Source organism: Euprymna scolopes, chromosome 3, assembly GCF_053919585.1.
Source record: "Euprymna scolopes isolate OS-2025 chromosome 3, ASM5391958v1, whole genome shotgun sequence".
In the NCBI taxonomy this organism is placed as follows: domain Eukaryota; kingdom Metazoa; phylum Mollusca; class Cephalopoda; order Sepiida; family Sepiolidae; genus Euprymna; species Euprymna scolopes.
This window is the reverse complement of record NC_136484.1, coordinates 83,638,594-83,782,772: the sequence shown is the minus strand read 5'-3', so window position 1 is coordinate 83,782,772 and position 144,179 is coordinate 83,638,594. Positions and strand designations below refer to the sequence as shown.

The window sequence follows — 144,179 nt, the reverse complement described above, 5'->3', positions numbered from 1 at the left end:
TCTGGGGCTTTTTCTTGGCTGTTTATTTCATTATAAACACACAAATAAAATAACTTACATTTCATAACTTTTCATAATTCTTGGATATGTTACTTATTTCGACAATCATGTTTCATGAGTTACCCAACATTATCGCCCACCTCTTACTAAAATAATACATTTGAGAAATTGTCTGGGCTGTCTATTTAATTACAAACATACTAATAAAATTACTCACATCTCATCATTTTTCATAATTCTTGGATATTTTACTAATTTCGATAATCATTTTTCTTGATTTAACACTAATTATAGCCCCGTTCTTACTAAAATTATAACTTTAATACATCATCTTGGCTTTCTATCTTATTAAGAACACACCAAACAAATAACTCAAATTTACTCATTTTTCATAATTCTTGGATATGTTACTAATTTTTACGATCATTTTTTATCATGTAACCCACATAATTAACCCCCTCTTACTAAAATAATAACTTCCAGACTATATATGGGCTGTTTATTTCATTATAAACATATATAGCTTACATTTAATCACTTTTCATATTTCTTGGATATGTTGCTAATTTCGACAATCATTTTTTCATGATTTAACCCACATAATCCCCTTCCTCTTACTAAAATAATAACTTTGAGATATTGTCTGGCTGTTTTTTTTTTTTTTTTTCATGACTAAAATACTAACTTTCAGACAATATCTGGGCTGTTTATTTCATTACAAACACACCAATCAAATAACTCACATTTCATCATTTTTCATAATTCTTGGATATGTTACTTATTTGGACAATAATTTTTCATGATTTTACGACATAATCGCCCCATCTTTCTATATAGGGTATTCTGTTATCACAAATATCCACCTATCTTATCCGATCCCAGGTATTCTCCTAGGAAACAAACCACCTATCTCATCCAATCCCAGACAATGTCGGGTATTTTGCTAGTACATATATCCACCTGTCTTATCCAATCAGCAGCAATGCTTGGTATTCAGCTATGAAGTCACATAAAAGAGAGTTCACTGGCATAATATTACAATGATTGCATATTAATCTAATGGTATTTGACAATAAAGCTACATCCAAGGGAGGTCACTTGCATATCATAACAATGATAGCATATTAATCTAATGGTATTTGACAATAAAGCTACATCCAAGGGAGGTAACTTGAATACTATAACAATGATTGTATATCATTCTAATGGTATTCAACAATGAAACCACACCCAAAAGAGGTCACTTGCATATTATATTATAATGATTGTATATTAATCCAATTGAATTCGACAATGAAGCTACACTCAAGGGAGGTCACTTGCATATTATAACAATGATTGTATATTAATATAATGGAATTCAACAATGAAGCTACATCTAAGGGAGGTCACTTGCATATTGTAACATATATATTGCGCAAGCACCTGCTAAATATTTCAAATCGGACCTATAATGAACAAGCACCTTAAAAATTTTCACATTGGGCATATACTGCACAAGCACCTTCTAAATTTTTCAAATTGAACCTATACTGCACAAGCAACTTATATTTTTTTCAAATTGGACCTATACTGCACAAGCACTGTCTAAATTTTTCAAATCGGACCTATACTGCACAAGCACCTTCCAAATTGTCAAATGGGACCTATACTGCACAAGCACCTTACAAAATTGTCAAATCGGCCTATAATCCACAAGCACCTTCAAAATTGTCAAATCGGACCTATAATGCACAAGCACCATCAAAATTTTTCAAATCGGACCTATACTGCACAAGCACTTTCAAAATTGTCGAATCGGACCTATACTTCACCTATATCATACAATCCCAGGCGACACTTGGTATTCTGCTAGTACACATCCACCTATGTCAATACAATCCCGGGCAACACCGGTTGTTCTGCTAGTGCATATACACCTACTTTATCCAATCCTGGGTGATGCCGGGTATTTTGCTAGTACAGATACCCACCTATGTAATCCATCCCGGGCGACGCTGGGCATTTGGATTGTACATATATCAACCAATTTTTTCCAATCCCAGGCGTCGCCGAGTGTTCTTCCAATCCCAGGCCATGCCGGGTAATCAGCTAGTATATATGTCGTGCTAGTGCTATGTCATACTATTATGGGCGACGCTGGGTATTTTGCTTCTACATATGCACCAATTCTGTCCAATACACATCTTTTTTTTTACTTGATCTTTTGGCTAAGATCAAAGTGTAGTATCTCTTCTTAGAAATAAAGCGGTTTCATCTTTCGCCCCCTCCTCCCACTAACTCATAATATGCTTTTCACCTTCCTCAAAAATATATAATACGAATTTTTTTTTTACTTGGCTAAGATCAAAGTGTAGTATCTGCAGCCAATTCCACAACCAATGCCACGAAAACAGCGGCAACAACAAAAACAGCAGCAGCAGCAACAGCCAGAACAGCAGCAGCAGCAACAAAAACAGCTGCAGCAACCAGAACAGCAACAGCATCAACCGGAGAAACAGCAATTAGAGGAGCAGCAACAACCAACGGTCCCCACACCAATTGAGACGGGGATCAAGCGAAGAAAACACTGCTCCTCTGAGGATGAATCTGCTAGTGAGAGGGAGAGGAACTCAACCTCACCACTCCCCGGTTCATTCAAAAGAATAAAAAAGAAAAGGAAAGGGGAAGAAAAGGCAGCCCCCACTCCCTGTGAGCATACACCACCTCTAACAACAACACAACCCACTTCCACCCCCATACCACATACTGCACCAACACTAGACACCGCACCAACACCAACACCAACATCAGACACCGCACCAACACCAGACACTGCACCAACACCAACACCAGACACCGCACCAACACCAGACACCGCACCAACACCAACACTAGACACCACACAGACACTCGTCCCCACACCAATGCAAATTGAGCCGCCATCCCAGAAAGAAAAGAATGAACCCGGGAGGGGGAGAGACCCTTCAGATTCTCCCACTTACGGACTCACTCCAACAGGGACTCTCGCCCTCGAAACGAGAGAGGAACTTTGTTTTGTAGACCCTCTGTTGGTGGCAATGGGCTTACCACACCGGCAGAGAAAAAATTTTAAACCTCTGCTGGACTGCCAACAGATAGGGGGAAAAGACGTTAATGTCCCCTCTAATTTCCCGGACGCCCCACGGCTAACAACTTTCGTCAGGCTTCCTGAGGCCTGCAAAACCAACGTGTGGACAATGCTGGAGGCCGCTGAAGGGGCTGGTCCGGGAATTGAACTGATTAGGAAAAATGACCCTTCCCTTGAGGAACTCGCAAAACAATGCAAGGGAAGGGTCCCAGTGTTGGTCCATCCGTCACTCTATAGGGCCCTTAAATTGACTTACCCTTTGGATGTCGGCGGCATTGTGAGAGAAGGTCAGGACATGAAAAACCTGACCACCTTGAGCATTGCACACAACGTCGGTGTCCTTTCCCCGGCTGACTTCGGAGCTGAGTGTAACACACCTTAAGGTAGGTACCATGGCTTTGAATTTGGCTAGTCTGAATGCGAGGGGCTTGAGATCATCGGGCCGGGCGGCTCGCCTCCGGCACGACCTCTTGTCCCTGGGAGTGGATGTTGCTGCGATTCAGGAGACGCATTTCGTTTCCTCTGTGGACTGTCAGGTGCTGGCCCGAGACTTTGAGGTTTTCTCAGCATATGGCAGCCCGCGGGGGAAGGGAGTATCCTTCCTAGTTAAACGTACTGTTTCCGCGACGGTCGACGTTGTCCATAGGGATGCGGAGGGCAGGCTGGTCGTGGCAGAGGTTGCCGTAAAAGATTCTGTGTTTCGGGTGATTGCGGTTCATGCGCCCAGCACCGCTCGTAAGAGGGTCTTCAGTCAGCTTGACGCGTTTGTAGATTGTCGGAAGCGGGTAGTGCTAATGGGGGATTGGAATGCCATCTTAGACCCCGACATAGATAAGGTAGGAGGCGGAGCTAAAGGGTCGGAGAGGTGCGAGTCCAGCCTGGCTGATCTGATGGCTAGATGCGGACTGGTCGACAGGTTTCGGGTCGAGCATCCAGGGCGGAAAATGTGGACGTGGACCAATAACGTTTCCTCCTATCCAAATACCTATTTGGACAGGATGTTAGTTAGGAGAGGCGAAGTAGACTTCCTATCCTGTCCCACGTTCACTTGGCTAGGCCAGACGGACCATAAATTAGTTATGGCCCGGCTGAAGCTAGGAAATAGGCCTAAGTTAGCGGGGTACTGGAAGTTAAACACCTCCCTTCTGGAGATACAAGACTTCAAAGATCAGTTAAGAGAATTGATTAAAAAGGCACTAGTGGGGGCGGTTACCGGGAGTAAGTGGTGGTTAGGTCTCAAAGCCAAGATCAGAAGCTTCTCCGTCAAGTATGCCCAGCGCCTCGCACTAGATAAGGCCAAGACGAAGAAGCAGCTAGAGCAGAAACTAGCCCAGGCTACGGGGGAGGGTGATAGGGTTAGTCAGGAACTAGCTAAGCAGGACCTTCTACGCGAGACTAGCGAGCATTACGAAGGCCAAGTAGTTAGAGCTAGGCTTAGAAAGATAGGCAACGAAGCAGTCAATTCTGATGCAGACGTGCGCCGTGAGGTTTCTAGGCGTGGCTCAGACAAATACATTGGGAAAATCAAACATCCGAATGGACGCACCCTGGAATCGACTCGGGAGATCTGCGAGGGATTTCGAGAACATTTTGAGGAGCATTTTACGCAGCAGCCCGATCTTCCGGTCCTTGAGTTTGGCGACTATTTGGCCGACTCTCCCCGCCTCGAGGCGGCTAGTTGCGAGGGCCGGGTGACGGAGCGGGAGGTCTTTACTGCGCTGAAGCAGGTCAGCTGTGACAAATCGCAAGGACTTGATGGTCTGCCATACGAACTGTACTTGAGGCTGTCGCCCATGTTTCTGCCTCTTCTGACGGATATGTTCAACCATTGGTTTGCTCAGGGATCCATCCCAGGGCAGGTGACCAAGGGAGTGATCACATTGCTGAAGAAAGGTGACGGGCATGGAGGGGAAGAATTAGACGACTATAGGCCCATAACTCTGCTAAACACAGAGTTGAAGATTTTGGCCAAGGTCCTGTCGAATCGGCTGCAGGTTGTTATCGACGAGTTGGTTGAACCGGAACAGAACTACGCTGTGAAGGGGAGATCGATTCAGAACAACTTGCAGCTGATCCGCACGATCCTAGAGGGGGGAATAGATGACGACATGGAAGCCGCGCTGATCAACTTAGATCAGTCCAAAGCTTTCGATAGGGTCGACCATCGTTTCCTGGCATCTGTCTTAGAGGCCGCCGGTTTTAAACCGGACTTTTGCAAGTGGATCTCCATAATGTATCGACAGCCCATGGCTGTCGTGCAAGTGAACGGAAAGCGCTCGAAACCCTTTGTTATCTCTCAGTCGGTTTGTCAGGGTTGTCCGCTGTCGCCCCTGCTTTATGTCCTGGCTTTGGAGCCTCTTCTCCGCAAGCTGAGACATGGGGAGGCAAATTCGGCCCTGCGCGGAATGGCTCTGCCTGGCGGCTCAGCTGCCAAGGTATCCGCGTTTGCCGATGATGTCACGGTTTTCGTGTTGGGCTTCAGAGACATTGAGGTCGTGTCGGAGGCACTCACACAGTATGAAAGAATCACGGGGGCCAAGATAAACCGCAACAAGTTGGTAGGACTGCGGTTGGGCGCATGGAGTGGCAACACAAACCTCCCGGTGCCCTTCAGCTGGACAGATGGCCCGGTCCGGACCGGGTCTCCAGCTTGACAAGAATTGGTTGGAGGTACGGTCAAAGGTGGAGGCTGCAGTCAATTCGTGGCTTCCTAGGAAACTTTCCTTAAAGGGTAGAGCTGAGGCGTGCGCCACTTACGTCTTTCCTCTCATCCTTTACCGACTGGCCGTACTTCCCCTGCCTGCACAACACCTAAAAGCTCTTGTCGAACTCTTGTCCTCGCTCCTTTGGGACAGAGGAAGACACTGGGTGAGCAGACAGGTCTGTATTCAACGTCCGTGTGAGGGAGGCTTGGGAATGCCGGACTTGAAGTGTCATCGAGATGCTGAGAGGCTGGCCTTCCTGAGCCACTATATGCAGGATGACCAACCGTGGCACCCCGTGGTTACTGCCGCCTTCCCCGACCTCGTTCTCGACCCTTCCATCCAGAGCCGTCGCAGGCCGCGGGGAGAATCTGCCTACATGAAAGAGTGCCGAGCCGCGCTAAAACGACTACCAAGGTCCAGTGACCTTGTGACTGCTACCCGTAGGGAACTCCACAGGGATCTAGTGAAGGGGGCCGCCGACGACCCGCTATGCGCGCGTTTGGGGTGGCAGCAGAGTGAGATCCGCTCCGCGTGGAGCTGGGCGCCAGGTTCGAGTCATCTGAACAATTCGGAGTTCTCTCTGACCTGGCGATTGGCCCGAAATGCACTTCCACTCAACAACATACAATGCAGTTTTGGGTTTTTGGAGTCGCCTGATTGTCCCCGTTGTGGGACAACGGCCGTAGAAACTATGGATCACGCTTTCTTCGATTGCCGCGAACTCCGCCAGTACTGGTCGTATGTCAGCGAAGTGACGACTTGCATCGATCCTGAGCATCCTCGCCCAATTACTGTATCCAATGTTGTGGACAACGTGAGGCCGCCGTGGGACCGGGAAAGACAAATGGTCTATGTTACGATCCTGGCCGTGGCGAGAATGGTGATTTGGACGTCGCGTCTGCAAGGTTGCCGGGAGGGTGTTGTCTTTTTCTGATCAAGATCTGATTGCTTTCTTTAAACACCAACTACGGGTGAAGATCAGATGTGATAGAAGAAGGCTGCATCGCGTGGCATTTGACAGAAGATGGATATATGTGGCAAGTCTGTGTGTACGAAGAGGAGCCAAATTTGAATACGTGTTCCCCGCCTAGGTGTGGAACGCGCAGTTCTGTAAAGTAAAATTAAACAAGTAGCCTCTCAGCTAGCTGTGTGTTCCATCCCTCCCCGATTAGGAAGCCTCCAAGATCCCCATCCCCTCTTACCTGCAATTTTTGTTTTCACCCCTTCCTCTAAATTTTACCCATCTTGGAGAAAAAGAAATACAAACTAACCTCCATCCCTTACCCACAAAAATTTCTTTTCTCCATTCACCCCCATCTAGAGGGCATCCCCACCTAGAGACTGACCCGCAGAAGCGAGGTTCCTTTTACAAACCTAGTGGAACGGGCAGTCTATCAACTAGACGGGGTTGGGAGGGTCCTACTAATCACCTTTTGTTTTTTCTTCCCCCGCCCTCGACACAAATGAATTATTGTACCATTTTATTGTTATCTTTTTTGTTTTTACACGTCAATAAAAAATGTTTTAAAAATTAGGAGTTAAGTAGGACGTCCCCAAATATGAAAGAGTGAATGCGGTATTATGGTGAAAGAAGATACTAGCTGGGAGAAACTTCTGACTTTGTTTAGTTCTGGAGTGACAAGGATGACCAACGACCCCCAAAATCCCCCCTTTTGAGTTGGCCATGTGCCTAAGTTTTTTGTTCATCGTTGATTTTGACTGTATTTTTTTAACATGAATAAAAGATTTAATATCTCAAAGTGTAGTATCTGTTCTTAGAATTAAAGCGGTTTCATCCTTCTCCCCCACCCCCACTAAGAAAATAAGGAGAGAAACAAACGTCAATCGAAAATAAGGGTGGCCTTCTAAATAATAATGTTTTTAGTTCAGCTGTGATTTTTGGAATATGACATCTAAATATAAATTATGCATCTTTTTTTAATAGGAGATAATGCTCGGGAGAAAATTAAGCTGTATAAGGCGGTTACTTGGTGCTTTGGCTAAGATCAAAGTGTAGTATCTTTTCTTTGAATTCAAGTGGTTTCATCTTTCGCCCCAACCCCCACTAAGAAAACTCGAAAATAAGGAGGATTTATATCACCAAATCAATTAACTCTCACTTCGTATTATATTAAAATAGGTTGTAGTGACACACAAACGCTGATTAACTCATGCCTCCCCTTCCTCCCTCTCAACAGAATTAGGTCGTAGTGTTACTAATATAAAAAAGAAAATGGCCGTTTGTTTTTTTTGTTTTTCAAGTGCCCCCCCCCCTCCAGTGTAACAGAGGTTGGAGGTCACGTGGTAATAATACAAAAAAGAAAATGGCTGTTTATTTTTTAGCTTAAATATAACGATCGGTTTTTTATCGGTGAATATTTTTAAGCTGAATTTTTTCCCCCCTTTCTTTTTTTCTTGACATTTTTCGTTATACTCTTGCATAATTACTATTTTTAACCCGTTAATCACGGTGGAAACATTTTCATAACGTGTAAGATTAGATATACTTACATTGTATGATTCTCGCAAATTTACCAATAAGAATTGTTTATTTACAGACATCGCCATTACTGAATGGTGACGTCACGTCACGTGACATGACTAAGCGCTTTTTTAAATACGTATAAATATCATTAGATCATCACATTATTACTACTTAAATACATAGGAAAAACGAAAAAAAGTGTCACTGTTTTTGGGGGCCCCCTGCAGAAAAACACCCAGCTAACACCCTTAGACTGGTCCTAATGGACCAAAAATTCGATATTTGTCGTCCGGAGGGTGGGGCTTTAATATGATACCAAGTTTGTTAATTTTTGTTCTGTCTGTCAAAAGTTTTTAGCAGACATACAAACAAACACACACACTCACACACATTTTGCCTTTTATATATTAGGATAGCGGGGCTACCCGGTGTTACACGGGTGTTTGGAGGTGTGTGTGCTGTTAAATAAAAAAGAAACCAGGGAGAGGGGGAGGGGGGTAGGATCGAACCCGAAGCCCTGAGGCGAAGTTTGAAAATAAAATCGGCCAGCCAGAATGAGTTACTGAAAGAGGTTTGAATTTATTTAAGTAAGAACCAAATTGACAGGTGCGCGCACGGAATTCGTCGAGCGTTACGACGACGATGACGACGGAAGCTATTCAGCAAATGAGGTCAATGACCAGGTTTGTTTGTTATAAGCGAAGTAAAAAAAGAAAACATAAAAACGAACGTTAAAACTTAAGCGGAGGGAGGGGGGTAATCAAAACATTGAAAAAAAATACAAAAGAAAACAGAAAAACGAACACGTGAAAAATGGCTTAAATAAGCCTGTTTCGATATTAAAATTTAAAATATCGGTGGGTACCCGGGTGTTTTTGGGTGTGTGGTCGAGGGTGGATAAGCGAAGTAAAAAAAAACAGAAAAACGAACATTACGTGAAAAATGGCTTAAATAACCCTGCTTCAATATTTAAATTTAAAAAATCGGAAAAAAAAAATCTCACACCACGATTCGAACCCAAAACGTTTAGATAATGACCCAACGCGCTAACCAACTGAGCTAACACAACGTACATGAAATTGTGTCAGTTCTTCAACTATTTAAACTAAATCAGGTCATGACGTCATCTGACGCATGCGTAGAACCGATCTCGTCATGAGAGGACGGTTTTTGTTGACCCCCTCATAGAAAATTGTTGATTTCAGGGTGAAAAAATTAACGTTTTTGGCCAATTTTTCGATATTTTTCGGACAAAGGATGGAGCTTCAATACGATATCCAGTTTGTTAATTTTTGTTCTGTCTGTCGAAAGTTTGTAGCGGACACACAAACACACATACATACACACATTTTCGCTTTTATATATATATAGACTAGCGGGGCTACCCGGCGTTGCTCGGGACTGTATAAACAATGAGAAAATTGAAGTTGATTTTGAACATATTTGTTATTCTTCGGATAGAGGAATTTTTAATACCTATGTATCATTAGCTTTTTCGAGCAAATGAATATTTTACCTACCCTAGGACGGGTATTACACGTATCAAATAATTTTACCTTATCTAGGATAAGTAATTTATACCATATATATGAAATAATTTTTCCTTTGCGGGGATGGGTAATACACAACACATATTTAAAATAATGTTACCTACCCTCGGACGGATAATCAAAATACATACATGAAACAATTTCACATACTATCGACAGGTATTGTACAACATGTTAAATAATTTCTCTTACCACCAAGGCTACCATAATTTTAAGAAAACTGAAATAATTTTTAGAAAGTAGCTCAGGGCCGTATAAACAATGAGAAAATTGAATTTGATTTTGAATATATTTGTAATTCTTAGAAGTGAGGAATTTTTAATGTCTATGTATCATTTGCTATTTCGAGCAAAAGAATATTTTACCTAGCTAGGACGGGTATTAGATGTATGAAATAATTGTATCTTACCTAGAGTAGGTAATTTACAGCATGTATATGAAATAATTTTACCTCTGCAAGGACGGGTAATATACAACACATATTTAAAATAATTTTACCTACACTAAGACGGGTCATTTAAATAGATATATTAAACAATTTCACAAACTTTTTTTTACCCCAAAACGGACATTACTTTCTCCAATTTAACCCCCAAAAGAAAACTCAAGAGCACGTTTAAAATTAACATAATTATGCTTCTTTCTACCCACTACTACAACCATCACATCATTCCCGGATGAGTACATAAAACATTTTAACAAATATAGATCACCCCCTATAGAAACTGGCCTAGGAACTTTCATAGAAAACCAACAGTATTAATCTAATTGTGAGATCATTAACTGTTTAAGCCATATCTGGAATCGACAAATGAAGTAATTTTGAGATAGAAAATTGTTTAAGCCATTTCCGGTACAAACTTTATATTTCCCCAACCTCATTTAATCCAGGGCGACGCTGATTATTCTGCTAATATATATTTGCCCCTATCTCATTCAATCCCGGGCAATGCCAGGAATTTTGCTTATATATATTATTTCCATCAATCTCCTTCAATCCCGGGCGACGCCGGGGATATTGCAAATAAATTATCTCACGTATCTCATGCAAGCTTGAGTAATGCCGGATATTCTGCTTTTGTATAAGTGCAGCTATCTAATACAAACCCGGGCGACGCCAAGTATTCGTCTATTCTGTATTTGTACCTATATCATTTAATCCCAGGCGATGCCAGGTTATCTGTTAGTATTTATCTGCACCTGCATTATTAAATCCTATATATTTCCACCTATCTCATTCAATACGGGGTGATGCAGGGTATTCTGCTAATATATATTTCCACCTATCTCATCCAATCCCAAGCAACGCCAGGTATTTTGCTAATATATATTCTAACCTATTTCATTTGATCCCGGGCAATGCCAGATGTTCTGCTAGTATATATCTCAATCAATCCAATGAAATCTTGGGCACCGCAAGGTATTCTGTTAGTATATATTTCAATCAATCTAATTCAATCCAAGGCAACGCCAGGTATTCTGCTAATATATATTTGCATCTATCTCATTAGATTCCAGGCGCCCGTGTATTCTGCTTGCATACATTTGCATGTATCTTATTCAATTCCGGAGGATTCCGGGTAATCTGTAAGTATATATGTGGACGTATGTCGTTGAATCCAATAATTCTTGGATATGTTACAAATTTCCACAATCATTTTTCATAATTAAACCCATATATCTTCCCACTCTTACTGAAATAATAACTTTGATACATTTCACATGTAATCATTTTTCATAATTCTTGGATATGTTACTGGTTTTGACAATTATTTTCACGATTGAATTCACATTATCCCCCCTCGTACTAAAGTAATAACTTTGATACGTTGTCTGGGCTGTTTATTTTATCACAAACACACCAATAAAATAAATCACATTTCATCATTTTTCATAATTCTTGGATATGTTACTAATTTCGACATTTTTAATGATTTAACCAACATAATAGCGCCTCTCTTACTAAAATATCAACCTTGAGACATTGTCTGGCTGGTTATTTCATTACAAATACACCAATCAAATAACTCACATTTCAACACTTTTCATAATTCTTGGATATGTTACTAATTTCGACAATCATGTTTTATGAGTTAACCCACATTATCGCACATCTCTTACTAAAATAATAACTTTGAGACATTGTCTGGCTGGTTCACACCAATCAAATAACTCACATTTCATCATTTTTCATAATTCTTGGATATGTTACTAATGCCGACAGTAATTTTTCATAAAATAACCCACATAATCCCCCTCCTCTTACTAAAGTAATAACTTTGAGACATTGTCTGGCTGGTTATTTCATTACACACACACCAATCAAATAACTCATATTACATCATTTTCATAATTCTTGGATATGTTACTAATTTCAACAATAATTTTTCTTGATTTAACCCAAAGTATAGCCCCGTTTTTACTAAAATAATAACTTTGATACATAATCTGGACTGTCTATTTTATTACAAACACACCAATCAAATAACACAAATTCCATAATTTTTCGTAATTCTTGGATATGCTACTAATTTCGACAATCATTTTTTATGATTTAACTCACATAATACACCCCCTCTTTCTAAAATAATAAATTTGAGACTTTATCTGAGCTGTTTGTTTCATTATAACACACAAATCAAAAAACTTTTATTTCATCACTTTTCATAATTCTTGGATATGTTAATAATGTCGACCATCATTTTTCATGATTAAACCCACGTAATCCCCTTTCTCTTACTAAATAACTTTGCTACATCGATCTACATAAAGCATTTTGTATTCCCAAGTAGTCACCCATCTGATAATGACCAGACTCCATGTTGTTTAACTTTAGTGAGCTGTATAAATCATTTGGTAATCCCAAGTAGTAACCCATCTTAGAATGACCAACCTCATTGTTACTTAACTTTAGTGAGCTACATAAAGCATTTTGTATTCCAAAGTAGTCACCTTTCTTAGAATGACCAACCTCATTGTTACTTAACTTTGGTGAGCTACATAAAGCATTTTGTATTCCCAAGTAGTCACCTTTCTTAGAATGACCAACCTCATTGTTGCTTAACTTTGGTGAGCTACATAAAGCATTTTGTATTCCCAAGTAGTAACCCATCTTAGAATGACCAACCTCATTGTTGCTTAACTTTGGTGAGCTACATAAAGCATTTTGTATTCCCAAGTAGTCACCCGTCTGATAATAGCCAGCCTCCATGTTGCTTAACTTTAGTGATCTGCATAAATCATTTGGTAATCCCAAGTAGTCACCCATCTTAGAAGACCAACCTCATTGTTGCTTAACTTTGGTTATCTACATAAAGCATTTTGTATTCGTCACCCATTTGTTAATGACAAAGGCAATGTTGCTTAACTTTGGTGATCTACATAAAGCATTTTGTATTACCCAGAAATCACACATCCGATAATGACCAAGACAATGTTGCTTAACTTTGTTGATCGACAGAAAGCATTTTGCATTCCCAAGTAGTTACCCATCTGATTATGGCCAGACTCCATATTGCTTAACTTTGTAGTCACCTATCTTAAATGACCAAGACAATGTTGCTTAACTTTGGTGATCTACATAAAGCATTTGGAATTCCCACGTAGGCCCACATTTGATAATAACCAAGAAAATGTTGCTTTACTTTGGTTATCTACATAAAGCATTTTGTATTTCCAAGTAGTCATCCATTTGTTAATGACCAAGACAATGTTGCTTAACTTTGGTGATCTACATTTGGTATTCCTAAGAAGTCACCCATTTGATAATAACCAAGACAATGTTTCTTAACTTTAGTGAGCTACATAAAGCATTTTGTATTCCCAAGCAGCTACTCATCTGATAATGACCTAGACAATGTTGCTGAACTTTGGTGATCTACATTAAGCATTTGGAATTCCCAAATAGTCACCCATCTTCAAAATTGTCAAATTGGACCTGTAGTACAGAAGCACCTTCAAAATTTTCAAGTCCGACCCATACTGCACAAGACCTTCAAAATTGTCAAATCGGACCTATACTGCACAATCACTTTACAAATTGTCGAAACGGACCTACCCAACAGAAGCACCTTCGAAATTTTTCAAATCGGACCTATACTGCACAAGCACCTTCCAAATTTTTCAAATTCGAGATATACTGCACAAGCACCTACAAAAATGCTCAAATCGGACCTATACTGCACAAGCACCTCCAAAATTGTCGAATAGGACCTATACAACAGAAGCACCTTCAAAATTTTTCAAATCGGACCTATACTGCACAAGCTCCGGTGTCCCTCAGGGGTCCATCGTGGGCCCAACTCTTTTCCTGATCTACATTAATGATCTTCCACATCACATCCTTACATCATTCGTAGACATTTATGCTGACGACACTACCATTTATGGTAGCACATCTAAGACAGTAAACGACCAAGTTCTCTCCAATTCTCTCTCCTCTGATCTTGAGCACGTAGTACAATGGGGAAAGGAGTGGCTGGTTACTTTTAATGCATCTAAAACCAAGCTTCTCTCTTTACATCATCAACATTCTGATCCACATTTGGCATCAATTGAAATGAATGGCTCTCGTCTTCAGGAGGCCTCAAGTTTTGACAAGCTTCTGGGCTTGACCATTACTCCTGATCTTAAATGGAACACGTACATCAAATCTGTTGCCAAGGCCGCTGGAAAAATGGTGGGATCTTTCTATCGATCCGGTAAATATCTCACTGCTGATGCTATTCTCTATCTATATAAGAGCCAGGTACGTCCAAGGATGGAATACTGTTGCCACATCTGGGCAGGAGCTGCTAGAAAGGACTTGTCCTGCCTTGATAGAGTTCAAAATAGACTTTGTAGCCTCGTAGGAGATGTCCTTTTCTCCTCCTTGCAACCTCTATCTCACAGAAGAGATGTTGCGAGTTTGTCCCTGATGTATCGTTATTTTCATGGAAAGTGTTCGACTGCAAACTTTCACAAGAAACACTCGTCTAGCTGTAAACACTATCAATAATTCCCCCCACTCTTTATCTGTGCCTAAACCTAAACGTAGATTCCATGAACAAAGCTTCTTTCTTAGAACTGCACGCCTGTGGAATTGTCTTCTGTTTTCCTGCTTTCCGGCTGACTACAATATGGTTGTGTTCAAGTCTAAAGTAAATAAGTTCTTGATGAGCCGTTCCATATAAGTTATCAAATTTACCAAATTTTCATTACTAATGATTACTATATTGTCCAATTTCTACTGTACACTCTTTAACCTTTATCCTTGAGTGGCCTCTGGGCCTTGATAATGTGGTGATGCCTATGTAAAAAAAAAAAAAGCTCCTTCAAAATTATCAAATTGGACCTATACTGCACAATGACCTTCAAAATTATCAAATAGGACCTATACAGCACAAGAACCTTCCAAATTGTCAAATCGGACCTATACTGCACAAGCACCTACAAAACTTTGCAAATCCGACCTATACTTCAAACTTTTGCAAATCCGACCTATATTGCATAAGCACCTTCAAAATTGTCGAATAGGACCTATACAACAGAAGCACCTTCAAAAGTTTTCAAATCTGACCTACACTGCACAAGCTCCTATAAAAATTATCAAATCGGACCTATAATGCACAAGCACCTTCAAAAATTTTCAAATCAGACCTATATTGCACAAGCACCTTCAAAATTGGTAAATCGGACCTATACTGCACAACCACTTACAAAACTTTGCAAATCCGACCTATACTGTACTAGCACCTTTAAAATTTTTCAAATCAGACCTATATTGCACAAGCACTTTAAAATTTTTCCAATTGGAGATATACTGCACAAGCACCTCCTAAATTTTTAAAATTCGAGATATACTGCACAAGCACCTTCAAAATTTTCCAATAGGATCTATATATGCACAAGCAACTTTTGCCCCCCCATCCCCACTAAGGAAATAAGGAGGTCATACCTGGGATGTCACCAAATCCATTAACTCTCATTTCGTATTATATTAAAATGTGTAAGTAAACAAACGCTGATTAACTCATATTATGCCTCCCACCTGCCTCCCTCTAAACAGAATTAGGTCATAGTGTAGCTAATATAAAAAAGAAAATGGCCGTTTTTTTTTTTTTGTTTTGTTGTGCAAACAGACATCGGTCGTCTCATGCTAAATATTTTTAAGCGTAATTTTTTTTATTTACTTATCATTTTTGCTTATTATTTGTCATTTAAGTCTCGGATTTTACTATTTTTAACCTGCTAATAACTTTGTTAACGTTTTCATAACGTATAAGTTCATAGTTTAATTTGTATGATTGTTGCATTTTTTACCGATAACAACCAATACATGCAATCTTCTAATATATATACAGACCGCCATTACAGCTTCTAATATTCTTCTAATATATATATACAGACCGCCATTACAGCTTGCTGATGTCAAGATCACATGACATGACTCAGCGGTTTTTGAATACAGTGTGACGCAAAAAAACGGGCCCCGTGTACACTTTATATGGGGGAGTTGGGACCCGTTTTTTTTTTTTGGGAGGGGTACTTATAGATTGATTTAAAAATATGTAATGTTTAACGTTAAAATGTCACTTTTTGCCCCCCCCCCGGCAGAAAATCGGTCAGCTGACCCTCTTCTAGTGGTCCTTTTGGGACCAAATTTTGATATTTGTCATCCGGAGGGAGGAGCTTTAATATGATAGCAAATTTGCTAATTTTGGTTCTGTCTGTCGAAAGTTTTTAACGAACATACACACACACACACACTCATACACATTTTGCCTTCTATATGTCAGACTAGCGGGTCTACCTGGCGTTGCTCGGGACCGTATAAACAATGAGAAAATTGAATTTGGTTTTGCAATATATTTGTTATTCTTATGAGAGAGGAATTTTGTATGCTTATGTATCTTTTGCTATTTCGAGCAAAAGAATATTTTACCTACATAAGACAGGTATTACACATATGAAATAATTGTATCTTACCTAGGGTAGGTAATTTACAGCATGTATATGCAAGGACAGGTAATATACAACACATTTATCTCATCAAATCCCAAGGGATGCCAGGTATTTTGCTAATATATATTCTCACCTATTTCATTCAATCCCGGGCAAAGCTGGGTGTTGTGCTAGTATATATCTTAATCCATCTCATTAAATCCTGGGCGACACAAGGTATTCTGTTAGTATATATTTCAATCAATCTAATTCAATCCAAGGCAACTCCAAGTATTCTGCTAGTATATATTTGCATCTATCTCATTACATCCCAGGCAACCATGTATTCTGCTTGCATACATTTGCATGTATCTCATTGAATCCAGGTAATCTGTAAGTACATATGTGGATGTATCTCGTTGAATCCCATAATTCTTGGATTGTTACAATTTCGACAATTTAACCCACATTATCGCTCACCTGTCTTAAATAATAACTTTGAGACATTGTCTTGGCTGGTTTTTCATTACAAACACATCATCCAAATAACTCACATTTCATCATTTTTTATAATTTTTGGATGTATTACTAATTTCAACAACCATGTCACATGATTTAACTTACATTATCACCTCTACTCTTACTAAAATAAAAAAAATTGATACATAGGCTATGGTATGTTACTAATTTCGATTATCATTTTTCATGAGTAAATCCACATTATCGCCCCCTTCTATCACTAAAATAATAACTTTTAGACATTGTATGGCTGGTTATTTCATTACAAACCCACCAACAAAGTAACTCACATTATATCATTTTTCATAATTCTTGGATATTTTACTAATTTGGACAATTATTTTTAATGAAGTAACCTCTTACTAAAATAATAACTTCTATACATTGTCTGGTCTGTCTACTTCATTACGAATGCCCCAATGAAATAGCTCACATTTCATTATTTTTCATAATTTTTGGATATGTTGCTAATTTCAACCGTCAATCACATAATCCCTCTCCTCTTACTAAAATAATACCTTTGAGACATTTCTGGGTTGTTTATTTCATTACAAACACATCAATAAAATACCTCACATTTCATCATTTTTCATAATTCTTGGATATGTTATGAATTTCGACAATCAAATTTAATGAGTGCGCACATATAATTGCCCAATTTTTACTAAAATCATAAATTTGCTACATTCACTGGGCTGTTTATTTCATTATAAACACACCAATCTGATAACTAAAACTTCATTTTTCATAATTCTTGGATATGTTACTAATTTCGACAATAATTTTTCAAGAGTTAATCCACATTATTGCCACCTCCTATTACTAAAATAATAACTTTGAGACATTGTATGGCTGTTTTTTTCATTACAAACACACCTATCAAGTTACTCATATTTGACCATTTTTTCATAATTCTTGGATATGTTACTAATTTCGACAATTATTTTTAATGAAGTAACCCAAATAATCGCCCCCCCTCTTTAACGGACACGATCCCCTTCCTCTTACAAAAATAACAACTTTGATACATCTTCTAGCCTGTCTATTTCATTATGAACACACCAATCAAATAACTCACATTCAATCAGTTTTTATAATTCTTGGATATGTTACTAATTCGACAATCATTGTTTATGATTTGAACCACATAATCGCCCCCTTCTTACTAAAATGCTAATTTTGAGACAATATCTGGACCGTTTATTTCATTATAAACACACCAATCAAATAACTTACATTTAATAACTTTTCATAATTCTTGGATATGTTACTAATTTCGACAATCATTTTTCATGATTTAACACACATAATCGCCCCTCTCTTACAAAAATAACAACACTGCGAAATTGTCTGGGGTGTCTATTTCATTACAAACATACAAATCAAATAACTAACATTTCATCATTTTTCATAATTCTTGGATATGTTACTAATTTCAACAATCGTTTATAGTGATTTAACCGACACAATCTCCTTCCTCTTACTAAAATAATTACTTAGAGATATTGTCTGGCTAGTTATTTTATTACAAACACACCAATCAAATAACTCACATTTCATAATTTTTCATAATTCTTGGTTATGTTATTAATTTCGACAGTCATTTTTCATGATTAAACCCACATAATTGACCCCGTCCTACTAAAGAAATAACTTTGAGACTTTTTCTGGACTGTTTATTTCATTACAAACACACAAATAAAATAACTTACATTTCATAACTTTTCATAATTCTTGGATATGTTACTTATTTCGACAATCATGTTTCATGAGTTACCCAACATTATCGCCCACCTCTTACTAAAAAAATACATTTCAGACATTGTCTGGGCTGTCTATTTTAATACAAACACACCAATCAAAGAACTTACAATTCATCATTTTTCATAATTCTTGGATATTTTACTAATTTCGATAATCATTTTTCTTGATTTAACACTAATTATAGCCCCATTCTTACTAAAATTATAACTTTAATACATCATCTTGACTTTCTATTTCATTAAGAACACACCAAACAAATAACTCAAATTTACTCATTTTTCATAATTCTTGGATATGTTACTAATTTTATGATCATTTTTTATCATGTAACCCACATAATTGACCCCCTCTTACTAAAATAATCACTTTAAGACTATATATGAGCTATTTATTTCATTATAAACACATATAGCTTACATTTAATCAATTTTCATATTTCTTGGATATGTTGTTAATTTCGACAATCGTTTTTCATGATTTAACCCACATAATACCCTTCCTCTTACTAAAATAATAACTTTGAGACATTGTCTGGCTGGGTTGTTTATTTTTAATTACAAACACACCAATCAAATAATTTACATTTTATCATTTTTCATAATTCTTGGATAATTTCGACAATCATATTTCATTATTTAACCCACATAATCCCCTTCCTCTTACAAAAAGAATATATGAGTCATTGTCAGGTTAGTTATTTCATTACAAACACACCAATCAAATAACTCACATTTCATCAGTTTTCATAATTCTTGGATATAATAATTTTTAATGATTTTACGACGTAATCGCCACATCTTCCTATATGGGGTATTCTGTTAGCACAAATATCCACCTATCTTATTCGATTCCAGATATTCTCCTAGGAAACATCCCACCTATCTCATCCAATCCCAGGCAACGTCGGGTATTTTGCTAGTACATATATCCACCTTTCTTATACAATCCCCAGCAATGCTGGGTATTATGCTAGTGCAAATATCCAGCTATGAAACCATATCCAAGAGAGTTCACTGGCATACTATTACAATGATTACATATTAATCTAATGGTATTCGACAATGAAGCTAAATCCAAGGGAGGTCACTTACATATTATGACAATGATTGTATATTAATCTAATGGTATTCCACAACGAAGTTACACCCAAGGGAAGTCACTTGCATATTATTAGAATGATCGTATATTAATCTAATAGAATTCGACAACAAAGCTACATTCAAGGAAGGTCACTTACATATTATAACAATTATTGTTTATAAAAACATAACCTCCCAATACTAAGAATGGCTTTCTGAATAATAATGTTTTTATTTTAGAATTTGGAATCAGCAGTTTAGCGATGTGTGATGTTTGGAATCTTGTCTCAATGTAGTATACAATAAATATATAGTTTGCATCTTTGTTTTCTTGGCCTTTTGGCTAAGATCAAAGTGAAGTATCTGTTCTTAGAATTCAAGCGATCTCATCTATCACCACTCTTCCCCTAAGAAAATAAGGAGGAGGTCATGCTTTGCATGTCAAGCTTTAGAGAAACAAACGTCACTCGAAAATAAGGATGGTCTAAATAATAATGTTTTTAGTTCAAATGTGATTTTTGGAATATGACATCTTGTCTCGATTTAGTATTCGATAAATATAAATTATGCATCTTTTTATAATAGAAGATAATGCTCGGCAGAAAATTAAGTTGTTACTTGGTCTTTTGGCTAAGATCAAAGTGTAGTATCTTTCTTAGAATTCAAGCGGTTTCATCTTTCGCCCCCTCGTCCACTAAGAAATAAGGAGGGGGGGTTATACCCGGGATCTCAAGCTGTAGAGAAACAAACGTTACTCGAAAATAAGGAGGATTCATGCCTGGGATGTCACCAGATGATTGTATATTATTCTAATGGTATTTGACAATGAAGCTACATACAAGGGAGGCCACTTACATATTATGACAATGATTGTATATTAATCTAATGGTATTCGACAATGAAGCTACACCCAAGGGAGGTTACTTGCATATTGTAATAATGATAGTATATTAATCTAATGGTATTCGACAATGAAGCTACACCCAAGGGAGGTCACTTGCATATTGTAACAATGAGTGTATATTATTCTAATGGTATTCAACAGTGAAGCTACATCTAAGGAGAGGTCACTTGCATATTATGACAATGATTGTATATTATTCTAAAGGTATTCGACAATGAAGCTACATCCAAGGGGGGGTACTCACATATTATAACAATGATCGTATATTATTCTAATGGTATTCGAAAACAAAGCTACATCCAAGGGACGTCACTTGCATATTGCAACAATGATTGTATATTTTTCTAATGGAATTCGACAATGAAGCTACACCCAAGGGAGGTCACTTGCATATTATAACAACGATTGTATATTAATTTAATAGTATTCGACAATGAAGCTACATCCAAAGAGGTCACTTGCATATTGTAACAATTATAGTATATTAATCTAATGGAATCTGACAATGAAGCTACACTCAAGGGAGGTAAATTGCATATTATAACAATAATTGTATAATCTTCTAATGGAATCTGACAATGAAGCTACATCCAAGGGAGGTCACTTACATATTATGACAATCATTGTAAATTTATCTAATTGTATTCGACAATAAAGCTAAATCCAAGGGACGTCACTTTCATATTATGACAATAATTGTGTATTAATCTAATGGAATTCGACAATGAACTACACTCAAGGGAGGTCACTTGCATTTTACACTAATGATTTTATATTAATCTAATGATATTGAACAATGAAGCTACACTCAAAGGAAGTACCTTGCATATTATAACAACAATTGTATATTTTTCTAATGGTATTCGACAATGAAGCTACACCCAAGGGAGGTCACTTGCATATTGTAACAATGATTGTATATTAATCTAATGGCATTTAACAATGAAGCTCCACTCAAGGGAGGTCACTCGCATATTATAACAATGATTGTATATCATTCTAATGGAATTCGACAATGAAGGGAGGTCACTTGCATATTATAATGATTGTATACTAATCTAATGGTATTCGACAATGAAGCTACATCCAAGGGACCTCACTTACATATTATGACAATGATTGTATATCAATCTAATGGTATTCGACAATGAAGCTACATCCAAGGGAGGTCACTTGCATATTATAACAATGATTTTATATTAATCTAATTGCATATTATAACAATAATTGTATATTAATCTAATTGTATTTGACAATGAATCTACATCCAAGGGAGGTCATTTACATATTAACAATGATTCTATATTAATCTAATGGTATTCAACAATCAAGCTACACCCAAGGCAGGTCATTGCATATTGTAACAATTTGTCTATTAATCTAATGGTATTCTGCGATGAAGCTACACCCAAGGGAGGTCACTTGCATATTGTAACAATGAGTGTATATTATTCTAATGGTATTCGACAATGAAGCTACATCCAAAGAGGTCACTTGCATATTGTAACAATGATTGTATATTAATCTAATGGAATCTGACAATGAAGCTACATTCAAAGGAGGTCACTTGCATATTATAACAATGATTGTATATTCTTCTAATGGAATCTGACAATGAAGTTACATCCAAGGGAGGTCACTTGCATATTATAAAAATAATTGTATATTAATCTAATTGTTATCGAGAATGAAGCTACATTCAAGTGAGGTCACTTACACATTATGACAATCATTGTATATTAATCCAATGGTAGTCGAGAATTAAGCTACATCCAAGGGACGTCACTTTCATATTATGACAATAATTGTGTATTAATCTAATGGAATTCGACAATGAACTACACTCAAGGGAGGTCACTTGCATATTACACTAATGATTTTATATCAATCTAATGATATTGGACAATGAAGCTACACTCAAAGGAAGTCACTTGCATATTATAACAACAATTGTATATTTTTCTAATGGAATTCGACAATGAAGCTACATCCAAGGGAGGTCACATGCATATAATGATAATGGTTGTATATCAATCTAATGGTATTCGACAATTAAGCTACACCCAAGGGAGGTCACTCGCATATTGTAACAATGATTGTATATTAATCTAATGGCATTTAACAATGAAGCTCCACTCAAGGGAGGTCACTCGCATATTATAACAATGATTGTATATCATTCTAATGGAATTCGACAATGAAGGGAGGTCACTTGCATATTATAATGATTGTATACTAATCTAATGGTATTCGACAACAAAGTTACATCCAAAGTTGCATATTGTAACAATGATTTTATATTAATCTAATTGCATATTATAACAATAATTGTATATTAATCTAATGGTATTCGACAATTAAGCTACATCCAAGGGAGGTCACTTACATATTTACAATGATTCTATATTAATCTAATGGTATTCGACAATCAAGCTACACCCAAGGGAGGTCACTCGCATATTGTAACAATTTGTCTATTAATCTAATGGTATTCTACAATGAAGCTACGCCCAAGGGAGGTCACTTGCATATTGTAACAATGATTGTATATTATTCTAATGGTATTCTACAATGAAGCTACGCCCAAGGGAGGTCACTTGCATATTGTAACAATGATTCTATATTAATCTAATGGTATTCGACAATCAAGCTACACCCAAGGGAGGTCACTCGCATATTGTAACAATTTGTCTATTAATCTAATGGTATTCTACAATGAAACTACGCCCAAGGGAGGTCACTTGCATATTGTAACAATGATTAACAATATTTTAAAGGTATTCGACAATGGAGCTACATCCAAGGAAGGTCACTTTCATATTATGACAATGATTGTATATAAGGCAAAGAAGCCTATAGAGGATAAGCTGACCTGGGTGGTGGAGAGGGGGACTCCCTAGAGATAGCACTAGCTAAACAAGACCTCAGCCGCTTGGCTAGCGAGCAGTATGAAGGTCAAGTAGTTAGGGCTAGGTTAATGAAAGTCTCTAACGAAGCTGTGAACATTAACGCTGTTGAGAGTAAGGCTGCTCTAAGGCGTGGTTCGGACGGGTACATTCGGAAAGTACATAACCTGGAAGGACACACCCTCGTGTGAGCTCGGGAGATCTGCGAGGGGTTTTGGGAGCATCTATCGGAGCGCTTCACCCAACTACCCAGACTCAGGGTATAAGAGTTTGGCAGCTATTTGGCTGACTCGCCCCGCCTCATGGCTGCTCGAGCGGCTAGCTGTGATGGTCTTGTTACGGAACATGAGGTCATTACTGCGTTGAAGTAGGTCGGCTACAACAAGTCCCCTATGAATTCTACTTGAGCGTGTCGCCCATGTTGGTCCCTATTCTGAAGGATGTGTTCAACCATTGGTTTGCTCACAGTTCCATCCCTGGATAGGTGAGGAAAGGTCAATGGCATGGTGGGGTGGAAAATTTTGATGATTTTAGGCCCTTGACTCTGCTAAACACAGAGTTAAAGATTTTGGCAAAGATTCTAGCGAATTGCTTGCAGGTTGGCATCACTGATTTGATCGAACCGGACCAGAGCTATGCTGTGAAGGGGAGATCGATTCAAGACAATCTTCATTTGATCTGCTCGATCATAGAGGGAATATTAGACGACACTGAAGCCGCGCTGATCAGTTTGGATCAGTCCAAGGCGTTTGATAGGGTCGACCATCGGTTCCTGGGATCTGTGCTAGAGGCCGCCGGATTTAATCCGGACTTATGCAAGTGGATCTTTGTCCTGTATGATAGGCTGACAGTAGCACTGCAGATTAACGGTAAGCTGTCGGAGTCATTTGCCGTGTCCTGGTCGGTGCAACAGGGTTGTCCGCTGTCGCCTCTCTTGTACGTCCTAGTGTTGGAACTCCTCCTTCGCAAGTTAAGGGACGAGGCAGCTACACTAGTCCTGCACGGAATTGCTTTACCTGGAGGTACACGAGCCAGGGTTTCTGCGTTCGCCGCTGACGTCACCATGTTCGTGTCTTGCCCCACAAACGTTCAAGTGGTGGTCGAGGCGCTCGCTCGATACGAAGAAGTCACAGGGGCCGTTTTGAACCGCAGCAAGTCTGCTGGCCTGCGGTTGGGAGCCTGGACCGGGGTAAACTCTATTCCAGCTTCAGCTGGACTGATGGGCCGATCTGTATTCTCGGTGTCTGGTTTGGACCGGGACTTCAGCTGGAGAAAAATTGGTCGGAAGTATATGGCAAGGTCAAATCGTCGGTCAAGACTTGGATTCGAAGGAAATTCTCCTTGAAGGGTCGGGCGGAAGCATGTGCTACATACGTCTTTCAGCTGATCCTTTACCGATTGTCTGTACTTCCTCTCCCTGCACAACGCCTAACCTGCTTACAAAAGCACCTTAACTCACTTCTGTGGGATGAGGGTAAGCATTATGTGTGCAGAGAGGTCTGTGTCCAGAGTCCGAGTGAGGGAGGCCTGGGTCAGCCCAGTCTCTTGTGTCATAGAAACGCAAGGAGATTGGCTTTCCGGGGTCGTTCGCTAGAGGAGAACGCTCCTTGGGTCCCTGCGATTGAGAACTCATTTCTCAATCTCAAATCCGACCCCTCGGTAGAAGGTCGTTGTAAACAAGTTCTTTGCCAAATGTCAGAATGTCATCCAAGTTCTTTGCCGGGGACCAATGTCCTCGATCAGCCTAGGAAGAGACTGTATTGGGAGTTCTTGGTGGGCACCGCGAAGGATCCTCTTTGTAGGTGGTTAGGTTGGTCGATGGAGGTTATCCACTCTCAATGGAGTTGGGCGCCGGAACGGGATTTTCTGACTAATTCGGAATTCTCCCTGACCTGGCGACTGGTCTGAAAAGCACTGCCCCTCTTTGAGGAATTCAGCATATACAAAGAACAAACAAGGGCCTGATGCCCGCGCTGCGACGAACACAAGCTTGAATCGATCAAGCATGCGTTTTTTAGTTGTAGCGAGATCCAGGCCCTATTGGAGTACGTCGGAGAGGTAACGGCTCACATCGATGGCGAGTAGCCGCTTGATCTTGACGCTGGATATTTTGTCTACAACATGGAGCCACCGTTCCCCAGGGAGGAAAGAATGGTTTTCCTGGCGATCCTAGCAGTAGCGCGTATGGTGATCTGGATTACGTGCCTCAAGTAGGTCCGCGAAGGAACATCTGTTCCAGATCGGGATCTGATCGTTTACTTTAAACATCTGCTTAAAGTAAAGATCGGATGCGATTGGAGGAAGTTGCCTAGAGTGTTGTTTAATAAGAGGTGGGTTCACAACATTAGTTTGTGTGTCCGTCGAGGAGCCAAGTTTGAATACATGTTTCCTCCTTAAGCATGGCACGGGCGGTGCTGGGTCCTTCAGAACCCATCCCGCTTAGTTTAGCAATAGAATATTTAAGAAGGCTCTTGACTTGTGGTATAAACGAGATCCCGCTCCTGCTTTTGTTTTTTGGGGCTAGAGAACCTCTGGGTCTGCCCATCCCCTATTACATCACTTGTTTGTTTTTGGATATCCCCGGTCATCCCCCTAGTCAGAGTTCACCTGCCAACCCCCCTCCACCCCGGTACTTTATTTTCTCCCACTTCTACTAAGGCTTCTCCCCAACTCCAAATAGGGATCTCCCTGCTTGTTTTCGGTTCCCCGGAAAACAGTGGGGCGGGGTGTCTAGTCACTTAGAGTAGGATAGGGAGGCTCTTACTAACAACCCAGTAGGATTTATATTTTATTTTGGAAATGAACATTTTCATTAGCTTTCCCCACTCCACGAACTTTTCTACTCTTGATTCAAAAACTTTTTATTTTACTAATGAAATTGAACTTTCTTTTATCTTACACATGCACATACACATATTAAATTTTTGGAAAAAAAAAAATGCATACACATGCATACAGATGAGTTTTTACAAATTGTAAATATGTTTTTTATTCTTAGATGCTGGGGATTTATTAGATTAGGATCCACAGGGGGGGGGTATTATGGTAAATGTTGCCAGTCAAGAGTAAGACTCCAAAGTCATCATTGTTACATTTATTAAATAGTCACAAAGACCCTGTACCCTTCCCCTCCCCAATTTCTTATAGGGCCTTGTGCCTAATATTGTTGTGAATAATTTTACCTTTTATTCAATTTTATTATTGTTTGATTTGTAATTTTACCAGCAATAAAATATATAAATAAGATCAAAGTGTAGTATCTGTTCTTAGAATTCAAACGATCTCATCTTTCGCCCCCCCTCCCACTAAGAAAATGAGGGGGAGGTTATACCTGGGATCTCAAGCTGTAGAGAAACAAACATTACTCGAAAATTAGGAGGATTTATGCCTGGAATGTGATCAAATCCATTCACTCATATTTCGTATATGTAATGTTTTAGATGCATTGTTTACATTTTAAAACATAGTAAAACGAATCCCGTTTCCTCTCTAGACATATCTCTCTCTTTCTCTGTGTTTGTGTGGCTCTCTCTCTCTTCCTCTCTCTTCGTCTTCCTTACTCTAAAGGGAAATAGTGTTACTAAAAAAGAAAATGGCGTTTGGCTTTGTTTTTTTGTAAAAACATCGATCGTTAATATTTTTAAGCATATTTTTTTTACTTCACATTTTTGGCTTGTTATTTTTCGTTTAACTATCGTATCTAACTATTTTTAACCTACTAATAACTTTGGTAAAATTTTCATAAGGTGTAAGTTAATATTGTAATTTGTATGATAGTCGCCTTTTTATCAATAACAGCCTCTTATTATATGAACTGATTTTATATACAAACCGCCATTACAGCTTGGTGACGTCAAGATCACGTGACATGACTCAGCATTTATTAAATTACAGATAAATATAGTTAAAATGTCACTTTTTTGCCCCCCACCCCCGTAGACAAACGGTCAGCTGAATAACTTAGAGTTGACCTTTAGCGCTAAAAATTCGATATTTGTCGTCCGGAGGGTCGGGCTTTAATATGAGACCAAATTTGTGAATTTTTGTTCTGTCTGTCGAAAGTTTTTGGCGGACATACAAACACACATACATACATACATACAAACATACATACATACATTTTCGCTTTTATATATATAGACTAGTGGGGTGGGGGGTACCCGGCGTTGCCCGGGTGTTTAGAGGTGTGTGTGCTCGGGCAGGGGGGGTGTTAATCAAAACATAAGAATAAGCGAAGTAAATATTTTTAAATATTAAATAGTAAATTATTAAATATTTTATATAAAATAAATGTTAAAACTTGAAAAAATCGAAAAAAAAACACAAAACAACTAACGTAAGGCAAATGAACGATGTAAAAATCGGAAAAACAAAAAAGAAAACGCGAATGTGATGGGAAAAAAACAGAAAGACGAACGTTAAAACTTCTTTAAAAAAGGTGAAAAATAAAAACCAAAAAAAAAACATAGAACGTGAAAAATGGTTTAAATAAAAGTAACCCTGTTTCAATATTAAACCTTTAAAAATAAAAAAAAATAAAAAGACATCTCACACCACGATTCGAACCCAAAACCTTTAGATGATGAGGCCGCCCTCTAATGAACTGAGCTAAGAAGACGCTGACAAAATTAGGTCGTTTTTTTTAATATTTAAACTAAATCATGTTCCGACGTCATTTGCGCATGCGTAAAAGCGAACTTGTCATTAGAGGGCGGGTTTTGCTGACCCCTCCCTGTAGAAAACTGATGATTTTAGGGTGAAAGAATTAATATTTTTGGCCAATTTTACGATATTTGTCGGGCGAAGGATCGAGCTTTAAAATGATACCAATCTCGTAAAAATCTGTGACCCGTGTTGAACAAACACACATACAAACATACACACATTTTCTCTTTTATATATATAGACTAGCGGGTGGTACCCGCCGTTGCCCAGGTGTTTGGAGGTGTGTGTGATTTTGGGTAAATCAAAACACCCGGGTGTTTATGTCGGGGGGGGGGGGGGGGTAAAATAAAAAAAAAAAGTTTTGGTAGGTAAGTATGAAGGATCGAACCCGAACCCTTGAGTCGAAGTTGGAAATTAAAGTGTGAAAAAAAAACCGTGCGATGTTAACCACTGGGCCACCACGAAATAGTAACGGAAAAATGTTTTAATTTGTTTAAGTATTAAATCTTGGCAGGTGCCCGTATTTAAAAAGGTCAACTTTGACTGCGGGGCAGTATTTTATTTACTGCTGGGCAGGATTTTTAATTTTTTTTTTGTTTCCCCAAGATGTTGTGAGGAAAACCAGTTCCCCATAAAAAGGGATTGTGCAAATTGAATAGCAATTGTCTGATATAAGGAGGAACTCCACATTGATTGCTTTTGGACGTTTCTGGCATCGCAACCGGAAAAATGCTGCCAGAATTAGTTTCGCTTTTATTATACGAAAAAGCTTAATGTACATGTGGCGATCGAAAAATGTTGAATATTTATCTTTTCAAAGTCGAGCAAATTAAATAGACAGACGACCCCCATTGTTAACTTGTAGATATTATCATTTAGATGTGATATAAAAATTTTAAGAAGAAGTGAGTCGACTGAGAAGTCCAGCGAAGAAAGCTTTTACAGACATACACAAAAAGTGAACATACATACATATATACACACATTTTTGCTTTTATATTTATAGACTAGCGGGGGCACCTAGCATTGCCTGGGTGTTTGGAGGTGTGTGTGTGTGTGTGTGTGTGTGTGTGCTCTTAAATCAAAACAAAAGAATAAGCGTTGCCCAGGGGGAGAGGTTAAAAAAAGTTTTGGTAGGTAGGAAGAATCGAACCTTGAGCCCTGAGGCGAAGTTGCAAAATAAAATCTGAAAAAACACGACACGTTGACCGCCAGCAACAAAGAGTAACTGAAAGACGTTTGAATCTATTTAAGTAAAAAGAGAATTGACAGGTGCCCACACTTAATGAATTAATGAGGTCAAATAGAAGTCGCGGAGTTAACATTTTTTGTAAGTGTTACAATAACGTAAGCAATCACTATTCAGCAGTTAACATTTTCTGTGAGACAGTTTTTAATGAGGTCAAAAATCCGGTTTGTTTGCTTTTACCCAATTTTGGGGAAAAGCAGCTCCTCGTTTATTTGGGGAGTGTCCAGATGAAAACAATTGTCTCATATGATGGTAAAAAGCCGACATTGACCAAATGTTTACATCGCTTTCCCGAGACCACCCGGCTGTGGGCCAGGGAACTGCCAATTCGAATCCAGTTTCGCTTTTTTAATACTGAAAAGCGAAAGAAAGACGCCGATCAAAAAATCTGGAAAAAATAGCGCTTTAAAGTTGGGCAAATTAAATACACACGACCTCTGTTTGTAACTCATAGATATTATCATTTAGACAGCATATAAAAAGTTTTAAGAAGGAGTAATCCTACCGAGTAGCACCCCCCGAAAAAAGCCTTTTGCGAACATATACAAAAAGTGCACACACACATTTTCGCTTTTATATATATAGATGTACGTATATTTGTAATCGTCTAGTGTTTTGATTGTGTGCAAATGTATATACGTGTCAGTTTGTATTATTGTAATGGTCTCTTTCTGCATGTATATACAGTTTAGCAAATGGGACCTATAACAGTTTATAGACAATTGTTTCACAAAGAGAAATCTTTGATTCAAATCAGAGATACATACTTTCTTGAATAGTTCCTTAATGTACTATCCTGAAATTGAAGACATTTTTCCTTCAAAGAAACTCACAACAACCAAATTATATATTTTTCCTCACAACAACCAAATTATATATAAATATAATATTTATTTCCCATTTGTTAATTGCTTTTTAACTGGAGTTGTGCTTTTATTTGGAGGGAGAATTGTTTTATTGCAATACTGACCTAAATTTTGAATCAACAAAATGAGTGCAACAATTTATAATAAAAAAAGAATAAATTTTTAATTTTAAAGTTACAAACTTTTTACCTCTCTGCTATAGCAAACTAAATACAAGGTTTTTAATGTAGGCAAAATCCAGCTTCCTCAAAACACTACACTCTGGGTTTGGATAAAAATTAAATTGCCTAGAAGGATTTATCATTCACTGACCAAAGACTGTAAATACATTGATAAAACAACACAGTAGTTTTAACTGAAAAAGGGAAACACTATTTAGTTTGTTTATATAGACTAATTTACTTACAGAAGAAATTGTAAATTCTTTTAAATCTTTTATAAAATTTAAATGTATAATTTTAATTATAAAAAGATGTCCACTACATTAAAAATCGACCTTGTACCTAACTCTTCTCTCGTAAGGATACAAGTAAATAGGGACATGATCTCTGCCATGTTTTTTTTTGTTTTTAGATAGCCCGTTTTTCTTAAAATATATATGAAAAACCAAGCTATATAGAATAGTTTATATTTGTTGTTTTTTTTTTGGGGGGGGGGCTGGAATCTAATCGACTAGATTTAACTTTGACCAGGGAAATCAGAAATAAGGAGATACATGTGTGTGTGTGTGTGTGTGTTATTTTCTTAAAAAAAAAAAAATTAATACATCACAAATTCAAGATAATTTAATACATAATCAGACACATTTTTAAGAATTAAGTGATTTTGTATTTTATCACTAGTAAAAAATGTACATTACATAGTCATTTGAAATATTTTCTGTTCACTAAAAACAAACATTTACACTATTAACATTATTAAAATGATTATTCTTTGCTGAACCACAAAGTCTGTTTCGTCACTGTTGAGGGTTGGTTTTGAATACAAACAGATTATACAGTTTGAGTTTTGATAATCTTCAGCACTCTTAACAAACAAATATAAGCAATAAATTAAAATTGCTTTTAATTCATCACTTTAAAGCAATTACCGAGTGTGCTGTTAATTCTAACAATTTTTTACATGTGCACCTTGATTAAATAACTATAACTACTCGTTTGTTTCTAATTTATGCAAAGCCTACTTTTCAGAAGCAATTTACCATTGACAGCTCTAATTTAAATCCAAAATTGTTTCCTTTGCAAGTCTTAAAATTTATTAGATTTTCATGGGTTATTGTCAATATTTAAATTCTGACTTTGATCTCTGGTGAAAGAAGATCTGAACAAATAATTTTAGTAATATGAGTTTCTGCTGTTGTCTTTGGCTGTTGAATTTTGTATGGAATGACTACAAAAGATAATCTATGCTATAATAACTCGACCATCATTTTAATTTTAAATGGCCATGCAGATAAAGTTCCACATTACAAACAAGTTCTAACTTATTGCCCTTTACCTGTAGACTCTTAATAGTTTTGTTCACCCGATCAAGGCTTAGAATCTATCTACTTTATTTTTTTTGTTTGTTTTGAATTCATATTGTAAGGAAAGAACAAAAGATATTCATTTGATTTTCTTTTTTCTTTAACAATTTCTTATGTGATTTAATTTAATTCTTTTCAACCTGATCCCAACAAACAACACAAGCAAAATGCCAACTGACTAAAGTTGGAAATCATTCATCATTTAAACAGTATTTTAGAAACATAGCAATAAGAAAATCTAATAAATAATAAAAGAATATACTAAAATAAAAATGAGTAATTATTGAACTGAAATCAAATTTTCTCCATTAAAATGTATGCTAACATGATTGGGTTGCAGCACTCTTGTCTGACAGGTCTGAGGATACCTGTTTGACAGTTTGTCTGGCTGCTGTATTCTGACTGACAGTACAGGCACCCTAACTTTTTTGTTTCACTTAAGTTATATAATATCGGGATGTTTGTAGTGTCATGTCGCGCATGGAAAGGGATCCTACACTCATCTCTGGTGGGCATTCTCAAGGCCACATTTCTATGGATGAGGAGTCAGCTGATGGTGGCTATGCACATCTGCTTTGTCTAGCCCCTCTTATCCTAAACTGAAACAACTAAATAAAATGTAATGACAGCTTAATCCAAAATAACAATCAAACCAGACACACACTTGAACAACGATTCACCTTGAGGCTCACATTTACAAATATCCGTGGACTTAGAACAAACTTAGATGATGTAGAATCATTTCTCCAAGCAAATTGGATATCTTAGTGCTAAGTGAAGCTAACTTGCACTCATCCATTCCCTCTAACCACTTTAATGTCTGGTTATCTTCCACTTTGTCGTATGCACGGACTTGGAGTCTATATTTGTAACATCCTCCCCATGATTAGAGAATCTAGTCTAGAATCAGATGATCGGACCTTAATTTGCTTTAAACTAACTTTACAACATAGTGTTAGTTACCTATATTCTCTTTATCACTCTCCCTCGACTGTACTCTACAGTGCAGTAAATAATGGGCAATCTATCTAACATGAGGTTCTTTGCACAGCAACTGACAAAGCTACCATGCTTGCCCATCAGTTTGCCTCAAACTCTACTTTGGAGCCAGCAAACCACTCCCTCCAAGATTTTCTTTTGTGGACAGAAACTAGTGATGATCTGAAAATCACCTGTTCTCAAGCATGTGGACCTGATCTCATCCCAGCTGTACTATTACAAAAATGCTCCGCTGAGGTCATTCCAGTTCTCCCCAAAGTTTTCAACAAATGCCTTAATGAATTTTGCTTCCTTGATTGTTCGAAAACTGCTTCTGTGGTACCAGTTTACAAGAATTCTGGCGAAAAAACTGACCCATTAAATTATCGCCTCATTAGCCACTCCCACTTTTCACCAAAATATTTGAGTCCATAATTAATCAAGCTCTAGTCCATCACCCTACAGTTGCTAAACTTCTATTCGACTATCAATACAGATTTAGGCAAGCCCTTTCTACTCCAGATATCCTAACTGTAATCTTTGAATGTATCTACCATGCACTGAATAAGGCAGGGGAAGCTAAGACAGTAGCCCTAGATATATCTAAGGGCTTCAACAGGGTATGGCACGATGGTCTTCTCATGAAAATCAGACCCTAGAGTATTACTAAATGAATACTTAACATAATTTATTCCTTCTATAATATAAATCTCAGCTGTCTGTTTAAATGTATGTATGTATGTTTGTATGTCTTGCAAAAACTTTCTACAGAGGTAATGGATTTTCACAAGATTGGTATCATTTTGAAGCTCAACTCTTCGAACAACAAATATCGAAAAATTGGCCAAAAGCATTAATGTCTTCACCCTCAACTGGGCACTTTTCTACAGTTGGGGGAGGGGGGGCGCTTTTTTCACAGATATTTTTGAAAGTCATCACCTCTTTTCGATTGTCTAGCCTTAATTTAAACCTACGTCACTTCCGGTTTGGTGATGGGTGTAATAGCTAACGTGTCACTTTTTTTCCCCCATTCTTTTTCTTCTTCGAGGTACGAATTCAAGCCTGCCTGCTTACTACAACTTTTGGTTTTTGCTCAACACACACCTCTAAACACCTGGGCAATGCCAGGCATCCAGGATAGTCTTAAACAAGAGAAGAATCGAGGTTGTCCTCGATGTTCGTACATCAAAATAATATGATATAAATGCGAGTGTACTTCAGGAGGTCGATTCTTGGACTTTTATTATTCCTGATATTCATGAATGATCTCTTTATTGTCGCTCAATATATGTGCCTATAATTTTTTACATCATTCCATAAGAGCAGGTTCCGTTTTCACTCCATACTCAATACTTCAATATCTCTATGTATTATATTCTTCTAGCCTTAATTTTAGTGAGCAGTATATTATATTTTTTTCACATTTACATGAAATGATATACAGTGATGTTTTTTTTTTTTAGAGGAGGCTTAACTTGGACGAGATACTTTCAGAGAATTGAGTCACTCAATTTTTGATTAATGTTCTTTAAGATTTAATGCAGATTTCTCAAAGTTGATTGATTATTATTTTGGTAGAAAATTTCTCTTAAGTTGTCCAGCTCTGGTTGAAATTTACTGGGCTTAGTAGATATTGCCATTGCATAAGAAAGCATATCAGTTATTATTTTGGTGGAGAGAGGTAACAGTGGTCTAGTAGTTAATGACATAGACTGACCATCCGCATGTTGCCAGTTTGAATCCAGTTCATTCCATAAAAATTACTTTCACTTAGGATGTTGGCAATCTTCATGTGGTCACTCCTGTAATCCCCAATGTCTTTCTAGAAAAAATTCTGACTATAATAATATTGGAAAAAATAATACCAATTATAGAATTTTCAGATTTAGACGATATAATGATAATGATTTTGGCGGAAAGTTTCTTTTAAGTTGTCTATTTCCTCTTGAAAGTTGTTGAAAAGAACAATACAATTACATTGACACCTATTCATTCCAAATTTGAACCCAACACAACTATTCAGCATCGACATAACAAAATATGGATAAAAATATGTAACATTTTTCTTTGAAAACTTCTCTCTATCTCTGGCTGTTCCTTCACTCTCTCTGTGGTAACTGCTTTAATAATACATAAACAGACGTCATGCTGTTCAACTCCCTACAAAGTATCCCTGCAACTTATGTCCCTGATAATAGCCCCCTACATCAAAGTAGCATTGTGCCTTGTTTGGGGTTAAAATAAATAAATAAATAAAAATAAACATATGACAAAAGAAAATAAAGAGTTTTATTTTGGATAAAAATGGATATTTCTTTTTTAAATCACAACAATTATCTTTTTTAAAAGATTAGCTTCATTAATCTTGTAATGGAATGAAGACCAAAAAATTTCATATTTTAAAAATATTTTTCTAACAAATGTCAATCATTGCCTTTTGAATTTTCTATTATTTTTCTGAGTCATTGGATTTAAGTTGTGTGTCATTTTATTTGGTACTTTTTGATTTGATTGTTGCAAAGACTTTCCAATGCTGATCTTTCCAGTTTGTGAATCCACAGTAAATTGGGCATAATGGAAATAGATTAGGAAACACACAAAATGGACACAGGAATAGAAGGAGATGAGTAGAGGAAAAAGATGAGGCTTGCTTGCAGGGGGAGCAACCAATAAACTTGCAATGTTAAGAAGCAAACAACCAACCAATGACACAAAGAGCTGAAAGAGAGAGAGAGAGTGAGTTTATTTAAGAGTAAAAAACATTAAAACATCAAATATTCCTATTTAGTGAATAATAGCTGACATGAGTAAATATAAATGCATTTTCTAACAATTCATCTAAATAATTTAGATAAGATTCATTTAGTAAGAAAAAATGTTCAACAAATTTACATTTTCCAGTTGCATACAATACTGGTGCTCAAGACAAACTATTAAAAAGCTGTTTCAGCTGCATCTCTTTATGAATATTTTTCTCCTGTCTGAAGTGGTTCTGATGTTCAAAGAAATGGCAGCTGGTGAAAAGAGGTTTAGTGACTATGAAACCCCAAGCGAAGAATTTTTTTTTTTTAATTTTCCAGACCAGACAACTTGCATTTAATTTTTCATTCAATTTTTAGAAGAGTTGTGTGTGGATTAGTTTCAATTTGTTTTATTTAATTGCAACGGACATGCACAACTTTATTGATCTACAAACTTTTATGTGTTGATAATTAACAAGGATTACATTTTCTAAAACACCTTTGCAATAAAATAAAATACAGATTCAAACGATATTGAAATTCATCCAACGAACTCAAAAGTTGGTTAAATCAAAAACCTACAGGTCACATTGCAAATGACAAACTGCTGACCAATGAAGGTCAAAATGAGCAAAAATTTCCGTTTCATAATTTTTTTTCTCTAAAAGTAAATATTTATTCATTTTAGTTACATGACAAAATCATCCTCCTCCTCAATGGGGTGAGAAAAAGATGTGAAATGTAGCTTTGAGGTATCAACTGCCTATCTTCTGACTTCCAGGAGAAGAAAACTTTGGAAGTTTTCTGCATCCGGAATTTATATATTTATAAAAGTGAAAATGTCTGTGTGTGTGTGTCCATTTCCCTACCAAATAACTGTCAATTTTCAGTCTACAGACTCGAGATTTGACATAAAGGGTATTGAGATTTGGGAAAATCGTTTTAATCGGTTTTCAGCCAGAAATTGGCTGTTAAGGGGGTCAAAGTTCAACATCTTGACCTTTAAGAACTCTACCAAACTCCTCTGCCAATTTTGGGTCTAAACACTTCAAATTTTAGATATAGGTTCTTTGGACATGGATCAAAATTTATAATTTTATTTGAGCTCAAAACAATAAATGTTAAGGGGTAATAATTGGGGTCAAAGTTTTAAAAAAATTGACCTTTCTCTATGATAGTTAAGGAAGCCTATTATATAGAAATGCATTCCCATACATATTCACACTTTTTAATATAAACATATGTATATAAAGTTATGAACAGTACATAGGGCTCAAGCAAAGACGGGTTGAACTGCTAGTAACTGATGAACTAAAAAATTATTATGGTTTTATTGCTTTCCATTTAAAGGACACATTATTTCAGGAAGAATATTTCTGTTGTCACAGACAAAAATGTTTTGTTCGTCTCTAAGAATAATAACTACAATGTCACAGAGTTTCACCCCATTTGAAAAGTTGATTCCATAATGTTTAAACATACTTTAATTATACATCCTTTATGTGCATACGAGTAGGATAACTGACCCTTTCAGAAACATTTTAGAACAAGCTGTATTTCTGAAACTCTTGTTCTCACCTACTATTTTCGTAGATGTCCATCACGCATACATCTTGTTCTTTGTACTTCATTTCAATTCATACTTGCTCTTGCTGTGTTGATATGTTTTATGTTTTCCTTTCAATAAAACTGAATGAGATTCATATTTTTATCATAAAATCTTCTCACTTGTTTACTTGTCTGAATCTCTGTTTTTGTTTCCTCATAAATTAGGTCCATTTCATCTAGAAATTTTAACACTAGTTGGCCTCATCATTTTATTAAAATTCAATTTAATGAAAGAAGATCTGCCAATTTTATTTTCAATTATAATTAACTCAGATGACCTGTATTTAAGAATTCAGGTGATTTCTCATCCCCCTCTCAGTACAGGCCAATAAGTCTCCTATGCGTCATGAGTAAGTTGCTGGAATCTGTGTTAAATACAGAAGTAATCAACCATCTCAGCAAAACTAATCTTCTTAGTGACACACAATATGGTTTCCGTTCTGCTAGATCTACAGCAGATGTGCTTACAGTTATATCTCATAGGATTAGCAAATCTCTCGATGGAGGCAACCTTTCTAGGGCAATTGCTCTTGATATATTTAAGGCCTTTGATAGGGTATGGCATAAAGGTTTACTTCACAAGATCTCTAGCTATGGTATAGCTGGAAATGTCTTCTCAATTATTAAATCATTTCTTTCTGATAGGTTCATAAGAGTAGTAGTTGATGGGCAAAAATCAGAAGTTCACGGTATTAATGCTGGAGTCCCTCAGGGGTCCATCCTGGGCCCAACTCTTTTCCTGATCTACATTAATGATCTTCCAAATCACATCCTTACATTATTTGTAGACATTTATGCTGATGACACTACCATCTATGGTAGCACATCTAAGACAGTAAATGACCAAGTTCTCTCCGATTCTCTCTTCTCTGATCTTGATCACGTTGTACAATGGGGAAAGGAGCTGGTTACTTTTAATGCATCTAAAACCAAGCTTTTATCTTTACAGCATCAACGCTCTGATCCCCATCTGGCATCAATTGAAATGAATGGTTCGCGTCTTGAGGAGGCCTCAAGTTTTGACAAGCTTCTAGGCTTGACCTTTACTCCTGATCTTAAATGGAACTCGTACATCAAATTTGTTGCCAAGGCTGCTGGAAAAATGGTGGGATCCTTCTATCGATCCAGTAGATATCTCACGCTGATGCAATTCTCTACAGGTACATCAAGGATGGAATACTGTTGCCACATCTGGGCAGGAGCTGCTAGAAAGGACTTATCCTACCTTGATAGGGTTCAAAATAGACTTCGTAGCCTCGTAGGAGATGTCCTTTTTTCTTCCCTGCAACCTCTATCTCATAGAAGACATGTTGCGAGTTTGTCTCTGCTGTATCGTTATTTTCATGGAAAGTGTTCGACTGAGCTTCAGCCTATGGTCCCCCCTCACCAAACTTTCACAAGAAACACTCGTTTAGCTGAAAACACTATTAATAATTCCCCCCCCTCTCTTTATCTGTGCCTAAACCCAAATGTAGATTCCATAAACAAAGCTTCTTTCTTAGAACTGCACACCTGTTGAATAGCGCAGGTCGATTTGCAACTTTTTTCAGAAAATCAACATGGCACTGGTGATGATAGTTGGGATTTAATGTGATAAGAACATATACCAAAAATTAGATTCCCATCTTGAACAGAAAATTGAGCATTTAATTTTAAAAATCGTGTAAAAAAATGCTGAGAAATCCTTCATTTTCATAGCATTTTTCACAACACTGACTTTGAAATTTCACTATTTTTATAAAAAATCCAATTAAAATTGATATATTTATATGAAATACATTGAAAGAAAAATAAATACATGAATTATAATTTTAATTATGAATCACAACTAGCAAAATATCTCAACTTTTACTGCACTGATTAAACAAAAATTGTAAAAAAAGCTAATTAGCAACTAAGTCTTTTAAATTTCACAATTCAAAAAGATATGTGGAGATGTATTACATAATATAACAACTTGATACAAGTTACAGAACCATGTATTTCAATTTTTTTTTATTAAACACAATAATATAAACTGTTATAATAGAACTAAATTGTTCTGTATAATTTCCTTTTGAGGAAAATGAACGTCTAATTTGTTGGCACGATGACTTTGTAATAATGTGTCTATGTCTTGCTTCCTGCCCATATACAAATTTTTGAGAAAAACCAATCAAATTTGACCAGTGTGTGGCTGCAAAATTGATAGCAGTAATCTTTTTCATTTTTTTTTTTTTTGAGTTGTTCACTATTACTGGAAAAAAACAACACAAAAAAAAGAAAAACAATTATTTGAAAACACTTATTTTTTATATTTTTGCGATGTAATATGAATAAAACTAATTATTGTTTGGGTAAATTAAGAAAACTAATAAAATTTAAAGGATAAATATTTATTTACTTAATGGACAAAATCGTTTGAATGCCCTCTTCTCTCACATTCAATTCATCTGAATTTATCATCAATATTATATTTTCCGGAAGTAGTGCAAAAGCACTATATTTTGAACAGTTTAAAACAGTCATTTGGATTTTAAGTTAACTGTTGTGTTCTCTGAATCATATTAAAATATAAATATAAATTGGTTAAAAAAAATATTGTCGGTTTTGATCTCAAACCAACTAACTGCATACACTTGGATGATAAATTTGACCAAAATGTTTAATTTATCATAGTGTTTGAGGATAGACAACTCTAGTCCATAAACACATTAATCTTGTGGTTTATGTTAGCCATCTTCCTTGATTCAAGGGCCCAGTTTTCTAAGTTAACTTCTCCACAAGAAATGCCAACAGCATACTCAAAAAGTAGCCTCTGGTCTTCACACTTAAATTATTTGTTTCTTCTGCTGTCAGATAATGATGATCGGGAGGGACACTAATTTTTTAGAATTCTACTTGAGTCAAATCTTGATAATTATTGATACAAAGTTCCCCCAAAGGACCAGTAAATGCTAGGCTTTTTGTTGTTCCATCAATTAATTTAAAAATTGCTGTAAATGGCAGTTCTTCTAGTGGAACCTGAAAATTGAAAAATTTGCATGTTTAATAATAGAGCCAGATTACATAATAAATACCAATACATTATTTTATTTTCCACAAAAAAAAGGAACATAATTGCAAGTGAATCTATAGAATTAATTTTACCTCCTTGTTAGGAGAACAAGTGCAGATTATGTGTCTTGTTTGACAATTTTCTGTCTTGCACTTTACTGCAAAGTCATCACATCTCAAGACAGAAAGTTTATAGCTACTAGAAGATATATCAAACAGTCTGTCTAGCTGTTCCTTCATTCTTTTCACTTTGATTGCTGCAAGATATTTCCTGTCAATCTGTTTGGCCCTCTTATAGCAAAATATATTGACCTTCTGTCCTATATAATGTTACCTTAACAAGAGCAATTGTGGATTGACTGCTTGCTGAATACTAATTATTTTCTTGGCAATTAACTTAGAAATCTTACTATTTTTTAAGTGGGGATAACTGTTTTCGAGGAAATAACTAAACTGGATGACTTATCATGAATTTGGGAGTGCTGTTTCATCAAAATGACAAGGTGGACCAGCAAATTTTATGAAGCACGGATTAAAACTGAACGTCATGCTTTTACTGACATTCTAATCTGAAAAGTAAAATAAATAAATGGATTATAACTGAAGGAAACTGTATTAGGCTATCTTCCAGTTTCATATGTAAAAGAATAAGTGCTAGTTATAAGAAATAATGAAAAACTTTGTAGAGTTGAATTAGATGTATTTGTGATACTATAAAGTGGCCCTGGGGTGGATTTGAGCCACTAAGTGCTGAGAGGGGGGGGATAGACAAAGGAAGAGGAAATAGCTTAGAATAAACAAAGAAATCGGAAATATCCTACAATAGACAAAGGGATAGGAAATAGCTTAGAATAAACAAAGAAATTGGAAATATCCCACAATCAACAATAGATAGGAAATAGCAAACAATAACAATAGGAACCTACTGATAAAACAGGGAAGTGCAGCTTCCGATAGCCAGGGTGGGGTGGGCAACCTGAGAGACCAAGACAGAGGAGAGATGAGTTGAGATCTAGATGCGCTAGACGGCGGATGGAAGTTGGACAGTTAGAGTTGATAAAGACTACAGTTAAACAGTTATAAAGTTGACTATGAAATAGAGATGTGGAAAATTCTAGAGTTGACTGTGAAACATAGACAAATGTAACATCAATAGAACGGGGAGAAGACACACACACACACACTCACAAGTCCAACAGTCAATTTATATGTGTGTTTTCCTTTCTTTGTTCATATTTGTACTTTTGTGAAACCACGCGTGAGTCGCCAGCGAGAAAATGACGATCCTGCCATGAACGAAAAATCCATGGTACACGACGTTGGGAGTTGGCGATCTGACGAGGGAGCCACACATGGAGTTACATATTGAAAAGAGAGTACCAAACCAAATCAGAGGCATACTAGTGTTTAGTTTAGATATTTTTAGCAGATTTTAGCTCCTCCTTCGATAACATGAATTTATCCATAAAGAGATTCATTCTTGCTGTAGCTGTGCCATTTTAAACGAGTGTTTAGAGTTTGAAAAACCAGTGCTTGTACACTGTTACTATGCTATTTTTAATAGTATTTTCAAGTTAAATTTAATTTTTATGAAATTTTTGTTTATTACATTTTTAAGCGAAAGTACAGAATAGTTACAATACAACCTCCTTCCCATTGTAATTTGACTTATGGTATAGAAGGAAATGCGTGTTCATTTCACGTCGGGTCAACAATTTGTAGCGGTGCAAAAAATGAATTGAATTGAGAAAGAGATGAACAACGTGTTAAATTGAATTAAAACGAACTAGAATTTTATTTTGTGAAGAAACAAATGAAAGAAAAGGGTACAGCACGTGTTTAGTTTGGTGTGCGTCTCTCGTTAAATGGTGAGAAGGAAAGTCTATAGCTTGGCGTGCGTCTCTCGCTGTTAGCTGGTGAGAGGGAAAGTCTATTGTTGTAGAGAGAGAGAGAGAAAAAGAAAGTCAATCCAGGCCATGGAGATAGAAACTGTTGACTTTTGCCCCACGCATAGTAGCAGGTGGCGTGAGGTGCGCGCCCCGAAAAGGGCCGGTTGGTCCGTCGACCTCTCAGGTCGGAAGCCGAATTGAAAAAAAAAAAGGAAACCAGATCAGGTCTCTTGCTTTTATAGTTGTTTCCGGTGGTCTTTTGTGCATGTGTGGATCTCCTTTGAAGGGTACGTGTGCGCGTATGTGTGCGTACATGAGTGTACGTTAGTGTGTGAGTGTATGTACGCAAACGTGAATATATCTATGTGTGTGTACGTGTGTGCGTATGTTTGTGTGCGTGTATGTATATGACAAGAAATATGGCTTCAGATGTGAACACGTTTTTGTGCGAGACTAGAAAAGGCTCACACACCATATTAAGAATGGCTTTCTAAATAACAAAGTTATTTTAGCACAATAACATAGATGCACAAATAACAAAAAATTTTTAAAGGAGTTTCCTTATTTACTCGTATTAATCTTTGTGGGTTATCTGATTTTAAAATTATAATTTTAGAAGAAAAACACCGCTTAAAAACAATTACTCCCTAAAAATAAAAGAAATTAAAATTGAACACTAATTTTCTGCAAAGTATTTTTTTAATAAGTAGGAAACGTGAAAATTTACGTGGTTATGTTTCGTAAAGAATGTGTAGAATAAAATAGTATGGACTATTTTTTTTTTTGTTTTAATATAAAACTGGAATATTACCATATTCTAATAAAAATTTCAAATGGAATCTGATGTGAAATATTAGGTTGGTGCAAAAATAATGTTCAAAAAATGCCATTATTATTGCACCACCCTAATAGAAACACAAATTAAAAAAGATAAAACAAATATGTTTAAATTCACTTCAGAAACTTGAAATATAATAATATATATTCTAAACAAGTATTTTTCGTTTTTCCTTTCAAAATAATTAAGCATAAATCATAACGTTTTCAAATTAAATAATAAACAAACGTTAATTTTCAATATTAATAACGAGCGTGTTTTGCGACGGTGAAATCTAAAATGTTTCCACCCCCCAAAAAAGTTTCTGAAATAAAAAATCGAACTTTGGTCATTATTATTTAAAAAACATAATTTTGCCTTTACACTTAATATTTATTTTATTAATTCATTATCTTCACTCATTTTATTTAAAAATGTAGTTTAAAATATATTCTAAATAATAATTCTATTTTCTTAACAGTATGGATTGTTTTGATGATGGACGTTCTTAAAAATTCACCGAAAAACTTTTAATCGCTTCAATTTTTTAACTTTTAAAGTCATTTTCTCAAGCAAAGATAACGATTTTGAGAAAAATATTTCCTGTAGGTCTTTTCTATGTCAAACCCGAACTATCATCACCATTGCCTCACCAGGGTTCCAAAATCGACCTGCCCTACTGTGGAATTGTCTTCCGTTTTCCTGCTTTCCAGCTGTCTAAATTATGGTTGTCTTCAAGTCTAACGTAAATAAGTTCTTGATTAGTCGTTCCACTTGTTAACAAATTTACCGAATTTCCATTTACTAACGATTACTATATTATCCAATTTCTACTGTACACTCTTTAACCCTTATTCTCAAGTGGCCTCTTGGCCTTGATAAGTGGTGATGCCTATGTAAAAAAAAAAAAGAAAAAAAGATTATCATTCACCTGAGTAAAAACAAGCGTATATATTTTTCATTGTTGGCAAGAAATTAGGGTTCTCAGTATACAGACCTCAAGTATTATCAAATGGAATTTAAGCTCAAAGAAGAAATAAAAAAACAAATGCTGATTCTCTAAGCAACCAAGCCAGAACCTTCCTCAATTAAAGTTAACAACCTCATCATCTTATTCAACTAGTTCATCATTTCTTCCATGAAAATACTATTTTAAGTCAATGTAATAAAAAGAATTAGATGTTTTAACATGGTATTAGTGATAGCATGATTTTTTTTTAAATAATACAAAAAATTCATACAAATATATTGAATTAATAACAAAACTTACCATGTAGGGTAAGAAAGGATAAATGCAGGCGATCCATTGTTTTTTTACTTTTTGTTTGGGAGTAAGATCAAAACCAACACTGACCACAATAGAAAAGAGAGCCAATGTACTAAAATAATGCACCAATAAACCATCCTTCACAAATAACGGAAACATGCTGAAAAATGAAGCATTTTAGTACATATCAGCAATTATTTGATATTCATGCAACTTGTAAATATAAGTTATGAAGATTGCTTTTGTTGCTTAAACTATTTGGATGACTTAGTTGAATTAAGTTTGACTCATTGAAATATGTCACAATTTTATGACTAAAAATTAACTGAAAATATTGGCAACAAAATGAAGCATAAAATGAATTACTTTTTATCTGAAAAAAAATTCAAGTTATAAGATTGACTAGCAGGCCCTGTTTCCTGGCGCAAATGCTAACTAAAAAATATCAAGTATGTTTTTTTAATGAATATATGTTTAAAATAATTTCATTTGTCTTTACATATACATATAAACACTCAAATATATAATTTATGGGCCTTATTTTCATGTTTATTCTTATTTGAGTCCTGTAAATAACTGAAATTGTATTCTTTTGTATTAAGTAATCAGAAGGGACTTCCAATACTTGCCATAGAATTGGTGACATCATCATTTTGAGCATATTTTACAAAGTTATGAGCATTGCTTATAAATGAAAAGCATAAAATATAAATAATGGAAGTAAAATCTAATAATTAAAAAAACGGCATTGTCTATGAATGCCATAGCATGGTAAACCTAAAATAAATATTACTTCAGCATATATAACATTAAAATTCTGAGGGAGTGTAATATATTTTGTTCAGATTTCATTAAATGAAATATGCAGGAGGGTGGGGGGAAGGCATCACATACAAAAATTATTTTGAAAATCCTCCTACCCATACATGCAATGGAAATATGAAATGTTAACAAAGTAGTATTGGAAAATGCTGAAACGTTTTATTTTTGTTTTCTGTGAAGAAGATTTGACCTGCAAAAATGTGATATTCATCAAAAACATTTGATTTCTTGTATATGTAATAAGTATGCTCACTCTGAAGTTCCCAGACACTATATTATCAATAGATTCTTTTTTTTTTCCTAGAAACAAAATGCAGTATCTGTCCTGATGCTAGACTTTGTCTATTCTGTCATAGATCAATGGGGTAAAAATCTTTCTAGACTTAAGCAATGTTTTTATCTATGTTCCTCTTTTTGGAAAGCTGGATGTTTCCCACATTAAGAACTGACTTTGCGTTGTTAAAAAATAATGTATGTTACCTAGCTTTACCCCCTCCCCTCAAAAAGTTTAAAATTTACTTTTTTTGGCTATTATGTTCAGACAGCTTAAAAAAATATGGCCAAAGAAAGGATTCCTTCTCACATTCATTACATACTGTGCTGAAATAATAACATTATGATTTAGAAAGCATTCTTAAAATGGGGAAGGTATTGTTTGCCAAATAATTTGTACTTTCACGTAACAAAAAGGGCAAAAGGAAAACAAATATATAACAAATAAAAATTACTAAATGCAAGATAAGTTACTCTTCTATGTACCTGGATGACATTTTTGAGCTATAACTTATTTTGAAGTGTTTTTTTCTGTGTAACCATAACTCCTAATGAAGAAACATCTTTCTTATAAGAGTTCTTCTGATCATGTTTGTTTGATTTCTAATAATATAATAAACACAAATACTGTAAAAACTTAATTCAAAATGAAAATCCACTTAAGAAAAGAAACATGTTCTGTTATTTGTATATACACAGTCTGTACTTTTATCTAACAAATAGCAGGGGTACCCAGTGTTGCCTGGGTTGACATGAAGTTCCGTTTGAAACACACCTGTATACTAATCATTTTCATCATGGACAACGTGGATACCCCCACAACAAAAATAAAAGAACGGATGAAAACATGTAAATGTAATCGCCCAAAAAAAGAATTACGTGATACCCTCTCCACCAAATATTTCGGCAAAAGGGCTTCAAAGAGAAGAAACTATTCAGAACTCTTCACTCTTTTGCAGCCCAATTTTTTGTCTGCTAAAATTTTAATCACGTGATTACGGTGTAGTGTCAATAAAATAAACCATTCATTCATTCGCTTGTTATGGATTTAGTTGAATACGATATTAAAAATCACTTTATTAGTACTTATGCACTTAGGTTACCAGGCTGGCGGGTGTATTGTAACTATTCTGTAGTTTCACCTAACAATTTGATAAACAAAAAGATATCGTAAAACTTGAAGGACCGTTTGAATACATTGATTTTAATTTAAAGTGTTGTGTAATTATTAAAAAAAAAAATTCAGTTGCGCTTGTGTTTTATTTCTTCAATTTTGAATAATTTCACAATTATAAATGAATTTGTGTGTACTTTTAAAAAAAGTAGTATTTTAATCAGATTATTATCGATTAGGCATTAAGCTGAAGCGGGAAAAGGGGAGTAAGCAAAGAATTAGTAATTCAGAATTCGGTACTTATGCACTTATGTTACCGGGCTGGCGGGTGTATTGTAACTATTCTATGCTTTCACCTAACAATTTAATAAAAAAGATATCGTAAAACTTGAATTTAACTTGAAAAAAAACGGGTTTAAAAAAATAGCACGGTAACATGCACCAGTTTATTTTACATATTTCTTTTCCAATGGACCGTTTGAATTTAAATTTAAAATGTTCTGTAATTATTTCTAAAAAAAAAAGTACTAAAAAATTATGAGTAATGTAGGTAGAAAAGTAACTTTTATTCGTCATAGTAACATTTATTGTATTTTTTTTTTTACACTTTTGTTCGTTTACTGGCTTCTTTGCAATATATCAATTCAAATAAGACAAACCAAATAATCTGATAAAATACCACTTTTTTAAAAGTACACGTGAATTCATTCATAATTGTGGAAGAAATAAAGCACAAACGCAACTGAATTTTTTTTTCAATAATTACACAAGACTTCAAATTAAATCAATGTATTCAAATGGTCCTTCAAGTTTTACAATATCTTTTTGTTTATCAAATTGTTAGGTGAAACTACAGAATAGTTACAATACATCCGCCAGCCCGGTAACCGGTAAAAAAAGGAGCAGATAATGCATGGGATGATGGATTTTGCTCACATGGAAAATTGCCCTGTGTCTGACTAACTCTGCCCTCACGCAAGTAAATGAGGACATTAGTTTTAATTATTTTCTCTAACAAATAAAAAAGATTACTTAAAATTAAAGAAAAAGCGAAAAAAAATTTCCTCCGAAAAAAAAATAAAAATAATAATTCAGCTTAGAACAATATTTTGAAATGAAAACAAATCTATTACAGAAAATATATAATAACATGTTCCGTTTAAAACAATTTTTCAATTAAACTATCACAGTTTGGTTTCTGGTTTGAAAATTAAACGATTTCAGATAAAATAAGTTAAATCAAATATAAATTGAAATTTAAATAAACTAAATAATTAAATTACTTTTAATTAGTATACTTGAAACGAGGCTATTATGTCGAATAAGTAATATCATCGAGCTAATTATTTAAATAGATTTAGTTTAATGTGATATGCTAAGGACCGTAACTCAATCAATGTAGATGCGGTTTGAAGAATGCTATATAGAGAAATTACGTATAAAATATGTCTCCTTTGACAGAAGTATCCTATCATGGGCGTTAATATTTCTTAACCAGGAGAAGTGTACACACATATGGCCTTTATATTTCTTTGATCATTGAGAGTTGCACACACAAACGCTACTACTTTACATATATACTAGCGGGCTACCCGGTGTTGCTCGCGACCATATAAACAATGAGAAAATTGAATTTGATTTTGAATATATTTGTTATTCTTAGGAGAGAGGAATTTTTCATGTCTATGCATCATTTGCTATTTCGAGCAAAAGAATATTTTACCTACCTAGGACAGGTATTACACGTATGAATGTATGGAATTTTACCTGGGGTAAGTAATTTACAGCATGTATATGAAATAATTTTACCTTTGCAAGGACAGGTAATATACAACCCATACTTAAAATAATTTTACCTACACTAGGACGGGTAATTTAAATACATATATGAAACAATTTCACATACTTTTTTTACCTCAAAACAGACATTACTCCCAAAAGAAAGCGCAAGAGCACGTTTAAAATTAACATAATCATACTTCTTTCTACCCAACACTACAATCATCACATCATTCCCGGATAATAACATAAAAAAAAAAAATATATACATTACCTCCTAAAGAAACTGGCCTACTAAACTTTCATAGAAACCCAACAATATATATGTATTGATCTAATTTTGAGATTGTAAACTGTTTAAGCCATATTCGAAATCGACTTCACAAATGAAGTAATTTTGAGATAGAAAATTGTTTAAGTCATTTACGGTACAAACTTTATATTCTGCCACCCTCATTTAATCCAGAGCTACGCTGATTATTCTGCTAGTATATATTTGCCACTATTTCATTCAATCCCGAGCAACGTCAGGAATTTTGCTTATATATATTTCCATCAATTCCGGGCGACGTCGTGGATATTGCTAGTAAATTTTCTCACCTATCTCATTCAATCTTGAGCAACGCTGGGTATTCTGCTAGTGTATATGTGCAGCTATCTAATACAATCCAGGGCGACGTCAAGTAATCGTCTATTCTGTACTTGTACCTATCTCATTCATCCCCAGACGATGCCAGGTATTCTGTTAGTATTTATTTGCACCTGCATTATTGAATCCTGGGCGATGCCTGGTATTCTGCTTCTATATATTTCCATATTTCCACCTATATCATTCAATCCGAAGTGAAAAAAATAATTTGACATATTGTCTGGGCTGTTTTTTTTTTATTATTAAAAACACACCAATACTTAAACAAGTAACTCACATTTCGTCATTTTTCAAAACTCTTGGACATGTTACTAATTTCGACAATCATTTTAAATAATTCAACCCACTCTCATTAAAATAATAACTTTGATACATTCTGCTAGTATATATTTCCAGCAACGTTTTCAATATTGGGCGATGGCGGGTACAAAGCTAGTATATATTTCCTGCAAAGTTATTCAATCCCAGGCCATGCCGCATACTCTTCTATTATATATTTTCCAACTATTTAATCCATTCAAGGGCAATTCTGGGTATACTGCTAGTATATATTAACATCTGCAGGTATTCTGCTAGTATATAATTCCACCTATCCCATTCAATCCAGGATGACGTCGGGTATTCTGTTTGTATATATTTCCGCTTATGTAATTCAATCACGGGCGATGCCGGGTGTTCTGTTAATAAATATTTCCATCTATCTAATCACAACGTGGGTGACACTGAGTATTCTGCTTGTACATATTTCAACCTAGCTCATCCAATCCAGGGCCACGTGGGATATTCTGCTAGTACATATATCTACCTATGTCATCCAATCCCAGGCGACACTAGGTATTCTTCTAGTCCATATTTCCACCTATCTCATCCAATCCCAGGCGACGCCGGGTATTCTGCTAGTACATATTTTCACCTATTTAATCCAATCTCAGGAAACACTGAGTATTCTGCTAGTATATATATCCACCTACCTCATCTAATCCTGGGCAACACCGGGTATTCTGCTAGTACATGTATACACTTATCTCATCCAATCCCAGGCAATGCCGGGTATTCTGCTTGTACATGTATCAACCTATTTCATCTAATCTGGGTGGCACCTGGTGTTCTGCTAGTAGATATAGCAACCTATGTCATCCAATCCCAGGCGACGCTAGGTATTTTGCTAGTACATATATCCACCTATCTAATACAATCCCGGGTATTCTGCTAGTACATATATCCACCCACATTATCCAATCCCGGGTTTTCTGCTAGTACATATATCCACCTATGTCATCCAATTCTGGACGCCGCCAAGTATTCTCCTAGTACATATATCCACCTATCTCATCCAATCCCAGGCAATGCCAGGTATTCTGGTAGTACATATATACACCTATGTCATCCACTCACGGGCAATGCCGGGTATTCTGCTAGTACATATTTCCACCTATCTCATCCGATCCAGCGCACGCCGGGTATTCTGCTAGTAGATATATCCACCCATTTTATACAATCCTAGGTGACACCATGTATTCTGCTAGTACAAATATGTCATCCAATCCCAGACGACACTGGGTATTTTGCTAGTACATATATCCACCTATCTCACAGAATCCCGAGCAATGCCAGGTGTTCAGCTAGTACATATCTTATCCAATTTTATCCCATCTTATCCAATCACAGGAGACTCCGGTATTCTGCTAGGAAATATTCCACCTATTTCATCAAATTCTGGGCCACGCCGGGTATTCTGCTAATACATATATCCACCTATGTCATCAAATCCCGGGTGACGGCAGGTATTCTGCTAGTACACATATCCACCTATGTCATCCAATCTGTGGCAACGCCGGGTATTCTGCTAGTACATATATCCACCTATCTCATCCAATCTCAGGCAACGCCAGGAATTCTGCTAGTACAAAAATCAACCTATTTTATCCAATCCAAGCCGATGCCGGGTATTCTGGTAGGAAACATTCAACCTATTTCATTCAATCCCGAACGATACCGGGTGTTTTGCTCGTACATATAAAAACCTATCTCATACAATCCTGGGCAACGCTGGGTATTATGCTAGTACATATATCCATCTATCTTATCCGATCCCAGATGACGGGGTGTTCTGCTAGGAAACATTCCACCTATCTTATCCAATCCCGGGCAACGCCGGGAATTGTGCTAGGAGACATTCTACCTATTTCATCCAATCCCGGGTATTCTGCTAGTACATATATCAACCAATGTAATCCAATCCTTGGCAACACCAGGTGTTCTGCTAGTACATATATCCACCTATCTCATCCCATCCTGGGTGACGCCGGGTATTCTGCTAGTACAAATATCCATCTTTGTTGTCAAATCCCAGGCGACGCCTAGTATTCTGCTAGGAAACATTCCAATCCCCAGCGACAGCGGGTATTCTGCTTGTACATATATCCACGTATCTCATCCAATCCCGGGCATTCTGTTAGTACATATATGCACCAATCTCATACAATCCGGAGCAACGCCGGATATTCTACTAGTACATATATCCACCTATGTCATCCAATCCCAGGCGACGCTGGGCATTTTGCTATTATGTATCTACACCTGTCCCATACAATCTCATGCATCGCCAGGCATTCTGCTGGTAAAAATATCCACCAAATTTATCCAATGCCAGGCGATACCAGGTATTCTTCTAGGAAACATTCCACCTATTTCATCCAAACCCAGGTAATGCCGGCCATTCTATTAGTACATATATCCACCCATCTTATCCAATCCCAGGCAACGCCGGGTATTGTGCTAGTACATATATCGACAGATCTGATCCAATCCCAGGTGACACCAGAAATTCTGCTAGGAAACATTCCACCTATCTTATACAATCCCGGGCAATCCTGTTAGGAAATATTCCACCTATCTACTCCAATCCAGGGTGACACCGGGTATTCTGCTAGTACATATATCCACCTATGTCATCCAATCCTGGGCGATGCCGGGTATTTTGCTAGTACATATATTCACGTACCTTATCCGATCCCAGGCAATGCGGGGTGTTCTGCTAGCAAATATTCCACCTATTTCATTCAATCCCGGGCGACACCTGGTATTGTGCTAGTACATATATCCACCTATGTCATCCAATCCCGGGCGACGCCGAGTAATCTGCCAGTACATATTAATTACTTTAACAAGAATTTCTTAGTGTAGTATCAGTCTTACCATTCAATTGACTATAATCTCCCTCCTTCTTAACTCAGCATTATACAAAAAACATCCCCTCCCCTAAGAATTGTTTTCTAAATAATAATGTTTTATTTCAGCATGGTATGTATTCCATAATAGTAAAATACTATCCTACATTTTATGTTAAGAATTAAGAAATTGTTAGGTGTAAATAGAGAAGATATAAACAACATCCCCTTCCAATACTAAGAATGGCTTTCTAAATAATGTTTTTATTTCAGAATTTGGAATCAGCAGTTTAGCGATGTGAATTTTCGAATATGACATCTTGTCTCAATTTAGTCCATGATAAATATATAATATGAATCTTTTTTTGATAGAAGATAATGTTCGGTAGGAAATTACGCTATATAATATGGTTACTTGGTCTTTTGGCTAAGATCAAAGTGTAGTATCTGTTCTTAGAATTAAATCGGTCTCATCTTTTGCCCCCCTATCCCGCTAAACAGAATTAGGATATCATATTGTTACTAATACTAAAAAGAAAATGGCCGTTTGTTTTGTTTTGTAAACATGCCAACTCGTTTTTCACGTGACTTTTGAAATGTTACAAATAAGCACCCAGCATGCACTGATTCATTCACTTGATTTTTGCAATCAGCAGTTCTTCGGTGTGATTTTTGGAATATGACATCTTGTATCAACTTAGTACACGATAAATACATAATATGCATCTTTTTTTAATAGAAGATAACATTCAGTAGGAAATTACACTATATAATACGGTTATTTAGTCTTTTGGCTATCTGTTCTCAGAATTCAAGTGATCACATCTTGACCCCACCCCCACCCCACCTGACCCTAAACAGAATTAGGAGATCATATTGTTACTAATATTATCTCATCCAATCCCGGATATTTTGCTAGTACATATATCCACTCATCTCATACAATCTCGGGCGATGCCGGATATTCTGCTATTGCAAATATCCACCTATCTTATCCAATCCCAGGCGTCGCCGGGTATTTTGCTAGTACATATATCCACCTATGTCATACCATCCCGGGCAATGTTTCCAAGGCGACGCCGAGTATTCCGGTAGGAAACATTCAACCTATTTCATTCCATCCCGAGCGATGCCGGGTGTTTTGCTTGTACATATAACAACCTATCTCATACAATCCTGGGCAACGCTGGGTATTCTGCTTGGAAACATTCCACCTATCTTATCCAATCCCGGGCAACGCCGGGAATTGTGCTAGGAGACACTCTACCTATTTCATCCAATCCTGGGCGACGCCGGGTATTCTGCTAGTGCATATATCAACCAATGTAATCCAATCCTTGGCAACACCAGGTGTTCTGCTAGCACATATATCCACCTATCTCATCCCATACTGGGTGACGCCGGGTATTATGCTAGTACAAATATCCACCTTTGTTATCAAATCCCAGGCAACGCCTGGTATTCTGCTAGGAAACATTCCAATCACTGGGGACAGTGTTTATTTTGCTTGTACATATATCCACGTATGTCATCCAATACCGGGCATCTGGTAGTACATATATGCACCTATTTCATCCAATGCTTGGCGACGCCAGGCATTTTGCTTTTACATATGTCCACCTGTCCCATACAACCCGTGTGACGCCAGGCATTCTGCTAGTACAAATATCCACCAAATTTATCCAATGCCAGGCGACACCGGGTATTCTGATAGGAAGCATTCCACCTATTTTATTCAATCCTGGGAAACGCTGGGTATTCTGCTTGTACATATATCCACCTATCTCATCAAATCCCGGGCTAGTATATATATCCACCTATCTCATCAAATCCCGGGCTAGTATATATATCCACCTATCTCATCAAATCCCGGGTTAGTATATATATCCACCTATCTCATCCCATCCCGGGCAACGCTAGGTATTCTGCTAGTACAAATATCCACCTATCTTATCCGATCCTATGCAACGCCGGGTATTCTCCAAGTAAACATTCCACCTATTTCATCCAACCCCAGGTATTCTGCTAGTACATATATCCACCTGTCTCATCCAATTCCGGGGCAATGCCAGGTATTTTGCTAGTACATATATCCTCCCATTTCATACATGTTGGTTTTGTTTTATGGCATATCAACCCTTTGCAGGTTATTTGATGGCGAATACAGTGATTTGGAAGAAAAGTTTTTTAGTACAATATTTTTTTTCAAGTCAGTTTCTATTTAACCCATAGGTGGGACCCTAACAGGTACAACCACTCCGGGTCAGAGTTGGACCTGGGAGCAATTGCAATTAAAGGGTGGCTCCACACTCTCCAAAGCCCGCCAACTGAGGCCTCACCATCAGATATAGTTTTAGGTCACATCCAGGACACATCTCATACAATCTCGGCCGATGCCGGGTATTCTGCTAGTACAAATATCCACCTATCTTATCTGATCCTAGGCGATGCCAGATATTCTCCTAGGAAACATTCCACCCCTTTAATCAAATCCCGGGCAATGCCGGGTATTCTACTAGTACATATATCCACCTGTCTCATCCATTTCCTGGGTAATGCCGGGTATTTTGCTAATACATATATACACCTATCTCATACAATCTAGGTGATGCTGGATATTGTGCTAGCACAAATATCCACCTATCTTATCTGATCCCAGGCGACACCGGATATTCTGCTAGTACATATATCCACCTATATCATCCAATCCCGAGCGACGCTGGGTATTCTGCTAGTGCATATATCAAGCTATTGCATACAATCCCAGGCAACACCGGGTATTTGCTAGTACATAATGTTATGACCCAGAGATCAAGAGACAGAGTTCCCAGTCAAAGCATACTGGCTCTCCCAAATCCAAGAAGGCCAGACAGAGCAAATCCACACAGAAACTTATGATGATTCCTTTTTTGACAGCACGTGCATGATCTACATACACTGGGTTTCCACTGGACAGACAGTCTACAAGGAATATTATGTTGAGGTTTTAAGAGAATTCAAGAAGAGATTCTGTCAGCACTCTTCAAATCAGGTCAGCGGCATTTCCACCAGGACAATGCACCAGTCCATAACTCCATTCTTGTCACAGACGATTTGACCAAGATGGGCATCAAGACAGTTCTTCATCTGCTCTATAGTCCAAACCTTGCTCCTTGTAACTTTTGGTTATTTCCTAGGCTGTTGTTATGAGACAATTAAGGAGATGAAAAAGGCTGTGATGAGGGTCATTTTTTAAAAACATTTTCAATAACTAAAACAGTGCAAAAAGTGTTTTCAATAATTATTAAAAAAAAATAAAAATAATCTGAATAATTCTTAATTAAAACAAGACTGAGAAACTTTTCAATGATTATTAAATAAAAAAAGAATAATCGGAAAAACACAATAAAAAAAAGTATATGCACCGGGGAGATAGAGAAAAAGCAAAGGAATTGATTTGCCTTGTCACTGCTTCTGGTAGCAGACATACCATAAGTTAGGAAGTATGTTAGCTGACTATTACCTCATATTTTCTGAAAACGTCTGAGGTTGCTGTTATGTGAGGAACATATACTGCACTTTAATCTTATCCAAAAGGCCAAGGAACAATAAAAATAATATTTTATTATTATGTATTTTTAAATGAATAATTATAATAAAGAACTGACTTAATCTATTATTGTATTATTTTTTGTAGTATCACTTCTGTTGCCATAATACCATATTTGCAGGCATTACATTTTATGGATTTTATCAGTGTCTGGGGTTTATGTAGTTCGTTCACCATTTATATCATCTTCTCAATTCAGCAAAAATATGCAATTGAAGGAAGCATAATATTTGCTAGCTTTATAAATAAAGATGAAAATAACATTACCTTAACAAAATTTGATACATTTTTAAAACAATTTTATTTATATTTTAAATATATATTTATTAATATATACATTTATTTTATACTTTTAAAACTATCTGGTTTAATTACTAATTTAATGACAAAAAACGATGCCATAATAATTGAACTGTCACACTCTTATTATTAAAAAAAATTATTTGGTAAGTAAACGCTCTAGTTTAAAAATAACAAAAAGTGAAACTAAAGCGCCAGATTGGATAGGCCAAACTTGTGGTAAAAGAAAGATTCTAGAATTTTTTACCTGAACGTGGAAATTTGTAGAAACCAGAAAGAAACAAATGGATAATCAGGCAACAGTAAACAAACTGGACTGGAACAAAAAAGAAAAAAGAATTGAGAAGATTAGTTGGACAAAAATATGTCTAAAGAAATCATCACTAAATATTTAAAATTTAAGAAAATATGAGGAAAGATAATTTAATTTTTATAGGATGAGATAGGCTCACATGATAAGAGGGAGATGTGTATAATAGTCCTCTTTATTGTGTGTCAAAAATAGGTTTTTAAAAATAAATAGCATATATATAGAAAAATGTTAATTAAATTTGTAAAAACTATTTTAAGATACTATAAATATTACTTTATTGTTTGCTTTTATGCAAACTAACACTGACGACTTAAAAATCTGTCAACACTCAAACAGTTTTCATAACTGGAATTAATAATTTGTACCACTAACATAGCAGGAAAAACTTAAAAAAAAAAAAAAACTGAGACTAAACACAGATAACTTGGGGTCTAACTTTGATAATCCGACTAACATAATTTTATAGAGTAGTTATACTTACAGAGCTGCAAGAAGAATTGATTTTTCATGAACTTGAAATGACAGTAAGAAGAATACAAGAGATGAATTTACCTTGAAAGGAAAAGAAATGATTATATTTAAAATAACAAAAAATTATTATTATACTAGCATGGGTGCCCGGCATTGCCTGGGTGTTTGGAGGTGCATGTTGAGCAAAAAAAAAAGTGGTAGTAGGAAGGCATGCTCGAACCCGTATCGCAAAGAAGGAAAAGAACGTTACGACCATTGCCAAACCGGAAGTGACGTAGGTTTAAATTAAGGCTAGACAATCAAAAAGAGGGGATGACTTTTGAAAATATCGGCGAAAAAAGCGACCCCTCACTGTATAAAAGTACCTAGTTGAGGGTGAAGAAATTAATGTTTTTAGCCAATTTTTCGGTATTTGTCGTCTGAAGGGTTGAGCTTCAAAACGATACTGATCTTGTAAAAATCCGTCACCTCTGTCGAAATTTTTAGGCAGACATGCAAACATACATACATTTATATATTTGTAGCTCAAATTTTCGACCCAAACCAATTAAAAAGCTTGCCCGATCTCTGAATACCTTTTATGTAAAATTTCAAATGTTTAGACAAGAAATTGTCTGAGTAATTTGGTAGAGACCGCAGAGGTAAAATTTTTTAAAACTTTGACCCTTATCATGACCCCTTAACATTTATTGTTTTGGGCTCAAATCAAGTTAAGTTAGATCTATGTCCAAGGAACCTATATCTAAAATTTCAAGTGTTTAGACCCAAAATTGCCGGAGGTGTTTGGTAGAGTTCTCAAAGGTCAAATCGTTGAACTTTGACCCCTTATCAGCCAAATTTCTAGCCGAAAACAGATTAGAAAGATTTTCCCAAATCTCACTACTCTGTATATCAAATTTTGACTGACAATTTGACAAATGTAAACTGACAATTGACAGAGTTATTATGTAGGGAAATGTACACAGACAGACACTTTCACTTTTATAGATATATAGATTTAAAATAACAAAAAAATTATTATATTTAAAATTATTTTACACTAGCAGGGAGACCCAATGTTGTCTGGGATTGAATAAGGATCAACTTTTATTGTCATCGAAATCGATAAAATTGCCAATTTTTTTAATAACATTGATTCATTACCTGTTCTAGTTAGGACCCCTCCCCCCTGGAGTGTACCGGGAGGAAGCTTCACATGCCTTCTCGCAGTAACTTAGTCCACAATATATCGTAGTCTGCATTGCACTGTAGACAATTGTATAAAATTGATTGTAAATAATGGCTTTACTTAAAATTTAAAATGCAAAAGTCAAGTATCATGGTTCAATTATGCTCTAAAAAGAAACATTCATTTTCATTGAATTTTTTCAATTATCGATTTTAGATACTTATCAGATACATTCTGATACAAAACCTACATAAGAACAATCCCAGATAATTCAAACACCTTTGTGTAAAATTTCATAAAAATTGGCCCAGCCACTTCCGGGTCCATAGGGAATGAACTCACAAACGTTCCTTTTATATAGTAGAGATAATAAAAAATTAAACATTAATTTCTTACATATTTAATCTTAGCTCACCTATCATCTTTTTTTGTTATCTTTCTGTTACTTATTAGAATTTCAAGTCATTTTAATATTTATTAATGTAGATGAATATCAAAAAGGCCCGAAATTCTAATGCAAAACTTTTTTTAATTTATTATCCATATACTGACATTAAAAGATGCTACGGTTATTTAAATCAATAACGTGATATTTTGAAATACTGTATATAAAGTACAGATGACTGATTCAAGCAGAGGTTTTTAAATGCCCAAGTTGCATAACTAGTTTTAAAACAGTTCATAAGTTAATGCTTGATGTCATTAATTTTAATTCTACTTTTTCTATATATCTACAATATTTTGTTGATATCAACAATAACACTAGACAATTTGTTTACTTTTCGAATGTTGTCTACATTTCTACAACTGATTTTGGGTATTTTTGCGCTGAAGAAATGGCATCTGTTTCTCTCCATCAGGTAAGATTTTTGTGCTAAGTTGATTTAAGAAAAAATAAGATCTTGTGACAAAATCAATTACATTTTTGTGGCATTATCAGCTGATTTAAATGTTTTTTCAACAACATAAATTGATTACCTGATAGAAACATTTACTGTAAACTGAATGGTAGGGATTGATACTTAATTGTATGTTGTTTCACCATTGTTCAAACTTCAAAGCTTGAACTTTCATTTCTTTGAACTCCTAAAATGCTCAGCGGCAGGCAGGTCTTTCTTCAGACTCCAACAGTAATCAGCCATCATTACTGTGTTCCAGTGACATAGTCTCCATCTCTTACAGGTTCTAATGGAATCTCTCCCCCTGCTCGTCACTCATTGAATCCAGATTCTCAGGAAACCGATCCATATGTGAAAATAGGTAATGCATCTTGGCACTCATGTTGCAGCCCAGCAGTCAGCATGTTGTTGACAAGTTCCGTGGCAAGAAAGTTCTTTACTACCAGAACAAATGCCTTCCACACTTCCAGTCCACTTCATTTATTGAGTTTTCACATTTTGGATATTTGATGAGCTGCTGGATCTGAGGACCATTAAAGATGCCAACTTTCAACTTTTTCATGGTAAATCCTGGAAAAGTATGGCACAAGTAAGTGAAGCAGTCACCATCCTTGTTCAGAATCTTGATGAACTGCTTGATTAAGCTGCAGTAGTGGGAAGTGTATTTTCTCTACCAGACACTTTCTTTGCAAGGCAGCAATTCCTCTTTGTGTATGCTGAGCACCCATTTTGGGAAGATTTCACAGTTTTATCAAACTGCTCCTTTTTAATATAATCATGCAGAACCATCGGACCTGAATACTTGTCATTAAAATAATCATTTCTAAACAAACATGGCATTTTACCCCTACAAACTAATTTTAAAATGCTCCACACATGTGTACATGTGAACAAAAAGCGTAAAAAAACTACATAAATCAAAAACTTGATCTGATTGAGCAAAACCAATGTGATTTTTGGATTCAATGCATCACATTCATCTTAAATCAGCTGAAAAAATGCAGACAACAAATTTGTTGTTGACCAGTATAATTAAAGTAGCAATACACATAAAAAAATTGAAATAACCTACAATATCTCAATACATAGAAAGAGCTTTAGGATCTTTTGTTAATTTTTTTAAATCTGACCAAAAATAAGGAAATTATAACTATTTTTGTGCCTTGCTTGTTTGGATATTTTTCTCTATGGCCATATGTGTTTCATCAAATACATCAGTTTTGCATTTTAATAAAGATAACATTTTTACTAAATAAAAATGTTATCTATATATATAAAAGCAAAAATGTGTGCGTGTATGTATGTTCACTTTTTGTGTATGTCCAAGAAAGACTTTTTTCAGAGAAGCGCTCAGTCGGTTCACAACTTCTTCAAACTTTTTATATCACATATAAATCATAATATCTCCGAGTTAACAACGGATCTCACCTGTCTATTTAATTTGCATCACTTCGGGAAGATAAATATTCAACAGTTTTCGCTCGCCGCATGTGGATTAGGCTTTTTCCTATAATAAAAGCGACAGTAATTCTGGCGGTATTTTTCCGGTGGCGATCGCCGGAAATGTCCGAAAGCAATCAGCTTTGATCAATGTAGAAATATTTTCCTTATATCAAACAACTGCTATTCAATATGGACAAGGGGAGCTGCTCCCCCCCCCCCAACATCTTGGGAAAATAAAAATAAAAAAGCGTTCCCGCATAAAATAAAATACTACTCCGCAGTCAAAGTTGACCTAATTAAGTCATTAAAACGTGCATCTGCGAAATCTAAGTAATTAAATAAATTCAAACGTGTTTCTGTTAATATCTCTCGGTGGCCCAATGGTTAACATCGCACGTTTTTTTTTTCACACTTTCATTTCCAACTTCGCCTCAAGGGTTCGGGTTCGATCCTCATGCTCACTTACCAAAACTTTTTTTTTTTATTTTACCCCCCCCCCCCCGAGTTTTGATTTAACGCCGGGTACACCCCCCCCCTAGTATTTATTAAAATGCAAAAACTGAGCAGTAAAATTTGCCATATATGTATTTTCATGTAAGAAATCAGAATATGTAATTGAAAACCTCCAGAAATTAAATGATTTTAAAGAAATTTACAGCAAATACACATAAATACTTTAGAAATACCAATTAAAAGAAAAGTTAAAGAACTCAAAGTTGAAGTGTAATGCATTTTATGTAAAAGAATCTAAAACCTAATACTGTTAGAAATGAATATAATGCAAGATTTCTTTTATATTATTGTAGATTAATATCTTCTGCTAACCTCCCATCACTTCATTAAAATATAAGATTCTACCTTTTTAAGTTTTTTTTTTGTATGAACACCCTAAAATCTTGGCAGAAAGAAAAATCAAAAACAATTATTTTAGAATTTAATCCCCAATTTCTGAGCCATTCTAGCATTTTAGAGCAGTTAACCATTTTTTTGTTCTATGTTCCTGTGAGATTATTTTTGTTTTGAGGGGAGGTCTGCTAAAAAACGATTATGTGTAGTTTTAAAGGGGATCTTGGGGTGGGGGGTGGGTGCTTACCACTCAAACTTCAGGTTAGTGGTAAGGTTAAGGACAATTATGTGTGACATCCTAAAAACTTGACAGTAAACAAAAAAATCAATTATTATAGAATTTAAAGGGAATTAATGTAAAATAATCCACCATTTTAACATTTTAGGGCATTTTTTTTTGGGGAGATAAAAGGCCATTATTTTTGAACAATTGTGTGGTTTTAAGAGGGTTATTGTTGGGTGGATCTTACTACTCAAATTTATGGTACATGATTGGGTTAAAGAGTTTTGTTTTTAAGAGGTGCTTGTTACTCAGATGTGGAACAACACTTTCAAGATAAGCACTTTTAGGAAGTGGGCTTGTCATTTGAACCTCAGGTTAGTGTTAATGATTTTTTGATACTAACTTGTCAGCTTGAAAAGTGAAAAAAGAATTTGGAAGGCTCTAAAATGCAAGAATGGCCTTAAAACGAAGGATCATTTTACTTGTATGTAAAATCTATATGTAAAACTGACTCCCATTCTAAATTCTAAATTATTTTTTTATGCCAAGATATTTAGGGTGTTCACACATAATCACCTAAAAAAGTAAAATCTTATTTATTTTATAATTGGTTACTAAGATTAATTTTTTTATTAGAATTAAAGTTCAAAAGTATATTTGAAAACCAGTATTTCTCAAAATATCCACTATTATATAAAAAGCCAAATTAAATTTTAAGCAAAAAAGCACTTTCATAACACACTGGTGTAACCACAGTATTTTCTTTCATTGTTTAGGCTGTAAACAAAGTATCTACTGCTGCTGAATTATCAGCGTGTTGTTTTAGCAAAACGGTCAAAACAGTGAAATGAATACACTATGTTTTTCAGATAAAGTAATTAAAATTAATACTACAACAGAAAATATACTTTAATTTTAATGGATAAAAAGATAAAGTAATTAAAATTAATACTACAACAGAAAATATACTTTAATTTTAATGGATAAAAAGATAAAGTAATTAAAATTAATACTACAACAGAAAATATACTTTAATTTTAATGGATAAAAAGAAAAAATTAATTTACTTACTTATGGGGAAACAAAAAATTAATTTTTTAAAATTGTTCAATACTCGTCATGTTGATGTCTTATTTTTTAAGAAAACAAAAAAAGGAATCAATCAGCTTATTTTGTACCAAAAAAAAGATAGGTTTCCAAATTCCTTATACCTAATGGGGAAGTAGTAACAAGCTTTTAAACAATAAGGGTGGGGGTTGGGGCATCTAAAAACCTTACGCAAAATGGGCATTTCATAATGTTAACATTTTTATCATTAATTTGCTAAAAACTCTTGAAATATATCACGTACATAAATAATAAAAAAATTTTTTAAAATCGTCATAAACATCAAAGAGACCTGGCATCCTTAAAATGGGTTTCCTATATGAATATTTTATCAGAAAATTGTGACTGAAGTCTGTCTATGACATCTATCGTTTTTGTTGGATATATTTTGTTTTTATTAATAGCAGGGTGAAAATTATTTCATCAGCAAAAGAAGTAAGGTGCCTCTTTTCCTCCGCTAACCTGTGGGAAACCATTGGGCAAGGCTGAGTACCTACTTTAACTCTCTGATCAGGGTTACATGTAGCCAATCCTCACCTGCCTGTGTTAAAAACTCTTTCACTAATTGGGGTTCTGGCTATGAGAGAGCGGTCAACGCCCTAGAAAGTAACTAACACCCCATGCCTTGTGGTGTGGATTCTTTTCTTGAGCCAAAGGCTTAGGGTAAAGTCCCTGACAGAAACCTTATGGGATCAGCACCGCATAGTACTAGCATCATGGACCACCAGCATATGGACACACCCTGGTGATGGGGAAATGCTGACCCAGCTATGGGCTAAATAGTAACAACGCATGGGGCGTCCTCACGTAAGTGGACTTCCGACAGACTGGATTTCCGGCAGGATGCTGCAGCCAACCAATGAGCGAGTCATCACGCCTCTTATCCATGCTACTGGAACCTTCTGAGGTCAGTCAAGATAGTTGATTGGGGCTTATGCACCCCCTTACACTTACAATTTCTTTTTGCATAGGTATCTTCTTCATCACTCACATCCAAGATCTGCAACAATGAGATAGCAAGTGATGGGGGCAGGCTCCAGATAGAGCTGGAAGCCTCTAGCTCATGTCCTGCACATTAGGCGGCCCTGGCAAGATGGTCGGTGAGAGTTTGGGACTGGAACAGCCTCTCTCTTTGGTTCTACCAGGGTGATTAAGCAGTCATATTCAGGAACCGTACTGCTCACCTTCAAATGGAGGAAAGGCCTGGAAAAGGTGGCCTAAACACTGTCTAACACTTCCTGGGTGGACAACTGCATCCACTGGGACATCCCACTTGCAGTCAAAACAACGAACAGCAAACAGTGACCTCTGACATTAACTACCTGGAATGTCAGAAGCCTTTTACAGAAAATTGCCCTTGGCGTCGCACTGCCCTACTTGCCATGGAGTTCACCTGCAACATCATTGTCATTGCTGCCCTTAGTGAGACAAGGTTTGATGGTGAGCGGTCACTTAAGGAGGTTGGCGAGAGCTACACCTTTTTCTAGAAATGTCTCCCAGAAGATGCCTGTTGCATTCATGGCGTCGGCTTTGGCATCCAGTCATCTTTGCTTCGCCATCTACCCAAAGCACCAACTATCACTGATGAATATTTCATGACCCTACGGCTTCCACTGACCAGGAGTCATTATGCCACCCTGATCAGTGCCTATGCTCCCATGCTTGACTCGGAGGACGTGACGGACAGTTTTTTATGACAACCTCACGGCTGCCATCAGAAACACCCCAGGCAGTGTTAAGATCATTCTGATGGGCAATTTTAATGCCAGAGTTGGCAAAAACCACGAGATATGGCAAGGAATTACTGGACGGCATGGAGTTGCAAATGTAAACAGAAATGATCTCCGACTTCTGTCCCTCTGTGCGGAACTGAGTCTCACCATTACCAACACCATCTTTTAGCTATGTGACATGTACAAGCCCTGGATGCACACAAGGTCCAAACACTGACACTTTATCAATTTCATTATCGTCAGACACTGTGATCTGCGTGACGTGCTCTTGACCTGTGCCATGCGTGGTGCTGAATGCTCTACTGATCCCCGCCTGATTCACGCAAGTCTCCTGCTAAACGTATGTCCACCTCCCCATCGGGAGAAGCCAAAATGGCGACTTGACCTGTCTCTATGAGATCCGGCAATTTCAGTCAAATTGTGTGATGCCATCTCCGAGTCCTCCGTGCCCCTATTGGTGTCTCAGCAGTGACCAATACTACCCTCACAGCAGAATGGCAAGAAATCTCAACCGCTCTTCATGGTGCCTCAGAATCCATCCTTAACTACTCTGAGAGGCGACACAAGGTCTGGTTCGATGACCATGCAGGGAACATACGTGAGAAAAATGATGCTCATGATGCCCTTCTTAGAAATCCAGCATCTTCCACACTCTGCGAGTATTTCTCCTCTCTCCATGCCATGGTGCAGCAAGAATTGCATCAGATGGAGAATGAATGGTGGCTGAAAAAAACAAGATCCAAATGCAGACCTTGATAACACCCACGGTTTCTAAAAGTCAGTAAAAAATGATCCATGGCCCAAGGCAACGCTCCATGCACCATGTGTGTAGTAAGGATGGTGTTCTCATCAAAGAGGACTGAATACCTGCAGGAGCTGCTTAATAAGATCAATACCACCGATCCCTCCATTGTTGATGATCTCCCCACTCTGCCATCCATTCCCATGCTGGACAACCCACCATTCCTAAGCGAAGTGAAGGCCATTCACAGCCTAAAAAATAACAAGGCAGCTGGTCCTGACTGAGATCCTCAAGTGTGGCGGAACTGACCTCCTAAGTCTCAACTGGTTCATCCTGGGGTCAGCAAAGTGTATCCCACAGCAGTGGAAGGATGCTAACATTATCCTCGTCTATAATCATAAGGGTGACTGTGCTGACTGTGACAACAGCCAAGGCATCTCTCTCCTCTCTGTGGCCGGCAAAATATTGGCTAAGATAATACTCACGACTTCTGGAAACTATTGTTGATCTTGTCGTCCCAGAATCACAATATGACTTCCTCCGAGAGCGTAGCATCACTGATATGATTTTCATTGTTTGTCTTCTCCAGAAGTTTTATGAACAGCATTGTGAGCTCTATTTGGCCTCCGTAGATCTAACCAAGGCTTTCAACACTGTAAACCGTGAGCCGTTATGGAATATTCTCCAGAAGTTTGGTTGCCCTTCTACTTTCTTGTCGGTCCTTCAGTAGTTTCACACTGACATGTGGACTTGTGTTACCATGTCAAGTGCAGAATCGGAAACTTTCGCCATGAATGTTGGTGTGAAGCAGAGATGCGTCTTGGTTGTGGTCATTTTCAACCTGTTCCTGGTTGCTGTCACTTTGGTTTCACACCTTGACTTTCAACTTTCTGTTGATGCTGTTGCTATCCAGTACCATCTTGATGGCAGCTTCTTCAACCTGAAATATCTTCAGATCAAGACAAAAAAACCCTGAAGAGCTCATCTTCAACTTACAATATGCCAATGATGCTGCATTCTCTAGCCATACCTCCAGCGGACTTCAATGCAGTCTTGACGTAGTCTTCAACACATACCACTGAACTGGCCTTCTTATCAATACCAAGAAGACAGAAATCCTACCATACATGTCTCCAACTGATACTCCCATCTTCACTATCAACGGTATTCCCTTCAAAAGAATATCAGCAGCTTCACAAACCTTGGTTTCAATCTCTCATTCTCCTATGACCTTAATAATGAAGTTCAACACCACCTTAATCTCGCCTCTTCTGTTTTTAGCCACCTGAATGACCGAGTCTTCGCCAACCGCAATCTCAAGACCCATACAAGGGTCGCTGTGTACAACGCAGTCATCATATCCACCCTCCTGTGCAGTTCCAAGGCATGGTTTCTGTATCGTCATCACATCAGGCTGCTGGAGTCATTTCACATCAGACGACTACAGCAGATCCTTTGTCTCCACTGTCATAATCAGAGATTCGCAGGAGAGCTGGACTATAGAGTCACTCCTTATCTGTCGTTAGCTTTGATGGTTGGGCCATGTCATCAGGATGCCCTAAAACAGACTACCTCGAAGAGTTCTCTTTGGACAACTCACTGACGGACAACGAAATGTCGGCTGCTCAAAAAACCACTCACGCTCACTCTCAAACGCTGCAATGTCCTCTTCAATCTTTTGGAGACTTTGGCAGCGGACAGAGACACTTGGCATTCTATATGTAATAGTGAGACGGCCTTCTTCAACGATGGGCATGAACGAGTAGCTACAGAGCATTGCACACTGAGACACAGATGAGTGGCAGCCACTCACCATCAAAACCCAAATCCTGTCTTCCTGTGCTCTATCTGTGCAAAGCAGTGTAGATCATGCAACGGGCTTCACAGTCATCAACAGTCATAGAGTCAATTAAAAAAAAAAATCATGAAGACATCGTCGTCATCCACATAGATAGACTACCATAACTAATTATTATTTATTAATGCAGATGAAAAGGATATTTATTTCTGAACAAAATGGAGGAATTTTGAGTGCTTTGGTTTCTAAAATATCACTATATTAGTTGAACCACCTTGAAATCTGTGCTTATCCAAAGCATTTTATGGTTGATAGGTATCGCCAATTAAAGGGATTAATTATAAAAATCTTTTTTTAAATTATGTCCATTAATTATCAAGGGCAATAAGATATATTAGTTTCATTTAAATCAACTTGCTGAAAGATATACTGATGAGGTATAGAGAAAACAGCCACTCCTCTCTCTCTCTCTCTTTATGAATAGAGGGGAGGGTGTTTTCTTTTTCTTCTCTGTGGAGAGAGGGGTCTTAAAAATAAAAACAAAAATTTTGGTGTTGCTCTCATACCATCATAAAATAACAAATTGAAAATAAGGATCAGGTAAGATTTGAACTTTCTGTTTCTATAGTGAAATTTGATAAACTGATTTAATGAAAAAACTAATAAATCAAGTTGCTTATTTTGATAATATAACATTTCTACATATTTGTCCTCAGATAAATCAGATTGTTTGCAATAGATTTGATTGAAAGTAACATAATTTCATTCTCAATATTAATCTTTAAATATATTTTAAATAGTGTATATTTTAAGTAGTATAGTTTTTTAAATAGTATAGTTTTAAAATGTATATATTTTAAATAATATATATTCTAAATCATATATATTTTAAATAGTATATTTTTAAATAGTATATATCTTAAATAGTATAGTTTATTTAAAACTAGCACAGTTACCCAGTGTAGTATAACGTATGTCTATGGATAGTTAAAAAAAAAAAAAGGATTTTAAACATATGCAACAGTTCAACTGCAAAACAATAAAGAAAAAAAATGGTTTGGCAACAAAAATGTCTGATTCATTGTCCTTATCTCTTATTACTTTTCGAACAGACATCATATGCTTGAAAAATAAAAAAGAATGTTTAATTGATTGTCTTTAGTTATATCCTCAATCTAATTACTTTTTTAATATACCTCATATTTTAAAAAATGAATTCATTACTATTAATAGATTTTCAGTTTACTTAATTTTTTAACACATTTGGTTTCATTCGTTGTCTGTTGTTAATACAATTCTCAGTATTTATGTTAAATAAAAAATAATGGAACAATAATTTTGTATATCAGTTGTGAACACAAGCCTCAAGGGAGGAGGCAAAGTGGTTGTGTTCAGGTGAACTTGTTTTTGTTTGGATTGCCATTTTACTTTTTAGGGTAGAGTGCATTAGGTAAAGTGAGTGTTTGTTTGATGCTAGTAGGCACACACAAGTAGATTTTAGCTGAATTTTTATCTATGGAATTGTAGTCTTGAGATAGCCCACCAGAGATAAGTGCAGGGTCCTTTTTTATGTGTGACATGGCACTGCAGTTATTGTGATATTATACAATTGTTGTTAGGTATTGTTAAGAGCAACTGCTTTAAGAGTTAGGATGCTTGTACTGCCAGTCGAAAACAGCAACAACACAAACTATCAAACCTGTACTACAACTTTATAAGAGGGATTCAATCGTCTGAAAATAAATGGTAAGCAAGCATTTCCAAGTTCTCCAGTTAAAGAGCAAATTGGCAGACGGTGTTTATTGTCAGGAAACAAGATGAAGCACTAGGTGTCTCTGGAGAGTCTCTATGATGGTACCTAATAGCCGAATTGCTAAACAGACGAGAAAAACAAACAGATGAAAATGAGGTGCTAGCAACAAATGGATGCTTGGAAATACAAGATTGACTACTAAGTTTTTATGGAACCAAGAAAATGTTAAAGTTGAAAAAGCAATTTCTGATTCAATTTTAAGAAAGAAATAGTATGGGAAGATGTGAGTAAAACAAAGGATTCTCAAGCTAGATTGCAGAAATATTGAAGGTAAAACAAGTCTTGCGATAATCACAAACTTGACAAATCAGATCATAAAAGAGTTTGTTCAAAAGGACAAGAATCTTAGCACAATTGTGAACAGTTACAAGGAGATATTGAATTACACACAAAGTTGATGGATCAGGTTCTGAAAGTGGTTGAGAAAGTAATTGAGCAGCAAATAAAAATCAGGGTTTTATGCCTAGGCAAAGTACCACTGGTTTTTTTTTTTTTTTTTTACACAGTGATCACCACTTATCAAGGCCCGGAAGCCACTCAGGGATAAGGGTTATTGCAAGTACATTACGTTAGTGTGGAGATTTGATGAAGTGTTTACTTAAGGGGGCGGTTCATTAGGAATTTGTTAACGTTGGACTTGAAGACATCCAAGTTGTAGTCTGGTGGGAAGCAGGCAGACGGAACAGAGTTCCACAGACGTGCAGTTCTAAGAAAGAAGCTTTGTTCATGGAATCTACGTTTTGATTTAGGCACAGATATAGAGTAGGGAAAATTATTGACAGTGGTTTCAGCTAGACGGGTGTTTATCGTGAAAGATTGATAAGAGGGGACCAGAGATTGGAGCTCTGACGAGCACCTGCCATGGAAATAACGATAAAACAAGGAGAGGCTCGCAACATCTCTTCTGTGGGAGAGAGGTTGCAGGGTAGAGAAAAGGGCATCCCCCACTAAGCCACAAAGTCTATCTTGTACTCTGTCAAGGCAGGATAGGCTGTTTTTAGCAGCTCCTGCCCAGATATGGCAACAGTATTCCATCCTTGGATGTACTTGGCTTTTATATAGATAGAGAATTGCATCAGTAGTGAGATATCTTCTGGAGCGGTAGAAGGATCCCACCATCTTTCCAGCGACCTTGGCAACAGATCAGGAGTAAAGGTCAAGCCCAGAAGCTTGTCAAAACACGGGGCCTCACCCAGACGAGAGCCATCCATCACAATTGATGCCAGATGAGGATCAGAGCGTTGATGATGTAAGGATAGGAGTTTGGTTTTGGATGCATTAAAGTAATTATGCAGAAACAAATGCAAGAAAAGTATATTCATAAGACCTATATTTTGCTTTTGAGCATCTGGAGAAAGCCATTGAGTACCAAGAGATGCTGTCTGGTAGATTTTTCATAAATTTAGGGTAAATTAATAGTTAGTGAAGGTTGTCTAAGCAATGTACAAAAATGCTCAAGATTGTATTCGAATGAACAGTGCATTTAATGACAGCTTTAATGTTAAAGTGGGAGTACATCAGGGTTCTGTACTAATCCCGTTGCTGTTCATTTGAGTCTTAGAAAAGTTGCCTAAGGTGCTTTCCTGGAAGACATGCTGTCGGGTTGATGCTTTAGTACTTGCCTGTGAAACAATGGAAGGTTAAAGACTTGTTAAGTTAAAATATTATGGAAGGTTAAAGACTTGTTAAGTTAAAATACTATGGAGGTAAAGATTTGAGAGCAAATATTACCTAAACCAAAGTGATAATCAGTGGTTGTAATGTTGGAAATCTCACAGAAAGAGAAAAGTTCTCTTGCTCAGATTGTGGAAAGGGAGTCGAGTGCAACTCAATTTTTAGTGGTACTTGTAAGCATCGGATACATAAGAACTACAGGTAGGTTCAGAGATTATAATCAGTTTATGTGCAAGAAGTCTAAGACAATGGAGACGGATGAGAACACAAAATATGAAGAAAGTATATTTGGATGTTGAAGCTATTGAAATTGTTCAGAAGTTTTCTTACCTTGGTGATACCATTGGAGCAAAGAGAGGATCTGGTGCTGGTGTGAATGCAAGAATGATAAAGTCGAGTTCTTCTTCCAATACTAAACAAAGTATAGCAGCCAATGTGAGTTCATGAAGTAAAAGTCACACTATATGTCGTTCATTGGGGATTGAACCCAGAGTGTTCTGCAACTTATTATTTTTGTGTAATGACAAGATTTCACTTATACGAACAAGCATTTTTTTGCATGAGCAAATTCTTGTTAAAATAAAAGTAGAAGCATTGTTTAAAAAGTTGATGTGACAATGGAATTTTCTAAGATGCTGCTTAACTTGTTCATAAAGAGAATTGAATACAAAATACCTTTTACCTGTTCACAAAATTGGAATACAATAGATACCTTTTTATCTCTGAATTCATGTTGAAAGTTTCTCCAATACAATCAATTTTCAAAAAGGCAATAAAAAACTTGATCGTAAGTCAAAAGAAAATCTAATGCTACATACCAGAGCAAACTTAAATTTCAAAAATGTTGGGTTTTGTATGAGGTTGAACCCACTAGGAAGAAGACTGATGGATGTGCAGACAAGGCTGTGGAAAAGAAATAATAAATGATAATGATTGAGTATATATAATTAGTTATGTAATCAGTATAAATTTGTATTTATACTGATATTTCTGGCTATGTTTCAAATCAAATTGCATAAGACTTGCAGAAAAACATCGCCACATAGTTGATACCATAATATCGGCAGCTACTTAGTGTGTTTATTATTTCTTTTCAAGTTTTACTTTTATTACTATATAGTATAGATGAAAAGAGAATGCTTTAACACTAATCATTAACAAACAATTCTTTCCATTTGGTAACCTTGATATAAAATTTATTTTATATCACATAAAATGATGAGATTGATAAATTAAGTTGTTTACTTTACAGCACATCAAAGATTCTGGGTCTCTTTAGAGCAGCGGTTCTCAACCTTTTTTGACCCATGGACCCCTTTTCCCTTCTTTTTTTTCTTGGTGGACCCCCTTATAATTTTTTGTCATAAAACAATATTCTATTTCTCAATATAATTTTTTGAGCTTTTAATAAACAAATAAATATTATATAATTAAACTTTATTTTTAAATGAAAACTAATTTAATGCAAATAAAGTATTTTACAACAATTATAATAATGAAAACTTGATTAACGCTAACTGTTTTTTGTGTTTTTGTTTTTGTAAATTCACGTAATGGAATGAATGTGTGTGTGTGTGTGTGTGTGGTTTTGGTACTTATGCAGGATACGGGCCGTGCTATTTTGTAAATAGGATTTTTAAGTTACACTCAATTTTTACGGTATGTTTTGTTCCATTAAATTGTTAGGTGAATTGAAAATCGCCCCCCAAAATTTGATTTTCGCCCACTAGGGGGCGATTCGCCCCCGGTTGAGAACCGCTGCTTTAGAGTATGTATATATTAGTGATGGGACGATTCCAAAATTTTTCCTGATTCTGATCCAATTACCGATTCTGTTCTAAATTTCCGATTCGATTCCGAATCTTAATATTTGTAAATATTTAATTAGAAATTTGTGGGTTTTTTTTTGTTGTAAATTTTTAAATTATTTTATAAATCCCTGGGTAATTTCCGGGTATATTTTTTCTCAAATGTTTTCCTTATAATGTATTGCAAATTAAAAGACAACAAAAGGTTTATTTTGATTTTAAATAAAACAAAAATGTATCAGTTCGTCGTCAGTGTACAACATGCTACTTGAAAGTTTTCATAAACAGTTGAAAATAGTCGACGATTGGTAGGTAAAATGAGAAAATGATGTAAGGACAAAATATTAACAATGCCCCCCCCCCCATTGGTACTAACGAATTTCTAAATAATAATGTTACTATTTAGAAAACCATTTTTAACATAGGGAGGGTGTTGGGCTTCGTTAACTATTATGTGCCTTCTTTCTATGAATGTTTAAATTTTATTTTAATTATATAAATTTGGTGGGTTATTAAATTGATTTGCTTTGCTGTAAAAAAACAAAAACGAGATGCAAATAATAACTAGCCTGACCCGTGGAAATTCCACAGAGGACTCATTCATATGTAATATATTGATGTTGGTATTCATGGCGTAAATAGAGATGCTCTGATATTATTGTAACTCTTGTTACAACTGCTAAAGTATTTATCTAAGCTAGCAAGGACGCACGGTGTAGCCAGGTTGTTAATTACACTTAAATATGATATTTTAATTCTTGCAGATTTTGTATATATTATTACAGAGTTAATGTTCTATCAATTTTTATATATTATAAAGTTGCCATTTCAAAAATAAAAAAATCATCCATAAGACTTTGGTGCATCAGCTTGAGTTCCTTCAGCTATAATCGAAACCGAAACAAACATTTATGAAGAATTCTTGATAGAATTATTTATTAAAAAAAAAAAAAAATGGATCACTGGAGTTCCATCAGCTATAATCGAAATCCAAACCAAAACTTATGAAGAATTCTTTGTAAAATCATTTAGAAAAAAAAAAAAAAAAAAAAAGGTATTTAGGAAAACTCATACCCGGAATACTTGTACCCAGAAAACTGGTCACTTATTGAATAAATATCAATTAAAAACACATTTATGACTGTTTTTGAAGGAGATATTGTCTTTTAAAGATACTATACTCCTCATAATATTTTTAAAAATATTTTTACTTGTTTACTGCTGTTTTAAAAAAATTAAATTGATTTTTCGGAATCTTTTAAGTGTTTGTTTTCTACCTAGCTTTGTAATTTTTTAGTGGTTCAACTTATTTTAAAGAGTTTATTTAGTTAAAAAAAACAAAAAAAAAACAAGTAATGTTGTGTGTTACTTTTGAACAAAAAAATGTCCGACATGAGAAAATCATGTCTTGGGAGTCTTGATAATCGCTCAAAAGTAGAAAATTAAAGAAAATACTGATGCTAGATATAGTTTTAAAACACTTTTTGTGTCCCCAAAACAACAAAAGGCACTTGTGCAGTATGTATTAAAAAAAAAAAAAAAGAAGCTATTTTACTTTACAAAAATCCAATGTTGTTTTTATTACAAAATTGTTTTATTAAAATTATATTTTCTTATGCAGACTTTTAAATAAATGTTTTTACAATTATACATTGATACATTTTTATGCAATAAATGTTTTGGTTTTCAAATATTTTTCTGTTCAGAAAAAAATTTGCCGCGTTATTTGACCAAGAAAAAATTGGAGTTATCGCCCCCTAACAATAGCCGCCGTCTGCATAATGCTGAAGTACCCCCGAAATGACTTTTAAATGATACCCTCCCCATATTAAGAATGGCTTTCAAAATAACTTATTTCAGCGCGGTATCAAAAATACATAAGTACCGTGTTTTCTTTTTTGTTGTTTTGTAATAACACGAGAATTGTTTGAACTAAATTAATTCTTCTAAATAAAATAATTGCTTTCTTTGATAATATGTAAGTGTTTTCTTTCTTTTATTTTTGTTTCATAATAACATAAAAAGTGTTAAAACAGTATTTTTTAAAAATAAATAACATAAAAAGTGTTAAAACAGTATTTTTTAAAAATAAATATATGGTTTCGTTTTTCATGTCTTGACTCTGTGATCAAGTTTATTTTTTTTAAAACAAGAGTTAAAAATAATTTTTTTAAATATTAGGGTGTGTGGTCGCCTTTAAAAACAATATCTCCTTGTAAAATGTGTTTTCAATCAATATTTATTCAATAAGGAACCAGTTTTTCTACCTAGCAAAAAGGAACAAGTTTTCTGGGTATCAGTTTTCTGGGCACCAAAAAAATAGATGATTTAAGTGCCATCAGCTATAATTTAAACCGAAACCAAAACTCATGAAGAATTCTTGGTAAAATTATTTATAAGAAAATAAATGACTTGAGTGCCATCAGCTGAAACCAAAACCAAAACTTCTGAAGAATTCTTGATAAAATTATTTATTATAAGAAATGGCAATCCATGATTAAACAACAGTCACTCCGATGTAATCGTGACATGCAAAATAAATAACACACATGCTATCGTATTAATATACAGTATTGTTAAAAGTCATAAAAATCATGCTCCTTTCCTACTACTAACCCTAAGTACGGGTGGCAATACAAAAAATATGGCAATTACATGTGATATTATGATTTTGCTGATCGGCCTTAGAATTAGTGGTAAAAATTACTTAACTGCTTAAGAAGTTATAATGTACCGAAATGCGATCAGTTTACATTATATTTATATGCACAGCTGAACCCCCATTCTAAATTCTAAAATCATGTTTCAGTGTACTCACGCATAATTGCCTAAAAAAGTAGAATCTCTATGTTTTGGGTATTTTAAATGTAAGTGAAAGTATTTTTTTTAAGTTAAAAAACTTCTCAATGTTTGCTCTTCCAAAGGTTTGATAAACTTGTGCCAAAACCAAACAAAATATAAGGAAACATGAAATATTTCAGACAAAACCAGTGCTAGAAAAAAAATGTCAAGCATATTAAATCTTTGTTCAAGTCTCTAATAGACACCATATGGCTTTATCAAATAGGTGCGAAAAGCTTTTTTAAATTTGTGATATTGAATAGGCAGGTGAACTCTAGAATATTTACTTTGCTTACAATAAAAACTAATAAAACAAATTAAATTAGGTTTGGAGAGTCTGAGGATTTCCTTGTGTCCAAAAAAAAGCCATAAACTTTAATTATTTCAGAAGAAGCCAATGACAACCACTCCAATGGCGCCAACAAAATTTACCCCTCCCCAAGAGCATTTAAAACTTGTTAATAATCATATAAACTCCCTCCCATAGACATTTTATCTATGCGAAACGATTACAAAGGCAATAAGCAAGTTATAAATGAGCACTAAATAAAATAAATTAAACTTTGCGAATCAATGTTAAATCTGTAAATGAGATTTATAACTCATTCTCTTGCCATTCTCAATCTTATGTTGCAAAGGAACAACTTTTAATAAAAAAAAAACAAAAAACAATTTATGCTCGTTTCATTTTTTTTATTTTAACATTTTTAAGAATCGGAAATTAGACTATAATTTTTCTGATTTCGAAACCCAAAAAGGTCCGATTTTTCTGATTCTGAATTCTGATTAACCATCCCAACACTAGTATGTATACTTTATTATTGCAAATAATCTAAGTTAAAACATTTTCAGTTTATGATATACTAACTGTAAGTTTGCTACAACTTTTCAAAGTTTTCTATTTGCAACATTAAACAAACATTTAATTCATAATTTTGTTGTAAGCATGAAAGAAAATCTTTTTCATTTATTCATAGTAACACTGACATTTTGGCAATCTGAAACACATTATCTTCTAAATGTAACTGTAACGAAAGAAGAAATCAATATCTTTTTATTGCAAATTAGCAATAGATTGTAACTTGTTGAAAATCAAGCCAGTTTCTTGAAAGAAAAGAACATCTATATACAAATGATAAATATTTGGAAATAAAATAATTGATGTTAAATTCAAAACAATCATTGAATTAAAAAACATTAACAATAATTAATTAAATATCCTTTTCAAAACCAATCTGCAAATTAGTTGACCTTACTACTGATATCCAAAAAGATGGTGCTTCCATTGTGTAAAATTGAATTAACTTAACATAGGGAATTTTGAATTTATTGTTTACTGTCAGCATTGCACGGTGGAAGTATGACACAAAGCTGGTACTGGTGGGCACTGCCTTTGCAACTTGCAATCACTAGCGGGCATGATCAGTGTTGGCTTCCATTGGACTGTTCCGAACAGAAATCGTCTTTCAACTGTTATTGTCAGTTTCCAGAGTTCATGGTCGGCCAACTTCCATTGACTGCTTTGAAATGACATTGCCTGTCTTCAATGGTGAGTACTGGTGGTCATTAGCGTTTTTAAGCAGTTACTTGTGTTTGTTCATAGTCAGTCACCATTGACCGTGGCAAGCACTGCTGTTTCAAGTCGATTACTGCTATTTTGAGGTAGTTACTTGTGAGTATTGACCTGCAGTGATTGGTGGACACTGGCTGCCTTAACAACTGCCATTCACTGGCCATAACCATCCCTCAAAGGTGGTCATAACCAACTTTGTGTTTTCTTTCAAGTCAGAGCAAAGCAACAAGCACAAGCACACTATTCTCTGTTTTACACAATCCTGATTTGCTGCGTTGGTGTAGCTATGTTTTTGTACTTAGCGGCATAATCATGTTGACACACTGGTTCTCGTCAGATCACCAAAGTAAAGCAACATTGAGCCTGGCTAGTATCAGATGGGTGACCATTTGGGAATTCTAGGCACTGTATGTACTCTCCGCTTATTTTGGCAGATTCCAGTCGTCCTGGACCTCCACTTACCATGGGTATTTAACAACAGCGACTCAGGAGAGGTGTGGTTGGAGAGGGTGCAACTTTTACTACAAAAATTACATGCGCAGGCACCCTTACATCCATAGTCTGTCAAAATTGAAGGAAGCTTGCTTGATATGTGTGTGTGTGTGTGTGTGTGTGTTGTTAAGAGCCCAGGAACAGATAAAAGTTTATACTAAAATTCCCAAATGACAATTATGACATGATACTTAACTAATTAAAGACAAGAAAATGAGAATGTAAAAATTTAAGATACGATAAAACCCTTTTATTCTTATAAGAAAACATAAAATGTTCAAGAAAATAACTGTATATTAAGAGCTACAACCAGAATAAGGGTAGAATTTTTTAAATAATAGAAAAGTCAGTGAACATGCTAAAATTTACAGTTCAGAAATAATGCGTGAAAAAATTTTTTTTTTTTAAAAAGGTTTCCATTGACATGTTGACAAGATAAATTATAGCAGAGGTTGCTATTGTTGAAGACTAAATATTAGCATTGCTCACTATCCTCATCACTATAAAGCAAGAAATTGGATAAGTTGGTTAACCTAGTGAGGTTGGATGTAATGTAATAGTGTTTTTTAGTGTTGTAAGGATGAAGGGTTGATAAACCCTTCATCCTTACAACACTAAAAAACACTATTACATAACACAATGTGCAAAAACACCACAGAAATGCATAAAAAATATCCTAAAATAGCTTAAAATTAAAAAAAAAGATAGCTTATATTTTAAGAAAGATATTCAACAGCGGATTAAATGTAGAAAAAGTAAACATGTTAAATAGAGTTTGTTTTTATTTACATATATTTGTATAGTCGGCAGAATGAAGAACACAAATGCTATGAAATTTTTTATTTCACAATATAGATACCAAATTTGATGAAGAGTCTACAAAAAATCTTAATTTATTTTTACAGTTAATCTATAAATTGTATTTGTTTTTTTAAATAAATTTTTAAAATAACTTATAAGACCAAATTATAGAGTGATAATATTTGAATATCTATTATTTTCCAAGTTAATATCCACTAAATGAAAACATTGATAAAAACATTCAAAACATGTACTCACCATAAAAGAAGAACTGATTGTAAAGAGAATATTTCTTTTAATTTGATTATAACACTCAGGGAACACCAAATATTGGCAACTTTATCCTATAAGAAAACATACGATTGAATTTATTTTGTAATTTTTGGACAATTTTGTAGCTATAATTAGCATTGAAATAAAAAAAATGAATTCAATAGAAAAACTTGATATATTTCCATATTAAATGTAATGAAATTCTCAAGCAAATTAATCCTGTTTTAAATTCAAATTCATATTTTCTTTTACAAAAGTGTTTTCTATTAGAAAATCTATACAAAATCAGAAGAATAAACTTAAGTGTCACAGGACTAAATTTCAAGTGCATAAGTGGAATGATAGATGAAAAGAAACAAAATCCAAGGAAAAAAAAGAATATTTTATACAAACTGTAATGGGAACTATGGAATCAACTGAGTGAAAATTGAATTTTATCACATTTACATTCTAATAGGGTATTTCTTATTTTATTTTTGGAGTCAATCCCAACAGCAACTTAATGGTTAATGAGACAGAAATTATTGCTATACAAAAGATGAAGAACATTGTACTAACAATGAACAATGATATGAATTGTATTTGATTATTTGTGGTTCATGACAAAAATCTATTGACATTGAATTTGAATACAACCAAGTTGCAATCAGCAAGGAAGCAATCATACAGTATGTGCTTTGTTAATATATTTTTCTTACAAGCTTTAGCTCCTCCTATGTAGTATATGTTCATTTGTCATGATGCAATCCTCACATTCATTACTCTTTAAGAGTCAGTGTAATATATGACTGTTCATCATGGTACCAGGATAATAACGTATACCCCCACTCCAATTGATAATTTTTCTAGTATATATATATATATATATATATATATATATATATATATATATATAAGTTACGAGAATATATGGCAATGAAGTTACATAGAATCTTCCAAATTTCATTTCTGTATGGAAAGGGTCGTAACCTATGTCTCTTCAGCCAGTCCAGCTTGCAAAGACATTGTGACTGGCCTGTGAACCTGTTTCTCAATGAGTCTATTTTTAACAGGAGAGACAAGGCTTTCATATTCAACTAAAAGCCTGCTGTTATATTTCATTGATCCACGCAACCAAACATAGTCAAACTCAAATCACATCCATTTCCATGTAAAAAATATAAAAAATATAAGCATAAAACAAAAACTGAGACGATTTGACGTACTGACCAGCGACAGATATTAGGCTGGGACAGTTTCAGAGGGACAATGTTGTCTCAATCAGCTTTTTATTTCATTCATCCAAGGAGTGATGCAACTCCACCCCTATTGTTCCCATTGCCACCTATCCTATATAAGTTGCTGGAATCTTTCAATGGGCCATAATTTATCTTATAATACCTCTCCTCTTCTCAAAAAAATTATCCACTATTTTGTTTGCATGCTGCTTGGTTCGACATGGGTCATAAAGCATGCTTGTTAAAGTTTAATTACTTTGCAAATAAACCAAATAAAATTAGAAATGTTTTAAATACTGAATTAAAGTGAATGTAATCAGTGCTTTTAATATTTACTTATTCAAAAAGAAATGAAGCGAGACAGTCGGCAGGTCGCATGACTAGAGTCCTTGTAAAAAGTAGAACTGGAAATAAAAAATGAAATAATTTTGTTGAAATAATTACAAAATGCTTTAATTTAAGACATGTAATTTTGTGTCACATTATTGTGAATTTATTCAAAATTGAGAAAAACTGAATGCTATACAGCATAAAATCTTGACAAATTTATTTGCTCCAACTCTCTCTCACTCTCCTCCTTTCTCTCTCTTCAAATGAATTCTTGCAGGTACCAGGAGTACTGACGATGCAATTTTCTTTTTGAATAAAATATTATAAAAAAATAAATCCCCAGCACTTTATTTTTATAAAAATAAATAAAACACTAAAATGTTACGTATAATTATTAAAAAAACAAAAAAACTTTTTCGTTTTATTTTCAGTTTAGCTTTTTACATTAGTCATGCAGCTCACCGATGCTCTTGGTAAGGATTACTTATTTTACCTTGAAAGGTTTAATTGTGCATCTGATCAAACATGTAAACAAATTATAAATTTTATCAGAGTTCTATTTTATTTGAATTTTGCTTGCATATATTATTATTTTTGAATGAATATCTATATTTATTATCTGGCAACACTGACGAAATTTAAAATTTATTTATTTTGAAAAAATTAATTTCACTTATTCATTAATGTTTTCATTTTACTTATTTATAATTTTTTATAAGTATCTACATTTATTATTTCTTATAAATGCAGATATTGTAGAAAATTATTACATTAAATTAAAAATCTTGTCTATTTGATTTATTCTAAAAACTCATGTTTATCATTCCATGCTTTGTTTCTGTATAATTATTTATTATATATTATTATATATAATTATTTATTATATATTATTATATATAATTATTTATTATATATTATTATATATAATTATTTATTATATATTATTATATATAATTATTTACTACAGTGATGTAGATGAAGTGTAAAAAAATAAGGATTTAAAACAGTAATAGTTTTATTTTTTATTTTAAATTTTATTTGTAGGAAAAAATATTGATGATGAATTAAAAGCAAAGGAAAGTAGATGCTGAATGTAGAATTTTCAAAGATAGATTAGATTACTTCTTCACTGTATGCAATGAAAAACAGATTTAACATATATCAAGAAAGCCTTGCTATGAATAAGGTAGCAAGTATTAGACAACATTACAAGAAAATCTATTGTGAAAGTTTCAAGAAATTTACTGCACAATCAAGGAAAGATTAAGTTCAGCTGTTGAAGTTTCAATATAAAAACGAAAGTTCTTTTCTTATACAAAGAAAAGGCAAAAATATTGCAAATACTAATGAAGTTTCAAAGCATATCACTAAAAAAATGGAATCAGTTACATATGGTAATTAAGAAAAAATGTTTACTGGCAATGTTGGATATTATTTGTCCATTAAAATGTCTTTATTTGAAACTATCAGCCTTTTTTGGAGGACAGTCACGCAGCACATTGAAGAAATGTCAGCAGATGTTAAAAATCAAAGGATGTACACCTGCAATAAATTGCAATATTATTTCATTGCAGTTGATGAGATCACAGACTCAAGTGACTGCACAACTTGCTGTCTTTGTGCGAGGAGTGACTTCTACTTTTCATGTTTTTGAAAAGTTTATTCAGTTAATTTGCATGAAGGGAAACATTAGCAGATATTTTTGAAGTTTTATTAAAAATGAGAGAAATGAAATTTGATTTCTTGCTTATTGGAATCACAACTGATGGTGCTCCAGCAATGATAGGCAAAAATAGTTTTGTTACTTGTTTTTTTTTTTTATTTTATACTTCTGTTTGTCTTGTTTCTTCATTTTTTTAATATTTTTTTTGGTTATTTTGCTGGATATGTTTCTTTTTGGATCAGGAAGTGTGATGTTGGTATGTCAGAAGTGGCTTCTAACATTATGAAATGTGAAAAAACTTTATCATCATTGTTTTATTCTGTATCAGTCTCTACATGAGATCTTTTGGTCTTTTTACTGGTATATCCTGGTGATGACGACTGGCCAAAGGAATTTTTGAAAAAAGTTTTTATATTTCAAATTCTTTGTATCTTAAAATATTTATGCATGATGTTTGATTTGGTTGTTTTATTTGATGACATGCTTTTGGGGTTATTGATATTGAAGCCTGACAAGTTTTTGCGTTTCATGTTCATTATATTTTCAAATATTTATTCATAGTGTTTGGTTTGGTGTTGTTTCACAGTATATTGTAACCCTACACCACTAATGGCGTTCAATAAGTGACCCCACCGAATTTGGCTGTTCTGGGTTCCAGTTAGTCTCTTGGTGCTCAGCAGTCACTCTGGCAAAGATCTTGGATGTTGAAGGGTCCTGTCCGGCAAATTACCACTATCTCTGAAGTTGTAAAAGATCAGGAGGGAAAATCGTCCAGCACTTGTCACTACTGGGAAGCAATGGTCATTTCAAGCCAAAAGAATAAAGAACACTGCAACAACTGATCATTTTAGTGAACATAAACAATAATTATTCATAAAAAGATTATACACTCTGGTCATCCACTTAATATTATATATAATAATATTTGTATCTGAACAATATTTTTTAATAAAGTCTGAGCGATTTTCAAGTTTGGTTAATAACTCCAAATCTGTCAGCAATGAGTAGAAGTCAGAGTGGCCTGCGCGATTTTATAAGTTCACTTATTGAACTTCAGTTTGCTGGTCAAACTCTCAACAATGTGAGCAGTTTCAGTGTATTTTTCTCTCTTATTTTCCCTCTCTGTCCTGCTCCAACCAAGTCTACCGATCTGCTCCACAAACCCCAAAACCTCAATCATGACAAATCTCCAAAAAAGAAACACGAATAAACCTAGAACCCGATCCACCAATGTAGACCCTTACTACCAGGTCTCCTTCTCCAACATCAGGGATTTACGTTCCAACCTTCCAGAGGTTGAAACACAATTACAGGAGACGAAACCGGACATATTCTTTCTAAGTGAAACTGGCATAGGACCAACCACTTTTCTAGACGAATTCATAATTAAAGGTTACTCCAACTTAACATCTAAATCTGACCCCCAAGATAGCCATGGGCATGGAATATGTGCCTACATCAAAGATGGCTTTCCATGTGGTAGGGATATCTCCAGAGAAGACCCTAATTTACCTTATATGTGCTTCCGGGTTGCACTAGCTTACACCACTGCATTTATATTTGCCCTCTATCGCCCCCACAACAGTGGGATTATTATCTTTAAGAGCATATCTGTAAAAATTGATCAGATCTTGTCTGCTCATCCTTCGGCTTACATTCACATTTGCGGTGACTTCAATGTCCATAATGTGGAATGGCTGACCCACTCAAATAAGACCGATGATGAGGGGAGGTTCTGTCATGATTTTGCCACTGCCTATGACCTCACTCAGATTGTTCACAAACCCACCCGTGTGCCTGATACTACCGGTCAGTATGCAACCCTTCTAGACCTTTTCCTCACAACTTCCCCTGAGCTGTGTTCATGTTCCGTTCTATCTCCTCTGGGATCCTCTGACCACTCTGTTATAGCAGTTAAGATAAAAATGAAATGTAATAAGTCTTCAGACGTACCTCTCCACCGTACTGTATATCGATACTTTATGGCTGACTGGGATAGCTTCCGTACATTCATATTCCATGTTTAAAAAGGATGTGTCCTCTATAGTATCAGACCTGACCGAATGGTTAATTATAGGCATAGATCGATTCATACCATCGAAAGAATTCCAACAAAAACCTAACAACCAGCCATGGTTCTCCCCTGAATGTGTTGCTGCCATCGCGCACAGAAATCACTTTTTCCATAGCTACCAACGTAATAGATGTACTGAGACTAAAGCTGCTTTTAGGACTGCCAGCAATCACTGTAAAAGAGTAATAAAACATGCAAGAGAGCTATATGTCAGTCTGTTAAATCCAAAGTAGCTGAGCAGCGGCTTGGTTCCCACCAGTTCTGGCAAATAGCAAACAGGATCTTGAACAGAAGTGTGCGTTCTATCCCAACTCATCATCATCAGACAAGGCCAAACTATTTGCCAAGAACTTTGCAGCTAATTTTACCCTATGCGACAATGACCATCAACTCCCTGTATTTCCTCCTATAACAGACAACATGCTATGCAACATACAAATATCTGTGCGTGAGGTCGCCAAGCTAATCAAGAACCTTGATTCTAGTAAAGCAACTGGCCCTGATGGCATTCCAGTTATAATGCTGAAAAAGCTTCAACCAGAACTTGCCCCCCATACTTACAAAACTGTTTAAGTGTTGCCTTAAGGAGAAGTGCTTTCCAACACCCTGGAAAACCTCATCAGTATGCCCTGTATTTAAGAATTCAGGTGAAAAGTCATCTCCCTCTCAGTACAGACCAATAAGTCTCCTGTGTGTCATGAGTAAGTTGTTGGAATCCATATTAAATAAAGAAGTAGTCAACCACCTCAACAGAAACAACCTTCTTAGTGACATGCAATATGGTTTCCGCTCTGCAAGATCTACAGCAGATGTGCTAACGGTTATATCACACAGGATTAGTGAATCTCTTGACAAAGGTTTTCTTTCCAGGGCAATTGCTCTTGACATATCAAAGGCCTTCGACAAGGTATGGCATAAGGGCCGACTTCACAAGATTTCCAGCTAAGGTATTACTGGAAATGTTTTCTCAATCATTAAATCATTTCTCTCTGATAGGTTCATAAGAGTAGTGGTTGATGGGCAGAAATCAGAGCCCCACAGTATTAATGCTGGAATCCTTCAGGGGTCCATCCTGGGTCCAACTCTCTTCCTGATCTACATCAATGATCTCCCAAAACACATACTTAAATAATTCGTTGACATCTATGCTGATGACACGACCATCTATGGCAACACATCAAAGGCTGTAAATGACAAAGTTCTCTCAAATTCTCTCTCCTCTGATCTTGTGCACGTGTTACAATGGGGGAAGAGGTGGCTGGTTACTTTTAATGCATCCAAAACCAAGCTTCTATCTTTACATCATCAACGCTCTGATCCCCATCTGGCATCAATTGAAATGGATGGCTCTTGTTTGGAGAGGCTCCATTTTTTGACAAGCTTCTGGGTTTGACCTTTACTCTTGATCTAAAATGGAACACGTACATCAAATCTGTTGCCAGAGACGCTGGGAAAATGGTGGGATCCTTCTACTGCTCCAGAAGATATCTCACTACTGATGCAATTCTCTATCTTTATAAAAGCCAAGTACGTCCAAGGATGGAGTACTGCTGCCACATCTGGGCAGGAGCTGCTAAAAACAGCCTATCCTGCCTTGACAGAGTACAAAATAGACTTTGCGGTTTAGTGGGGGATCCCCTTTTCTCTTCCCTGCAACCTCTCTTCCACAGAAGAGACGTTGCAAGCCTGTCTTTGTTTTATCGCTATTTCCATGGCAGGTGCTCGTCTGAGCTCCAATCCCTCGTCCCCCCTCGCCAATCTTTCACGAGAAACACCCGTCTGGCTGAAACTACTGTCAATAATATTCCCCACTCTTTATCTGTGCCTAAATCCAAACGTAGATTCCATGAGCAAAGCTTCTTTCTTAGAACTGCACGCCAGTGGAACTCTCTGCCGCTTGCCTGTTTCCCACCTGACTACAACTTGGACGTCTTCAAGTCCAACATAAACAAACTCCTGACAACCCGCCCCCTTAAGTAAGACACTCTATCAAAACCCCCAATACTAATGATTACTACAATACTATCTCATTGATTACTGTACACGCAATAACCCTTATCCCTGAGTGGCCTTCAGGCCTTGATAAGTGGTGACCCCCATGTAAAAAAAAAAAAAAAAAAATGGGGAGTCTCTCAGACCCAATCTCTCTTGCTAACATAAACAAACTGAATTGAACTCAGAACAAACTGTCTGGGGCTCCCGATATGTGGGATTACTGTGAGGTGATCCCGTCCTTCAGCCAAGAGAATTCAATTCTCAGCTTTGAGGAATATATTATCAGACTACTAGTTACCAATGATCCCTCAGGGCTGCATCTTTCTTTCTTCTTCTACATCCACTTTTTCATGAACATGAGGTTCTCTCCTACTTCAAGGTGGCTCCCTCATAACCATATTTCATTTTATTTTTCAACAGCTTATTTCAATTAACTGATATTGCCTTGCCCTATACCTGTTTTACACCATTTCTGAGAATCCAGCCGTCTATAATCAGGCTTAATAATGAAAGAACAGCCACTTAAACCTTATAAGGCACTAAGGGTCACTTTGTCTGAATGAGGACTTGACATCATTTTGAAATTCAGCTAATGGCACCCCACCCAATTATGGTCAATTTACAATTTGGCAGCAAAATAAACAAACAGGTATCGTTATTTGAGTAGACATTATTTTGTGAATCAAGTTAATTGCTGATTGTGGTCAATTTATAATTCAGTTTACAAAAAAAACAAAAAAAACACTTTAAATTCGTTGGTCAGAGAATAACTCAAAATCTTATTGGAATAAATCTAGCATATCTCATCAATTTCTGTGTGAGTAATTAATTCCAATCGTCTCCCTTCCCTTTTTCTGCTCATTTTCTTTTTTTCTGTCCAAATTTTAATATGAAACATTAAAACCTTTTTTTCCCCTTCTCTAGGTTTTTCTTGACTTGCCAATATTGTTACAATATCAACCATTTTAGGTTATTTAACGTAGAATCCGTTCATTGCGCTAAAAGTTTTTGTGCATTGAGTTCTTTCGTGTAATGTTTGGTTTGGTTACTTTATTTCACAGCATATCAACCTTTTTCAGGTTATTTTTGCCGAATGCAATAATTTTGTAAAAACTTTTTATGCTTCAAGTTCTTCATATCTTCATAGTGTTTGAATTGGTTGTTTTGTAGTGGATTGTGTTATTTTTGTTTTTGGCTTTACAAAATATGACTGAATTTTGTAAAGGAAAAGAACAATAATATAATGTTTGGTGCATTTTAAGTCAGAAAGCCAGTAGAGAAGTGAAAATGGGAGAAAAGAAAGGAGAGGAGAGATTGTTTTTTGCTTTGCAGAATATTATTAAGTTTTGTAAAGGGATAAAAAACAAAAAGTTTTAATGTACAGTGCATTTGAGTTAGGAGGCCAAGATCTTCAGACAGCTTAATCTGATAGCACCAACTAAAATAAAAGAGAAATCCATAATAGTAAAAAAAGAGCTTATTTCATAAGTAATAATAAGTCGTTGAATATTAATTATGATTTTCTTAACTGTCAATTTCACCAAATAAATGCATTTTCTATTTTATTCGCTCACTGTAAAAATAAGTCTATGAAAAAAAACATTTTAGAATATTTTTTGAGGTATTTACAAAAAACTCTGAAACTATTATTAATAATTACCACCTCTTATTTTATTTGTTTAACACAATGAAATGGGAATTTTTCTTTAAAAAGTATGTTTTAATCATGTTCAATTTTTTTAAGTGTTAAAATTTTTGTCTTTGACGCAAAGACACAAATTTTAACAATTATGAATTTTAACAATTAAAACAAATGAACATGGTCAAAACATACTTTTTAAAGAAAAATTCCCATTTCAAAAGAATGTTCCAAGTTTATCTTTGTCAAAAGGTTTTTTAGTCTAATAAAATTTATCAAAATTATTTTTATACAAAGAAAGTACAAAAAAAAGCAATGGCTACCCTACTGATTAAAACATTGAATTAAAGTTTCTATTAAATACTTTAAAAAGTAAACTATAATTTAATTTTATGACAAAAAATACAACATTCAAGGTTAGGCAATATTTTGTCTTTGCTAAGCTAACTGAATAAGAAAATCCAACCCACCCTATAGTACAACTAAGCCCTCTTATAATTTTACAGTATATTTTAAAAATATAATTTTTACAGTATATTTTAAAAAGAACTTGTAAAATTATTATATAAAGTTTACTGGTTATAAATTTTGACATTAATTTTGTGATAATAAATAGCATTGTTAATAAATTACATTGTTTATTATTATTATTGCAGCAGTTAAAAAATTTACATTGTTTTTTCGTTTTTTATTTATGAAGGACACTTAATAAACATACTTAAAAAAAGAAAACATGGCATAAAACTCTAATTGACTTTTTAAATTATTATTTTTTTTTAATATTTGGAATGTTTGAAAATTTAATTACATACAAAAGCAAACTTTCAACATGCTTTCATACACAAAAATTAAAATAAAAAATGTTAAAAAATATGCGGACACATTTGGGCCAATAGCAAGCAAAATCCGACAGCTTTTATTCTACAATTGAACCGCTATTTATTATTACAAAGTACACTTTTTTTAAATACATGTTATGAAGAAAACAAAAATTCATAAATATTATCTAAATTTCTTGAATAAATATTTTTTAATGATAAATTTCATGAATATTTTTGCAATGAACAATATTAATTTTTTTTTACACTAAAGGTAAAATATTTCAAATTCATATAAATTAACGCTTATACTTATTTCACTATTGCTAAATAGCAGAATTTTGATGATCAAAAGTAAAAAAATATTTAATAAAAAAAAAACAATTCAATTGTTATCTGATATCTACCAGTGTTAGCATTAACTGCGACTTACAGACTATAAAACAAACAAAAAAAACAAAACAAAAAACACTTGCATCTAGTCATAGAATTAACACCTACAATATATCAATCTGTATTCAGGATCACCTGAACAATGCTACTTATTGTAATAAACTGAAATTATGTAGGCACATAATATTACTATGTTGTAAATTAGTTCATTACTACTTGTATGAAATGTCATTTTCATTAAACTTACCTCATATAATCCTCTGGCAAAAGGGAATAATCTACGAAATATTTGAAAAATATCCTCTTTTCTTTGCAGAAATGGAAAGAAGCAAACTGCAAAAGTGGCAATGACACTTACAGCAATGCTTATCAATTTAAATAACCTGCAATAGAAATGTTGCATTCAAAAAATGAGTTACTTTGAAATGAAAAGTAATTTGCAATCTATTTCATAATTCTCTAATAATAAATTGAAGAGCAAATAATGGGAGTCAAATAGGTTTGTTAGAATTATATTTTCTGATATTGTTGGTAAAAGTAATTGTCTGTATTTTTGAGATGAGGTGTTTTCATTGATTGAGATTGTCGAACTGACTTCCTCATCTTGGTTGTTATTGTCACAACGTTTCGGCCGTTTTGCCCTCCGGCCTTCGTCAGGTGTTTTGTATTGAACTGGGAAACCGTTTGTTAGGAGTCTCGAACCCAACCCTTTATTATTATTACGGGGGTACCGTGTTCGGACTCCAGCTAGGCTTTGGGACATAGTTGCTGATTCTCTGTTTTGAATGTTACTTTTTCGCTGCCTTCGTTCAGGATTGAACTCAGCACCTTTGGGTAACTGCTGTAAACTTTGATACAACGTCTATGTCATATGTCACTAGGACAATTCTTAGTTGGTTTTTGTTAATGTTAAACCTATGTTGTTATTCAAGGTTTTCTCTCTCTATCAGAGGTGTCCAAATTGCATTCAGCTCTATGCTTGGTTTGCTCAGTAGGTTGTTATGTCCGAGCATGTGAGCTGTTTCTTTGAGTTTTGTCACTTTCCAGTGGGTCTCTCTGTTTATTATTTTTTACTTCATCCCATAGGGGGCGATGGTCCCCCCTCTCCATCAAGACATGGTTGGCTATACCCGATTTTTCCGTCTCCCCTTTAGTTACCGCTTTTCGGTGTTCTTCCACCCTTACTTTAAGGGGGCAGAATGTTTCACCCTTGTAAACCTTTCTGCAACTGCATGGGATGGAGTATATGCAGTTTTTGGTCATGTTCTCCTCCATGCGGGGCTTCACTCGTACCAGGTGTCGTCTGAGTGTTGACTCGCTCTTGAATACTGTCCTGATGTTGTAGGGGGCACATATTCTCTGAATCTTTTTGGAGATGCCTCGTATGTATGGTAGGCAGACCGTTGGAGGTTTTTGGGTTTCATTCTCCTCTCTTATACTATTAACACGTCTGGTGGATAGTATGCTATCGGGGTAGTTGTTACGACGGAGGGTATTTTTCAACCTGACCATTTCTTGGTGGTATGTAATGGTGTTGCTACTGATTGTCTTTGCTCGATGTTGTAAGCAGCGTGTGATTCCATGTTTGATACTGTATGGGTGATGGGAGCTAAAGTTTAGGTATTGTCCGGTGAAGGTAGGCTTGCGATATACGGATGTCTTAAATCCATGCTCTGTGCGTGATATGAGTATATCAAGGAAGGCCAGTTGGTTATCTTTTTCTTTCTCCGCTGTGAACTGTATCGATGGTCTTATTGAGTTCACATGGTCTAGGAGAGCCTGGATGTCTTCCTGATGGGGTCAGAGTATGAAGGTGTCATCAACGTATCTTAGCCACATGGTGGGTTTTAAGGGAGCTGAACCTAAGCCCATGTCTTTGAAGTATTCCATGCATATGTTCGCCATCACTGGTGATAAGGGCGAGCCCATAGCTAGTCCCTTCTCTTGTCGATATAGGTCAGTACCCATTCTGAAGTAGGTTGTTTCTATGCAGAATGTCAGCATTTCCATTAAGTTTGGCAATGGTACACATGTGCGCTCTTCTATGGAGAGGTCCGCAGCTAGTTTGTCTTGAATTACTGCTAGTGCCTCACTAGTTGGGACTTTAGTGAACAGGCTAACCACATCTAGGCTTATCATTTGGTTTCTACTGATGGGTGCTCCCTTGATCAGTTCCGTGAAGTGGGCAGAATTCCTTACATGTGTTGCTGACTTGCCTGCTAATGGGTTTATTATATCCACAAGGTACCTGCTCAGTGGGTGGCATGCTGAGCCTCGGCAGCTCACTATGGGTCTGAGTGGAATACTGTCTTTGTGTATCTTGGGGAGACCGTACATATGTGGTAGCTTACTGTAATGCTGGACCAGCTGTCTATATCTCATCGGAGCGATGTGTTCCTTGTTTTTGGTAAGGATTTGTAACAGCAACTATGTCCCAAAGCCTAGCTGGAGTCCGAACACGGTACCCCCGTAATAATAATAAAGGGTTGGGTTCGAGACTCCTAACAAACGGTTCCCCAGTTCGATATAAAACACCTGACGAAGGTCGGAGGGCAAAACGGCCGAAACGTTGTGACAATAACAACCAAGATGAGGAAGTCAGTTCGACAATCTCAATCATTGTTGGTAAAAGTTTATAATTTATTCATTTTGGATGTGGATCCAGCAATAATTTTTATCCAATCATGATTTCATTGATATATCTTTTTTTTTTTTATATCTTTGCATCATTTTCTTGTAGGTGAACAAAATTGGCTTCAGTTGAATCAATTCTCATCCATTGCAAAATTAACCTATTTACAATCTCATTGTTCAGAATTTACATTACATTTAAAATATTAGAATTTCTAATTCCTATTTCTCTTTTAGAATGAACCATGCTACTTGAAAACTTGGTTCATTTATTGCAAATTTGTATGAAATAAATGGATGATTTGCTTAGCCAGAGAAAAATAATCAATATAATAACAAAGAAACCTGTAAAATTTCAATGATCAGTCCCTTTAATTTTATGGCTTGTATATATATATGAAATTATGACAATATAAATTAAATTTATATAATAGCTCAGATTAATTCATTAGGTTCAATATTTAATAATTAGGTAGATTTTAAAATAATTATCATTATAAAAATCAATTAAAAACGTTTAAAAGGCAAGTTAATTTTAAAGTCTGTAAAAAAACAAAACAAAAAAAACTGATATTCCCTAAAATCAGAGAGAAGGCTTACGCAATGCGATAGCAACAAATTCCAGCTAATGAGAGACAGAATCCACCGTATGTAAGACCTTAAACCACTCTATTTAATACTTATTGGCATAATAAACATTTTCAGCTCAATTCTGACCAACAGTAGATTCCAAAGCCAAAGAAGAGTTCGCACGCAAGGAACCTTGTCTATCTTGTTTAATTATAGATTCAGGTTACCAAATGTAATTTTTTTGCACCTAAAATAACCAGTATTGCACTGGCAATTGAATTCAAATTTTTAATATAAGTTAAACAGGTGTCCAAAACCAAATGTAATGCAACAGAAAAAATCAACCAGTTATACTTATCTGTGTGACTTAATTTTGAACAGCATCAGAAAAAAAGTTGCAAAATTCCACATTTTCAGCCTCAAAGATGTCCAGTATATCTTAAATTACTTTGGATATGTGGCACCAAAACTGTAAGTTTTATAAATAACAAAAACAAACTTGTATTGACTTGTGCTATGAAAATCCAAATAAAAGGACAAGATGTCAATTTACAAGTCATCTTAGTATTTATTCTATTGACTTGAATCAACAGTTTAGTTTTGCTCAGCATGAAGGAGTCTTCATATCTTAATACTTTAACAAATTCCATGCTATAAAAATCCTCATCATAAGAGAATTCAATTCCACAACCCCTAGACGATAGAGAAGTGATCATGAGGAAGAAGAAATCAAAAATACAACACAAATTATGATTTCTATGATACAAACCTATTTTTCTTGCTGTAGTAACATTTTCCAAGGAGATAGCAAAAGAAAGGCCAGGCATGATAGAGTTCCATCTGCTTGTAGCATAAAGAGAGTGTAAATGCAATTGATCCAAGAAGATCATGACCAGAGAATAGAGCCAAGATGGCCCAGAGTGCCAGTCCAAGGCTTACACAGTTATACATTGAAGATGATAAGGAAGCAAATGAGTTTATAAATGAAATTAGTAAACTATTAAATCAATACTTTACTAAGCTTGTAAAAAGGTGATAAAAATATATAATCAATTCCATATATTAAGGAAATAGCATAACTTTAGGAGAATCCTAAAAATGCTGCTCAGTATTATTTCAAAAGAACATATTGTATAAAACAATTAGATTTACTGTTTCTTTGACAAAAATATGTAATTTAATAAAAAGAATTACCATCATGATTCTACAGGTCATTTCATCATTTTTAATATATCAGACTCGTCTTATTGACATTTTTACTGATACAAGATTTCTGACTGAAGGTTTATGATCAATTTGTATTTGGATTATTCAAATTACTGTTCTTATCTTGAGTGTTATAAGAAAAACCTTGCCTGTACCAATTTTAAATATTTCATTGTAGAATTCATGATATGCACAAAAATTTTCTAATGTTACAATTTCCAAACCTTTCACAAAATATCTGAAATCTTAAAACTGCAAAATTTTGGAAATTGTTTGGTGTTTCAAGCTCAATTTTTCAAGATTGTCTAGTTTTATGATACTAACAACTAGGGAAAGTTTGAAGAAAATCTGTGAGGTATGGTTGACATGATCTGGATGATTTAATATGGAAATTAACACCATACACTCATGTGGACCATGTACAATCCTTAGCAAATTAAAAACATGTTAAACTTATAGAAGGTAACTGCATTCCAAATTGAAGCAAAATGAAAATTTGATTCACTCTGACTAGTATCCTCATTTTTGTTATTTTAGTTCGAACTGATAAACTCTGAAGAATTGCAGTAAGAAACAATAACAAAAATAAAAAATCTATAAATAAATAGGCTTAATATTTTGATAAGCATAGGCTGAAAAAGACACTAACTTCATACATTTATATTTTTGTGATATAAGAAGGATACTGGAAATGTCCATGGTCGATGAGCATTAGTCCTGGATATAACAAAATACTCAGACATGTTAGTAACTGAAAACAAAAAAAAAAACATCATGAAAATAAAAGCACATTAAAAATAAAAGTAAAATGCTGAAAATCATTTTAGTATTTGTTAGATATTATTAAGTTAGATAATTATTATTTTCCGTAATACTGCATTGTGATTTGGCTTTCAATCATATCTGTATTTTATTACAGTATTTTTACTTTGATTTTTGTTCCCCCAATTCTTTTTTCAATTAGGCTGGCTTTATCTACCAAGAAAAATTGGAAGTTAAATTTAATTTTTACAGTATCATTTAGTTATTAAATAAACTAAATTGTTATAAAATGACTAATTTTTTATGTAATATATATTTCTATAAATTTATTGGATATAAACAACTTTAAATCTTTTAAATACAAAGGATTTGATAAAAATTTTAAATCTTTTAAATAGAGATACATGTATGTAATACATATACAAGTGGGCACAAAATTTTATTAATATAAAGAAAGATTAATTCTTGTAATAAGATTCAAGATATTATAATTAAGCTTCAATAATTATTATTTAATATTACTTTTTTTCTTTTGCTTAAGACAAGGCATAAAACCACTTGCTGTAAGGAACTAACAAGAACGAAAGATAACGCCTCTTAATCATAGTCTTGAAAAAACCACGGTTATAGGTGGGATGAAAACAGTGAGCAGGAAGAGAGTTCCACAAGCTTGCAGTTCTTGGAAAGAAGATACTGCAACAGGAAGCTGAATGACAATGAGGTATCAAAACAGCAAATTAATGGAGACTACTAGACCAAGTTAAACGAAGTGGAACAAAGGAAGCAGAGAATAGATCAGACAATTCTGACACATGCCATTATAATATTTATAGAAAAGAATGGGACTAACGATATCGTGTCTGTAGGAAAGAGGGTGTAGTTGTTAAGAAAGGGTGGGGTTGGCCCAATCAAATTACAGTTATGCTTCTGGACTTTATCAAGAATCCTCAAATGAAACAAATTCATCAACCCAAATATGACAACATTACTCTATACATGGCCTGATAGTAGATTTGTAAAGATAGAGAATTGCCTCAGATGTGAGAAAGTGTTTGGAACAATAGCGAGAACTGACTTTACAAGAAGCAGAAAGAGCTATGGATAATAATAATAAATGAATTCTAAGAAAAATGTGAAACTACAGCAATAATTCATTTATTTATTACGGACTATTATCCTCATCCTCTAGTTGTTGTTTTGGCCAACTATTCCTCTGGCCTTCGTTAAATGGTTACTGCGACAGGATAGGAACTCCGAATCTCTTAACTGCATCCTCAGCAATTACTGCCTTCCATAGTTGTTGTCATCTCACAATGGTCCACAATAAATAAATGAATAAATAATACTCATCTCAATAAGCATTCCAATTAATTGAATAATAACAAAGTAATAATTAAATAATACGTACAACAATAATATCTAAAATTATAGAATTATAATCATTTTTAAAGTTATTTTAGTTCATTTAATTTGGTGTTTTGATTAAATATTGAAAAATAATCTAAGTAATAATTTTTTCATTACTTACCTTTTTGCTATTTTCACATTTACTACTGGTGTAGATATATAGACACAGGGCAGGTATAAAAATGAAAAGGTCTGCTAAAACAACTGAAATGGTAGAATCGGTTTGAAAATATTTGAAATAATAATTGGATTGATCTAAATGAATAATTGTATCATCTAGTGAAGATAAAAATACAATAATCACAAATGACTATGAAAGCATCAAAAATATTAAACAAAATTTTTGGACATTCTCAAAAGAATAAACAATCAATGGAAATGTGCAATAGCAACATCTATATTTACATAAAAAGAGTTCTTCAATATCATTCTTCTTTTACTGCTTTGCTTTTTTTCTATTTAGTTTTATCCTCTAGTTTTAAAACAAAACTATTTATCAAAAATTCTTCTAAAATATATTTGGGAAAGATGTTCAAAAGAATAATAATTTTCTTAAATAATAAAATATTTCATAAGATTATATAAGAAAAATGTAATATATGCCCCCTTCTCCTAAAAATAATAAAATTTATTTAAAAAAATAAAAAGCTGGGAGGTAGAAAACTAATTAGTAACTGAAATTTTCTCTGTAAATGTAATAAGCAGGAGAACTTCTATCTTCTACTTATCAGTCTGCCATCCTATATGTTTGGACGCGTGTGCTTTCTTGTTTCTAGATTTCATCTTTCCACACACACACACACACACACACACACACAAAACTACATTTAAAACTTTGATCTTGTAATTCTTAGTATTTATTTAATTCAAAAGCTTTGTGAAAAAAGTTGATAGATTTCTTATTTAAATTATTTGAAGTACAAACAAATGAAGCATACCAATATATAAATGTATGTATGTTTGCATATCTGCCTAAAACTTTCGACAGAGGCGACGGATTTTCACAAGATCAGTATCGCTTTGAAGCTCGACCTTTCAGACGACAAATACCGAAAAATTGTCTAAAAACATTAATTTCTTCACCCTCAACTGGGCACTTTTCTACAGGGAGGGGTCGCTTTTTCGCCGATATTTTCGAAAGTCATACCCTCTTTTCAATTGTCTAGCCTTAATTTAAACCTACGTCACTTCTGGTTTGGCAGTGGTCATAACAGCAAAGACATCACTTTTTTTCCCCGTTCTTTTCCTCCTTTGCGGTACAGGTTCAAGCCTGCCTTCCTACTACCACTTTTTTTTTTTTGGCTCAAAACACACCTCCAAACACCCTGGCATTGCCAGGCATCCATGCTAGTAAATAAATAGAACTAAAAAAATATGAAATCAGCACACAAAAACAATAACATTTGTAAATTTCATTATTTAACTCTTAAGACTAGTGGGATAAGTATTTTATGACTGTCTAATGGGATATATGTATGTCCTTCAAACTGATCTCATTCATTTTGATATTCAGATTGTTCAGATTAATTCTAGCAATTTTTGTTTGAAGCTGTCTTTTAATAAATTCAAGATAATTAATATTTGTAGGTATTAAATATTTACTAAAAGTTACCTTCATCAACTATTGAATTTTTACAATTGATGCTAGGAAAGTTAAAAAGAAAACTATTTTTTCATGTATTATTTTTATAATAATGAATATTGCATTATTACTATAATTAGAACTTACCACTAAATTGGTAATATTCTGTAATATATTTGCTAGACCAAGGAAAACTAATTCCCTACTTGGTAAACAGTTTTATTTATAATTATTTTCCAGTAAAAAAATCTTTTTTGAACATCATGAAAAAATACTTGACTTAAAAATAAGCATTACAAAAGCAACACTCATAAAAGTGAAAAAATATAAACATTACCCGTGTATCTCATGAAAAGCTTGTGTTCTGAAACCTCGATTCCCCGAGATGAATGAAGTGCCACCCAGCTCGGATTGATTCTGTGTGATCTACAATTTCAAAAATTGAAAATCATCAATAGTTGCCAATATGATTTTTTACGTGAATAAATTTTTATAATGTGTGATAATCTTTCAGACTTTATGATCAGTATTTATGCGATCACATCAATGTAAGATTAGAACAGAACTTTTGCCAATCAAAATCTTTTCTATTCAATGTTCAAAAGATCTCTTCTCATTCATGTGCTTTTATTTTTGGATCGGAGAAATAACATGTTTTACAATCAAGCCAATAAATGGATATTTTAGTCAAAACTAAAAAAATAAAGTCTCATGATTTGAATTTTTTTTTGTATCTTATACTCTTACTTGTGAAAGTTTGTAAACTGACCAGATATAATAGGTACAAAAGATCTATGTTATTCAAATCAAAAGTTTTAAAAATGCATTTTTATTTAAAAAAATTTTTTTTTATTCAATTTTCACCCCAAACAAGGCACAGTGCCACTTTGAAGCAGGGGGCTACTATCAGGGACTTAATTAGTGGGGTCATTATGAAGGGAGATGAGTAGAAAGATGTTTGTTAACATTACACTTGAACTTCTGCATATCATTGCAGTTGGGAAAGCAGAATCCCGGAAGGGAGTTCCAAAGACCCGCTGTTCTGGGGAAGAAACTATTGGAGTAAAAGGCTTTCTAGCACCTAGGGAACTCTACTGTAAAGGGATGAGACTTATTAGCTTGTCAGGTTTGTCGGGGGTAGTTACGTCGGGGAGGTACAAGTGTTTGCAGTTCGTCAGAGCATTCACCATTGAAGTATTTGTAGAACAGGCAGAGGGATGCAACATCACATCTATGGGACAGAGGCTGAAGCCTAGATGACAGTTCAGGGCCTATCAGGTTAGCGACTCTCTTTTGAACCCTGTGCCTATTGAATGTTTACAAAGCCAACTGATTTGTGACAGAGATGTAAGTGACAAAGCGTGCTCCAGATGTCCATTGACAGGCACCACCTCGTAACTGGCAAAAATGCATTGAGAATGGTGGTGACTATGTTGAAAAATTAATTCTGGACCATAAAAATTTGCTTGTTGAATATTTTCTTTTTTAGTAAAAACATAGGATGCATTACTTTTGGAATGACTCTTGTGTGTGTGTGTGTGTGTATATATATATCGTGATTGTCACTTCTTGACAGAAAAAGACCATCTTTCCCTTTCTTTATTGTAGACTAGCCTGGGTGGTTGTAGGTAGGGAGGCTCAAACCCATATCGTGAAGGAGGAAAAGAACGAAAAATAAAATGTGACGTCTTTACCGTTACGTCTATCGCCAAACCGGAAATGGCAAGGGTTTAAATCAAAAAGAGGGGATGACTTTCGAAAATATCAGTGAAAAAAGCAACTCATCCCTATTGAAAAATGTCCAGTTTAAGGTGAAGAAATTAATGTTTTTAGACAATTTTTTGATATTTGTCGTCCAAATAGTTGAGCTTCAAAATGATACTGATCTTGTGAAAATCCGTCGCCTCTGTCGAAAGTTTTAGGCAGACATACAAACATACATACATTTAAACAGATGAGATTTATATTATAGACTTTTATATATTAGATTATTTATGTACTTTTTATTATATGTTTTATTTTATTCATTTTATAACTTGTTTTTATTTAATTATTATTTTTTATTATTTTGTTATTTATTTTTATTTTATACATTTATACACATATACATGTTGAGATCAAGCTAGTCTCTATTTTCTGTGTGAAAAAAGGTGACTCTTCAGACGTGCTCTTACACAGTTTATTGCAGAGGTCACATTTATGCTGAGATTGTGGGATGTCATACGATGCTTCAGACCTCCGCTTGATTTGCAGATGTCATAGAGCAATGTTTTGCACATCCAAGAAAGACGGATTTCCATGCGATCGCTTATAACTAGCTAGACCGGTTCCAGATAAAGTCATTCTACCCCATAAATCACAAATGTGGTTCAGCACAAAAGTCTCTGACAGATCTGATAGAGTTTTCTTCTAGATATTATGCTTATCAGCCATGATAAACCATGGAGTGCCACTTTTCATGATCACTGGAAGCACTCTCCCAGCTAGACATGTCAATACTAAGAGCTTTTAGATTACCCTTGCTGTTGTCCTTGAAATATTTCTTTGGTTTGTGTTGTGGATGCTTTCTTTGTATAATTTCACCATAAACCAGGCGCTTGGATAATCTCCCATTATCCATCCTTGTTAGATATCCAGCCCACCTCATCAGCGTATAATCAATTTTTCTATGCATGGTATCTCAGCTTGCATGAGGACATCCGTATCCGGTGTAAAAGAGTACCACCTGATACCCAGAATGTGCCACAGAAATTGCTGGTGTAATCTCTCCATGACTTTTATGTGTCTATGATTAGTTGTCCAGGTTTCAGAAGAGTAAAGTAAGGATGGTAAAATACAAGATTGAGAGACACTAATCTTTGTACGAAGGGTTATACTTTTGTAAGAACATACCTCTGTAAAAACTACCAAAAGCCTTTGTGGCACACTGTATCCTGTAGTTGACCTCAGCATCCAGGGTTCTGTCTCTGGTGAGAGTGCTACCCAAATACACAAGCCTCTGGTTGTTGACAAAAATATTTGGTTCCACATACAAACTACCAGGTGCAAGTATGAACATGACCTTAGTCTAAGGCTAATAGTAAACCCAAAATATGTACAGGCCTGTGAAAAAAAAAATCCATGATACCCTGCATATCTTCCTCACTATGAGTCACAAGACCAGCATCATCTGCATAGAGCAATTCACAAACCAGGTGCTGAAAGACCCTTGTAGAAGCATGAAAATGACAAAGATCAAAGACTTTACCTGTGATTCTGAAACACAAATAAACACCCAGAAAACAATCTTTAAAGGCATAGGAAAGCATAGTTGTAAAATAAATAGAAAAAAAAGTGTAGGTTGGTATATCACCCTACTTTATGCCATTGCCAACTGAAATAGGTTCTGATAGACATCCATTGAAGTTTAGGCGAGCCTTGATATTAGTATGAAGCTCCCTGAGTAAACGTAGAAATTGAGGTGGGCATTGCAACCTTCCTATAATTGTAGCATTACAAATGTATGCTGTATTTTGGTGGACATCGGCAATATTACATACCTAATGTGCTTCAACAAGTCATATCTTTTTTATTTTTGGATCAATTTTTAAAAGAATTATATTGATGAAAAGAGAATATAATAGGCACTTCAATGATGTTAATTTATTTTTCTTTTATGCATTCAATATTTTTATGCCCCAAGTTAAAAATGAAAAAACAGTAAAAAATGACGACAACAAAAAGGGAAACAGTTTTTTCAATGTTTACATTTCATATGTTACGTTTGGAAACACATGCATGGGATCAAATTTGATTGGATATGTCTGAAATTTTACAGGCTATATAAGCATAGAAGTCCATCCCTACTGGACTTTGATGTATATTTTTACTAGCAGGGAGTACCCGGCATGGCCCGGGTGTTTGTAGGTGTGTGTGTTTTGGGTAATCGAAACAACCCTGTTTTAAAAAAAAACGTTGGCCGGGTCTTTGGAGGTGTAAAAGAAAAAAAAAGTTTTAGTAGGAAAGTAGGCTTGAAACCCGAACCTTTGACGTGGAGGTGGAAACGAAATGAAAAAAAAACACTGGGACCTAACCATCTCGGCCATGAGAGATGAGGAATAAAAAGCATCTTAATTTAACATTTATAAAATGAAATTAACAGGTGCAAGAAACTTAAGTCGCATGATGCTTGACCTTGAAACATGACACGGCTGCAAGGCAGTTTTCTCTTGTTTTATACTGAAAAGCGAAAGATACACGGGATGCTCTAAAAATCTAGTAAAAAATAGCGTGTGAAAGTCGGGCAAATTAAAAACACAACACAAAAAGCGAACATACATACATACATACATACATACATATATACATACATACATACATACATACACACATTTTTGCTTTTATATTTATAGAAGACCACAGGAAGCAAAGTTATGACCGAGCAAAGTTGACGAAGAATATTTCAAAATTGATAAGATAAATCGGTATATACGAGGGGCGTGCAATAAGTAATGCCCCTGACCCACTTCCAGTTGTCTAATCTAGCTGAAATTTTGCATGTGCAATGATTTATATCTCTATGGGTTATGTGGCAAATTAAAGCTCTGAACTAATTGTGGTTTCTGTTTTACAGGTGTTTGAACTGAGTCAGGTGTGAAATGGAGCCTGTTGAATGTCGAGCAGTGATCCGGTTTTTGTATTTGAAAGGACGCACACCACAGGAGACTTTTGATGAAATGAAAGAAACTTATGGTGATAATGCCCCATCATATGACCCTTGTAAAACGCTGGCATTGTGAATTCAAACATGGCCGGAAGTCTGTGGAAACAGCTCCCAGACCGGCCCCCCCCCCCTTCTGCCATTGATGAGGCATCTGTCCGTCAAGTTGGGGCTGTCATTTAGGAAGATCGGCGCATTACTATTCGCCAAATAGCCCAAGATGTCAAGATTAGTACAGTCTGTGGAAGCTATCATTCATGACCATTTTCATATGCATAAGGTGTCTGCCAGATGGATTCCCAGGTTACTCACACCATTCCAGAAGTGAGAACGCATCGAGTGCTCGAAGAGGAATTTGGAGATGTGCCAAGAAGATGAGTCAAAGTTTTTCAAAACACAAGATGAAACCTGGGTCCATCACTATGATCCAGAGACCAAAGCCCAGTCAATGCAGTGGAAACACTTGAACTCACCACCTCCAAAGGAGGCAAGGGTGCAGCCCTCCGCTGGCAAGGTCATGCTCACAGTCTTTTGGGACCAGGACGGAGTAATGATGACAGATTTCCTGGCAAAGGGTACCACAATTACAGGAGCCTATTATGCTTCACTTTTGAGGAAATTAAGGGAAGCTATCAAAATCAAGAGGCAGGACAAAATCAGCAAAGGTACCCTCCTTCTGCAGGACAACACTCCGGTCCACAACTCGCATGTCACCAGATCAGAAGCACGGGCGTGTGGTTATGAAATCCCCCCCCATCCTCCCTACTCTCCTGACCCTGCACCCTCTGACTTTAACCTCTTCTCAGCCATGAAGTTGTTTTTGAAAGGAAAGCGTTTCCCAGATGATGCAGCCTTGATTTCTGAAATCACGTCGTGGTTGGAGGACCAACCTGGGTGTTCCACAAAAACGGTCTCCAGAGCTGCATCAAACCATGGGAGAAATGCATAACTATGGGTGGTTCCTATGTAGAGAAAGACTAATAACTGTGCCAAGTTTCGTTGCTCTACTACTATGAGAAGTGGGTCAGGGGCATTACTTATTGCACGCCCCTTGTATCATCCATTTTTCACATAGATAATAGTTTCAGAATAATTTTCATGCATGATATGTAAATATTAGATAATTATTAATTGTGTGGAAATTTCAAATGCGTTTAATTCAAATCCGTCTAACGGGGAAAATGGCTCGCTATGTGCTAATACGTTGACCATTGTTCAGCTGACTAAAATCAGTGCATTAACGAGTTTCATTTGTATTCTCTTAAAAATAAAAACTGTTTTTCTGCTTTCAAAATGAAAACAGAAAAATCAGTTTCATTTTTTATTCTGAGTTCGTCAATTTAAAAAAATTATTTTTGAGTTTTTCAAATTTGATTTCCAAACAATACTATTTTGTTGTTTTTAACGCTTTTAGTACACATGTACTAAAAGCGTTAAAAAAAAAAACAAAATGTACAAAGTACATGCGTTTCTGTTATCATTGTATTTATAACTTTTTACTTGTACTTAAGGTAGAAGTGTGTTTTTTAATGGTAAAAGAAAACAAAAACAAAAAAAAACAAATATATCTATAAATATAAAAGCGAAAATGTATGTATGTATGTTCGCTTTTCCTCGATGTCCACGAAAGGCTTCTTTCAAACAAGCGCTTGCTCGCTTCACAACTTTTTAAAACTTTTTATATCATCTATAAATTGTAATATCTACGAATTATCCACGGAGCTTGCCTATCTATTTAATTTTATTGACTTTCAAACGTTAATTAATTATTCCACATTTCCCGCATCGGCACGCGTTACATTCGCTTTTCGGTATAAAAAAAGCGAACCTCGACTCTAATCACAGGCCAAGAGCCAGTTTGGTCAATGTCGACTTCGTCATATCAGACTGTAGCTTTCATTTCGAGACGAGGGAGCGGGTTTTTAAAAACAAACAAACCGATTTATTCAAAACTGTCCCGCACAAAATAACTGCTGAATACCTATCGCCGTCACGTCAATCAAAAACGCGCACCTGTTTTTTTTAAAACACTTTACTATTTTCCAACTGCGCGTCGTCAACGCTTCGGCTTTTTTTCACATACCCCGAAAAACACCCGGGCAACGCCGGGTACCCCTCGCTAGTCTATATATATAAAAGCGAAAATGTGTGTATGTTTGTTTGTGTGTATGTATGTTTGTGTGTCTGCTAAAAACTTTTGACAGACACAACAAAAATTCACAAACTGGGTCTCATATGAAAGCCCCACCTTCCGGACGGCAAATATCGAAAAATTGGCCCAAAGTGACCATCAGAAGTGCGTCAACTGATCGATTTTCTGCAGGGGGGGGGGCCCAAAAAAGTGACATTTTAATGTTAAACATTACATATTTTTAAATCGATTTATAACTGCCCCAAAAAATACGGCCGCCAAGTCTTCTACATAAAGTATACACGCGGCCATTCATTTTGGGTCAACTTGTATTTAAAACCCGCTAAGTCATGTCACGTGATCTTGACGTCAGCAACCTCTAATGGCGGTCTTAATTTACAATTTAAAAATGTTATCGGTAAAAAAAATTAATTAAAGCTAAACTATGAACTTCTACGCTATGGCAACGTTACCAAAGTTATTACCACATTCAAAATAGTTAGACTCGATAGTTAAACGAAAAATAATAAGCCAAACATGTGAAGTAAAAAAAAAAATACGCTTACAAAAAATATTAACAAAGTTTTTAAAAATAAAAAACAGCCAGACGCCATTTTCCAGTCTTTAGAGTAAGGCAGACGAAGTGAGAGAGAGAGAGAGAGAGATATGTCTAGACAGATTCGACAGGGGGGAGGGTCAACAACGCATGCGTCAGATGACGTCATGACCTGATTTACCTTAAATAGTTGATAAACCGAACAAACTTTAAATATGCCGCTTTAGCGTAGGTAGTTAAGGGTTGGTTCATTATCTAAACGTTTTGGGTTCGAATCGTGGTGTGAGATGTCTTCTTTTTTTTTTTGATTTTTTACATTTAAATATTGAACCCTGTATTATTTAAGCCATTTTTCACGTAACGTTCGTTTTTCTGTTTTAATTTATGTCCCCCCCCCCCCGCTTAATTAAAACGTTGTTTTCTTTTCTTACTTCGCTTATAACAATGCTTACATCGTCATCGTAACGCTCGATGACTTTCAAACATCTTTCACTTCTGGCTGGCCGATTTTATTTTCAAACATCGCCTCAGGGGTTCAGCTTCGATCCTAACCCCCCCCCCGTTTTTTTTTTTATTTAACACCACACACCCCTACAAACACCCGGGCAACGCCGGGTACCCCTCGCAAGTCTATATATATAAAAGCGAAAATGTATGTGTGTATGTATGTTCGCTTTTCCTTGATGTCCACGAAAGGCTTCTTTCAGAGAAGCGCTTGCTCGCTTCACAACTTCTTAAAACTTTTTATATCATCTATAAATTGTAATATCTCAGAATTACCCACGGAGCTCGCCTATCTATTTAATTTTATTGACTTTCAAACGTTAATTATTCCACATTTCCCGCATTGGCACGCGTTACATTCGCTTTTCGGTATAAAAAAAGCGAAACTCGACTCTAATCACAGGCCCAAAGCCAGTTTGTTTAATGTCGACTTCGTCATATCAGACTGTAGCTTTCATTTCGCTCATCCTAATAAACAGGGAGCAGGTTTTTAAAAACAAACAAACCGATTTATTCAAAACTGTCCCGCACAAAATAACTGCTGAATACCTATCGCCGTCACGTAATTCAAAAACGCGCACCTGTTTTTTTTAAAACACTTTACTATTTTCCAACTGCGCATCGTCAACGCTTCGGCTTTTTTTCACATACCCTGAAAAACACCCGGGCAACACCGGGTACCCCTCGCTAGTAACAAATAAAAGGTACTTGTGCACTTATGCTACCATGCTGAAATAATAACATTATTTGGAAACCCATTCTTAACATGAGGAAGGAAAGGCGTTTTGTTAACTATTCTGTACTTTCACCTAACAATTAAATAAAATATATTGCGAAACTTTAATTTATTTTTAACTCATTGTCATGACCATTTTTTTGAATCTGTAAAACAAACATGTTTTTTTTAACTGAAGATATCTAAATAATAATAATAATAATAATAATGATGATAATAATGATGATAATAATGATGATAATAATTAGGCGGTTCTATAAAGAATTTCATTGTGATGCATTTTGTAAATTTTTACCTTGTTTCCACCTTAACATTTATCTTTTAAATGACTACCTTTTAAGGTTTTTGGGTATGCTGACAACGAATATCACATTTAAATTTTCCGCAAATAAGTAGCTTTCCGGATATTAAGCAATGTCATTTCTTATGTTATTGCTGGTGGCCATCATGGTACGTGTGTTCGCGCATAGTTTCTTGGGGTTACGTTTGCGCGTTTGTGCGTACCAAGATGGCCACCAGAGATAACATAAAATTTGACAGTGTTTAATATCCGGAAAACTAGTTATTTGCAGAAATTTAAATGCGATATTCCTTTTCAGCATACCCTAAAACCTATAAAAGTAATCATTTTAAATGTAAAGGTGAAAACAAGGTAAAAGATTCCCATTTCTTTGTTTACATAGTTGAATTTTCAGTAAAACAACAGAATAGAAATGACAAAAATTACCATCAACTGGTGAATATATAGTTGTTGCTTATTAGGATTCCTGGTATCCTGGTACTGTGAAAGCTACATCAAGGATTCATGTAGAGTACGATTTATGGTTGCATCTCAGAAAATAGAGGTATATTTTGGGCCAGATAGAGAGGATTTACAAAATTGAAAATTGGACTAGTCCCAAAATGCATAAGTTCTGGTCGACTATGGGAATTTTTCTTTTACAGAAATCCAAAATCTATATGAAAAATTTTCTTAGATTTATTTCTGAGATTAATTCATATCTACTCAATTTTTTTTCTTTGAGGGAGTAGCAAATACCGGCCATGAATGCTTTTTAGGCATTCAATGTGGTAAGGAGGCAGAAAAACGCTTGCTCTCAATAAAGCTATATTTAAATACTACTGTAATACTTAAGTTTTGTTCATGAATAGACACCCACGGTATGATACCATGCACCAGTTTAAAAAAAAACTTGAAATTTGTACATCATAATTTATAATTCATGGCTTATGGTAAAGAGATACATCAAATTTGACTGCACACAATTTTACATAAGAGTGCCAAGTTTCATGAGAATAGCTTGAAAAATAAATAAATGGTGGCGAAATTACTGAATTTCTTGAAATGTTGAGGTCCGTAATTTAGCCCACTTTTTGTAAAGAAAATGTCCATGGAAAAGCCTAAATTTTGGCACTTAAAATTCTCATAAATTTTGAACTACTTTTTTTTTTTTTTTTTACATGGGGGGGGGTCACCACTTATCAAGGCCCAGAAGCCACTCGGGGATAAGGGTTATTGTGTGTACAGTAATCAATGGGATAGTATCGTAGTAATAGTTAGTATCAGAGATTTGATAAGGTGTCATTACTTAAGGGGGCGGTTCATCAGAAATTTGTTTGTGTTGGACTTGAACACATCCATATTGAATTCGGGGGGGGGGGAACAGGCAAGCGGCAGAGAGTTCCAGAGCCGTGCAGTTCTAAGAAAGAAGCTTTGTTCATGGAATGTACGTTTTGATTTAGGCACGGATAAAGAGTGGGGAAAATTATTGACAGTGGTTTCAGCTAGTCGGGTGTTTTTCGTGAAAGATTGGTGAGGGGGGACCAGAGAATGGAGCTCAGATGAGCACCTGCCATGGAAATAACGATAAAACAGAGACAGGCTCGCAACGTCTCTTCTGTGGGAGGGAGGTTGCAGGGAAGAGAAAAGGGCATCCCCCACCAAGCCATGAAGTCTATTTTGTACTCTGTCAAGGCAGGATAGGCTGTTTTTAGCAGCTCCTGCCCAGATGTGGCAGCAGTACTCCATCCTTGGACGTACTTGGCTTTTATATAGATAGAGAATTGCATCATTAGTGAGATATCTTCTGGAGCAGTAGAAGGATCCCACCATTTTCCCAGCGACCTTGGCAACAGATTTGATGTATGTGTTCCATTTCAGATCAGGAGTAAAAGTCAAATCCAGAAGCTTATCAAAACATGGGGCCTCCCCTAGACGAGAGCCATTCAATTCAATCGATGCCAGATGAGGATCAGAGCGTTTATGATGTAATGATAGGAGCTTGGTCTTAGATGCATTAAAGGTAACCAGCCACCTCATCCCCCACTGAACCACGCGCTCAAGATCTGAGGAGAGAGAATTAGAGAGAACGTTGTCATTTACGGCCTTTGATGTGTTGCCATAGATAGTCATGTCATCAGCATAGATGTCAACGAAAGATTTTAGTATGTGTTTTGGGAGATCATTGATGTAGATCAAGAAGAGAGTTGGGCCTAGGATGGACCCCTGAGGAACTCCAGCATTAATACTGTGGGCCTCTGATTTCTGCCCATCAACCACTACTCTTATGAACCTATCAGAGAGAAATGATTTAATGATACAGAAAACATTTCCAGTAATACCTTAGCTGGAAATCTTGTGAAGTAGGCCTTTATGCCATACCTTATTGAAGGCCTTTGATATGTCAAGAGCAATTGCCCTAAAAATGAAGCCTTTGTCGAGAGATTTGCTAATTCTATGTGATATAACTATTAGCACGTCTGCTGTAGATCTAGCAGAACGGAAACCATATTGCATGTCACTAAGAAGGTTATTTCTGCTGAGGTGGTTGACTACTTCTCTATTTAATATGGATTCCAGCAACTTACTCATGACACTCAGGAGACTTATTGGTCTGTATTGAGAGGGAGATGACTTATCACCTGAATTCTTAAATACAGGGCATACTGATGAGGTTTTCCAGGGTGTTGGAAAGCACTTCTCCTTAAGGCAACGCTTAAACAATTTGGTAAGTATGGGGGGCAAGTTCTGGTTGTAGCTTTTTTAACACTATAATTGGAATACCGTCAAGGCCAGTTGCTTTACTGGAATCAAGGTTCTTGATTAGCTTGGCAACCTCACGTACAGATATTTGTATGTTACCTAGCATGTTGTGTGTTGTAGGAGGAAATACGGGGAGTTAATGGCCTTCGTCGCATAGGGGAGAATTTGCTGCAAAGTTCTTGGCAAATAGTTTGGCCTTGTCAGATGCTGACGAGATGACCTCTGGACCATTGATAATGGTTGGGATAGAACGCACGCTTCTGTTCAGGATCCTATTTGCTATTTGCCAGAACTGATGGGAACCAAGCCGCTGCTCAGCTACTTTGGATTTAACGGATTGAGCATATAGCTATGTTGCATTTTTTATTACACTTTTACAGTGGTTTCTGGTGGTTCTGAAAGCAGCTTTAGTCTCAGTGCATCTATTACGTTGATAGCTATGGAAAAAGTGATTTCTGTGTGCAATGGCAGTAGCACATTCAGGGGATAACCATGGCTGGCTTTTAGGTTTTTGTTGGAATTTTTTGGATGGTATGAATTGGTTTATGCCTACAAGTAACCATTCGGTCAGGTCTGATACTATAGAGGACACATCCTTTTTAAACATGGAATGGAGAGGTAGATCAGATATGAGTAGACTTATCATATTTCATTTTTATCTTAACTGATACAACGGAGTGGTCGGAGGATCCCAGAGGAGATAGAACGGCACATGAACATAGCTCAGGGGAAGTGGAGAGAAAAAGGTCTAGAAGGGTTGCATACTGACCGGTAGTATCGGGCACACGGGTGGGCTCGCGAACAATCTGAGTGAGGTCATAGGCAGTGGCAAAATCATGACAGAACTTCCTCTCATCATCAGTCTTATTTGAGTGGGTCAGCCATTCCACATTATGGACATTGAAGTCACCGCAAATGTGAATGTTAGCCGCAGGATGAGCAGACAGGATGTGGTCAATTTTCTCAGATATACTCTTAAAGATAGTAACTCCGCTGTTGTGGGGGCGATAGAGGGCAAATATAAATGCGGTGGTGTAAGCAAGTGCAAACCAGTAGCACATATAAGGTAAATTAGGGTCTTCTCTGGAGATATCCCTGCCACACGGGAAGCCATCTTTAATGTAGGCACATATTCCATGCCCATGGCGATCTTGGGATCAGATTTAGATGTTAAGTTAGAGTATCCATTAATTATGAACTCATCAGTTTTGCTTTGAAAAAATGTCTGGTTTTGTCTCCTGTAATTGGGTTTCAACCTCTGGAAGGTTGGAACGTAGACCCCTGACGTTGGAGAAGGAGACATGGTAGTAGGGGTCTACGTTGGAGGATGGGGTTCTAGGTTTATTCGTGTTTTTTTTTTTTTGAGATATTTCATGTTGAGGATTTTGGGATTTGTGGAACAGGTCAACAGACTTGGTTAGAGCAGTACAGAAAGGGAAAGTAAGAGAGAAAAGACGGGAAGATTTTTTTTTTTTGTAGCACATGATAAGGTAAAGCCATAACAATTACCCACTAGTATGGCATCGAGAGGCCCCATCAGAGACTACTGCATGATCTAGAATCCATTCATCAAATGACAATACAGCAGCCCCAGTACTTTGCACATGCTGATAGGACAGCTTCCTTAGTGGTTAATCCAAGGTTCAGGTGTCTGACTATCAGGCAAATAATGTCAGCCCAGATGAAAATGTTTACCTCCAGCACCCTTACTAGTGACATGGCTGCAAGGATAGACATAGAGACAGAAAATTTCCGGCATCTCAGACTACTGTTCACGAAGTACTACCGACTTGGGAAGCAGCTTTTTCTTCACCCTTTGTCAGAAACATCACTCATTGGAAATGAGGACTGGGGGGACAAAAAAGGAGAAGCAAGACTTACTGGAGCTGCCGATAACGCATCCACTGCTCTCCATAAAAATACATCTGCTCTCCATAAAAAAAAAATAAAAATAAAAAAGTAAGAGGGATTATTAATATTTACTTAGTACAATTCCTTTGCTCCATTCCCAGTCTAGGATAGTACTTGAAGATAGTTTCCCCTCCCATATTAATCCGTTGAAGTTTTTTTTTTTCTTTGCTTTAGATACCTTGAGGTAGAACCTTCCGGCTTCACCTTATAATTAAGTTCCATTAATGGGAATTGTGAAGTCGGCTTATGTTTTTTGGATTGGAGAATCTTATTTAAGTACCGGTTTAGGGTAGTACCAGGCATAATTGACAAAAAAGATTTAAAAACAAGAAAATTAGCAGAACAGGATAAGTAGAGTTAAGTTGTTTCAAGTTTTACTACTGATGGTATTTGCATAATTCAAGCGGTTTTAAGCATCTTTTACATAGCTCTTTTCATGCAAATTGATAAAATAACAATTATCTAAAAAGAAAAAATCAACTTGTTATGCTAATAATCATCTGTAGGGCATTTCTGTTCACCATATCAAATGCCTTAGTCAGATCAATAAAAACCTGATAAAACGAAACACGATGTTCATCCTGCAACTGCTGGCAGAGAAGATCATGTCCATGGTTCCTCTGCCCAGATGAAAGCCACTTTGACTTCCTGGAATGACAGATGCGCAAATATACATTAACAGTCTATTGAGTAGAACTTTGGAAAATACTTTGTCTACTGCTTCAAACAAACTTATCCCACAATAACTTCCACAGTTTGTCTTTGGTTCCTTTTCCTTGTACAATGGTATAAGAATTGCATCGACACAGTCCTGATGGACAGGAACACCCTTCCAGACATCGGTAATAAGATGAAGAATTTCATGAACAAGTTTATCACCCGACTGCAAGAAAAGTTTCACAGGAATACCATCAAGCTCAGAGGACTTCCCAATATTTACTTCTTTGATTGCATCTCTAATTTCATTCTCACATGGGAACTCAGATATTTCATGTATAAGATTCTGTTGTAAAAAACTATTGATAACATCATCAACATCAGAGGGGTTGTCAAAGAGATCAGAGTAATGCTTAGGTCTAACGAAAGAGAATCTTGTTGGGGTCCTCTAGAAGAGTAGTTCCATCATTCAAGAGTAGGAGAGATACTGACAATGTTTGAGGACCAAAGCTTTTTTAAGCAAATGATACATGCACTTAGAATCTTTAACACATCTGAATTTGATTTTTAAATTTGTCGGAGTTGTCTTTATAGAAGACCTTTGTTTGCTTTAAATGACTGAGTAATATATGTACATCACATACTAAAACATGTTTGCGATTTTAAAAATTTTTATTGCAGACAACCTTAACAGATAAAAATTAGAAGGAGAAATTGCAATGTAATTTGGCCCAAGTAAAGAATAGATACCCTGTAGCAGAAGACGACAACTAGCGACGACAAGCGCACATTTCAAGTGACACTGGTGTTTCGACCTTCACATTGGCACAAGCACATGCCATTGGTTGTTTGTAAACACATCAAATAGCAGACATGGTCGAATATTCATGAGCAAGATTTTAAAAAAATATATTTACAAAACTTTTGAAGATTTAAAAGAAAAAAATATATTTACAAAACATTTTTTTTAAGTAAGTAACAAAACGAACGTATTTAAATAAAAGATATTTAAATAAGTGCCTTTCTGAGAGCGTTTTAAAAACACCATTTTTAATATATTTACAGAACTTTTTAATAAAACTTAGAATAATAATAATTATAATAAAATAAATAAATTTAAGCCAAACATATTAATGGCAGAAACAAATATAAAATAACTGACTGTTCGTATTTTTTTGAATGTTTCACAGATTTTTGCGACCAAGATTGATTTTATGTACAGTGTTTTTTTGTTTGTTTGCTTTTTTCTGTGTGCGTTTTTAATACAATTCAATTTAATTATTCTTTAAAGCATTAACTTTAGTGACAATTAATATATTTTTAAAATAATATTTTTAAATATAAATTTTGATCTAATCTCACGTTACCCTCACGTGATCAATTTATTAAATGACAAAAAAATCCAAAAGTAATATATTTAAATAAATAGGTGTCTTTCTGAGTGTGTTTTTAATATATTTTCAGAACTTTTAAATAAAACTTAAAATAATAACAATTATAATAAAAATAAATAAAAAGAATGAGCTCTATCAATTACAAAACATTAAAAATCAACGTCCTGTTTATTAAAATTACATAATTTTAAAAACTTTTTAAAATAAATTTATTTAAATCAAACATTTTCATGGCAGAAACAAATAGAAAATAACTGACTTGTTCGGATTTTTGTGAATATTTCATGGGTTTTTGCAACCAAGATTTATTTTCATGTACAGTGTTTTTTTTTCTTTCTGTGTGCATAATACAATTCTATATTTATTTAAAGTGCGATGTATGTTGGTGGTCAGTGAAGGAGAAATTCTTCTAGGCTGAGGCAATTTTTATGTATAATAAAATCACAAATATAAACAATCAAGATTTTAAAAATATATTATATGTCACAAATCTTTTTATATTTGTTTCTTCCATTAATAAGTTTGGCTTAAATTTATTTATTTATTTTATTATAATTATTCTAAGTTTTATGAAAAAGTTCTGTAAATATATTAAAAACGCACTCAGAAAGACACCCATTTATTTAAATATCTTTTAATACGTTCATTTTGTTACTTTAAAAAAAATGTTTTGTAAATATATATTTTTTATTTTAAATCTTAAAAAGTTTTGTAAATATATTTGTAAAAAATCTTGCTCGTCAATATTCGACCATGTCTGCTATTTGATGTGTTTACAAACATCCAATGCCAAGGTCGAATCACCGGTGTCACTTGAAATGTACACCGGTCGATGCCAGTCGTCGTCTTCTGCCACAGGGTATCTATTCTTTACTTGGTCCTGTAATTTTTACTCTATGAAACAGTAACTGTAAATATTAGCTGTTTAAATATTTACTGTATGAACTTGAATATCCATTTAAAAAGTACAGTTTGCATAACCACATTTTTATGAAGCAATAATCATTCAAAATAGATAAGCTCAATATCTGAATGTTAACATCTGAACTCTAAAAATAGATTAAATTAGATTTTAATACAAATAATAAATAAACAACACAATATTTTTTTTTATTAAACTAATATCAAGAGTCGAACAAAAAATTTAGAAAATAACAAACAATATCATAAACATTCCAAGAAAAGCAAACTCACACTGCTCCTAAAAGCCAACTATGGTAGGCTGTCAAAGGAGGATAATCCAAACCCCAGTACAAGAGGTCATTATCAGTTGTGTTATGATACCTGGAAAATAGAAAAAAAGTGCATACTATGTAATTCAAGAAGTTTCAAGTATAAATGTGGTGGATAAAAATGTGTGTTTAATAAAAAAAAAAAGGGCTAAAAAGAACTTTATTCACAAATCTTGTTGTAACAAAAAAATTCATCATATATACAACATGAGAATTTACATGAATTCAGCAGTCTGTTTTATGTATGGTGAACTAATGTGCATGTGAGTTAGTATTAATTATTTCAGAATTAATCACTGCTAATGAGTACAAACAACAAGTAAATAGTAGTTGCTTTCTCTCATACTTGATGTGTACCTTTATGATCTGTAAATATTCATGCAAAATATTTTGAAAGTTTTGCTCACAAAACTGTTTTATATACTTTTGGATCAATTACAGGCAACTTTTTTATCTTCTCTCAATGGTTATATTGTTGCATGGAAGAAATCCTTGCTCTGATTGGTTGAAAATCATTTTAATAAATTTTTTAATAAGACCAAAAATGACAAAGTGAAGTATCAGAACAGATATTACACTTTGATCCTAGTCCAAAGGCTAAATGTAAAATAATAAAGTATTGCATATTTTTATTATTTTGACAAAAATATTTGTAAATCGGAAAAAATGCTCATTTTTTTTCTTATATAAGTAATGGTGCACAGTAAAAATGGCACAAGTGAATAAATAGAAAAAAATGTCACAAAGAATGAATACAGACAGGAAACAGAATAATAAATATCTGTTCCGTGTGGAAGATGAATTAGCTTAGTTGTTAGAGGTTTTGTTGTCAGTGGTTCAATTAGAGCTCAAAATTAGAAATATGTGCTATTAATAGGGCTGTGACAACAGCATATTCTTTTCATTGTTTTGAATCTTGAGTGTTTATCTGTTATTATCTTATATGTTTTTATATAGACGGATTTGATTAAGTGTGTCTGTGTCGGATATATACCCGAGAGTCAAAAGAATGAAAAGAATATTCTGTTGTCATAGCCCTAGTTATTAAATCTTACTAATTGGTTAGCACAGGAAACTTTGGACCACAGGTCCTCTTTGATCTATTTTAATGGATGATGCCATAAAGGCTCTTCCTGCTATCTTCAACCAAGTGAATAATTAATATGTATGATACAAGGTGTCAGTTTTATAATTTTGAAATTTATACATTTTTATTTATACAGGGTTCATACAGATTTTCAATGTCCATTTTCAAGGCCTTCTCCAGACAAAATTCAAGTTTTCAAAACAAAATTTGATATATAAACAATGATATAATAAACCAAAAACTCAATTGACAAAAGGAAAAATCATTTTCATTTATCTATTTTATGAAGTAGTTTTAAAGGTTACAGTTATTTACATGAAGTTCTCCAACGCACAATAAAACTGGTCAACTATTTACAGCTTTCACTCATTTTGTGTCTAGTGCCAGCCATGTGTGATTTCAAGGCATCTTCACCCATTTTGCTCAAAACAAATGCCTTTTTACATTCACAATATGCCTGTTGGCAATCATATTTATACTGCCTGAACCATGGCCAACCAAATTGATTAAATGCTATTTTCCCCATTTTGAATTGGTCTACACTGTGTTCATTTTAGTTGAAAATCTCAAATGTTCAGTATTGTGGATACGAGAGTAATTACACCCTTTATCCAATGTGAAAAACATCAAATAATTTCATGATAAAGGGACGTAACTCTTGTATCCACAAGAATATGATGTAATTTAAGGACTATGTATTTCGATTTTATTTTCAATATTTAAAAAATATTTTAATGACATCTTTATTAATATTTAAAAAATAATTTAATAGTATTTATTTTGACTTTATTTTTAATATTTTGACACAAATTTTTACTGGACAATAAGAGTATGATTTTCAAGGCCTTTTCAAGATATTTTCCATATTTCCAAGCTAATAATAGAAATAAGGTCTTTTCAAGTCAAAAGAGCACATAATTTTACATAGGAGTAGCAAGTTTCATGTAAATCACTTCAAAAAATGGAGCAATTACTAAATTTCATGATATGATGAAGTTCATATTTTGACCCACTTCTTTTAAAGGAAAATGTCCAATGAAAACCACAAATTTAAGCATTTTAAATTCTTATAAATTTTGAACCACTGATGATATTTGCATAATTTAAACAGTTTTAAGCTTCTGTTACATGGCACCAATGACTCAAGTTGATAAAATAACTAGAAAGAAAAAATAAACTTATAATGCAATTTTTACCATTCTGTGATTGGTAGATGATAAGTAATCTCCATCCAGTGTCTTTGCGCTTCAAAATCCCCAAATAAATGAGGTTTGTTGGCACCTGTGGATAGAAAAGGAAGTTAATTTACACTTTATGACAAGTCTTTTAAAGTTAACCAAGTTTGACTTAAATATTTTCACTTTTTATAATAAACAAGTTTAGTCAATTGAGACTACAAAAATATTTATTTACCAGCTGGTTGTGTGGTCGTACAATACTCTTAAACATGATACTTTAATTTATGCAGATTGTGTATGTACTCTATTGAGATTGTTATATTATGAGGAATGATTTGCCTGACAGACTAATTCACAAACAAAATAAAAATGTAATAATGATATAATGTCATTCATCAAATTCTGTGGGTTTGTTTACAATATCACATCAGCTGATATTTGGGCTTGACAATGAATGCCCTGGAAAAGTCACTTCTGATTAATGTTTAGTTTTAAATATGCAAACAATGAAATGATTTGTGGTGATTTTAAAGGGTACTGCTTCTTTTATCATAAACTGAACTCATTAATTATAATAAAATGATGAGGTACACCTGAGCTTGAACAAGGGGATCATTCGATCTGTAGTCGAATGCTCTACCACTGAGCTATTTCTCCAGATGACAATGTTTTTTTTTTAAGAAGAAATGATTTGCTGAGATTTTATTATTTTCTTTTACTGGTGTAATGTAAAATATTCCCATGGAAAAATTCTTTTACCTATAAGAGAGAAACACTATTTTTAAATCAGATCTTTTCAATTTTTGAAAATGATTTGCTGAGAATTATTTTCCTTGGTTGGTATAACAAAATATTCCTCTAAAAAAATTCTTTTTTATCTATAAAAGACAAAGATTATTTTGAAGATCGGATTTTTTGATTTTTGATACTTATCAGATGAATTTCTGTACAAAACATATCTAAGAACACTGTCAGACATATAAATTACCTTTGTATGAAATTTGCAAATGATAGGCTCAGACGTTTTGGAACCTGAGAAATATATAATCAATAACATTCCAACAGAAGGACAGGAAAACAAAAATCAAATATAACAATGTAGGCAAGAAAGGAAGAGAAAAACAAGCTCCTTTTGGATCATGTTATAAATATTTATTGTAAACAATTGTTAACGGTTCAATAAAAAAAAAAGTTTAACAAAAAACTTTTGATGAAACAAAAAATAAGAAAACAACAATAAAGTGTCTTTTTCCTCCTTTCTCTCAGTTACCAAGCTCACACATCAGTAATTGCTAGTTATGGAAGAGAAAGGGGAGAAATTCCTACATCTACTCACTATTTGTTTTGTTTATGAAATCATTGTAGCTTTTCACAGTTTAATTTCTTTTTTTTTTCCTTCTCTTTTCATGATAGACACCACAAATACATTCTTTTTCTGCTTAAAAAGGGTCTTGATCAGAATTTTACAGGTTTTTTGAATCATTAGTTTTTTTTTTCTTACAAGAACTAGTTAGTCTGTTAGTTCATCGATCTTTCTGTTCCAAGGGATTTTGTAATTAGAGTTTTACAATTTCTTCAAGTCATTGGCTTTGCTTTCATCACTGCTCTCATTCACAAGGGCCTACAAGACAGTTGATTTTCAAGTTATCATCTTTGCTTCTTTAGAAGAGTTGCAGATATGGTTGGCTTTTCATTTCGGAAGGTTCTGCTTCTATCCAAATTTATCTGTTCAGCTCTCTGCCATTGTACGTGAATGAACTGGAACAACTGGCTAAAAACGTGAATGCAACCCTTTTTATAGTGAGAGGGAGGGGTAAATGATTCAATAAGACTCACCCCCTCCCGATAACCAATCAAATTCTACCACACAGCTCTCCACTGGAAGACAATTGGTCAAGTACTAATACTACACTTCTCGCATTTAAATTAGACTTTAAGGACTTTTGGCTCTCTTAACCTGGAGAATTAACATATACAACAGTGATTTAATACTGACCATGTCAAGGAATGTTTTTGTACAATAGAGGTGCCACAAGACATAATGAAAAGAAATAATCATTTTTGACCACAGAAACGACTAATAACAAGAATTGCCCAGTAGAGCGAACCTTGAAACGTCATATCCTCAGTGACCTGGATCAAACTAACACAATGTGGGTATGTCATGAAGGTCACGTTCAGTGTCCAACTCCAGATACTATAACTGACTGAGTCCCAACATTATATGTGGGTAAGACTGACTTAAAGGTTACAATTAATGTTTGTTGACTCAGGATCTGACTCCAGGGTTTGAAAGGTTCTCTGTAAACAAATTATAATAAACAGATGCAAATCTATAGTGCTTTCTTTAGATAAAGTGAGTTTATTTAAGCATTCACTAGGGTCGAAGACACATTGCCAATTTTCTCATCTTAAAGGGATGGGTGTCCTGCCACACTTCAACCACTGAGCATTCTACACCTCCAGGAAATAACTGCCATATCTCATCGTCTTGCACAAGGCCCCGCTGCCACCCAAGAACCAACTGTCTGCTTTCCTTTCAAATTTCATTCTGAACGTGAATCTCGCCTATCATGCCAAATCATGTTCTCATTAAACAAAAAACTCCTGCAATTGGTTGCCCTCTGTTGACCTCTGACATGATCTATGACCCCATTTCCAAAATAACCTGCTGCTGTGTTTGTAACAGATTTTTGAACTAGAAATAACTTTTGAAATTAAAACAGTTACTCAAATTAGCAATACACATGAAAAAATTGAAATTACCTCATTTATCTTAACCATGACATACATAAAAAGAGCTTGATAATCTAAGAACGAATCTTTTTGAATTTTTTAAAATTTGACTAAAAATAAGAAAGTTATGACTATTTTTGCACCCTGCACATTTGGATATTTTTCTCTTTTTAAAACCATATGCATTTTATCACATTTTTTTACACTAGTTTTTCAGTAAAAATGTTATATCTTTGTTAAAACATAAGATTAAGTGACGAAATTTGCCATATAAGTGCACTTTTCTGCAAGAAATCTGTATATGAAATCTCTAGAAATTAGTGGTTTCCAAGTAATATGCAATAAATGCATATAAGTTGCAATGCCATAAAAATAACATGTATGCATAAAAAAACTCAAAATTGAATTGGAATGAACTTTATGTACAAGGATCTGAAATCTAATACTAGAACTGTTTAAAAATGAATATATTGCAAGTTTTCTTTGGTATTATTGTAGATTAACACCTGCTAAATCACATTCACTTGCCTCTCCAAAATATGATTTTCCCCCACCTTTTTTTTTGTTGATGTTTTTTAGCAGATAAGTTGTGAATTTGCGATTATTTTCTTGTTTAGATGCAAATATCTTTATTTCATTGTTTTACACAATTGTTGTTAATATATCAAATAGATCTGACAATTCTATCCATTTTCAGTTTGAGAGCGGAATCTATTATTATACTATCCCTTCAACACATCAATTGGACTGGTATTAAGTATAATACTTAATATTATTATATTTTTTTTTTAATGGAGCTGCTGTATTGCCATTTGGTGAATGGATTCTAGATCATGCAGTAGCTTCTGGTGGGGCTTCTCGATGCCATATTAGTGCGTAATTGTTACAACTTTACCTTTTCCTACAAAAAAAAAAAAAAATTCTTCCTTTCTTTTTCACTCTTACTCTCCCTCTCTATCCTGCTCTAACCAAGTCTGTTGACCTGTTCCACAAATCCCAAAACTTCATCATGAAAAGTCTCCAGAAAAAATACACGAATAAACCTAGAACTCCATCTTCCAACGTAGACCCTTGCTACCATGTCTCCTTCTCCAACATCAGGGATCTACGTTCCAACCTTCTAGAGGTTGAAACCCAATTACAGGAGACTAAACCGGACCTATTATTCCTAAACGAAACTGGAATTGGACCAACCATTTCCCTAGATGAGTTCGTAATTAAAGGATACTCTAACTTAATATCCAAATCTGACCCCCAAGATCGCCATGGGCATGGATTATGTGCCTACATTAAAGATGGCTTTCCATGTGGTAGAGACATCTTGCCCTGAGCTAGAGCTATATTCATCTTTCATTCTGTCTCCACTGGGATCCTCTGACCACTCTGTTGTATCAGTGAAGATAAAAATGAAATTGTATCTCTCCCTTGTACAATATATTGATACTCTATGACTGACTGGGATAGCTTCTGTACATTTATATCTGATCTACCTCTGCGCTCCATGTTTAAAAAGAATGTGTCCTCTATAGTATCAGACCAGATTGAATGGTTAATTGTAGGTATAGACAGTTTCATACCCTTGAAAAAATTCCAGCAAAAACCTAGCAGACAGCCGTGGTTCTCTCCAGAATGTGCTGCTGCCATAGTGCACAGAAATCACTTTTTCCATTGCTTCCAACGTAATAGATGTACTAAGACTAAAGCCGCCTTCAGGACTGTCAGCAACCACTGTAAAATAGTAATAAAGAACGCAGGAGAGTTGTATGCTCAGTCTGTTAAATCCAAAGTAGCTGAGCAGCGACTTGGTTCCCACCAGTTTTGACAAATAGCAAACAGGGTCCTGAACAGAAGTGTGTGCTCTATCCCAACCATCATCAATAAACCTGAGGTAACTCGTCAACATTAGACACAGCCAAACTATTTGCCAAGAACTTTGCAGCTAATTCTACCCTATGCAACCAAGGTCATCAACCCCCCCTTCCGTATTTCCTCCTGTAACAACAAACATGCTATGTGACATACAAGTATCTGTGTATGATGTTGCCAAGCTAATTAAGAACCTTGATTCCAGTAAAGCAACTGGCCCTGACAGCATTTCAATTATAGTGTTGGAAAAGCTTCAACCAGAACTAGCACCCCCTTACTTACAAAGCTGTTTAAGCATTGTCTTAAGGAGAATTGCTTCCCAACACCCTGGGAAACCTCATCAGTATACCCTGTATTTAAGAATTCAGGTGATTGCTCATCTCCCTCTCAGTACAGACCAATACGTCTCCTGTGCATCATAAGTAAGTTGCTTGAATTTGTGTTAAATAAAGAAGTAGTCAACCACCTCAGCAGAAATAACTTTCTTAGTGACATGCAATATGGTTTCCGTTTTGCTAGATCTACAGCATGTGTTAACGGTTATATCTCATAAGATTAGCAAATCTCTCGACAAAGACTTCCTTTCTAGGGCAATTGCTCTTGACATATCAAAGGCTTTTGAACATATCAAAGGCTTTTGATAGGGTATGGCATAAAAGCCTACTTCACAGGATTTCAAGCTACGGTATAGCTGGAAATCTTTTCTCAATTATTAAATCATTTCTAAGAGTAGTGGTTGATGGGCAGTATTAATACTGGAGTTCCTCAGGGGTCCATCCTTGGCCCAACTCTCTTCTTGATCTACAATGATCTCCCAAAACACATACTTAGATCATTCATAGACATTTATGCTGATGACACTACCATTTATGGCAACACATCAAAGACAATAAATGACCAAGTTCTCTCTGATTCTCTCTCTTCTGATCATGAGCACGTAGTACAATGGGAAAAGAGGTGGCTGGTTACTTTTAATGCATCTAAAACCAAGTTTCTATCTTTACATCATCAACATTCTGATTCCCATCTAGGATCAATTGAAATGAATGGCTCTCGTCTGGGGAGGCTCCATGTTCTGACAAGCTTGACCTTTACTTCTGATCTGAAATGGACAATGGTTAGTCACATAACTAGTTTAGGATTAGACTTCTATCGGTCAGCCTAGAAACCCCTTCCTTCATTTTTTTTGGCTAGCTTGTTTGGAATCCAGGGGATTGTGTTGCAATATTTTTCATATATATTGAGGGTATGATCATTGAACGTTGGAAGATTCTATTTATAGTTACTGCCTATAGGAATTGGCGAATTAAATTAAGTTCTACTAGCAACAAATCAGAAATCAGAATTGTTCCATAAACATATGGAATTAAGTATTTCAGCAGATAATTTTTTTTGTGTTAACACGAGAAGGATCTTTTGCTCTTTGCTTGCAAAATTATAAAGTCCTGCATCTGTACAGAACAGCTACCCACTAAAAATTCTTCATTTCCAGGACTTGTATGGAATAGCTACCCATTGGAAACTCTTCTGAAATTAAACATGGCTTTCAATTCAAGAAGTTATGGACTCAGCGGAAGACTTTACTTTGATGGATCAGAATCAAAATTTGAATTGTGGCAAGTGAAATTTTTAGGGTATTTATGAATCCAAAAGTTGCACAAAAGTTTAAGGCACAAACTGAAAATAGAAATGACCCGAGTTTATTGAAAAGAATGCAACTGTCTTTGCAGAATTAATACAATGCTTAGATGACAAAAGTCTCTCACTGGTAATAACAGAAGCTTTGGATAATGGTTGCAAAGCATTGAACATATTGAGAGAGCATTATTTATCAAAAGGAAAACATCCAATTATCTCTTTATATATTGAAATGACATCTCTAAAACGAATGGAAATTGAGATGATTACAGATTATATTACAGTAGAATCTCGGGATACGATGGCCCTAGGATATGGTTTTTTCGGTTTACAATGTGGAATACAATGTTTTTCCGGACCCTGGCTATGGTATTTGCTCCACCTTATAGTGTTATTTATAATGTTATTTGATTATATACATGTATATTATATACTGTACTGTATTTTGTTTCCAATTTTTAATGCCGTATCCCAGAGTTCTACTGTATAAGGGTCAAAACAACAGCAAATTCATTAAAAATGTCTGGCAAAGTTATTAGTGACAGTTTGGTCTTTAAAGGGTTGCAGTCATTTTAAGTTGTTTACCCCTGTGATAACTTAAAAAGAAAAATCCATGACTTTTATCAATTCATGGTAGCACTTACGAGTTATGAAGGAAACTGAGAAAATGATCACAGAAAAAAAACGAATCTACAAATGTTATAAAAATTAAAAATGCCCATTAAAAAACACCAAAATTAAATTATACCTTTTCCTCAAATAAAAACTGTAACTTTATTATAAGAGAGGTGATGCTAAAATCTTGCTAAGGAAGAATAAAGATGAACTTTGTTTCTGTATTCTGGAAAACGCTTTTCTAATCCCGAAATTTAAAGAAAATATATATTCTGTACAAGCCGCCACTAAACTAGGTGCAAATATAAACTTTAGCCCCAATAAATCAAAACTGGTGTAACCAAATGGAACTGTATTTGATATTTAAAAAATGGAAGACTATATTATTTAAACAGTGTAGTCCCATCAAAAAATAGCCTGCCCTGATTTACAAATATGACATAAAATTCTTGGGCACTACAATATTTCAGATATCAAAAAGTTGCTGAATGTGGTTGACAGGATGAAAATAAAAACTTCTAAAAACTTGATAAACTGCGACATTTATACACATGAAAATCTACTTGGATTATTTTTGAAAAACCTACTTAGATTATTTTTTGCAAGAGCAAGTAGAAGTTTTTCCTTATTATATTTATAAGAGAGTAGGTCCCCCATGTGTTGGTACATGGTGGCAAATTAATAGGAGAGGCAAGTTACCCAATGTAGGTGGAAACCTTCTTCCTATAACGAAAATGAAAATAAAATGGCAACAGTTAATAACAATTTACTTAAACACAAAATAATTTTTATTTTACCAAATTTTATTTTACTTTATGTGATATATATATATATAATTTTACTTTATGTGATATATATATATATAATTTTACTTTATGTGATATATATATATATATAATTTTACTTTATGTGATATATATATATATAATTTTACTTTATGTGATATATATATATATAATTTTACTTTATGTGATATATATATATATAATTTTACTTTATGTGATATATATATATATATATATATATATATATATATAATTTTACTTTATGTGATATATATATATATATAATTTTACTTTATGTGATATATATATATATATATATATATATATAATTTTACTTTATGTGATATATATATAATTTTACTTTATGTGAGATATATATATATATATATATATATATATATAATTTTACTTTATGTGATATATATATATATATAATTTTACTTTATGTGATATATATATATATATATATATATATATATATATATATATATATGTGGGATATATATATATATGTGGGATATTGATTAATTTTTATTACTTGTGATCTCCTGTGGTCATAAAATTAAATTCAATTAAAAAGTCTTTAATAGGCACCATATGATCATTTACCAAATAGGTGCGAAAAGTTTTTAAAATCTGTGATATTGAATACGCAAGTAAACTCTAGATTTACTTCGCTTATCATGAAAACTAATAACAACACAAATTAAATTAGGCTTGGAGAGTCAATACTATATCTGGAAATGGGATACATTTTATTTGCTATTTTCTTTGTAAAATATGCTTGAAATAATTGCCACAGTCGCTAAGGATTTCCAGCCATTACTTTTGCAGTCATCTTGTCTATCCTCTTTTCAACTTGACACATTTTGACTCATTTCTTTTCAATTCTTTCACAATTTGTCCATCATTTTCTCTTCAGAAATCACCACAATACCACATGAACTATCCTGCGTAAAATATCGAAAATGCTTTTAATTGAATTTAATTTTTTTGAGGTTTACCGAATTGGACACTGTACTTCCTATTTTGCAGCAAAAGTTACTCATAAAACTGAATACTCATAGATTGAATCTTTCTATCCAATCTGTTCCAAACAGGTTATCCAAAGATTTTAGTATATAGGCTTTCAGCTTTTTTGTAACTGTTTTGTGTTACTGTAAGGGTTATCTCATCTAAGATGTTAATATTCTTGCCAGTTATAGATTTTGCTGTTTTATCCGTCTTTAATAGGGTCGGCTTGTTTAATTGTCACCAAGTATATCAGTTGATGCTTGAAAGATCAGAGCCCAAGTCAAGCTGGAATTTTATGGAGTTATCGAAAATACCAACAGTCACATATTTTAAATTCCTATCAACTATGTTGTCTGATTGAGCTTGCCTAATTTTACTTTTGGGTTTTCTCATTTTATTGGTGTAATAATTTTAACTGATTTTTCTCCTTTATTGCTCAACTTTCATTGCTTTTTCTCTTTCCCTTCTTCAGTAAAAAACTATTGTTTATTTGCATACATAAATTAATGCCAACTTTTTGACAATCGCTTCAGATATTTTAGCACATCTTAAACTTTCAGTTACCCTAATGCGAAATGAAATCAACCTATCAGAAGGTAATCAAGTTTCCACACATGCAAATGAACTGATGTTCCTCGATCAGACATAAGCAAAATATTGCCTTTTTTTTCTCTTCAAATTTGGTTTCTTTTATGCTCATTAAATCTCACCACTTCACATGGACATGTTCTTCCCCATAAAACAAGTGACACTTCCTGTGTCTCTTCCTCTAGTTTTCACACACTGATAGCAGAGAGAGCACACCTGTTTCTTTGTAGAATTACTACTGCAGATTCATATGAGCTCTCTCCAATTGTTACAAATCTTTCACTTGCATTCTCTGAAAACATATCAGAACAGACTGTTGGTGGGCCTCGTCCCACTATAGGTTACAGATCTTTCACATGGCGTGGCATTCCATAGATGATTTGATTGATGTCCTATTGATTTCTTTCAGCTTTGTGTGGTACCAATAGACCATATGTAGCAGAGAACACGCCATTCTTTGCTGTGATGTTGTACCAGTATACTGCTTCTGGTATAGTACACTGTTTTCAAGTGACGATTCATTTTAAAGTTCTGTGACATTGCTTGATGATGATGATGTTATCAGAGGGGACGTATGCAACAAACTACTCTGAAAGGCCGTGCCATTATCTGCCAGAATCTGTAGACGGTCCCTATTTATAGAAGAACAGCTTCAGCTGGTTGATTACACGTTGCATTTTGTCAAGAAAGACATTGCCAGATAGCAAATCGAGTAGGGCCGCAGTCAATCAATGTAAAAAAAATTTAATGCGTTACAATGGGTAATATTCATCGCTACACAGTATCATGTTTGTTTAATATAAATCAATCAACTGACACTCTTCACATTCTCTGACAACGGTTTTCACAGCAGCTCTAGAAACCCCTGGGTCAATCTGTTTCGCAAACTAGGGTAAGGGTATTCAAGATCCATTGATGGATACAAGCAGAATCAGTTAACAAATGCAAGCTGGTTCTCTTCCAGACAATTGCCTTTAATAATGGCATTGAGTTTTGCAAGGTTAACATGTTGGTAATCCTTTCTGGACATAATCAGCAAGCATTCTCTACTACAATCCCATCATATACTAACAACACACTGTAGCAAGAGCTTGACTCGTATGCTAAAGTCTTCGCCATCAATACACCATTTGCCCTGTTCACTTTGGTGAAAACCTCTTTAACCATGGTGTTGAGAGGGACGCCATCAACTTTGTCATCCCACCCACTGAATATGTCAGATGCTTGATGAACACCACAGCAACACAAAACCAACCACCCACGTGAACGTGCCCAACAAATTTGCCACATATATTATGTCACACGGCATGTCTGGGATTTTGTTCCTTCTTCTCCAATACAGAACTTCAAACTTGCAAACCAAACACTTATGCACCATCCTTCAGCTTCTCCAGCTCTTTGCTGACAAGACTGAAGCTGTAGAGATGCTCCTTCAGATGCACCACACTCGTCCACATACACATCATCAATATCAGCAAATGTTCCCTGATGTATGTACTTGCCCTTCATCAAAATCGCATCAACAATTGTTTGTATATTGGATGGTGCCACAAGGAGTCAAAACCCTATTCAGGTCAGGCAATACCTTTGTACCTTAATTAGCAGTTTTATAGGGCCTCAGTGGTTGGTGCATGTATACTTGAAGGTATGCCTAACAAAAGTCTAACCAATACATCCGATCCTGCTTGCCACCATTCCCTTAACTTTTCGGCGCATATGTCTATGTGAGCAATAAATCATTTAACTCCTGATAAGTCAAACACCAGCCTTACCTTTTGTTTGTTCTGTTGGATGACTGTCATTAGTAAAATCAGGCCATTTGAGGGGGGGAGGGGGGCCCTAATTCCTTTTCTGAGTAAGGAACCAACCTCCCATTATCAATCCAGAATTGTAGCTCTTTATTATATTATGTAGGAGTTCTTGCAAGGATGTTATACTCTGGTATTCTGTTGTATAATTTTTCTGGTGACTGATTACCGGACTACTTCCATGACACCATCCAGGATTTGGTACGTTGGTCAAACTCTACATGAAAGTCAGGCTCTATTCTGGCACCTGAAACGAGAGCTGCCTCAGCAAAATGTACCTTGCTTCCTTCATCGATATGCATGCTGCCAAATTTCTTGATGACATCCATTCCCAGCAGGAGATCAAATTAGCAATACACATGGTTGATTAAATGCTTTGGATAATCACAGATTTCAAGGGGGTTCTGCTAAAATAGTCATATTTTAAAACCAAAGCACTTTAAGTCCTCAAAAAAAAAAAAACCAAAAAACAACATTTTGTTCGGAAATGAATATACTTTCAAATGAATTAATAAATAATAATCTATATATATAAAAATGGAACGTCTGGTTTATTCAAAATCGATAAATTAGAAATTTACAAGTCCGTTTGTAAACATATTTTGAAACAATGACTGTATCTAACCTAACTGTGTTTTTAAATATTAAAAATTAAAAAATATTACCATATTAAAAAAAAACCTTTTTTTTGACACCGTCACTTTCCGTTTTTGGCCAAGACATTGAGTGTAAATACTTTCGGTTTCTTCCACGCGTTCATAAGTATACCATTAACCCCGCCATATTTTTATATAAACAATTACATTAATTCGTTTTGTTTTTTTTTGTTATTTCTTTTTTTTTTTTTAGATATTATCTTTAACCATTAGGTATTATCTTTAACCATTGACTTATTTTTAAATTCTATTTATACACACACGTGCTGATTTCCCTCCAAGTATTTGCGCATTCTTTAACTCTGTTTCAGAAAATTCAGTTTTCATCATATTCGGAAACAATGATTTTATCTAACCTAACTGTGTTTTTAAATATTAAAAAAAAAAAATACCATATTACATAAAACTTTTCCTACATCACTTTCCATTAACGATTATTTTCAACATTTATTTTTCTTTTCTTTTTTCCATTTCTAACCCATTGTATTAATTCATTTTTTTTTTTTTTTTTTTTTTAATGCAGCCTGCCTTTTCCTATATATATATATATATATATATATATATACATTATTTTTACTTAGCGGTGTTGTTTACTTTCCAAGTTTTTTTTATTTGTTTTTTTTTTCATCTCTATTTTGACCATATTAAACAAACTTTTTACTGCCAACTTTTTTTTTTTTTTTGCTTCCTTCATTTTCTTTACAGCTTACTTTCCACATTTATGGTGTATAATTACCTTATCTCAGTTTGCTATTTCATTTCGATATAGTTTTTTTTTTCTCTCATTTATATACGACCGTTTTTTTTACTTGCTAACAAAAAAACACCGTAAATTAATATTTTTACATCCTTCCTTATTTTTTACATAAACAGTAAATTCACTTGCATTACTGTTTGTTCACTTTACATTTACATATAAACCATTGTATTAATCCATTCTTTTTTATGCAGCCTGTCTTATCCTTTATATATTGATTTTTACACTTAGCGGTGTCGTTTACTTTTCCAGATTTTTATTTGTTTTTTCCTCTTTTCTATTTTGATCATATTAAACAAACTTCTTTATTTTGATCATATTAAACAAACTTCTTTCCACCAACGTTACTTGCATTACTTTTTTTTCATCCTGCTTTTTCTTTATATATTACTTTTTGCATTTGCGGTATAATTGCCTTATCTCAGTGTATGCCATTTCATTTCGTTATTTGTTTTGTTTTTTTTGGGTTTTTTTTTTCTCTTTTTTTTTACAACTGTTTTTTTCTCTAACAAAAAAACTCCATAAATCAATTTTTCTACATGCTTCCTTATTTTTTACATAAACAGTAAATTCACGTGGATTACTGTTACGCCACTTTTCCTATTTACCACAAACAAAAAACTATATAATTCTTTCTTTTGTTCGATTCTTACATTAGCAATTTGTCAATTTACTGCTTAGGACAACCCCTTTTCCTTTTGGCTGTTCTTTGGATCTAAAGTCGTTCTTGGTAAGTACCGGTGGCGTTACAGTTTTTCCGTTTAAAATGTCCACCACAGATCACACTTAGGTCGGCGTACCCGCAATGCCGATTCAATTCGGCGATTAGTTGAAAGTCAAAATCCTGACCCGCCAATGAAGCAGCAGATAAACGTGCTTCCAGACTTGAGGCAGTAAGATTACTGGTACAACAATCCCATAATACAGATCTGCTTCGATCTCGACAGAATGAATGTGAGAGACTGCAACATGCGGAAAGACATCAATGAGAAACTGCAGCTCAGCAACAAACTCGACTCCATGCTCAACGAACCCGGGATTGGGATCGGCTTGCGTTCCACTACGACCCTGATGATGATTACAGTTTGAGTCACCAGGTTCAAATCGGCACAATGACTGAAGTGTGTCCCTACTGCAAGGCTCTGAAATTTAAGGGGGAAACTAAAGGATTGTGCTGTGCCAATGGAAAAATTAAACTACCTCAACTTGAGGAACCACCAGAACCATTAAAATCTTTGCTTGCTGGATATACTGCTGAATCAAAGCATTTTCTATCGAACATCAGGAAATACAACTCATACTTCCAAATGACGTCGTTCGGTGCAGAAATTACAGCACAATTCATGCCAACTTTTAAAGTTAAGGGACAGATTTACCATAAAGTTGAATCTCTGCTTCCTTGCCCAGACGGTCATCATAGATTCCTACAACTGTATTTTATTGGTGATAACAATGATGAACTGAATGCACGCTGTGGAATTTCAACTGGCACAAGAAGGTCTATTGTTTCCAAACTGCAAGACATGCTTCATAAAAAAACAATTTGGTGCGTTTATTCAAAACTGCAATTGAAATGATGCCATCTGATACACACAACATTGTTATTCATGCTGACAAAATTTCTGCTGGAGAACACGTGCGAAGATTCAATGCTACAACTACAGATGAGGTGGCAATTGTTATAGTTGGAGATCAATTTCAACCGAGGGATATTGTCCTTCATGGGAGAAATGATCAATTGACAAACGTTGCAGAAACTCATCGATGCTATGATGCTCTGCAATATCCAATCATTTTCTGGGATGGTGCTGATGGATATCATTTCAATGTTAACATGATAAATCCAGTTACTGGTGAGGAAACAAATAAAAAATGCAGCGCAATGAACTATTATTCATACCGATTAATGATTCGGGAAAATGAAGCCAATCACATTCTGAAATGCTGCCAATTGTTCCACCAATACATCGTAGACATGTACGCAAAAATTGAATATGAACGTTTGCTATTCATACGTTTGAATCAGTCCAAACTTCGCTGAAGAATATGTTCACTTGCGAGATGCAGTTCAAATTGATGGTAATACTACAAACGTTGGAAGATTAACAATTTTGCCGTCTTCATATATAGGTAGTCCACGTCATATGCATGAGTACACTCAGGATGCTTTTTCATATGTTCGTCAGTATGGCCGCCCTGACCTGTTCATTACATTCACATGCAATCCTGCCTGGGATGATATACAACAACTATTACTTCCTGGACAATCATCAGTGGATAGGCATGATATTACAGCACGTGTTTTCAGACAAAAGCTGAAATTGCTAATAGATTTCATTGTTAAGCAATCTTTGGGTCTGTGTGATGCTGGAAGTATTCAGTGGAGTGGCAAAAGAGAGGATTACCACACTCACATATACTAATCTGGCTCTATAACAAAATCAGTCCAGATCAAATCGACAATGTAATATGTGCTGAAATACCTGATACCTTGATAAAGACTTGCATGAAGTTGTGACAAAACATATGATACATGGACCTTGTGGTATATGAAATCCAAATTCACCATGCATGAAAAATGGAAAATGCTCTAAGCGATATCCTCGGGCATTACTATCAGACACAGTTACAGGAAATGATGGATATCCTTTATACAGGAGAAGATCTACAGATAATAGTGGTAAATTAGCAATAATACAAATGTGCAATGGTGATATTGAAGTCGATAATCGGTGGATTGTTCCATATTCACCTTTGCTTTCAAAAGCCTACAAATCGCACATTAATGTGGAATACTGTAACTCAATGAAGCCCATCAAATACATTTGCAAGTATGTGAATAAAGGCAGCGATATGGCAGTTTTTGGTTTGAAAACTCAAGGCAATGATTGGAATGCAAACATACATATCGATGAAATTGCACAGTTTCAAGCTGGAAGATACATAAGCAGTAATGAAGCTGTATGGCGAATTCTTTCATTTCCCATACATGAACGAAGTCCAGCTATTTTTCACTTATCAGTACATTTAAAAAATGGACAACGTGTTTACTTTACAGCTTCAAATGTGCAACAGATAGCTCTTAATCCCCCGGCGACAACATTAACGGCGATTATGTCAAAATGATGCCTTTGCATCAACACTGCTCTATTCGGAAGTGCCTATGTATTACACATGGAGGAATAGGAGTAGGAAATTATTTGAACGATGCAAACCAGGAGATAGAGTAGACGAGCACTCTGGAATTTACAAAGAAAACACAATAGGCTGACTTTATACTATTCATCCCAAACAAGATGAATGTTTTTTTCCATCGCATGCTGTTGGTAAATGTCCTTGGTCCAACATCTTTCCAGCACTTAAAAATTGTCAATAGTGTTACACATGCAACTTTTCGCAGTGCATGTCAAGCACTGAATTTATTGGAGAATGACGGACACTAGGACGAATGCATTAATGATGCATGTTACACATCGCATCCAATTCAAATTCGTACATTGTTTGCCATCATATTGACAACTTGCTCCCCTTCATCTCCATTAGAGTTATGGGAGAAATGTAAATCACATATGGCCGAAGACATTTTGCATCAAAAACGCAATGAAATTGCAAATACCTACCTGGATTTTACAACAGAAATTTATAATGAGGCATTGATACGGATTGAAAATTTGTGCTTAGAAATTGCAAACAAAGTCCTCAGTCAATTGGGATTGACGTCACCGAATCGATCTGTTGCCACTTTGTTTGATGTAGAATTGCGTTGGGAACAAACTTACAACACAGATGATCTTTTGTTGTACATTCATTCAAATATTACAAAACTAATTATTGAGCAAAAACACATTTACAACGAAGTAATGGAAACAGTCAATAATGGGGTGGGAGAAATTTTCTACTTAGATGCGTCAGAAGGAACTGGTAAAACCTTCTTAATTAAATTAATCTTGGCAACCATTCGATCACATTCTGACATAGCCTTAGCTCTTGCATCATCTGGAATAGCTGCAACATTACTGCCAGGTGGAAGAACTGCTCATTCAGCTTTGAAACTACCACTGAATATGCAATTTATGGAAACTCCATTGTGCAACATTTCCAAAACATCGAGCATGGGAAAGTTATTGCAGAAATGTAAACTTATTGTTTGGGATGAATGCACAATGGCACACAAAAAAATCACTGGAGGCTCTGGATTGATCATTGCAAGACTTGTGTGGTAATGACTGATGCAGTATTATTACTAGCTGGAGATTTCAGGCAAACACTACCTATAATTCCTCGATCAACACCAGCAGATGAAATAAATGCTTGCCTAAAATATTCCACTTTTTGGCAACATGTGAGAACATTCCATTTGACTAGAAATATGCGTGTCCAGCAGCAAAACGATCACTCAGCAGAGTTATTTTCAAATCAATTACTGCAAATTGGGAATGGAAAACTGCCGGCTAATCTGACCACAGGGCAAATTACATTGCCACAAAACTTCTGTAATTGAGTGACAACAAAAGACGATTAAAAAAGGTTTTTGCGGACATCCAATTTAACTATAAGGATCCCAGTTGGCTGAGTGAACGAGCCATTCTTGCACCCAAGAACAAAGATGTTCATGAACTCAACAGTACTATTCAGTTGAACATTCCTGATGAGTTAGTCACATACAACTCCGTCGACACTGTTCTTGAAGATGAAGCAGTCAACTATCCAACAAAATTTTTGAATTCGCTAGATTTGCCAGGGATGCCACCTCATGTACTGCAATTGAAAACTGGCGTGCCAATCATCTTGTTGCGAAATATTAATCAGCCCAAGCTTTCTAATGGCACACGTCTTTCTGTAAAAAAAATTAATGACTAACTTAATAGAAGCCACAATTTTTACGGGGCCTTTCAAAGGTGAGAATGTCCTGATCCCATGCATTCCTATGATTCCTACAGACATGCCATTTCAATTCAAGAGATTGCAATTCCCAATTTAGACTGGCATTTGTTATCACGATCAACAAAGCACAGGGACAATCTTTAGAATTATGTGGCTTATATTTACATACTGATTGCTTCTCACATGGGAAATTATATGTTGCATGTTCTAGAGTCAGCAAACCAGGCAATCTCTTCATTTGCACTGAATCAGGAACCACCAGGAATATTGTGTATCCACAAGTATTGGAAAATTAAACATATCAGACACATGCATTTTTTTTTGTCAATTTACGCCATAGCAACGTGTGGCAGGGTACAGCTAGTATATATATATATATATATATATATATATATATATTTTAAAAATTAAGCAAATAAAGTTATAAAAATGTGAACATCATAAAACAGCGTTTTCGGTAAGGTTTGTAACAACTCCCTCTGATTTCTAAATGCTCGTACTGCATTTGTATTAAGAATTTGGAAACTAATCCAGAAGAGACATCATTTTTAATAGTTTTGGGTGTCCAAAATACTTTTGATCACTCGTTTGTTTATTGTGTTTAAAAAAAAAAAGAAAAAAAAAAAAGAAGACTTCAACATGATGGGTATTGAAAATTTAAAATAAAAATTTTTCTTCGGACACCTACTAGTAAGTAAAACAATCTTTTTACTGTTTCTATCCATTAAAAGTATAATTGTATGTTGGTTTCTCTTGTGGTAGCTAGCAATTTAAAATCATGATATCTGGAAAAAATTATTTCTATTTGGATTTCGATGGAAAACTTTTGTAGTATTAGTAGTAGCATAAGCAACAATAGTATGGCTGTAAACAACAGATGTTTTTTTTTGTTGTTGTTGAGTTTTATTCCAGATCGATGTTTTTTAAATAATTGAAAATATGAATAAAAAAATGTTCTTACATGTTTAGTTAGAGCTATTTTGTTATCAGAATATAATTAGTTTAATTGAAGCTATTTGGTTATCAGAATTTATAATTATTAAAGCAATAGCAACAAGTTCGGCATTATGAACTTTGTCCAAATTGCAATTTCTTGCATATTTCTAATCAAATTTTAAACAATATTTATATGGTTGAAAAGACAAGAAAATAAACTTTTGAAATGTATAACTTGCATGCACTTTTTTCTGCTGCATTCGTTTTTAATGGCGAGTTAAACAGTGTTTTGCTTTGAACAACCAAAAATGTGAAATGATTTTTTGGTTTACGTGTATGAATGGTATTCCTGCCCTATTTTTGCTTTTGCATTTTCTTCTTTTTTACCATTTTTATTTAAATATTTATAGAGGTGCTCAGTTTCTATTGAAATTAAGAAATAAAAAACGTCTTAAACTGGAAAGTTTAAAAACGAAATAATGTCACTCAGTAGAAGAAAGGATATGAAATGCAATTGAAACTTAAAATCAAATCCATTCAAAATTTGTGAATGATATTGTTTTTTTTTAATATTTAAATAGATGGGCAAAAAGTACTTGATACTTCTCCAAATGTCACATTTTCTATTAGAGTAATGTCTCTTGTTTTAAATAAACTTTATTTTTGTCTGTTTGGTCTTAATTCTTGTAAAGTTTTACACCCTCTTTAACTAAGTTTTCATATTTAAAAGTAATTTGATGTTCAAAATCTAAGCCATAACATTTTCAAAAGCCAATAATTATGAACCACTAACCGTAAATATGGGTGTCAAATGCCATCTTAAAAAAAAAAAAAAAATCCCTTAATCCTACCTATAATCCTAGGTATGACTGGCAAGCCTCCTCCTAAAATCTTCTTTTAGCCCTAACAATGACACTAAGTCCGAATGGCAAGCTCCCCACAAAATTCCTCTGTAAACTACATATAAGTGTCTAAAAAAAATAAAATGAAAAAAAAAAAAATCCTTTCTTAAAAGTGCACAATTTATCTTCCATAAAAAATAAATTGGTTAACTGTCCTAAAACACTAGAATGGTCTGGACATGGTGAATTATTTACATTAAATTTGTCAAACTAACCTCCATTCTATAATTGTTTTTGCTTTGTTTCTGTCAGGTCTTCAGGATGTTAACACAATTTCCCTTAGCCCTAACCCAAAGTCAGAGTGGCAAGGCTCCCCATCATCTCATGCACAAAGACCCTTTTAACACATAATTGTCTTAAAAAAAAAAAAAAAAAAAAAACACACAGGATTTATCTCTCATACAAAAACATGGTTAACTGGCCTAAAACACTAGAATGTCCCAAAATGAATCATTTTACATTAACAGATGAGGAGCATTTGGAATTCACCAACATTATCTGATCCAGCCCATTGATTTTTTACCTTCATTACAGGGAGCACTTTTTCTAGTTTATGTGGGGAGAAAGTAGTGCTGGTCTTTCACCTCTTGCCTTGTTTCCAGGACATGCCTTTGTTGCTTAATTACAGTGTCTCTGAAAGTGCTTTTCTTGCCTTGCCCCCCAACGGCTGGCAGTTTCTGGCAAAGTGATTGGGACCTCCACACTTGTGGCACTGCATTGTGGTGTTGGGGGTCCACAGGCATTCACCTCTACTATCATGAAAGCTCGAGCCCTAGCAAGAATCTGTTTCAAGGTCATGTGCTCCATCCTTGAGAACCTGTGCAATTGTTGTCTAACTGAAAAAGAGTCCTGACATGAAAGTGCAACTGAGCCATCGGTCAGAGTGGTTTTCTTTAATAAGACGTGCTAGGCCCTGTAGGTCACTCAAGTATTCATCCACATGTTCTCCAGGATGCAAATGATGAGAGACAAACTTGTCAAATCTAACAAAAGGGTTCAGAGCAAAAGCCATGAGCAGGGCTTGTTTCACCGGCTTTAAATCCTCTCTCTGATCATGGGTTAATGATCAGTATACTGACAGAGTGCTGCCTCTTAGCCTGAGTCATAGAACACGCTCAAAGTTGTCAACACATTTTGCACACTAACTTCACCTATTCCAACCATTCGGACACTGTTATCAAAGGAAATGTCATAAAATTCAGGAATCTGCTGAATGTCAAACGATTTGCCTGCCATTTGCGTTTGGTTATTTGTTAGCTAAGATAGCTTGTTTGGTATGTCTTAGAATTTTTGTCACAGTGAGATCAACATATCAGATGGTAGTCAAGTTTCCACACATGCAAAATGAACTGATGGATGTTCACCGATTAGACATAAGCAAAATATTGATTTTTTTTTTTTTTTCCCCCTTCACATTTGGTTCCTTTTATGTTCATTAAATCTTGCCACTGCATAAATACATGGCATTTTTAAGGAATTGTAGCATATGTGCATTTACTGCAGATTATTTGAAAACTATTAATTTCTTTCATTAAAGTTTTTCAGGGTGTTCACACATAATTGCCTAAAATAGTAGAATCATATTTTCTTCATAAAACAAGTGACACCTCTTGTATCTTCTGGTTTCCATGTGCTGGTAGCAGAGAAAGCAAACCGGTTTCTTTGAGGTAAGAGTGTTTGTGGCATTATTACTACTAATCAGTCTGTGAGATGATCATAAATACAGCCACCTGATAATGTGTTCAAAATTTCATCATATCATAAAAAGATCTGAAGATAAAACTTTTTAAAGATGAATAGTTTTATAAATTGTGCAAATTTCTTACCATTTTCAGTCACAAGCTTATGTGCATTTGAATAGGACTGATTTAAGATAAAATGTCTAGTGAACCACACATTTTTGATACTTTGAATGATCATAACTTCAGTTCTAATGAACTAATTAAAAAGCAAAACTAAACATTATATTACTTGTTTTTTATGCTTTTTTTCAATAATGTTTAATTTGAGTTTCTTGGATGTAAAGTAAGGGTGTACTGATCAATTAGCAGGTAATCCGCTACTTTGTTGACTTATCGGCTGATTACTTGCTTTTCTTTTTCCTATTAAATTCAAACCATTTCATCACTGCCAAGTGACTTATCAGATAGCTTTGACACATTAACATAGTAACTGCTATTTTAACTTAATATTTGTCAAGTGTCTGGCCACTTTTTGCCTTTATCAAATAAAATTACAAAATACAATTTCCAATTCTTAAATGAATATAATTAAATTAGATAAGAAAAAAAAAGAAATTACAAACCAACTACAAAGTACAAATTGTAATTCTTTAAATGAATAACTATAAGCTGAAGTTCTGCACCTGCTGCTGCTCTACTTCCTCTTCTATTCTAGCTGCCTGCCTCCTCTGCTCTCATAATCTCCTCAGTACTTAAAGTTGAATAGGATGCAGACTCTTCCTCATAGGTTCATACATATTACCACCTGTACTAAAGAGCCTCTCACTCTCCACAGGTGAAGATGGTATGCTTAAATATTTTGAAGCCAGTTTATTTAGCAGTATGTGTTTTCTTCCACCACTGAAATGGATCATCACCTCTTGCGAGTAGTTGTAAATGTAATGATGTTTGTGAATTTTTTTAGATGAAGATTGGTTATTCATATTATTTGGGTTCATCGAACTGCTGTTCTAACATCTTCAGTGTCATTTTCACAATGTTTTGGTTGATGTAATCTGAAGAAGGTCGGGGGGTTACATTGACTGAAACGTTGTGAACATCACACTCAAGATGAGAACAGTAGTCCGATGAATCCAAATAATACGAGCTATGTAATCGTCAAGCTCTTTTGCGCATTTAACCATAATGAATTTACTCCTTTTGAGTTTAGATTGTGATTCTTGCATTTCTGTTGTAGTTGCAGTCTCCAGGTTTAACTCAGCTTCTACCTGCTCAAAATTTTGATTTGGTACTGTAGGCTTATTCAAAGTTAATTCATCAAACAGGCTTGAAAGAGATACAGTTTTACTTTTACTCTGATCTTCTTGACTCTTAACAAAGCTTGAAGAAATGTATCCTGCTGATTCTGCTTCATTATCATCAGTAAGAAGTAAAAGATGTAGAATCCAATACTTAGTGTTTTCCATGTCATTCTTTTAAAATTTAAATTTGAATCTTGGATCTAGGAAAGTAGATAAAAGTTTTATCATTTAGATAGGATGAAAATCTTTTCCATTGATTCACTGAATTGTTCAACAATGGTAAGGATTCCACTTAAGTCAGAAATATCAGAATTAGATTGGAAAACTTTTGATAGAAATAACCTCAAAGCTAATATTGTAAGTATTATCATCGATATAGTTGAAGTTCTGTTACTTGCTTCTTTGATGATTTCTTCAAATGGATTCAGTATCTGGACAATTTTTTTGAACAAGTTCCCAATGGTAAGCTGTTAAGATAGGAATTTTAATAGTGTCACAAATTCAGTATGAAAAAAATGAATCTTTTATTAAAAAAAAAAATCCAGTTTGTGTGAATCATTCTGTTTCACATGAATGCCGTGAAAAAGTTCTTTCTGATTTATGTTTATCAGTTAAAAAATATTACTATTCTGAAAAACAGCCAAGTTCATTTACCTATTTTAAAACTGGTAAACATTAACCAGAAGGGACATTTTCTGAGCATTCAATGTAAATCTTAAAAACGATCCGCACAAACTGGAAATAAATCGTATCTTTAACTTGAACAAAGCCAATACAAAAATAAAATAAAGATGTTAAAACAATAGTACTTGTGCAGAATACGTTTTGGAAACCCATTTCTTAACATGTGGAGGAGATAGTGTTTTGTAATTAGTCTGTACTTTCACCTGACAACTTAATAAACAGTGCAAAACAAGTGATTTGTGTCACAAGTATTGAAGAAGAACTGAAGTTCTTTCTTTGTATGTGTTTGACTGGGGAAGGGGTTGAGAGAATCAAATACTATTTAAGAAGTATGTAGTGTAGAGAGCTGACATTTGGATATAGCATTCTACAATAGGTATTGATTAGGCATGCAATATTACAGATCTTAATATTTTAATAGTTTTTGTGATGTGTGATTTTGAAATTAGTATATGTCTATGACATTTGTTACTTTATTTCCGCTACCAACATCGAACATATCAGCATTTTATTGACTTATAATGAAGTTGCAAGTGGTTTTTAAAAAAATAGGCGTAAAAACTATTATGTATAGAATTATGTTGAATGTTCATATTTATCATTTGTTTTATTTGATGATACTTTAAAAATTGTCCATCCGTGCAATTTTGCTATCATAAATGATACAATGTTTACTTTTCACACCTCAAAAATGAAGGCTGAAATTGAATTAGAAATAATTGTACTTTTATTTCCTATTCTCTTCTTGTACTCAGAGTGATGAAAACATCCTTTGTGACATTTTTACTGGTTACTTTTTTGTCAGTTGGTTTCAAAGCTGCCATGTTGTAATTGACACATGTTCGTGTTTCTTCATCCTCAGCAGGGTAGTGGATACTGCTGATTCTGCTTTATTATCATCAGTGGAAAGTAGATGTAGAATTGAATTCTAAACATGTTTTCTATGCCAATATTTTAAAATCAATATTTGAATCATGGGTCTAAAAAAGTAGACATACACAAGTTTTTATCATTTAGATAGGATAGACAGCTTTTGACAGAAATGACCTCACAGCTAAATTTATAGGTATGGTTGATCTGTGATTTCTTTAAATGGACTCAGGAACTGGATATTTTTTTTTAACAAGTCTCCATTGGTAAGTTGTTAAGGTAGAAATCTTATCAACAGCACACATTACTAGAGCTTTTTGTTGTTCTTAATTTATTTTCAGCATATGATATGTTGAATTCCACCATGTGGACACATCTTTAATGAGTTTGTTTTTCCAAATTAAGCTGATCCTGTATTTCAGTGAATTTGCTAACAGAAAATGGTTAAAGTGAGAAACTGTATTTCAATTAGATGTAATGGTTGTCTTCACAGCCTAAGTTACAAACTATGATAGTTATTCTAAATCACATTCCTGACACCAGCAACCATATTTGTTCCTGAATCCCGCAAGACAAACTTTATTGAAGATTTTGGTACTCATGCACTTATTGATCCGTGCTGAAATAATAACATTATTTAAAAAGCCATTCTTACCATGGGGAGGTGGGTGTGTTTTATAACTATTCTGTACTTTAACCTTACATTTGAATAAAATAGACACCGCCAAAAATGGCCGAAAAATCAAGTTGTTTTTTTAAAACGAAATTACATTTATTAAAATCCATTATTTCTGAATAACTTTTTTTTTCCAGAAAGATAAAACACTGAATTTTATCATATAGAAAACAGAATAATATAAAACTTTTTCTACCATTTTTAATTAAATTTTAAATGTTTAATTTTCCCCAAAAGTTAACAATTGACATTTTTTGTCTTGCACAAAAAACGTATATAAATAGTTTAAAAAAAAAAAAAAAAAAGGTTTTTGAAAGAATTAATTTGTTTATTTCTTGTCTAACTAAGATTTAGGGTGACTTTCTATGAGAATATGCAAAAATATTATAATATAAGTACCTGGATTTCAAATAATTCCACTTATTCATATAGGCAACCAGTTACTTCGCATCGATTTGATACAATGTTTATATTTGTACTTGATAAAAAGCAAAATACCGAAGACCAAACAGGCCAAAAAAAAAAACAACTTATTTTTCAGTGACAAAAATTTCAATGTATTATTAACGCTGATGCTGGCCAGTACCAGATGGGTGACCATTTGTATGAGTTTGGTTTTTAATGTGTATGTGTGTGTGGGGGTCAGGCTCCCCAAAATGGGGGAGGGGCAATTTAAAGCAGAATAAAAAAATTATTTCAGCGCGTTTGGTCCACCGTAGTCGAAAGGCGGTAAACGTTTTCAAACGGGATTGAAAAAAAATGATATTTTTAACACAAAGGGCACAATATTTATCGATTTTTTTTTTTGTATCGATTCTTCAAAGCATTCCCTGTTTAATAATGGTCATGCATTATTTGGCTCGCTAAAAAAAAAAAAAAAAAAAATTGTTAATTTATTTATCGAAGATAATGGCTTTTTTCGTATAAATATTTAAAAAAATTTTTTTGTTTTGCTTAACTTAAATTAATTATTTGGTACTAGTGCAGAGAGTGATCCGCCGAGTGATCCGGACGTAAATAATAACGTTATTATTTAAAAATCCATTCTTAACATGGGAAGGGTGTTTTGTACCTATTCTATACTTCAGACTTCACCCTTACAATTGAATTAAAAAACATAAAACTTTAATTAAACTTGGAAATACGATTTAAAAAATAGCGCGGATCACTCTCTGCTCTAGCACCAATTATTTTACTTAACATATTCACCGAATTTCACGCTTCAAAACTCAAAAGCGGAATAATTAAACACAATCGAATTTCTGATATTCAGACGTCAAAATAAGGTATGCAAACAAGTTTTTTTTAAAAATCTATAATCCTGTCCCCTACAAGATGTTTTGTTCAGTTTTAGATGATTATTTTAAGCATATTTGGAACCCACTCCAAACAAGGCGGAGGGGGGGGGTAAGCAAATAAAAAAAATATATATATATCGTTTATGAAAAATAAGTACACTGTTATAAAGTCCATTCTTTTCTTAATAATCGCTGAAAATTTCGTATTGATTGGATAATTACCTGATTTTTGGTAGATTTTTAAAAAGACGGTCCGCCAAAAAATACTTACTTGCCCCCCCCCCCAGTTTTGGCGGTGCCTAATAAAAAACATATCATAAAACTTTTATTAAACTTGGAAATACGATTTAAAAAATAGCGCAGATCAGCACCAAGATTTTATACTTATCCAGAACATTGTGCAATTCTTCATTTATTCTTGCACCTGTGTATGCACCAGGAAATGGAACACTGCACTCTGCACTGTTCAAAGCCATTTGAAAACCAAAAAAAAGTAAAAAATATGAGCACTTGCGCGTACAAAAACAGCCACGCGTGATAACATAGAATTACATGTTTTTGGAAAACTACTTGTTTTTCGTCTAATTTTAAATTTTCGCCAATACTACACTGTGACAAGGTAGTTTGGTACGCGAGTGCATATTTAACAGCCTTTGTTTATGCTCGTGCGTAGCGTAAATGAAAGCTAGGCTGTGAAATAGAAAACAGTCCCAGAGTTCAGGGGTTAATACCATGCAAACGGTAAATTTGCGACGGAAACGGTTACCATATTCTTTTAAAGCACACCGAAATCTACAAAAAAAAAAAAAAAAAAAAAAATTTCTATACGAATGTGAGACGGGCCTTTAAAGTAAAATAATACCGATTTTTCTTAATTTTTTTTTGTTTCCTCGTGTCTTTATTGAAAAATAAAAACAGAAAAAGAAATCGAAAAACCTTTTAGCAAATAAACACATAAAAAATATCCCTCTCTCTCAGGTGGACAGAACGTGGGTGCTCAAAATTTAGATGGAAAAGTGATCACCCACTTTTCGAAAAAGTAATTTCTTCATATCATGAAAACTATTTCAGATTCGTTTTTAGCACACCGAAATCTTACAAAAAAAAAAACAAAAAAAAAAACAAACAATTGGTTTATTGGGTTATACGAACGTGAGACGGGCCTTTAAGTAAAATTTTACCGACAATTACCGAAATATCTTAGAAAACTCAAAGGTACAAAGATGTCCATAGCTTCCACTTTTTGATTGGTATTGTGCCTAATTTTGTTTTGTTAACTTGTTTTCAAAATAAAATAAATTACCCAGTTTTCTAATTATAACTGCTCATGAACAGTTAAAATATTAAAAATGTGTAAAAACAAAAAGAAATAAAAAGACTTAAAACAAATGTAACACGTCATTGTTGAATGTGAATGAAAGTAAAAATAAAATTGAAGTCAAAATAAATAGTTGATATCATTTTTGTTACTGAACCTCACCTGAATATTCTGCAAGAGAAATACACCATCGAACAATCAAAGAAGTGAGAATGATTAAAAGCATCTCACAATAAGGAATTGTCGATTTCGTTTTAGTGGCCATGTTAGATAACCGGTGTACATTCAAAAAGTCACCTAGTCAGCACAATAACAACAAAAAAGTAGTCTTTTTTTTTTTTGTTTTTTTTTTCTTTATATACGTAGGGTTTTTTTCATGGTACTCATGCAAAATACGGGGCCCTCTTGCACTTGCAAGGAAACTAAAATATGAAGAAATAAATCGTGTTACACCGGTAAATAGAATGCCACTTGATTGGATAGTGAAATTGGCGTCATTTTAAATAAAATGAAATGGACAATATTAGAAAACAATTTTTTTTTTGGTGCTAGTGCAGAGAGTGCGCGCTATTTTTTAAATCGTATTTCCAAGTTTAATTAAAGTTTTATGATGTTTTTTTATTCAATTGTAAGGTTGAAGTATAGAATAGGTACAAAACACCCTCTCCATGTTAAGAATGGCTATTTAAATAATAACGTTATTATTTACGTCAGGATCACTCTGCACTGTGTAATAATAAAGAGTTACTTGCCCTTGGTTAATATCAGGGGGAGCCTAAATAAAGTATTTGATGTGAACGGACGCGTTTTTGGTTCTTTCCTTCCTCCTCTTAAATGTAGTAGCAGCGGTCACCACGTGGTAGCGTAGAAATTACAGAGACCCGACGAAACATGGTGTCAGATTGGGATAAATTTTTTTTCTTTGGGTAAGGAAACCTTATAACGAGAGAAAAAAAAAGGATTAACGTCAACTATTTCAAAAAGAAATATGTTTAGACTTCAGCCCCCAGAGCGTTTTGACTTTACGCAACCGAACCAGTGGAGGACATGGCGAGAGCGATTTCAACGTTTTCGGAGTGCGACAAAATTATATGAAGAGTTGCCCGATGCACAAATTAGCACGCTTGTGTATTGTATGGGACCGGACGCCGAACAGATATATAAGTTTCAAGAAAAAGGAAGATGAAAAGAGTTTCGACGTGATACTGAATAAATTTGAAGGCCACTTCATGCTGAAAAAAATATTATGCACGAGTGCGCAAAATTTCATCTCAGAACACAAAGGGAAGGTGAATCGATAGAACAATTTATTCGGGGACTTCACGAACTATCGGAAAACTGTGATTTTCCACACAAAAATGACAAAATAAGAGACAGGCTGGTCATCGGGTTAAGAAGTGGAGAGCTATCCGAAAAACTACAACTTAGAGATGACCTAAGCTTGGAAAAGGCT

The 144,179-nt window shown here is 34.9% G+C and overlaps 1 protein-coding gene and 1 pseudogene across 3 annotated transcripts; one reads left to right on the top strand and one right to left on the bottom strand.

Annotated features, from left to right (window-relative positions):
* Positions 1-20,455: 20,455 nt before the first annotated feature.
* Positions 20,456-20,537, top strand: LOC145265517 (U2 spliceosomal RNA; annotated as a pseudogene).
* Positions 20,538-35,490: 14,953 nt separating this feature from the next.
* On the bottom strand, positions 35,491-143,062 carry LOC145256582 (dolichyl pyrophosphate Man9GlcNAc2 alpha-1,3-glucosyltransferase-like). Of its 3 annotated transcripts, XM_080115585.1 has the most exons (14): positions 142,889-143,048; positions 115,731-115,815; positions 113,410-113,499; positions 96,922-97,010; positions 95,124-95,206; positions 93,520-93,584; positions 92,397-92,576; positions 88,674-88,809; positions 78,283-78,368; positions 71,328-71,412; positions 57,074-57,144; positions 56,527-56,595; positions 44,587-44,743; positions 35,491-35,943 (listed from the first exon to the last, which is right to left on the bottom strand). In XM_080115585.1, exons 1-14 carry the CDS (start codon positions 142,989-142,991, stop codon positions 35,653-35,655), a joined length of 1,590 nt encoding a protein of 529 aa, XP_079971711.1. In that variant the 5' UTR covers positions 142,992-143,048; the 3' UTR covers positions 35,491-35,652. The 3 variants fall into 3 exon arrangements, with proteins under 3 accessions (XP_079971711.1, XP_079971712.1, XP_079971713.1); XM_080115587.1 differs by lacking the exon at positions 44,587-44,743 and having other exon boundaries at positions 35,669-35,943; positions 142,889-143,062; XM_080115586.1 differs by lacking the exons at positions 71,328-71,412; positions 78,283-78,368 and having other exon boundaries at positions 142,889-143,049.
* Positions 143,063-144,179: the final 1,117 nt, after the last annotated feature.

Bases quoted from the DNA above. Each gene is read 5' to 3' on its own strand.
- LOC145256582 (XM_080115585.1), bottom strand. From the start codon at position 142,991: ATGGCCACTAAAACGAAATCGACAATTCCTTATTGTGAGATGCTTTTA. The intron at 95,207-96,921 runs GTAATGTTTATA...CTACCATTTCAG, and splicing joins GCTTTTCATGAGATACACGG to TTGTTTTAGCAGACCTTTTC. The intron at 93,585-95,123 runs GTAAGTAATGAA...TTTTGTTTTCAG, and splicing joins AATGTGAAAATAGCAAAAAG to TTACTAACATGTCTGAGTAT.